The sequence below is a fragment of the Hemicordylus capensis genome, chromosome 2 (assembly GCF_027244095.1).
Source record: "Hemicordylus capensis ecotype Gifberg chromosome 2, rHemCap1.1.pri, whole genome shotgun sequence".
Taxonomy (NCBI): domain Eukaryota; kingdom Metazoa; phylum Chordata; class Lepidosauria; order Squamata; family Cordylidae; genus Hemicordylus; species Hemicordylus capensis.
The window spans coordinates 211,860,015-212,003,627 of NC_069658.1; the positions used below are offsets into that span (position 1 = coordinate 211,860,015).

At 49.4% G+C, this 143,613-nt stretch overlaps 1 protein-coding gene across 8 annotated transcripts; it reads right to left on the bottom strand.

Moving 5' to 3' along the window:
* Window positions 1-12,252: 12,252 nt before the first annotated feature.
* On the bottom strand, window positions 12,253-110,629 carry TCF3 (transcription factor 3). Of its 8 annotated transcripts, none has more exons than XM_053295958.1 (20): window positions 109,843-110,629; window positions 99,079-99,177; window positions 87,560-87,632; window positions 58,805-58,878; window positions 58,227-58,320; window positions 50,780-50,844; window positions 47,993-48,122; window positions 43,293-43,342; window positions 38,337-38,439; window positions 38,058-38,197; window positions 36,185-36,311; window positions 33,976-34,034; window positions 33,189-33,267; window positions 28,383-28,456; window positions 27,793-27,984; window positions 27,509-27,638; window positions 26,469-26,616; window positions 19,982-20,208; window positions 19,249-19,393; window positions 12,253-16,255 (listed from the first exon to the last, which is right to left on the bottom strand). In XM_053295958.1, the coding sequence occupies exons 2-19, from the start codon at window positions 99,148-99,150 to the stop codon at window positions 19,251-19,253; spliced, it is 1,980 nt and encodes a 659-aa protein (XP_053151933.1). In that variant the 5' UTR covers window positions 99,151-99,177; window positions 109,843-110,629; the 3' UTR covers window positions 12,253-16,255; window positions 19,249-19,250. The 8 variants fall into 8 exon arrangements, with proteins under 8 accessions (XP_053151933.1, XP_053151929.1, XP_053151931.1 ...); XM_053295954.1 differs by having other exon boundaries at window positions 26,454-26,616; window positions 58,227-58,323; XM_053295956.1 differs by having other exon boundaries at window positions 58,227-58,323; window positions 109,843-110,628.
* Between the last annotated feature and the right edge of the window lie 32,984 nt (window positions 110,630-143,613).

The following is a 143,613-nucleotide window of genomic DNA, read 5'->3' on the forward strand; positions in this document are numbered from 1 at the left end:
CTCTCTGCCCTCTCCCAGCCTTTATCAAAAGCCTTTTAATTTAAAGCTGTCTGCATGAAAGCAAGTTCTCCACTCCTTCGATACATCCATTGCCAACTCCAGAATCCATTTTGCTAGATCCTTATACGGATACGACAATATATTTATATACCATGTTTCAACAAAAGTTCTCAAAGCAATTTTCATAAAAATGATTGATTTGATTGAGTTAATTAAGGATGGCTCCCGGTCCCCAAAGGGCCCACAATCTAAAAATAAACATAAGACAGACACCAGCCACAGCCACTGGAGGGATGCTGTGCTGGGGATGGAGGGGGTCAGTTGCTCTCCCCCTGCTCAATAAAGAGAGTCACCACTTTGAAAAGGGGCCTCTTTGATCAGTTAGGGGTCATTAGTTCCGACTGACTTGGGTGCATTGAAAGGGTTGCAGCATTCCCTCCCATTTTTCTCATCTGTGCTCAGAATGAGTTTACTCATTTATTTATTGTTCAATTTATAGAATGCTTTTCATTAAGATAATCTCAAAGCAGTTCACAACATAATTAAAACAATGCATAATTAAAACACAAAGGTGCAGACGATCTCAAAAATTAAAATACACAATACAAAAGTACAGATAATATAAAAACGATCTCTCTATAAAAATAGTTGTGGTGTTCTGGGCGGCAGTATCAAGGCAGCGTGCGCGCATGTGCATTCAGAGTGGGGCCTTCCTGATTCAACTTGAGCGGGATCTAACATTAACTGAGCGGACATCAAAAAAACCGCTTGCACACGAGCACATCTTAGAAGGAACTCTGGTCAGCAGGGGAGCCACCTACAACTTGCTGCCCATCTTTGCTGCTGGCAAAGCTCTGTCATGCAGGGGCGTAACTACTATTAGGCAAAGGGAGGCAGCTGCCTGGGAGCCCCCACGCCTCGAGGGCCCCCCCAGAGGCAAGTCACACGACGATATATTGTGAAGTGTGTGTGTGTGTGTGTGTGTGTGTGTGTGTGTGTGTGTGAGCAAGGGGCCCATTTAAAGATTTTGTCTCTGGGCCCACTCCAGCCTTGTTACGCCCCTGCTGTCGTGGACTGTCCCATTTAGCTCCCATTTCAGAAGGACGCAAGAAGTGTCTTGCCAGCTCAAACCCAAGTCCTGATCAAAATAGCATGGTGGCCAGGGAACCCAGGTAAGGGGTTTATGTGGAGCCCCCGGGGGAGTGGCCATAAGAGGGGCTTTTCCAGGAAGGAGATCTATGGGGCCCAGACCATACCTTAATCCCAGCGTGGGCAGCCGTTCAGTCATCCTTCTTAAACTTGCCACTGATGTAGGGAACATACTGGAGGATTAGCCGCCAGTCTGTAGCCCAGATCAACCCGACAGTACCCACGGAGCCCCAGGTGGCCAAGGTGGGCACCCTGTAAAGAGGGAAAGCATGGCAAATGTCACATGATGAACAGCCTGCCACTGACAGAACAAAAAAGTGTCGACTCAGTGTGGAGCAGCTGTGAAAAAGGCCCATTCCATGCTAGGGATCATTAGGAAGGGGACTGAAAATAAAACGGCTAATGTTATCATGCCCTTATGCAAAACTGTGGTGCGGCCACATCTGGAGTACTGCATACAATTCTGGTCACCACATCTAAAAAAGGACATTGTAGAACTGGAAAAGGTGCAGAAGAGGGCAACCCAGATGATCAGGGGCCTGGAGCACCTTCCTTATGAGGCAAGACTACAACACCTGGGGCTATTTAGTTTAGGAAAAAAGATGACTGCAGGGAGACATGACAGAGGTCTATAAAATCATGCATGGTGTGGAGAAAGTGGATAGAGAGAAATTCTCCCTCTCCCATCACACCAGAACCAGGGGTCATCCCATGAAACTAGGGAAATCTAGGACCAACAAACGGAAGTACTTTTTCACACAACGCATAATCCACTTGTGGAATTCTCTGCCACAAGATGTGGTGACAGCCAACAACCTGGATGGCTCGAAGAGGGGTTTGGATCACTTCATGGAGGAGAGGTCTAGCAACGGCTACTAGTCGGAGGACTATAGGCCACCTCCAGCCTCAAAGGCAGGATGCTTCTGAGTACCAGTTGCAGGGGAGTCATAGCACGAGAGAGGTCACGCCCTCGACAACTGCCTGTGGCTTCCAGCGGCATCTGGTGGTCCACTGTGCGAGACGAGATGCTGGACTAGATGGGCCTCCTTGGGCCGGATCCAGCACGGCTGTTCTTATGTTCTAAGAAAAAGCACTTCAAAGCAAGTGATAGAATCCATTGCATGTCATCCGACTAAGGAAACCGTAGTCTACTACAGGCTGTACCACGTGCCCTCAGACCTCCAGCCTCAGGCAAGGTGCCTCTGAATGCCAGTTGCAGGGGAGCAGCCACAGGTGAGAGGGCCTGCCCTTGCCTGTGGGCTCCCCAGAGGCATCTGGTGGGCCACTGTGGGAAACAGGGCGATGGACAAGAAGGGCCTTCTTGGGCCTGATCCGGCAGGGCTCTTCTTAGGTACCATGGGGGATGGGGCCATAGCTCAGGGGCTGAGTCCCTGCCCAACCCCTAGCAACATTCCCAGGTAGGCTGAAACCTTGTAGAGCTGATACCGGTCAGTGCAGACCATACTGAGGAAGAGCAGCCAATGTGCCGATTCAGTATAAGGCAGTTTCCTAGCTTCCCATCCCCAGGGGGAAAAGCTGGCTAAGCAACCCATGTGGAGGAAGGAGGTAGAACTGGAGGAAGAGAGAGAGAAAAGAGATCTGGGGATGTATTTAACATAAGAACCTAAGAACAGCCCTGCTGGATCAGGCCCAAGGAAGCCCATCTAGTCCAGCATCCTGTTTCGCACAGTGGCCCACCAGATGCCCACAGGCAGGAGTTGTGGGCCTGCCCTCTCTCCTGCTGTTGCTTCCCTGCAACTGGTACTCAGAGGCATCCTGCCTTGGAGGCTGGAGGTGGCCTTTAACCCTGCGACTAACTAACTAACTATCTATCAATTAATTACATTTTATCTCCTGCTCTTCTTCCAAGGAGCCCAGAGAGGTATACTACATACTGGAGTTTTTCTTTCACAACAACCCTGTGAAGTAGGTTAGGCTGAGAGAGAAGTGACTGGTCCAGAGTCACCAGCAAGTCTCATGGCTGAATGGGGATTTGAACTCGGGTCTCCTTGGTCCTAGTCCGGCACTCTAACCACTAGACCGCTCCTCCATGGAGTGATCCGAGCTCCCCGACAAAGGCACAAGGACGGCACTGCCCACCTGGACCGAAGGGGCTCCATCCCCCCCACCCCCCACTTTTCATATCAAAATCTCCAGGATTGCTTTCTTGAGTCACCTAGAGTTGAATGCCAGTTACAGTTTACAATAATCCATCACCAGCACCATTAAATAACAATTAATAAGCCACACAACAGCTGTCAAAGTGGATTGCACAGCAAGAAGGAAAGAGAAGAAGGTTCTCTGCCCCAAAGTGCTTACATTACACTCTCAAGAGACACCCAAGGGAGCTGCCATGACCCCCACCAGCAGCCCCCACCCCTTGGAGGGCTAGCGAGGGACAGCTGCCACATTCCCCAAGTGGCCCCTCCTCTCCTGGGGGGAGGTTTGATCCTGCCCCCCTTCCCCCCCTTAGGGGGAGGAAGAGCTGTGGGTGGCAAGAAGGAGGAGGAAAGCAGGTGGCTGGGGCCCCTCCACGTGGGGGGTGCACACCCCACTTCTTAATGATAGGGGGGAGGTTCTCCTAGCCCACCCCCGCCCCCCACTCACCAGAGCCGCAGCCGCTGCAAGTGGCGCGGCCCAATGTATTTGCTCAGCATCTCCTCCGGCCCAATGTCACCCTACTCCTCCTTCTGCGCAGGCGCACGCCTTCCCAAGAAGAGCCCAGCTTCCTCTGCCCAACGCACATGCGCAGCGGCCCCTTATGAGGCCTGCCCGTTTCCTAGCCGAAGGACCCCCGCTCGGGGGCGGATGTGCGGCGTGCAGGTCTTTAAGGGAGCGCGGGCTGCACGTGGCGGTGCCTGATTAAACACTCCCCACTCGCGTTAGTTGAGAGGCGCCGCGAGAAGAGAGATTCGTTGTGGACTGTCCCTGGAGCCCTCTTTGCGCTTACGTGCCCTTAAAATGCAGTGCGTGCGACTGACCATAGTTAAATGCACAATGCACGTACGTGTTTTTTCTTTTCTTGAAGAACGCTGATTGTGCAGAACCCTTTTGTATGTGGGTGTGGGTGTGTGTGTGAATTCTTGTTCATATTGCATTTTTAGAATGAAAAGTGGGGACAAACTTTTTCTTTTTCTTTTTAAAGCAAAATTAACTGGCAAAAAGCAGCTGTGCGGGGAGGGTGATGGATGCCCATCCTCAGACATTGCATCTACCCGCCCCCCTCTCACTCACTCACACACACACACCCATCCATTCGCCTATGGAGCTATTTTGGTTAGGGTTGCCAACTGTCCCTCATTACGCAGGATGTCCTTTATTTCAGGGAAGAAATATTGGTCCCTTTAGGGACAGCATTTGTCCCTCATTTGTGCAAGAGCATATAATTCAATTGATAAAATTGGTAAAGTGTTGCTTTTTAAAGGTAGTTTAACTGGTTTTAAATGGTTTTAATTGTTTTTGACTTTTTAAAAATGGTTTTTAGCACTGTGTTTTCAATTGTGTGTTTTTATGTCTTTTAAAAGTTGTTGTACACCGCCCAGAGCCTCTGGATGAGGCGGTTTATAAATTTATTTATTTATTCTTTTATTTGAAACATTTGATATACTGCCCACTCCGAAGACTCTAGGCGGTATACAAAAACATGCAAAACAAGACACCATTAAAATTACATTCTAAATAAAACTAAAGTAACTAAGGGGGGGTGGGGAATAGATAAACTACAGAGTAAAAATGTAATAAGTAATAACAACAAACAACACATACGTCAATGATACTCAGGCTCTTGATTACCACTGCATAGACCACCCCAGCCAGCCCCCCCCCAAACTTGTGTCCCTCATTCTGGCAATGAAATGTTGGCAACCCTAGACTTGGAGCTAACTGCCCCTTTTCACATGGGGGCTCTCTTCATTGAGCAGGGAGGGAGCAACTGCCCCTGCTCAGCTCAGCTCAGCTCAGCACAGCACTGCTCTGCTCAGCTCAGCACATCATCCCTCCCAGTGGCTATTGCTGGGGTCTCCTCCGTGTTTCTTTTCGGATTGAGAGGGCCTTTGGGGCAGGGAACCATCTTGTTCTTTTTTCCCTTTTCTTTCTTTTTTTTGGTATTAACATTTTATCAAAGTTTAAATGAGATTACACAATCAAAATAACCACCACAAAACCCCCTAAGCACACTGCTTTGAGAACCAACTGAAAAGCAATATGAATAATAATAATGATGTGGCAAACTGCTTCCGAGAATGTTATATGGAAAGTTGTGTTTTATATGGGAGGGGGAAAGCTGAGGGGAGACTGTTTGGTTGAGGGGTTGTGCCTGAGTTTAACTTGGTGGCCATGAAGAGCCCCGAGAGGGCAGGCCAAAGTGGACCTTTGCGAGGATGCAAACAAGGAATTGGAAAGGTATATGAATGATGGGTCAGAACGGGACGAGAAGCCCACACTGGGCAGTTTCGAAGGCTTCGGGACCAGTCAAAAATCCCAGATGATCAGCCAATGGGAAGGTGGGTTTAACAAGCCAGGAAGCAGATTGGTCAGAGAAGCATTAGAGGCCAGCTTCTGCCCACAATAAGGGTTTGCTGGGGATAAGAAACCACCAGCTAGCAGAGAAGAAGCCTAGAGGAACTGGAGTTAGGGGTGAAGGAGGAGCCTTCAACCCTTTCTAGAAAGAAATAGAGCTCTGTCAGCAGAAATCAGGAAGGTGTGCTGTGAAGAAGCAGTTGCCCAGGGTGTCTCAGCCGAGCTGATCGATTGAGTGCATGGTGCACTCCGGATCTTGCCTTGTAGTGTCTCCTCTGGTCTGGTTCCTTATGTTGGGCAGAGACCTGTACAAAGAACCAGCCTCTGTCATCGCAAGGAGCTGGGCCAGAGCAGAGACTGCAAAGCAAGGTCCTAAAACTGTGCTGTGTGAATCTGACCTGGGGAGGTACTTGGGTTTTAGAATAGGATTGCTCTGTTTAGGATACAAGGAGGGTAAACTTCAGCTGCAAGGCTGATGAGAGCAGAACAGCAGCTAAGCCACTATCTTTGCCTCTATAGTTTTGCAAATAAGTAGCAACAACTTGAAGGAGCTGCTAAACTATTCTCATTAGCTACCAGTTTGGGGGGGGGGGGGGCGGAAATTCAAGGTGCTGGCTAGGACCAGGGGATCTAAGGACCAGCTGTTCTCTTATGAATCTGCCTGGCAGTCGCCATCAGAAGTTTTCCAGATAACAAGGTTTGTTTAAGCAGAGTAACTCAAGAATCCATTGCTGAAAAACAATCAAAGCAGACCCCCAAAAGCCAAATGGGTTTGGCTCATTATTTATTTAAAATATTTCTATACTGCCCAAAACTTGCGTCTCTGAGCTGTTTACAATTAAAATCATTTAAAACATCAAATCAATTAACAATTAAAATCATTGAAAACATTTTAAACCCAATATTAAACATATGAAAACTATAAATCTAATTAAAAGCCTGGGTGAATAAATGTGCCTTTTAAAAAGTTGCCAGAGATGGGGAGGCTCTTACTTCAACAGGGAGCACATTCCAAAGTTCAGGGGCAGCAATGGAGAAGGCCCGTTCCTGAGAAGCCGCCAAACGAGTTGGTGGCAAATGCAGATAAACCTCTCCAGATGATCTTAACAGGTGGTGGGGCTCATGGCAAAGAAGACGTTCTCTTAAATACCCAGGGCCCAAGCTGTTTAAGGGCTTTATAGGTAATAACCAGCACCTTGTATTTTGCCTGGAAACTTATCGCCAACCAGTGTAAATCTTTTAAGATAGGAGTGATATGGTCTCTCCTAGATGACCCAGAGACCAACCTAGCTGCCACATTCTGAACCAACTGCAGTTTCCGGACTACGTAAAAAGGCAGCCCCACATAGAGCGCATTGCAGTAATCCAGCCTAGAGGTTACCAGCAGATGTACCACTGTTTTGAGGTTGTTCATCTCAAGAAATGGACGCTGCTGGCTTATCAGCCAAAGCTGATAAAAAGCACCTCTGGCCACTGCCTCAACCTGTGACACCAGGGAGGGGTTTGGATCCAGAAGCACCCCCAGACAGGGCCGGATTAAGCTGGTGCATATGTTATAAAGGGGCCCTAATTTTTTTTTAAAAATGCACATAAATATTAAAACATAGATTATTTACTTGCATAGGAAAGTAATTCATTTTTTTCATTTGCTATATTTTGGAGTATGGGAGACCAAGCCACAAACTCACACTCACTACAACAATGAACATTTATATACCGTTTTTCAATCAAAATTCTCAAAGTGGTTTACATAGAAAAATAAAGAGTGGAGAGATGATTCTCTGTCTCCAGAGGGCTCACACTCTAAAAAGAAAAATGTGGTAGGCACCAGCAACAGCCACTGGACAAATGCTGTGCTGGGCCTTCTTTTAAAAGGCACATTTAGCAGAAAAGGGATATTTTATCTAACATGGACCAAATAAAACAGGCAAAGTTTTAACTTTGATTTCCAGTTGGAAGCTGGGTGTGCGGGGCTCTTGAAAATGCAGGGCCCGTAGCAAATGCTACATTTGCTACTACATTAATCTGCCACAGCCCCCAGACTACAGACTTTATCCTTCTGGGGGAGCGTGACCCAATCCAGAACCAGCAGATCAAAATTGTCTCCCGAGTTCCAACCCCACACAATAAGTTCCTCTGTCTTATCTGGATTCAGCCTCAGTTTGCTATCCTTCATTCAGCCAATTACTGCCTCCAGGCAGGCAATTAGGGAGGTTGTTCCTTCTCCCGATGATGTTGACATGGAGAAATAGATTTGGGTGTCATCAGCATATTGATAACACCCTGCACCAAATCCCCTGATGATCTCTCCCAGCGGTTTCATGTAGATGTTAAACAACATTGGAGACAATATGAAGCCCTGAGCGATACCATAGGAAAGTTCAGATTTTGAAGAACAACAGTCTCCAAGGGACACCATCTGGAATGTGCCCATGAGGTAGGAGCGGAACCACCGCAAAGCAGTGCCTCACAACCCCAATCACTTCAGATGTTCCAGAAGTATACTATGGCCAATAGAACTGAAAGCTGCCAAGAGATCCAAAAGGACCAACAGAGTCACACTCCCTCTGTCAATTCCCAGTTGGAGATCATCCATCAGGCCGACCAAGGCAGTCTCCACCCCATAGCCAGCCCAAAAGCCAGTTTGAAATGTGTCTAGATGATCAGTTTCCTCCAAGACCATCTGGAGCTGGGAGGCCACCACCTTCTCAATCACCTTGCCCAGCCATGGAAGGTTGGAGACAGGCCTGTAGTTACTCAACTCTGAGGGATCCAAGGCAGGCTTCTTCAGAAGCGGTCTAATGATTGCTCCCTTAAAGCAAGGAGGCATCCTGCCCTGCCTCAGGGAAGCATTTATAATCTCTATCAGGCCCTCTGCAACAGCTTCCCTGCTAGATAGCATAAGCCATTTTGGGCAAGGATCAAGAGGACAGGTGGTAGGCCGCACCATTCCAAGCAACTTGTCCACATCCTCAGGAGTCACGAACTGAAACTGATCTAGGATCATCACATAAGAGGAGCTGTTGGACACCTTGGCATCAGACTCTGTAACAATTTTAGAGTTTGAAATTAAGTCAGCCTGAATACAAGAAATTTTGTCCACAAAAAACTCAATGTAAACATCACAGTGAGTAATTGTTGGTTCCAAATACTGATTCAAAGGGGAAGGGGGTGCACATTAGTCCCTTCATGGTCCTGAACAACTCCACTGGACATGAACTTGTGGCTGCGATACGGGAGGAAAAGAATCGTTTCTTTGCCACATGTATCGCCTGAGAATGGATCTTCAAATATGCTCTATGTAATGATCTGTCGTATTCGAGTCGAGTCTTTCTCCACTTGTGCTCCTCGTTTACCTCGCCGCTTCAGCCCCCATAGTTCTTCTGTATACCAAGGGGCCAGTTTTGAAGCAGGTAGGAGAGGATGTCATTAGGCTGGACTTGGTCCTACTTTCTCTCAGAACCCTGGTCTGAATGCCCCTCGCCACCCCAATAACTCAGTGGTAGTGTTCCCTCTAAGGCATATGCACATGCTCACAAGTTTTTTCATATCTGGTCAGTTAATTTTAGACCCTGCTCAGGTTTAATCAGGAATGTCCCACTCTGAATGCATGTGCGCACACACTGCCTCGATACTGCTGCCCAGACCAAAACTCATTCTACACACAGATTAAAAAAAAAAAAAAAGTAAATAGAACACTGGACACAAGCCTCAAAATAAAAAAGATTTTCTTCTTTTTAATTGGGCTATGGTAGCCTTAGGCCTCCCGAGTTCTGCTTGCAGACAGGAGGTGTTTGGACCGGTCCTACTACTACTACTATGATGAATATTTATATACCGCTTTTCAACCCAAGTTCTCAAGGTGGTTTACACAGAAAAATAAATAATACACAAGATGGTCCTCCATTCCTGTCCAGGATCTTTGCCATGCTGCTGCCTTAGCCATAGTCTTTAATATGATCCTCCCCTCGGTTATCAGCCAGTTAAGCACTCAGCGGCCAGGCTCCCTGGAAATGTGGCCTCTCCAGCTAACTAGGCTGAGAGGATTGCTGGTCTGGTGGTAGCAAGCATGACTTGTGTCCCCTTAGCTAAGCAGGGTCTGCCCTGGTTGCATCTGAATGGGAGACTAGAAGTGTGGGCACTGGAAGAGATTCCGCTTAAGGGATGGAGCCGCTCAGGGCTGGACTGGGGCGGTGGAATATATGTGGGGATGGTGCCGGGTTTTGAGCAGAAAAGGTAATTAAGGGTGGTAGTTGGGGCACAGGGGCGCCGTGTGGCTGGTGCGCGCCGGGAATGTGCCCTGTTGCCCTGTGGGCCAGTCCAAGCCTGGAGCCACTCTGGGAAGAGCAGAAGGTTCCAAGTTCCCTCCCTGGCAGCATGTCCAAGAGAGGGCTGAGAAAGTCTCCTGCCTGCAACCCCAGAGAAGCCACTGCCAGTCTGTGTAGACAATACTGAGCTAGCTGGACCAGAGCTGGTCTGGTGGTCGCAAGCATGACTTGTCCCTTTAGCTAAGCAGGATCCACCCTGGTTGCATATGAATGGGAGACTAGAAGTGTGAGCACTGGAAGAGATTCCCCTTCTTAGGGGATGGAGCCACTCTGGGAAGAGCAGAAGGTTCCAAGTTCCCTCCCTGGCAGCATCTCCAAGATAGAGCAGAGAGCAATTCCTGCCTGCAACCTTGGAGAAGCTGCTGCCAGTCTGTGAAGACAATACTGAGCTAGATGGACCTACGGTCTGACTCAGTATATGGCAGCTTCCTATGTAGGCTGGGCTTAGTCCTAGTCCCTACCAAAAACCTGGTCCAGATTCCTTTTCTCTATCTTCCTCACGGAGACACCTGGTGATAGAAGTCTTAAGATTCATGGGCCTCTGAGGCCCCTTTGCTAGTGGGGGTTCTGTATTTAGTAGCGGGGAGACCAACTGTCCCTGTTCAGACCTGCCCAGCATCTCTCCAGTGACTGTTGCTGGGGCTTCATGACCTAAGCCATCCAGGGCTTTAAAGGTAATAACCAGCACTTTGTACTTTGCCCAGAACCATATCGGCAATCAGTGCAACGGTTTAAGAACAGACATAATGTGGTCTCTTCGGGATACCCCAGAGACCAATCTGGCTGCTGCATTTTAAACTAACTGGCTTACAAACTACATTCAAAGGCAGCCCTACGTAGAGTGTGCATTGCAGTAGTCCAGCCTGGAAGTTACAAGCTGCTGCATCACTGTTTTCAGATCATTCTCCTCAAGGAAAAGGCAGAGTTGTTGAATCAATCACAGCTCCTGGCTGGAGTCTCAACCTGAGGCACCAGGGTTAGACCTGGGTCCAAGAGCACTCCCAAGCTAGAAACCTGTTCTTTCTGGGGGAGTGTAACATCGTCCAAAACAGGAAGTTCTATCTCATCTTGCAGATTGTGACCTCCAAAATGAGCACCTCCCTCTTGCTTCGATTCAGCTTCAGTTTGCTATCCCGCATCCAGCCCATTATTGCCTATAGACATTTAAGGGGCTAATGCCATTTCCTGATATTGACAAGGAGAAATAGATTTGGGCGTCATCAGCATATTGAGATCACCCAGCACCAAATCCCCCAATTACCTCACCCAGCGGTTTCATGTAGGTATTAAAAAGCAATGGTGACAGAATGGAGCCCTAAAGGTAGCTCCCGTTTTGAAGAGCAATTGTCATCAAGCTCCACCATCTGAAATCTACCCAAGACTTAGGAGTGGAACCACTGTAAAACACTGCCTCCTATCCCCAGCTCCCTCCAGTGAGCCAGAAGGATACCATGGTGGATGGTATTCCTTTTGGGACAAGCAACCTTTTTCTCATACCTTTTGCTATGCAACTGCTTTAAGAACTTTTTTTTAAAAAAATGGCTCCCTGTCCCCAAAGGGCTCACAATCTAAAAAGAAACATAAGATAGACACCGGCAACAGCCACTGGAGGGTTGCTGTGCTGGGGATGGAGAGGGTCAGTTGCTCTCCCCCTGCTCAGTAAAGAGAATCGCCACTTTTAAAAGGTGCCTCTTTGTTCAGTTAGCAAAGGACTGGTTTGATTGGCCAAAATAAACTGATAAATTGATTGGCCAAAGCCTTCACCTGCAGAGTTCCTTCTGCTTTGATGCGATTGGACAGGACCTTTACCTGTGGGAGCCTTCTAATTGGGCAGCTTTTGGAATGTTAAAAATGGAATTTGAAATGTTAAATTTATTTAACAATGAAGAAGTACATCCACTAAAGCCCAAACTACTGTCTACAAACAGAGAAAGAGAACCAGCCAGCCAAGGAAACAGCCTTTTCCCTGCCTCTGTGCACAGAGGGGTCATCCCTTATTGCAACCACACACCATCAAATCTATATAAACCAAATTAATGCAGATGAATTCTTTACAGGGGCAACAATCATGTCCACCAGGCCCAGACACTAAAATCCTCCCCAGAATCCTCGGCCATGCATCAAGGCTCCACGCAATGAGTGTTTCTGCCCAATAGATGAGCTGAAAAAGTTGAAAACCACAGTACTCAGTTTTTTAAACACAGACAAATAAGTTCCCAGTTTAGATCTGCTGGGCAGGAAGCAAGCAAAACACAGGTTTAGTACAAGGTAAAACCTTTATTACAACTTTTTCATTGGTAGGTATACAACATCTGAAAGACAGATACGGGGAGGGGGAGAAAAAAAAGTAATATTGTTATAAAATGTCACATTTATTGCTACATTACTGTTATATACAGGACAGTTCTCAAAATTCTACTTTTAAAAAAGTTAAGGATTATTTAAAAATTCCAAATAATCCAGCCAGCTGTTTTTTTCTTGACACTTGTATAAAATTATTATTATTATTTTTAAAAAATGAACACAATCCGTATCTTGAGGCACTCGGAAACACAATTTTAACCCCCCTGCTCCCTCCCTCCCCCCAGGAATTGCTATTCAGTCCAAAAAATGTTTCTTTGTAAGCTGTCCCCTCCCTCCCCAAATACTTTTTTTTCCTTTTCCATTTTTTAAATTGGGGTTAGGCATTTTATATATATATATATATTTATACTATATATATATCTTTCAAAACTATAATGTGTATCTGATATAATGTGTATCTGAGCCAGTTACACACAGCTGGACTTAACATGTAGGCAGCAAAAACAACACACCAAGGCTCCGATCCACATACATCTGGCCGTGACTGAAGCTGCAACCCTACACACGCTTACAAAGGGAATAAACTCCACTGAACGCAGTGGCTCTGACTTCTGAGTAAATGTGTATAGGATTGCCCCCCCCGCCCAAGGAATGGCTAGCTATAGGTGGATCAGAGCCACCCCTCCCAAAAAAGCAAGGACCCATTTTTATTTTTTTTAATATAAAAGCCCCAAATAACAAAAGAACCCTCAAGAACAATCTAAAAGGCTTGAAAAATACACAGCCTCCCCACCCCATCCTAAAAAAATATAGTTTAATGGGAATCAAGTTCCATTTTGTTCTCTGCATTGCTTGAACCCCTATTTTTTTTAAAACAAAGAAGTTAATTTTCCCACAATGCTGTTTCCCCTAAGACATTTGTTGTTGCTAGATGTCCCTTTTGTCTCCTAAAACCCAGCCCTCTACCCCGCCCCCCCTCGACAAAAATAAATATCCCTAGATTTTTTGGGACGTAATCAGCATTACACACTTAAACCAGTTTCAGCGATTCCGGCTGCCAATGTACGGACTCTGGGAATTGTAGTTCTAGGATCAAGGGGTGTGCGTCTCCAGCCAAGAATTTCCAGCACCCTCATGAATTCGCAGGGCTCCTTTAACAAGGGCGTCATGATAGTTTAAGTGGTTTGAAACTGGTTTAAAAGTTTGTAGTGTAGACACGCCCTTTAGAAAAGGCAAGCTTCCCTCCCAACAGAACAGAAATACTTTCAAACAGTTAAAATAGCAAAACCAAAATTAACTTTATTTTTTTTTTAAAAAAAAAGAGCTTGTTTTGAGCCGTTGGATTAGAAAGAGATTTTGGGAGATCTGGCATAAAAAAGGAAGTTGCCACGCATTCTGCTGTGCAGAGATGTTTCGCCAGAGCAATGGCGGGGAAGAACAGGTACATTTCCTGCATCTACACATGGGCCCCTTTCCCCCGGGATGGGTGTGCCAACGAGGCCCTTGGAAAGTTGTTGGCATCTGGGCCAGCCGGACTCTGGATTCCAAATTCCCTTGTGCAGCCAAGAGGAGGGAAGAGACTGAGATGAAGCAGGCCCAGGATAGCCTGGCACCTGAAGCCAAGCACTCCCCCCGCCCGGCAAAACCAACCTCTCCAAGCTCTGAAGGTGGCCTGGGGAGACGGGAAGAGGGCCAGCAGCCTCCTCTCCTCTCCCCAACCCCTTCTGGCAAGCTTTGCAAGGAACGTGCAAAGAGACACTTCTGGCAAAGCTTGCAAAGGCCAGAGGAGTCCCAAGGAGCTGTTCTGATGGCGCAGTGGGGCATCTCGCGGAGGCCGCTGTCTCACCTTGCCTCATGAAAGGGCTGTCTGTACTCTCTGGACAAGCCTCCGTGGTGTGCAGGGCCCGGCCTCTTGCCTGTCCTTTGAGCACTTCCCCCAAACTTCCTGTACGGAAGTTTGCAAATGGGTGCCTTTTTTTAAAACCAGAAGGCAGATACCCAACAGGTTTGGCCAGCCAGTCCCGACGTGCAAGCTCTGCCACTGGGGGACGAGAAGCTGCAATGGGTGTGCTCTGACATTCTCCTCCGCTCCCAAAGCAAGGATGCCAAAACCTGGCACTCCAGCCTCTGGCTTGCCAGCTTGGAACATTAAATAGCCCGCACTGGCCACCCAAGTGGGGAGTGAGACGCCAGTGTGTGCAGCTGGACCCAGGGGGCCAAGCGCCCTCCCCAAATGATGTTTGAGGAGAAGGGCGTCCGACCAGCCAGAGGTGATCTTTCGGAGCACCTAACAAGCGGAAGGTTGCCAGTTCGAATCCCCGCTGGTCCTATAGTGGGCAGCAACGCTATAGGAAGATGGCGAAAGGCATCATCTCAGACTGCGTGGGAGGAGGCGCTGTGGGCGCCAGGAGTCGGAAGCGACTTGACGGCACACTGTACCTTGAACATGCAAGGGCCATGGGAAGGTGTCTTCTAAACAGACCCGGACTTGGAACGGAGGGAAACTGGGCACAGGAGCAGACCCATTCCTCTTCTTGGGTGTCCGTGTGTCTTGGGAGACACTTCTGTCTCCTGCCCTACCCTGTTGGGGGGCCGGGCTCTGTTCTACACGCCAGAAGCATGCCCCCTCCCCACAGCTGCCCTTCTCACAGAGTCTCTGGCTTGGGCCCAGCTTTCTCCTTCCGGCTGGGTGTGGCTCTTTTGTTCTTTCCCTCAACCCCGCCTGCCTGCCTCCGTGGTCTTTGTTCTGCTTCCAACCCGGTAGTGCTTTTGCTTCCAGCCTCCCCTCCTCTTTTGATCCATGTCAGGTGCTTAAAAAACAACACCATGAAGGCGTTCTCTCTGCCAGCCTGGCTTCTCGGCCCCTTGTCAGTTTGGGGGCTCTCTCGCTTGGCAGTTACACCATCTTCTTCCCCCAAACTGACACTTTTGCTGGCCATCCCTTTGCCTCCCAGAAGGGGACTACCAATATTTGGGAGGGGTGTGTGTGTGTGTGTGTGTGTAGATTTAAAAGAACACATAAGACTAGCAAAAATATCCTTTGGGATGAAAACCAAGAGGAACCCTTACTGCCAGATTGCTCTGTCACCTCTCCCGCCTCCCTCCAATATTCAAAATGGCCCAAAGCAAAAAGAGATAATGACAATTTGATTCTTTTCTTCTTCTTTATCATGGAAGTTATGAGCTGGGCAAAGGCATCTGTCAGTCTGCCTAGCTCAATTTGCCTCTGCAGTTTCCCCGCCACCAGCCGAAATTTAAACGCTCTCACCTCCCCAGCCTCCTCTTCTCTCTGTGTGTTTTCACTTTAAACATCCAGTCTCTGAATACAACTTTTAATATTCTGGTTGATCTTATTTAAAAAATAATATGCAACATTAACTATAGAAACAGCAGCAGAAAAAGCAACGGGGGGGAACAAGACTCTCTCTCTCTTTTTGTTTTTACACATTTTTTCCATCATCGCTTACAAAACATATATGCAAAAAGCTAAAAAAAAAAAAAAAAGCAACCCAAAGGCATTTCTATGTTTGTTCTACATTTTTTTTTAAAAAAAAAATTTATCGTAACTAATGTTCTTAAAAAAAAATTACGCGTAGGCACAATGTCTTCTGCTGGCCTTTGTGAACAAGCCACTTGTGACACACCACTTCCCCTCCCCAATGCCCCCCCCCGCCCCAGTAATTGAAGGATATGCATTGACAGTTCCAGACTATACACTTAAGGCAATCTTTTGCTGTTGGGTTCTTGAGAAAGTTGTTTCTTTTCTTTCCCCCCACTTTCATTTTTCCTTGTGGGGGGGAAAAAGTTCCTTTGAGCCCGCTGAAGTTCCATTGCCATGTGTCAGTATATAACAGGACTAGAGTTTCTGGTGCGGACACACGGCATAAGGGGGGGGCGTGACATGGCCGTCCCGTCTTCCTACAGACATCTGCTCCCAGGAGAAGAAAAGAAATCATCTATGGAGAGATGGGGGGAAAGGATTACGATAACACACACACACACACAAATTCATACAATGCATCATGGAGAGACGGGGGGGGGGAATGTGTATTTTATATGCAGTACACACGTACACCCACTCACTCACTCTATGTGGGGCTGCCATTGAAGAATATTCGGAAACTGCAGCTGGTACACAATGTGGCAGTGAGGGTTTTGTTGGGAGCTGCCTACTGGGGCCGTATCACGCCCATTTTGAAAGAACTGCAATGGCTACCAACTTGTTTCTGGGTCCAGTTCAAGTGCTGTTTTTGACCTTTAAAGTCTTTAATGGTTTGGGCCCTGGGTTTCTGAAGAAGCACCTACTCCCCAAGATCATCAGAGGGGTCTCTGCTCTGTGTGCCAGTGAGAGGGAGGTCCGGTTGCCGTGTACGTGGGACAGGGCCTTCTCGGTCATTGCCCCAGGCTTTGGAAGGCTCTTCCAATACTGCTTTTAGAAGGCAGGTGAAAAGGGGGTGACTATGCAAGAACACTTGACTCTACTTTTGTTGCGGCTGCTTGTGTGTGATGCTTTCTACTGTTTCTATTGGGTAGATGTTCAGCATTTTAAATAGATCTGTTTTTATAAATATCCTAATTTAGTATCTGTATTGTTATTAACTGTTATATAAATTTGTGCTGTTTTTAATATGCTGTGAAACACCTTGGGATTACTTTAATAAAGGCAGAAGTGTTAATAAATAAATTATGTATCTACATCTACACACACACACACACCCCTCTACTTTCAGGAGAGCCTTAACGACCCATTTTTTAAGCCCGGCTTTTAACGATATTTAGTTTTAATGTTAATTTTAATCTGCTTTTAAATGGTTTTTTGATTTTAATGTCTAAGTTTTTTATTTTAGTGTAAACTGCCCCTGAGCCACTTTAGGAAGGGCAGTATATAAATAGGATAAAATAAAAGAAAGAGGTTTGTGTGTATGAAATTCATACAATGCATCATAATAAGGTGACCAAAGGGTCATCTAGTCCACCCTCCTGCTTTCCACAGTTGCCGCTAGAGAGAGAGAGAGAGAGAGAGAAAGAAAGAAAGAGAGAAACAGCTTTCAGTATTTGGTCGTCAGAGCTAGACTTGCCCTGTAAGCGAAGATTCTTTTTAGTTATCCTGATTCCTAACTGATGACGGACTTATCTTCCATAAGGACCTAGGAGAATGCAAGAGCTGCCATAGCAGACCCAACCAAAGCTCCATCTAGTCCAGTAGCTATAAGTAGGACATAAGGGCATCCATCAGCCCTCCCTGCACTGCATCCTGGAATTCAGAGGTATACTGTCTCTGAACATGAAGGTTTCATTTAGCTGTAATTAAGAATAGCCCTGCTGGATTAGATCAAATGCCCATGAGTTGCTCACCAGGTGCTTTTCGGAAGCCCCACAAAACCGCATCTGGTATTAAGTGGCATTTGATCCCTGAACAGGAGGTGCCATATAGCCACTGAGAGTTCTCTCCTCCTCCTATGAAGGTGTCCCATCCCCTTTCAAAGCCAGCAGCCAATACTGCATCTTGTGGCAGCAGGTTCCATGGATTAATTATGTGTGGCGTGATCAACCACTTCCCTTTCTTCAGTCTTGAAGTCCACTGCCAAATGGTTTCATTGGAGCTTCCTAGCATAATAACTAGTGATGTGCACGGAACCACAGAAGCATGGTCCGGCACTGGGGGGAGTGTCACTTTAAGGGGGGGTGGTAGTACTTACCTGCCCGCCCGCCGCTCTTCCCCCTCCGGCGCTGGTTCTGTTTAAAACGTTCTTGGGGCGGCAGAGTTCCTCCCTGCCGCCCATGCCCCCGTCGTCGTCCTCGTAAGCCTTAAACAAGGTAGAGCTGTCGGCATGCATGCGCCCTTCGCGGCGCGTGCGCTTGTCTTTGCTGCTGGCGCATGCGCGCCGCAGATGAGTGCGCGTGCTGCGAAGGGCACATGGGCGCCAACAGCTCTTCCTTGTTTAAGGCTTACGAGGACAACGACGGGGGCAGGGGCGGCAGGGAGGAACTCTGCCGCCCCAAGAACGTTTTAAACAGAACCAGCGCCGGAGGGGGGAGAGCGGCGGGGTGGGGGGGTAAGTACTACCTCCACCCCTTAAAGTGACACTCCCCCACTCCTCTGAACCGCCGGAATTCCGGACCGGTTCGGAGGCTTTTTCAATCCCCCCCGGACCGAACCATGCACACTCCTAATAATAACCCCTGCTAATTTGGCAAAGAGGCACCTTTTAACATGGTGATTCTCTTTATTTAGCAGAGGGAGAGTAACTGGCCCTATCCGCCCCCAGCACAGTACTTCCAAAGACTGCTGCTGGTGTCTATCTGATGTTTCTTTTCAGATTGTGAGCCCTTTGGGGACAGGGAGCCACCTTATTTATTTCTTATTTTTCTGTGTAAACCGCCCTGAGCCATTTTTGGAAGGGCGGTATAGAAATCACTCACTCACTCACTCACTCACTCACTCACTCACTCAAACAGTGCCCCCGTTTAAATTAGTGGGAGGAAGAGAAGGCCTCTCTTGGACTTCTCGTCTCTAGAACAGTGTCTCAGCAAGTTGTCTTGTCAGCACCAAAGGAGGTCCTGAAATCTGACACGGAGAGGCTGAACCTGCCAGCCCATTAGGTGCTGAGGGAGTCTTGAACCCGGGCCTGGCCAGCACTATGCTTCCACCGCAGCCGTGGGAAGCGGAGATCTGTGCTTGCAAGCTGCTAGCTGGCTGCAGTCCTGGGCTGTGTGAGCATTCAAGTCAGCAAGCCCTGGCTGTCCGGAGCCCCTCGAAGGCCCCCATTCCTAGAAAGCTCAGAGCTTGGAACAGGGTGGCCCAGATCGATGGACCACCAGCTTCCCCGGCTCCAGGATGACGCCTGGAACCTTGCTGAAGCTTGCTGGCTGCCTGGAACCTTGCTGAGGTAACTGACGCAGCCCGTCCCCGAGAAGAGACCCCAAACAGGGTGCCAGGAGAAGGTACCTTTACATATGTCCCACGGGGTTGTGCCCATCTCCTAGACCTGGATGAGATGCGGAGAGCGCCATCTGGGGGTCGCCCACCACACCAGAGACTTTCTCCTCTTCACGGCGTTTCAGGCAGGCTGCCTTGGGGTTCAGGTTCCGTTCTGAGACAGAGGGGAGGGGGAGAGAGAGAGAGAGAGAGAGAGCACACACCATGGGAAGGAGGAGAAACTCACATTTGGGGAAAACTTTGCAGGAACCGACGGCCCCCAACCCCAACCCGCCACCCCACAGAAGCAGAAGAGAGGAAAGGAGAGCATATATATATATACACACACACACACAGACACACACACAGACACAGCCAAGCTATGGAAGCAAGAGAGCATCGTGCAGTTCTGTCTGCTGGCTGCAGTCAACCCCAGGAAACAAAGCTGATGCTGGTCGAGGAAAATGCCGCCAGGGTCAACGCGTTCAGACCCAACGCCCTCCCGCTTTCAGGTTGACCTACTGCTTAGCAGATCAGGCTTACGAAGAAGGGTGGGCCCGTCACTCCCTCTGGGATCGCCTCCGCTCCGGTCACACCGCAAGGAAGAGAGCAGCAAACACACAGAAAGGGGCTGAAGGGACAGGCAGAGAGACCCATGCGAGCAAGCGAGCGAGCGCAGAGAAAGACACACACACACTCACACACACATAGCCTCCTGCCCGCGCAAGAGTGACCTCGGGGTGGGGGACACCTGGCGCCGTACCTCGTACTTGCTGCTCCAAGCCCAGAATGACTTGCACTGCTTGCTGAAGGATGATGAGTTTGGTCTGTGCTTTGTCTGTTTTTAAGTGCATCTGACACATGCGTCCCAGCTCTTTAAAGGCCTCGTTAATGTCCCGTACGCGCACCCTCTCCCTGGCATTATTGGCCATCCGCCTCTCCCGGTCCCTCAGATCTTTGTCCTCCAGTGATAGCGCCTCATCCGTACTGCTGGGTTCACACAGCACCACAGGGGTTAGTCAGGGAGCAAAAGTAGTGACTTTGTGGGGAGGGGGGTGGTGCCAAGGTGTGGTGGAAAAATGTCCACAGCCAGGAGCCAAAATGGCAGAAGCCAATTGGGGTGTGTGTGGGTGGGTCCTTCGGTTAAGGAGCTGCCAACACCTCAGTGGGGTCACACTAAGAATCTGGAATGCCTCAGTGGTTACAATTTATATCCATATTTAAGTGAGCACAACACACTTCATTACAAGGAAATTAATTTCCTCTGTCGTTCATGCTGTCCCTCCATTTGGTAGAACCATCACTGTGTCGGCATCTAGAGTCATAGCTGTACCTGTCTTCCACCAGGTGAGGGCACCAAAGTTATGCAAACAGCAAACCAAGAAAGGATCATAGAGATTTCAATCATGGGTTAGACAAGACAGACCTGCTCAACTTAGCCCCCCCCGCCAGCTGTTTTTGAACTACAACTCCCATAATCCCCAGACACAGTGGGCAATAGCCAGGAATTATGGGAACTGTAGGCCAACATCTGCAGGAGGGCCAAAGTTGAGCAGTCCTGGGTTCAAACTTATTTCTTGGGCTTGAATGGGAAACTTATGGGCTCGGGCAGAGATTTGGCCTGGTCAGCTCCTGTGGACAGTCTATGTTTGAGCCTCAGGCAAAGAATGGAATGGGGGTGTCCACATCAGCTCCTGCAAGTGGCAGGCAGTATGGATTTCACAGGCTTACACACCTTCTGCCCTTGCCTGATCAGCTGAACCTGACCGCTGCCCTTCAGGCTCAGGGCACACACAGATTATGACAAACATCCTCTTGAAGGGAACAGGTGAGGGTTCCCTGGCTGGAGCAATAGAAGGTTTTGCAGCTGTCCTGCAGAAGTGCCAGCCCATATGTGGCGGCACAGAGACCAGGAAGACCAAGTGCTGTGCTGAATAGGAAACACCCTCCCCTCCCTGCAATGTACAAAGTGCAATTTTAAAAAAATAATCATTAAAAAAAAAGAGTTTCCCAGAAAGGGAACACACACGTGCGTACAGCAAAACGTCCAATGCAGGTCTAGAGAACGTGCATCTTCCCTGGGAAGCTGGCACCGGCGTGAAAACTTCCCACGTGACCGGAGTCAGAGATGCATGTGCCAGTGCCTAACATGCCCCTTAAGGCAGGCCCAGCCACTTGCCACAGATGGCAACAAGGATCCTCCACAAAGTCCTTGGGATGCAAATCCTCTGGCACCCTGCGTGCAGGCGGGATTGCATCCCTGGGTTCCCAAGCAAGGCCAAGATTGGTGCAGGGAAGGCGGACCGCGGACTGTATTGGCAGCACCTTAAGCTCTTGACACCACTTGACCGTGCAAGCTCCCCCCCCCACGGCTAGTCCTGCCCCCTGTCAAATCTAGGACACATGTTAAGCAGGGACGGCCTTCTCCCCCCAGAGCAAAAAATTATCAAGGAAAGGGTGAACGGAAGGGAATCTGCAGAGATCAACTGGAGGCCCAAATTAACCCCCTTGTACATGAAGGGAGTCACCTTAAGTGGCGCAGCGGGGAAATGCTTGACTAACAAGCAGAAGGTTGCCGGTTCGAATCCCCGCTGGTACCTATATCGGGCAGCAGCGCTATAGGAAGATGCTGAAAGGCATCGTGTGATACTGCGTGGGAGGAGGCAATGGTCAACCCCTCCTGTATTCTACCAAAGACTACCGCAGATCTGTAACTCTCTGTGGGCGCCAGGAGTCGAAATCGACTCGACAGCACACTTTACATGAAGGGAAGGTAGGAGAAGTGTGATGCCCTCACTCTCAAAACACATCTAATATCCAAACTGTGTTTGATGACACCATGTCAGTTACCCAAACTGTCTGGGATACAGGACAGGTTTTTGACAAGGCTGGTGAAGCACATTTGGGTCTGTGTGTGTGAGAGAGCATCACCCTCTGGATTTCCAACTGTCTAGCCTGCAAAAGATGTATTTGGCTGGTGGGAAACTACCCCCCTCTTGGAGGATCAGCTCTATCAAGGTACTCAGAAAGGCCTCCCAAAGTGTGAAGACGTTCAGCTTAACTCCTAAAAAGGTCCCCTGCTCCTTTTACTCCATTCCTGAATTCTTTAATATCCTGAACAAGTGGTCCCTGATCTAGCATCAGTGTGGTCAATGCTGGCAAATCTTGAGCATAAAACCGTTTTCCTCAGGGGCCCTTATAGTACTTTTTCTTTTTCTTTTTTAAAGGATGCTTTAAAAAAGGGAATGACGTTCTGAATGTGTTAAGTGAAGTTAATACATTAACAAATCTTTGGGGGAGTGTGCAGCTCAGCAGCCGAACCCCTGCTTTGCGAGCAGAAGGACCCAGGTTCAATCTTTGGCTTCAGCTCCAGTTAAAAGGACCATGGGCACCATTAGTTGGGAAAGTTTCTCTGCCTGAGACCCAATCAAAGTGGGCAGAACTGGGTTAGATGGGCCGTATATAAGGCAGCTTCAGATGTTAATAAGTTCATTAATGCCTTGAAGTATAGTTCCTTTCAACTTGAAAAACACCTCCCCAATATCTGACTGTGTCAATTAAGTGACAAAACACACGATGTAGCGAAATAGGGCAGATTGAAACGATGAACGGGGTTCGAAAACAGCATGATGTGGCCTGGAGTTCTGCAGGTCCAAAGGAAAAAAAGCAACGGAAAACACCCCACGGGGTACAGACAAACCCTTGGGTGTGTGTGTAAAATTGGGTCATTGGTCTCCAATCTCGGAAAGCGGGGGGGACGGGACTTCAAATTAAAACCAAATGGGGGGAAATTCACCCTATGCATCCTAATACACCCCAATAATATCACCGATTAATGCTCTCATGCCAAAGGAACCCTAACAGTAGCTACTGCTACTACTATGGATATTTATATACCGCTCTTCAACCAAAGTTCTCAAAGCGGTTTACATAGAAAAATGCATACATAAATAAGAGGGCCCCCTCCTGTCCCCAAAGGGCTCACAACCTAAAAAGAAACACAAAGCACAAACCAGCAACCGCCACTGGAGGGATGCTGTGCTGGGGTTGGGTAGGGCCAGTTGCTCTCCCCCTGCTCAATACAAGAGAACCACCACTTCAAAAGGTGTCTCTTTGCTCCGTGAGAAGTGGGAGGGCTGACCGCAAGGACGTCTTCCACACACTCCTTCCCTGGCACCTGCTCCCCCTTCCCAAGTTTCCTGTCTCTTTGAGCAAGCAGCAAGTACAAGGTAGAGAGTGGGAACCCCCGAGAGGTCACGGCCGGGGACTGTCTGTAGGAAAGTGGAGAGGGGGGTGGGAAAAAGAGGGGGGGGGGGAAACACACACAACCCAGATACGACGGGTGGGGAAGTTATATATGTTATGAGAGGCGAAAAGGGGAAAGAAGTTACGAAACTGAATATAGAGAAAGAGGGGGGGGGAATCATAAAGGAATTCCAGCACTGCAACACAGGAGCTGAGCAGAAACAGGCCGTGAGGAATTCTTCCTTGTAAAAACAGCAGCTTCCGTTGAAGGGATGGCGGGGGGTAGGGGGAGAAACAGAGTTAAACCTGCCAAGATGCACCCGTTGGGTGGATTCCGTGGGAGGAAAAACAAGTTAGAATGCAAACATGCATAGCCAAGCATTAGAAGCACGAACAGTGGGGAAATGCGCCCTGCTCCTTTCCACCGGAGCCCCCTTCTTCTCAGCCTTCCTCTGCCTTCAGTGGGTTCACTTCTGAACTCTTAATGGCCTCAGGCCCTTCTGGTTTGGGGCCAGGCCTCTGTGGACGTTTCTACCACTGATGCTAAATTGGCAACTGGAGCGGAGAACTCGGGTTACGGAGCAAAAGGCCAGCCTTCCAAGTCACAGCTTTTTCCACATTTCGACCCAGGTAAAATCCCACCCCCCCCCGACGTCTGAGCATCTTTCAAGGTGCTAGTCCCCATGATTGGAAACCCCCAATAGCCTAGACCCACCTTTCTTAGAGACTACCTTAGGCCCCACTGAGGCCTCGCAAGATCAACGGAGAGCACCCTCCGAAGTACCCACCCATGGGCCAAGTTTGGACGTGATGGGCAACAGAGAGCGCTATCCCCGATACGAGCAACTGTGGAATGTGCTACATGAAAAGTGGATTTTAACAGAAGGACACTGCTCTCTGGGAACTCTCCCCACGAGGTGAGTGCTTTCCATCATGTCCCTTATGAACAGGGCGCTGGAATGAAACGGAGATGAAACTTCGTTTCTTTTCAACGTTAAGAATTTCCCCAAAGCTGTACCCGGCAGAAGGTGGTTTGCAGGAGACGGGCAAGGGCTTCCGACTTCCATATGTTCGCAACAGCAGCGGCAAGACATCCCCACCCTAGATTAGGTGTTTAGAATCCCTGATCTGTAGTAACGCAGGCGCAGACTTGTGCTTGCATATGGCGGCCACTCCAGTGCATGGCTCATGGGGTGCCATGGCTAACCGTTCCCACCTCCAAGCCATGATTTTGCATCTGGCTTCAGCTGGGGGATCTCGGAGATCAAGTTTAAAAAGTCATTCCTGCAAAGCCCAAAGCCCAGCCTAGGGGTGTGTTTATAGAAGCAAGCAATGCTGTGTGCGGAGAAGGGAAGGGTTCGAGGGCGTCCTCGCCCCAAGGCGGGATTCCCACCGTGAAAAAGCAAACCAAAGAAACGAGGCCAAGTTGCAAACCCGTCCTAAGAGCTCGGCGCGAGAAAAGCCTGGGACCCTTGCGCAAGCGAAAGGAATGGCATGCAGGAAGCGTGAGGTTCTTTCCCAAATGCAAAACAGGGAGTGAGGGATGCAAAAACCAAAACAAAAAAAATGGAACAGAGAAGTAAAACGAAAAAGCACCACTGTCGAAAGACGTGAGAAGTTGAGGGAGTGTCAGCAGGGCGTGGGGCGCCAGGCACGCCCACGGCGCCAGGGGGTGGGGGAGACAAGACAGACAGCCCCGTGCCGTTCCAAATCGTCACCACGTCGGAAGCCCTCACTGACCTCTAACTTGTTGTTCCAAGTTCAGAATAACCGACACAGCCTGGTGTAGAATTAGCAGTTTGGTCTGCGGTTTTTCGCTGTTAAGGTGCAGTTGGCACATGCGCCCCAGTTCCTTAAAGGCCTCGTTGATGTCGCGGACACGCAGCCGCTCACGGGCATTATTGGCGACCCGCCTTTCTTTCTCCCGCTCGGCTTTTTGCTCTGGGGGAAGGAGGTCGTCTTCCTCATCCTCATCTTGACTAATAATTCAAATAAGAATGAAACAAGGGAGGGACATTTTTCTCACGTGCAACACCTCGGCACCGGACACGTTCACAAAAAAGGTAATTTAAAATGCGCGCGCACAAACATACACACACACGCACACACGTCAAACCCAACACAACACATAGATTTGTGTCACTGAGCTGGAATGGGTGGAACCCCCATCCCTTTCACTCTGGACCCCCCTGGGATCAGTGGTTTTCAAGTTGTGTTCTGGGAATTCCTCAGAAGCTCATCGGGTTCCTTGAGGAGATCAGGAGCGGAGGCCAATGCTTCCCAAAAGGAGAAATTCCCCCTTTTCTCCATTGCAATGTGCAGCTGCAAGGGAGGACCATTGGGTGCATTTTAGGACACATGTCTGATTCAAGGGAGATCGGGGAGGCCCAAAGAGGCCTAGACGCTGCCATGAACCAACCATGTGCGCTTTAGAGCATCCGCTACCCAGAAGCCTCTGCAGCATGCAGGAGGATGGCAGGTATAGAAGGGACTTATCAGGGAACCGGTGAGGTGCCAAGGGCTCCCAGAAGGCAGGCAGCTTCAAAAGCTGTGGCTGAGCTGTGGGAACAAAATGGAGCCCCCTCTTCTGTTGCTCTCCACCCCCAGGACAAGGAGTAATGCTGCTTAACAACCAGAACAACAACAACAAAAGCAACAAAGCCCCAACGCCACTGAAAGACCATTAAATCAATGGAACCGATCACTAGGGTTGGAAGATCCCCAGATGTCGGGAAATGGGCTTATTGGCTCCTTAGGATGTCCAACTCCCCGCTGCAACTTTTTGCCAAGAGGTGGAACCTAAGTTCTCATTGTTTGCAGGTGGAAATGGTGTTCTTGGCAGCCTTGGTCACTACCACCCCCAAGCCTGGAAGGAGAAGGGACCCTGACGGCGGGGGGGGGGGCTGCTTGGCCTTACCCACCCCCACCCTCCAAAGGCTGACCTCCCCCTCCCCGACAGGCCTTTGAAGGGAGCAGAGAAAGGTCGAGACCTGTTCAGTGAGCACCTTGTTCTATTTCGCGACGGCTTCAGCTCCTTCTTCTCCTCCTCCGAGTTGTCGGCCACCGACGTGTTTTCATCATCCTCTTTATCCTCCCGCTTGATCTCGCTGGTTCCCGACGAGACGCTGGCCCGCCCCAGGCTCCCCGTCAAGCCTGAAACAGACGCAGAGCAGCACGTCAGAGCCTGGACCAAGCTCATGACCTGAAGTTTGTCCACACGGAGGAGAAACTTCGGTTTCAGTTCCTATGTGATTTCGATCTGTCGATCACATTTCTATGCCGCTCAAAATGCAAGTTCTCGGGGCGGTTTACAAAACAATAAAAACAGCCAAAAAAAGATGAAAACATTCCAACAATTACCATTAAAAAGTTAAAACTATTAACACACAATTAAAACAGTATCTAATTAAAAGCTTGGGTGAAAAAATGTGTCTTGACTGCCCTTTTAAAAGTTGTAAGAGAAGGGGAGGCTCTTATTTCAGCAGGAAGTGTGTTTCAAAGCCTCAGGGCAGCAGTGGAGAAGGCCTGTCCCTGAGTAGTCACCAGACGAGCTGGTGGCAATTGCAGATGGACCTCTCCCGATGATCTCAGTGGGTGGTGGGGTTCATGACGAAGAAGACGTTCTCTTAAATACCCAGGGCCCAAGCAGTTTAGGGCTTTATAGGTTATAACCAAAACCTTGTACTCTGCCCAGAAACTTACCGGCAGCCAGTGTAGATGTTTTAAGATAGGAGTGATGTGATCTCTCCGAGATGACCCAGAGACCAACCTGGCTGCTGCATTCTGGACCAACCTGGCTGCCGCAGTCTGGTCGTTTCTGGACTACGTACAAAGGCAGCCCCACATAGAGCGCATTGCAGTAGTCCAGTCTGGAGGTGACCAGCAGATGTACTACTGTTCTAAGCACATGCCTTAGCGGTGTACAACCCTGGAAATCTCAGTCTCCCTTTTAAAAAAATTAAAAATTAAAAAAGAGCAGGTTTCTAGCCCTTCGGGCTGGCACCCTCCATGTGCTTCACACTCAGGGCACGAAATGCAGCCTTACCACTGAAGGCATCCGACTGCCCTCTGTTGAGGTCCGGGAGCGAGCTGGCTTGGGCAGGGAGAGCAACGTGGTTGTGGAGTAGGCTGGGGTTGCTGGAGAGGCCGTCTTCGGCGTGAGCGCCCGCCCCCACCTGCAGCAGGAGGACACACAAAACCATCAGCCACAAAGGGCAGAAAGATTCCGAAAGATTCTGGAAGGGATGTCGAACAGGAGTGCTAAATGGGGAAGGCACCCCCTGTCACCTGGTGCAACCCCCCCACACACACACACTTTCTCCTCCTTACCAGGTTTGAGTGCCGATTGGCTATCGGCAAGACTGAGGCAGGGGGGAAAGACTGGCTGAGACCGCCCACCGAGGTGCCATGCCCGGACGCCGAGGCCAACAAGTCATGGATGTCCCTGTGGTTGCTCTGGCCCACCGCATGGTTCCTCAGCACAAGGATGGCTTCGTCCAAGTGGTCTTCCATTTTGTTTTGCTTGGAGGAGAAGGACACGAGGTGGGGGAGAACGTGAGAGGCGGAGCAACCTGCCACTCCCACTTTAGTAATCTCTTTGTTATTAGCAAGCATCCAAAAATCCATTAGCAAGCATCCAAATAACCAAGGGCGGGGAAACGGAGAAAGCGGAGGACGGGTCAGAAAGCTGCCTTCTCTAGTCCCTGCTGGCAGCAGATCTGTGGGGCAGGCGACCACTCTCCCCATTTCACAGAAGAAGGAAGCTGGAGGCTGGGGTAGGAAGCAGCTTCGGCCCAGGCACACACCCTGACTAAGAGGGGATCAGAGCCGGGCCAGTGGAGACCGCCAGCTATGCACCCATGCAATTAGTTGCTCTGCTGCTGGAAGCCAAGGCAGGCAGGTGATGGGGGGAAGCTTACCAAAGTATGGAGGGTCCCTTCGTAGTTCGGGGATAAGGCACCCTGTCCGCTTGCTCGGGGCCACTGCGAAGAACCTGGAGGCGGAGGAGAAACGGCACAGGAGAATCAAAGTGTTCTAAAGGCATGCCCCCTGCCTTTTGATGCATACAGTCCCCATGGCAGCTTGCAACAGAGCAGGAGCGGTCAACCCAAGGGTCGGACTACAGCTCCCATCACTCCCAGCTGCAACTGTGGCTAGGGGATGATGGGAGTTGGAGTCCGGCAGCAACTGGAGAGCCTCAGGTTCACCATCCCTGCAAGGGATCGTACAACTCAGCACACAGCTATCATGAATGCATAGCTGAGAGACCATGAGGTTGAAACTCTGCTGCTGCCGCCGCCTTAGGAACCTGAAACCAGAAGATGGGTTTAATATGAAGGCTTGACACAACTGGCTGTTCCTCATAATTCCAAGAACGGAACTGGTTTCTGCCCTCTGCTAGTTCCTATGCTGGATGCCATATGGATACAATATGGGGAATTGTGTAGATATGGGGGATCCAGCGGGTATATCGCTTGCACCTGGATTTTTAAGAAATGCGGCAGCATAAGGTCCCCAGAAAACATCCCAATTAGTCATGAGGGGGGAACAAAAAAGGAAACACAGCTTCCAAAGCAGTGGTCTTCAGCTTTGTCCAAGCAAAAGCCACTCTGGCCAACAAATCTTCAGTGCAAGAGCTGTTTCCAGTGCACTGACCTCTCCTCAGCACTGCGAATCCCCCAACACCCATGGTAGCAGCAGTGGGGGGATTTAAAAGAAATGGAGCCCTGTCAAGCCCTAACCATTGAGCTCCAGGGAAAGCGTTGGGAAGGACCACTCTTCCCAGTGCTCTGTGTGCACCTTTCCCGGACGTCCCTGGGGCTTAAGAAAGCTCTTCTTCACTTAAAGCCGCCCCCCCCCCCCGCTGACACTAGGAAAAGCACAGCACTGAGGAACAGTGGAATCTGCTCAGTGCCGGGGAAGGTGGCGGCTTGGCTAATACATTATTCCTCAGAGAGCCGCACTGAGGGATGATGGATGAGGCCACTGGCTCCTGGCAGGGGCGTGCATGAATGGTTCGGTGCCGAACCGGTTTGCCTCGAACCACACCAGTTCAGAGGATCGACCAAACCGAGCCGAGCATGGTTCAGGCGCCCCGGTTCGGAGCCCAAGAGGTAGTTCAAAAGGCTATCTTACTGCTCAGTGCAGCTCTTGCCGCTGTTGCTGCGCCCTGCCCCCCAGCACAGCCCATATCTGAAGCGTGCACGATCCTCCATCGTTTAGCAAGCCGCCCACATGGCAGCGGCTTGGTTCTGGCCTCCACCCATGCGCGGAGGCCATTCATCAGCGTGGCGTCCACACATGCGCAAATGCCATTTGTGCGGCCATGCAAATGGCCTCCGCACATGCATGGAGCCGCTGCCACCTGGGTGGCATGGTAGAAAGGGGGTGGATCGTGCACGCTTCGAATATGGGCTGCATGGGGTGGGGTGAGGGGTGAGTGGTGGCACCGGCAGCTACGATGGGCGGTAAGATGACCTTTTTAACTACCTGTCCCGCCGCCGCCCCCTGGCCACCCCTTCACAGGAGCCAGGACCTCCACTGCTTTACTTGTAAAGAGGAATCCTAACTGGATTCCTCTTTACAATTATTAGCCACCAAACTGGTTCAATCCAACCAGGGCTGCTCAAACAGCCTTCCTGCAGATGTTGGCCTCCCAACTTCCATAATCCCCAGCTACTGGCCACTGTGGCTGGGGATTATGGGAGTTGTAGTCGAAAAATAGCTGGGGGGCGGGGGCAAAGTTGAGCAGTCCTGAATCAAACAGACAGGGCTGGCTGGACAATTTGGCCGAACCAGTTCGACAGCATGCGGTTCGGCTCGAATTTGATCTAAATTCGATTTGGATCGTGAATTTGGTTCGTGGGCACCCCTAGCTCCCAGGTCTTACCATGAAGAACCCTACTCTAAAGCAGGGGTTCCCAACCTGTGGTCCCCAGATATTGCTGAACTACAACTCCCATCATGCCCAGCCACAATAAATTGTAGCTGGTGAATATTTATTTAACATATTTGTATACTGTTCAAACCGCAAGTCTCTGGGCGGTTTACAACAAAACTATAAAAAACAACAAGTAAAAAGGTTAAAACATTACAACAATTTAAAATTTAAAATGTTCAAACTATGAAAAACCATCAAACTATTAATAGAGTATCTAATTAAAAGCCTCAGTGAACAAATATGTCTTGACCGCCTTTTTAAAAGTTGTAAGAGAGGGGGAAGCTCTTATTTCAGCAGGAAGCGTGTTCCAAATCCTTGGAGAAGACCATCCCCAACAGAGAAGGCCCATCCCTGAGTAGCCACCAGAGGAGCTGGTGGCCACTGTAGACAAATATCTCCTAATAGCAATAGCAATAGCAATAGCACTTACATTTATATACCGCTCTATAGCCGGAGCTCTCTAAGCGGTTTACAATGATTTAGCATATTGCCCCCAACATTCTGGGTACTCATTTTACCGACCTCGGGAGGATGGAAGGCTGAGTCAACCTTGAGCCCCTGGTCAGGATCGAACTTGTAACCTTCTGGTTACAGGGCAGCAGTTTTACCACTGCGCCACCAGGGGCTCTAATGATCTCAGTGGGTGTGTGGCTCATAGTGAAGAAGGTGTTCTCTTAAATACCGCAGGGCCCAAGCTGTTTAGGTCTTTATAGGTTATAACCAAGACCTTGTATTTTCCCTGGAAACTTATTGGCAGCCAGTGTAGATCTTTCAAGATAGGAGTGATATGGTCTCTCCGAGCTGACCCAGAGACCAACCTGGCTGCCGCATTCTGGACCAACTGCAGTTTCCGGACTACGTACAAGGGCAGCCCCACATAGAGTGCATTGCAGTAGTCCAGTTATGGGAGTTGTAGTTCAGCAACATCTGGGGGAGCACAAGACGGGAACCCTTGATCTAAAGGATGTGGTTCCCAAGACATAACGGAGCCAACAGGAGGGCCCTACTGAGCTAGAACTAGCACCGGTTTAAACCCCTTGCGTGGACATTTTCCGGTTCAGATGCAAGCCCCACACAAGGCACTAGATGGAGCCAGTGTGTCACAAACCTCAGATCTGTGGGCTCAAACCTTTATTGCAGGCCACAATTGATACTTTGGAAGCGGGTACCAGCATGATTTCTGTTTGAATCCCAAGCAATCTGGGGCTTTCTTTCTTTTTAAAAAGCTGTAAATATGTTTCATGCTAAAAGCAAGATAAATCTAGCCCGAAACCAGTGTCGGAACATGTCATTTCCTCATCTGGGGGGCTGACTCCCCACCGCACATCCCCACACAGGGCTTCATCCAGCCTTCCTTGCCAGGTGAGGAGGCTATATTTCCAGACGGGGCTTCAAAGAAGCCTGCAGAGAGTCGGGGATTTCCTCATAGCCAAAAAGCTTCTAGAACTCCGCCGTCAAATCCCGTCCCAGTGTATTTTAGTCTCCAAGAACGGTCCACATCAGAAACGTATTTCTTGAATGAGACGACTCATTTCTCAAGTCCAGAAACTTCCCCCACACCTGAGAATTAGGTTTTCCTTACTGAGCTCAGCGGTAGAGCCCTTCTTTTGCACGCAGAAGGTCCCAGGTTCAATCCCTGGCAGCACCTCCCAAGTAGAACTGGCAAAGATCTGCCTGAAACCCTGGAGAGATGTTGCCAGTCAGTGAAGACCGTGCTGAGTGAGATGGAACCAAGGTCTGACTCGCTGATCAACTGAATCAAGGTCTGACTCGCTGATCAACTGAATCAAGGTCTGACTCGCTGATCAACTGAATGTGTTTGGTAAAGAACAGGAACTTTTTCTCAACGTGATGCTGTCACTTGATACTTGGGACTGTTTTTAATGAAAGGCGGTATATACATTTAACAATTAAAAAATAAAATAAATAATAATTATTATTATTATGCAAAAAGGCAGTCTAAGGATAAACTATGGTAATTTTTAAAAAGTTGTCCAAGATCTTGCCCTCCTTTTATGCCTTCAGGTGCCTTGGGTGTTCTGTTGTGCTATTTATGTTCACAGGTTCTAGGCAGGATAGCTTTGCATGCAGATTCGGTCCCCAACAGCATCTCCAGGTGGGGCTGGGAAAGATCCCTCTTAAAACGCGGAGAGTTGCTGCCAGTCAGTACTGACAACATTGGGCTAGCTGGACTAAGGGTCTGATTCGGTAGGAGGCAGCGTACTTTTCAATCAACGCCCCTCTTGCATAAAAAATAAGCTTCCTTAAGTTAGCTCGTGCCTCCTTTAAGCACCCTGCCAGGTTCACAAACACAATAGCTAAGGGTGGATTATTCCCAGCATCACTTAAAGAACCCACCACCAGAGGGATCTAGGGGAGGCAGAGCTGGGTGGGTCAGAAGGGTGGAGTCTGGAGATCTATTGCATTTTGGGGTGGGTGGGGTGTGTGCCAGCCACCACTGATTTTCGTTCAAAATGAGATATCCTAAAAAGAAACTCTTGCTCTTCATACAGAAGCCATTATGTTGCAAATTGAGGAAAGCTATTTATTTATTTTAATCTTAGTTGGGGTGAATCAGCACTCCCGATGGGGCTGTCCCCTCTCTGGATATGGCTCTGCCTGCGCAGACTAACGCCGGGGAGGGCTGAGTGGTTGTGGACTTGAACAGCTGTTGAAATCCCCTCTTCTCAGATAGACTGCTCCTGGCTGTTGCCATTTGGTGTGACATATCTCCAAGTCCTTGCACAGCTCTTGCCCGCCCACTAGCAACACTCAGCACTTTTACCTGTTATTCCCTGAGGGGAGCCCACCGGTGTGGATGGGTTCGAAGAGAAATTATTGCTAGAGTGATCTGGGGAGTAGATCTGAAAAGGAAGGGGAGAATGAGGAGTGTCATATTAATAAATAGTATAACTTATGCTTAAGCCATATTAATATATTAATAAATAGTATAACTTATGCTTAAGCCATATTTTTTAAGGGAGTCATCTTAAATTCAGGGTCACGGTATATAGGTATGCATCACTGGTCAGCATGGGATGGCTCACTCAGCAAACAGAGTTTGGGCACTGGGGTGCCAATTTTTCTATCTTGGACAACAAAGGGTTTGCCCGGATCTCCAAAGCTAAGGCAGTACTGCCAATAAATTCACACTTTTAAAACACACACACACACACACACACACACACACACATCTCACCACAACGTGAGAAAAATCCCGGGAATTCTTTTGTAGCTCCTTGTTCTTATCGGCACCAACCCTCACCCGCCCCAAAGAAATAACTTTTCTGTTTCTATGGGACAACGTTGCCTCATCTGCTTCTCTGCCACCCCGTTTGGAGTGGGAGGTGGGGAGGAGGAAGGTGCCATTTTGCTGCCAGAAACGGAGCACCCGCCGGCACGCCCTCCACTCCCTCTTGCCAGCCTGCTTCACAGTAAGGCAGACCTGCACTTGAGCGAAGTAGTAACTGTAGGGATTTCTCACCCTGTGGTGGGATTTCCCTGCAAGAGAGGCAGGAGGGCCACCAATTTGCACTTTCCCCTTTACTCGAGAGTTTAGGGCGAGCACTTACTGAAGCCAACGCCTTCCCGAGCGCATCTCCTGAACTGCCGGCGCTGGTTCCTCGGTTGCCTGAAGCAGAAGAGTGCCGGGGCGGGGGGGGGGGGGGGGCGACAAAGAGAGAAGACATGCCCAGGGGTGTTATTCACAGACGCGTGGAGCCAGAATGCCCGCTGGGACCACTTCCGCGCCCCGCCCAGCAGCACACCCCAACCAGGCAGCAGAGGTGCCCCCGTGGACCCACCCAGGGTCCAGCCACAGAGTTCAGCTTCTGAAGACTCTCAGGCAGTCGTTTCAAGACGAAGGAGCATGTTTCTGGACCTCATGGTGAGGACAGTATGCCTGGAAGCATACGGGCAACACCCACTCCTGCCGTCCAAACCAGAGGGGCGGCAGGGAAAGGTGTCTCACAGTTGGGGGCAGGGTGTCGGGTGTCCCGAAACTCTCCACTGCTCTTCGCCATGACTAGCCAGATGTGAATTCAGTATATGCAGATTTGTTTGTAAAATACAGAATGAAAATAATGCAAAAGAAGAGAGAGAGAGAAAGCAGATCTGCTCCGTTTCGCATCTTTTATACAGGTCTTTCTGAAGAAATTTGGGACATGTTAAAGAGAGAGAGGGAGGGAGAGAGAAAGAGACCACCCAGCACCCCAGATCATCCGTGCAGGATTAATACACCCCGTTTTCACCAGGTGCCCCTCAAATGCCCCAGATCTGATCTGGCACCTCCTCTGCCAGAACCTCCTGGAAATCAGGGTCACAAGATTACCCCTGCTAACATGGCAAAGAGGCACCTTTTAATGTGGTGATTCTCTCTATTTAGCAGGGGGAGAGTAACTGGCCCGATCCACCCCCAGCACAGGACCTCCAGTGGCTGTTGCTGGTGTGTGTCTTATGTTTATTTTAGATTGTGAGCCCTTCGGGGACAGGGATCCATCTTATTTATTTGTTATTTCTCTCTGTAAACCGCCCTGAGCCATTTTTGGAAGGGCGGTATAGAAATCGAACAAACAACAACAACAAGAAGAGTGGGGCTTTTTAATGGGTTCTTGGTGGCGGATGTTCCTTGCCCAACTTCCTGATCACCGAAAAGAGTGGGCACGGGGGCTGGGGGCGGGCGGGAGAGAGGGTTTCATAACAGGTTCACAGTGGGGCGAGGGGATTAGACCGCTTTGGGCTTTAGCCTGGCGTTTTGAAACGTCGGCGCTGGCGGTTTCCTAGCCTGGCTCCGGCGGCGCCTTCCCCCACCCCACCCCCTCGGCTGATCCGCTTTATCTCTTCTTTCTGGATCTTGCTGAGTGATGGCACTCCTTGGAGGCGGCTGCTGAGGCCCTTGCTCCCGAATTCTCCGTTGGGGAGGGGCAGGGGCCATGTAGGAGGACGGGGGCTCCGCGGCTCTCACAGGACCTCCGGCGTGCTCCATACAGCTCGGCACGCGGGGACATGCGTGGCGCGCCCCCGCCTTATTCCGTGCCGAAAACATGCACAAAAATCCCCCCGGGGCGGGTGGAGCCGCGCCTCCCACTCCGTGCATAACAGACGTGGAAGGGATGAAGGCTGCGTGCCCGGCCATCATGAAGAGGGCAGGCATGACTGCTTACGGTCCCCAGACGGCAGCTTAAAACCCAACAGATCTATTTCCGCTCATTCGGCTCCAACGGCCTCCAGCCACTCCCCTGGGGATTAACCTACATGCGTTGGGAAGGGGAGGGAAAGGATGCTGACGGCAAAGGCGGCGGCGGCGGGGGGGGGGTCACCTGAAACAGGTGGGGGGAGGGGACATGGCTGCTGCCAGCATTCGGTGCGGCCCCGCCCCATGACACCCCCCGCCTCCACCCTGCAGGGGTGCCACCAGCTCCCCTCCCTGGGCACGGGTACGATCCTGCCAGTTAAGCACTCCTTCAACCTCCATGGATTTTCAGCGGGGAAGCTGGGCACATCCTGAAGTTTCCCCACCCCATCGCTTGAAAACAATAAGAGCTTAAAATGTGGCTGGATTGTGCCCCAGGGCAGCGAATCCAAATCACAAGGACACAGGGCTCGAAAGCAGGGGCGGGCGCAACTTTTGTCCCTCTTGGCGGAATGTTTTCACTGTGCTTGAAATCCCACAGATCTGCCCCGTGCAGAACCCCCCCCGTTTTGCCCCGAATTCCAGGAAATTCCACGGGAACGCTAGATCTCAGGAGTGGGAAGGGATTGCCCCCAACAACAGATACCTACCCATCACGCTCTCTGTCCCCCCAATTGGTGGCGTGTGACTGGACACTCCGTACTGGGTGGAGGCGGAGGAAAACCCCGAGACAGATGGAAGCGCGCCATTGACTTCTCCCGAATGCATCGGATAGTTCTGTGGGGAGGCGGGAGAAAACGGGTGAGCGGGCTGCAGCTGGGGAAGTTTTAGATCCACATACGGGCCAGCAGTAGAACCATACTCAGAATAGCCGTGGGCAGGACACTGCAGGAATGACCCTCCCCGGGCCCGAGACTAGCTCCTGCGGTCATTAATTGGGTAGGACAAGCATCCTGCCCATGTCCAGGGGCTGCACAGGCCCCAGTTTGGCCACCGTGTGTGAGTAAAAAGCCAGAGAGGAGGCGGGGGAAGTGATCGCCTGAGAGGCTCCCGCTGGGAAGGAGGGGCAGCAGAACCATATTCAGAGCAGCAGCGGTCAGGACACTGCAGATATATCCCCCCGCTAGACTCAATCATGCCAGGATTTATAGGAAGGAGAGAGATGGGGGGGAGGGGAGGGGGGGAAGAGAGAGAGAGGGAGGGGAGAGGGGGGAGAGAGGGGGGAGGTGGGGGGAGAGAGGGGGGAAGTGGGGAGAGAGAGGGGGGGGAAGTGGGGGGAGAGAGAGGGGGGAGGTGGGGGGAGAGAGAGAGGGGAGGTGGGGAAAGAGAGAGAGAGGGGAGGTGGGGAAAGAGAGAGAGAGGGGAGGTGGGGAAAGAGAGAGGGGGGAGGGGGGAAGAGAGAGAGGGGGGAGGTGGGGAAAGAGAGAGAGGGGGGAGGGGGGAAGAGAGAGAGAGGGGAGGTGGGGAAAGAGAGAGAGGGGGGAGGGGGGAAGAGAGAGAGAGGGGAGGTGGGGAAAGAGAGAGAGGGGAGGTGGGGAAAGAGAGAGAGGGGAGGTGGGGAAAGAGAGAGGGGGAAGAGAGAGAGAGGGGAGGTGGGGAAAGAGAGAGAGAGGGGAGGGGAGGAAAGAGAGAGAGAAAGAGGGGAGGTGGGGAAAGAGAGAGAGAAAGAGGGGAGGTGGGGAAAGAGAGAGAGAAAGAGAGAGGAGGTGGGGAAAGAGAAAGAAATGTGCAGCAAATCAAGGGATGCTGAGAACTGGAAGAGAGCTTTGAGGAATTCTAGTCTAGGCTGTGCTCAGGGCCGGAATTTGCTTCAACAGAAGGAAGAAAGAACTGGAGAGACAGAGAGAGACAGAGAGAGAGAAGGAAGCAGAGGACATTGTCCCCTTTGCTAAGCAGGGTCCACCCTGGGTTGCATTTGAATGGGAGATTACGTTTGTGAGTACTGTAAGATGTTCCGCTTAGGGGATGGGGCCATAGGTCAGTGGAAGAGCATCTGCATGCTTAGTCTGGTGGCTATAGGCCACCTCCAGCCTCAGAGGCAAGATGCCTCCAAATCCCAGTTGCAGGGGAGCAACAGCAGGAGAGAGAGGGCCTGCCCCTTGAACTCCTGCCTGTGGGCTTCCCAGCGTCACCTGGTGGGCCACTGTGTGAAACAGGATGCCGGACTAGATGGGCCGCCTTGGGCCTGATCCAGCAGGGCTCTTCTTATTAAGGTTCTGCGTTCCCTCCCTAGCATCTCCAAGACGGGGCTGAGATGCCTGTACCTCCTGGAGAAGCTGCTGCCAGCCTGTATAGACACCACTGAGCTAGACAGACCAGTGGTCTGACTCGGTATAAAGCAGCTTCCTGTGTTCTTAACCCCCAGCCTTCAAGCTTGTAACCTTCTAAAGGGCCTCGCTTCATCCAGTGACTGTAATAATCCTAACAAAAGAGTCCAGACGCTATTAGAAGGGCTGCGTGGCTAATGTCATCCTGCATGCAGGCAGGAAGCCCCCCAACGTTGTACGAGAAATCCTCCATTACCATCCGTTCATGCTGGTGAAGACCGCTGAAGTTGCCAGACGGCGGGAGCGGGGAGGAAGAGGCACCCAAAATGGCCCCGTAATTGGACTGGTTCATGGTGCCCGATGAACTCCATAGATCTGCCGAGTTGTGAAGTCCATCTGCAAGTCAAAAGGAAGCAGAGGGAAGAGGTCAGGTGAAGGCTGTGTTCAGACAAGGCGGCTCTTGAGTTATCCAAGGACCTCAAAGGCTGCGGGACGTTTCCTTTAGGAAGGGTTTTGGGCGGACAGGGAGGCCAACCTGGCATGTAGAAGGCTCCAGGGTAAACAGTGCCGGAGGGTTTGGAAGGCGCGTAGCCAGCCGGTTCCCTGCTGTAATCATCACCTGAGTTGGGTGGATACACCTGTGAAGAAAAGGCGGAGTTAATCATCATAGGAAGACCTCCACCGCTAAACCCGGTGCCTCCGAGGACCGCGCAGCTTTAGAACTTCTCGACGCTGACTTTCAACTACAGTAAGGCCCTTGCAGTGGTTTCCAGGAAACCCGTAAGCATGGTCTTCAACACACTTGCCTCCAGGTAGGTATCAACACATTATAGATACCCAGGTTTGCTAGCCAGTTAAAGAAGGCTGATCGACAAGGAGGCCACAGGCCAGAGTCAGCATCCTTAATGGCTCCACTGGAACCCTACTGGTTCCCTGCATCACCAGACCCTAGCTTGCATTCATATGCAATGTCACACTCTGGCCACCTGCAGTGGTGGTGCTGTGGAGCACCAGAGAGGGAACCAGAAGGTCGCTCGACTAGCAGGTTTCCACAGTTGCAGGCGGCAAGGGATCGCACTTCAGGTTCAAGATGGAGTCTCAGTTGTCGTAACTAGGGTGGAGTAGGGGGCAGAATTAGGGACATCAGGTTTTCTTGAGGCTGGGAGCTAAAGAGGCGGGTATCTAGTGGTGCCTGGGACTTTGCAAACTCCATTTAATTTTTCACATTTATAAGGCTTCTGTTGCATGCTGCCTTGATCATTCAGACAGATAAGAAGGCAGATTATGAACCATTAAAATTAATATATACAGAAACCCCCAAAGAGGTCCAAATGGGCAAAGACTGCATAGCTGATCCCTAGGAGAAGAACATCACAGTATGTAGCAAGCAATCTGTTTATGGCAGGCCTACACAAACTTTCGCCACCCTCCCAGCTGTTTTTGGACTACAACTCCCAGAATCCCCAGCCAGCCACAGTGGACCATAGCCAGGGATTATGGGAGTTGTAGGCCAACATCTGCAGGAGGGCTGGAGTCGAGCAGTCCTGGCTTAGGGCACGGATTTATTAAGGGCCAGCCATCCACCCGCCGTGTGCTGGCAGCCTAACTCAGTAGAGCACATTCTGCCCCTGAATATTGGGGGCAGAACAACTCCGTTGGGCTAAGCTGACGCAAATGGCTCCTCATACAACAGGTTCCAGTGGGGCACACTTCAAGGTCCCCGCTGCTGGTCTGAGAACGTAACCGTGCGCCAGTCCCCAGGGAGGCCCATGGGCATGAGAGCCCAGCCCTGGGAACAGAAATGACTAACTGGAGGCACTGAAAAATATCTCTATTGATACCGGCTTCAGAAGTTTCAGAATGAGCAGGGGCGAAAACATTTTGAGCCTCTTGGAAGATTCTCAGGCGGGTAAAAACTGCATGGATTTCCGCTCCGCTGGCCCATCGTGGGGGAGGGGTGGGGGCTAGCATTCTGGCCAGGCGTTTTCGAGGATTTTGCGTGCGTGCATGGGCGCATACACACACACACACACACACTCCAGCTCCCTCCTCGATTGCCCTCTTCCATTTCATCCAAGGCCCTTCACCGTGTTATCGGGGTGCTGGAAGGGAGGAATGAGGAAAGGAGCCAACCGGCCCAGCTCCCCCCCCCCTCCGCCCCCAATCTCTCCCCTCTGCAGTGTGCATTTGCAGAAAGGTGTGTGCTGGAGCGGGGGGGGGGGGAGCAAGGGGGAGAGCGCCAGAGAGGCTCAGGGAGGGAGAGCGGGGGAATGAAACAGGCTACAAGGAATAAGAAATCCAGTAAATTGCCTTTTCCTATAATTTGATTAAATAGCAGGAGCCGGGACTGGGACTCGAGCGAAGCACGAATAATAGCCATCCGCCATCTGCCAGTGCTTGGCATAAAGCCAGTCCTCCAGGCAGCTGTGTGGTGCTGGGGCGGGAGGGGGAGAGAGGGAGGGAGGGAGGGCGGGAGGGGGAGGAGGAGGAGGATGGGAGACAAAAAGAGGGGAAGGGGGGGGGAACGCAGCTTCAGAGACCAGAAGGGTGGGGGAGCCCCACCAGCTCCATCTTAAACCTCAGGCAAGGAGATTCCGATAATTGCAGGAAGAGGGTGGCCTCTGTGCTCCTGAGAAGTCTTGAGTTTCTGTAGCCCCCCTCAAAAGACGGTGGCGAGGGTGAAGACACACACACACACACACAGAGATTGCGTGCTGAAGATGCAATGCATTTCATACCCGTTAGCGCTCCCACCCTCGACAGCAGCTCAAATGGCCACCACCTCATGCCTAGGGAGCTTTTGTGGGGGAAATGGGGAGGAGGGGGGGACACCTTAGAATCAGAACAGAACTAAGGAAGGGAAGGGAAGAGAGAACACACGTAAAAAGCAGCCGTTCTAAACCGGCACACCCCATTCGAGAGAGAGAGAGAGAGAGATTGATTTATGGGTTGGGGGAAAGAGTTTAGAAACTTTGGCACGCGCAAGGTTTGAGAACACAGAACCTCCCACACCTGCTTGCTTCAAGGTGCAAGCAAAAGAGAAGGCGGCAAAAGAAGAACATAAATAAACCGGGCTCAGAAATTACACTCGGTTGTATGGACAGCGGCACGGAGTGAGAAATCGTTCATCCGGTCCCTCCCCGCACCCAAAAGCAAGAGGTCTTGGCCGTTTTATCCTGAGTTTTGTGACGAGAACGGAGAGGGGGAACAGTTTGCAAGCCAAGAGAAAACCATTTTTTGCACAGCTAAAAGCTTCTTCTTCTTCTTCTTCTTTTGGGGGGGGGCGCGCCACTGGGTACTAATAATGTTCGCTTGTACCACGTGCTTTGGAGTGGCTCCTGAGAACTGCAAAGTGTCCGGCGTGAGGGACAAGCACGTCCATATTCTCCGTCCGGCCCTCAACAGGAAGCACTAAATCAAAACGCAGCCCCCTTGGCCTCAAGTGGGCCTCGTCCCTGGCTGCATACAGCCCCCCCCCTCCAGCTCTGCCTTTGTGCCTTCCTCAGCAGACAAAAAAGCCCAGCCCTCCCCTTCCCTGCTTGGAGGGGGGATCCCTACAGGTGAGATCACTCCTTGCATTTTAAAACTCACCATCACCCAGAAGAGGGAGAAAGCGTTCATCTCTCCCCACCCCGTCCCCACAAAAAGGAAAAACAATGTCGATTTGAGAGATTTTCTGCAGCTCTTCCACACTGGCTCCCCACTCTTCAGGTTTAAATGCATAAGCCTCATCATACTAAAGTTAAATTACCTCTAGGAGGGCGGGGGGAAGGAACCCTGGGAAGTGACTGGGGACAGAGGAAAAACATTGTCTGGAGGTGGGAAACTGAAGTTGCTCTGGGGGTGTGAAAGAGACGAGGATAAATGGAGAAACTGGACAGAGGGTGGGGTATTCACAGAAATAAAAATGTATGCCGTTAGCACAGTTTGATGTTCCCAATTTTTAATTTAATTTAATAAAGAATGGATATATGCATATGGCAGCATTTGGACAATGCCTTTCCTAGGAGGATTATAGCTTTCTGGATTCAGCGGGAGCATCAGAAGGACCCACAGACAAGGAATTCCGCTTCACAGGGCCCTCAGCGTTCATTTCATTTTAAAAGTTGGTAGTCTTAGGATTGCGTAGCAAAACCGGGCTGAATCACATGAAATAAGAAAGGAGCACACTTGCATCATTTATACAATAATGCTGAATCCAGAATGTTCAGAATTTGGACTCCTTGGGGGATTCAGTGGGAAAGACAAGAGAGGGAGGAAAGTAGGAAGTGAGTGACTTTTATATGCCTGGAGGGTGAAAGTCCAGATCCTTGCAGGAGTACAGCTGCTCCTATGCCAAACCCTCCATGCGCCTCCTCATGATCACAAACCAAGCCCCACAAGGTCCTGGAAAATGCTTTCAAGCCTGGCTGAGAGGCTGAGATGCTCAGTCCAAGTCCACAGATTGAATGACCCAACATAGGACCCACTGTATGGATGCAGCAGAATTAGCCCCTCCCAGAAAAAGCTAGTTGAACCTGCTGCCTAACGACTGCTGACTGCCAGAGTCAGACCCTTGGCCCATCCAGGCCAGCACTGCTAACACTGATTGGCAGCAGCTTTCCTTTCAAAGATCTTTCCAAGCCCTACTTGGGGATACTTAATGCTCCCATCAGCAAGATTCAGGCTGGAGAGGAAGCAACCTCAGCTCCTTGGATTACTCCTACACCAGCCACAGACGTGCTGCTTCTAATGTAAGCAAGAGAGATAAGCCCCCTTTTCACAGAGGCTACACACCATAACTGGCACAGCAGGGAAATGCTTGACTAACAAGCAGAAGGTTGCCAGTTTGAATCTCCCCTGGTATTGGGCAGCAGCAATATAGGAAGATGCAGAAAGGCATCATACTGCACGGGAGGAGGCAATGGTCAACCCCTCCTGTATTCTACCAAAGAAAACCACAGGTCTCTGTGGGCGCCAGGAGTCGAAATCGACTTGACGGCACACTTTGCCTTTACACACCATGAACACAAAGGGAAAAATGCATGCACAATGACACAAATCCAGATATCCAAAAACCCAACTAGCGTTTTCAAAACAGTTTGATACACTATTCAACGTCCTGTTTCTCCATTGCCCGATAGGCTGCAGTCTCTTTCTCTACACCTTGCAAACTGGCTCCCCCTTTTGTCCTTCTGCTCCTTAGATTCAAGTTCCTTCAACCCATATTTCTGCTAGCTTTCTGCTCCCTCTTTTTTCTTCTCGAGACCACTATGCCCCCACCAATTAATCGTACACAGCCCCCCACTTCAGCCTGGGCCCTGTGCAAGGGTTTTCCTTTGTTCAAACTGCCCCTCAAGCTCCAGTCCCGCATCTGTACACACCTTCAGTATCCCACCACTGCCCCTTCCTCCCCTCATGGCCGCTTCCGGCCAGCCTGTGAACATTCCGTGACATCACAGCAGCACAGCCAATAGGCAAGTACATGTTTGCAAAGAAGGATGCAGCTTACCGAAGAGGGGAGTCCTGGAGGGACCTTGCGAACCTTTTTAGGTTGTCCGTCTAAATTTGGAGGGGGAGGAGGAAAAAAAAGAGAAAGATTTTAAGAAGCCATTTTTTTCCAACGTTTTACCCACAGTGAGGGAAGCGAGTGGAATTGGGCAAAGGTCAACGGGGCGATTTGTAACCTAGTGAGGCTGCAACCCTTCGAGCATTTATTTGGCCCCCCGCCCATGGACAGGCAGGAAAGAAGACTCCAGATCTTGAACTTCGGCACCTCTTCTCCTGCTTCTCTTTTTCTTCCAGAATGTAAAGACCTCCCACTTTTTCTTGGAAGCCAGCCGGGTTTCAGCAGCAAAAGGGGGCAGGGAGGAGAGGCCAAGATCCTCTTTCCTTCCCCCGCTCTCTTGGGAGCAAGCCACTCGCATTGCAGATACTTCCATCCAACCCCAAAGCCCACCTCAGTGTTTCCTAAGCCTTCAGTTGCCCGCACCCCCCAAACCAAACCTGGGAGGTATGCCTCACTTTCACAGCTCAAGGGGGTTATACTTGGGTGTCTGTAAAGAGAGAAAGCGTTCTCCGTCCCCTGGACATTTCGGCTCAAGTTGCTCTCCTGGACATACAGGGGTTCACGCAGAGAGACACCAGGCAGCCTCCTGCCAAGGACAGACCACTTGCTGCCCGTCCCCATGAGAAGCGGGTGGGTGACCCAGTAGCACCCAGCACAGAAGAATTGCCCGCCCATGTCACAAACACCAAACAAAGCTTATGAGGAGAAGGCAAGGGCAGAGGTGTGAAATCAGGCAGATATGCAGCAGGGCAGGAGGCCCCGAGTTCGTGTCCCACAGCACTTCCCTCGTGGCATCTAGTGTGAGGACTTCTGCTCTGGGGAGAGAGCCCAAACGGCTGGGCGCTAGGACCCAGCATCCATTCGGCAGAGGCGTTTTTATGGACTCAACCTGCTCACAGCAGCAGGTGGATCTCGTTAGTTCGAATGCAGGAGGATGAAAGGGGGGAAAGGGGGCGGGGCAGGAAATTGTGTGTGTGTGTGTGTGTGTGTGTGTTTAAGTAACTTGGTTGGTGGGGGAAGGAGAGCAAGTACACACTCCTCGAAAACGGATCCTACTTCAAGGCAGAGAACCAGATGCTTTTGTTAAGACACAAGAACTCCTCATCCGTTTGGTAACTGCGTCTTTGTTGGGCGGACCTGGAAAGTTGCCTTATACAGAGTCAGAACTTTGGTCCAGCTAGCTCAGTACTGTCTGCACTGACTGGCAGCAGCTCTGTAGGATTTCAGAGATAGAGGCCTTTCCCAGCACTAACTGAAGATGCTGCCAGCAGGGATGGAACCTGCAGCTTTCTGCATGCTGATGAGCTAGGGAGGCTCTCGATGAACAGAGCAAGCTGCCTTCTCCCGAGTAAGGAAACTGATCCATCTAGCTCAGTACTGTCAGCTCTGACTGGCAGCATCTCTACAAGCCCTACAAGGAGATGCTGCAGAGGATTGAACTGGGACCTTTGCCATTAAAAGAGGGAATTTGTCCTGATCCATTTTGTCGGCAGGAATAGTCCCAGGCATACCTAAGACACAGAGCTGGCCGGATGTTCAGTCATGTCCACCTCTGGCCAGCAGTGGAACATAGGTAGCTGCCATATACCGAGTCAGACCATTGGTAAATCTAACTCAGTATTGTCTTCACAGACTGGCAGCAGCTTCTCCAAGGTCACAGGCAGGAATTTCTCGGAGATGCTGCCAGGGAGGAAACTTGGAACCTTCTGCTTTTCCCAGAGTGGTGGCTCCATCCCCTGAGGGGAATATTTTTCAGTGCTCACACTTCTAGTCTCCCGTTCATATGCAACCAGGGCGGACCCTGCTTAGCTAAGGGGACAAGTCATGCTTGCTGCCACAAGACCAGCTCTCCTCTCCAAATAGGGGGAGAGAGAGAGCTAGGAACATAGGAAGCTGCCATATACTGAGTCAGACCACTGGTCCATCTAGCTCAGTATTGTCTACACAGGCTGGCAGTGGCTCCTCCAAGATTGCAGGCAGGAATTTCTCTCAGCCCTATCTTGGAGATGCTGCCAGGGAGGGAACTTGGAACCTTCTGCTCTTCCCAGAGTGGCTCCATCCCCTAAGAGGGGAATATCTTCCAGTGCTCACACGTCTAGTCTCCCATTCCTATGCAACCAGGGCAGACCCTGCTTAGCTAAGGGGACAAGTCATGCTTGCTCCCACCAGACCAGCTTTCCTCCACTGAGTGCTTCTCAAAGCATCCCAAGAGGAAGGTGTGCAGGTCGTCAGTGAGAGCAGGTTCTCCTTGCAATGTTTATTTTTGTTCACAAATAGCACTCCTGCCTTTCAGAAACTGTACGTGGGCCACGATTCCACAGGGCACAATGTGGCACCAGGCTCAGGATTGAGCTTCCAGAGAATCTCAGGCTTTGTTGAGAATAAATAAATAAAAGAACCCCGAAGATTCTAGTCTTTGTGCAGGTGAAAAACGCGAGAATCCTGGGCCAGCGTCTGACAGGGGTGGTCCAGCGTGCTCTCCAGTTGCTAGGGGAAGAGCTTTGGTGTCCCCAACAGCTTCCTTCCCCCTCCCCATCACCAGAACGATGCATGCAAAATGAGAAATGATGCCCCCCCCCAAAAGTACAGGTTGCACTTTCCCTTGCAGGGCAGAATCTGCAGTACTGGGGTGCAGAATTTCTCTTTAAGCGTGGCACATGTGCCCAAAGGGAGGGGTGGGGTTGTTCTTTAAAAAGCCCCCCCTCCCGATCCCAAGGCCTTCTGTTCTGCCCATGCTGTTGCTGGAGGGGAGCGGGGAGGGGCGGGGAGGAGGAGAGGAGAAAGCCAAAAGCTCGGCTTCTCTAACAGGTCTCCATTCCTGGAATTCCTTTCCATCAATGAATGCCAGATGTCTGGATTTGGAGCACGGAGCTTCAGGCAGGCAGGGAAGACACCTCCGCTCCACCCCATAATAAGCGGGGGGGGGGGGGCTGGTCTGGTCTTAAGCAGCAGCTGCCTCTCCAAGCAGCCCGGCAAAGCCCCCTCTGGCAGGTGGAGGGAAAGGGGCCCACCCGCCACCGCTTTGACCTCGTGGGGCAAAGTGGCCGGCCGCCAAATCCAGGAGAGACGTGGCCACATGGGGGGGGGGGGAGGGCTGGAAAAGGGGGGAGGGTTATCAACCTGTCCGTGAGGCCCCGTTCCTGTTTCCAGGGGAGGGGGGTGGGGGAGTATCCTCCTAAGCGCACTCCTCTCCTCTCAAAAATGATTTCCCCACAAGCCTCTTCCAGGCTGCAAGGACTGCACAGCATGCCCACGGTCTACTCTGTGGAGAGGGCAGGAGTGAGACCCCGCTGGGGAAGAGGAAGGCGGAGAGCTGGTCTGGAGACAGCGGACAGGAACGGGGGGGGGGTTCACCTTGGTTTGCATTTGGATGGGCAACCACTGCCGCCTGCAGCAAACTATTCCTCTTAGGGGCTGGGGCTGGGGTGTAACTCAGTGGCAGAGCGTCTGCTTGCCTGCAGAAGGCCCCAGGTTCACCCCCGCCAGTGTTTCCAGACAGGGCCGGGAGACAGTCCCAGACAGGGACTCCCCTGCCTGAAACCTTGAAGAGAATCTGCCCGTCAGTGTAGACCGGGGGTAGGCGACCCCGGTTCTCCAGCTGTTGGTGAACTACAACTCCCATCATCCCCACACCTGGTGTGAGCAGTCCTGGGTTCGATGGACCAAGGTTCTGACTCGGTAGAAGGGCTCTCGCTCCCTACAGAAACTCACGTATGTAGTACACCACTCTGGGCTCCTTGGAGGAAGAGCGGGATATAAATGTAAAATAATAAAATAATAAATAATAATAATACAGTCTCCCGTTGGAATGCCTCGGAAAGGCCCACCCCGAGGGCATGACGGCAGTACGCCAACAGTGCTGTTACTCCTGAGTAGCAGGCTGCCTTTGGGCGTGAAGGAGCAATGCCCGCCATCACAGTCAAACAGCCGCATTGAGGCTTCTCCTCCGTCAACCCCTACTAACTGGGCAAAGAGGCACCTTTTAATGTGGTGATTATTATTATTGTTTACATTTTATCTCCCGCTCTTCCTCCCAGGAGCCCAGAGCGGTGTACTACATACTTAGGTTTCTCCTCACAACAACCCTGTGAAGTAGGTTAGGCTGAGAGGGAAGGGACTGGCCCAGAGTCACCCAGCAAGTCTCATGGCTGAATGGGGATTTGAACTCGGGTCTCCTCGGTCCTAGTCCAGCACTCTAACCACTACACCACGCTGGCTCCCGATTCTCTTTATTTAGCAGGGGGAGAGCAGCTGGCCCTATCCACCCCCAGCACCGCATCCCTCCAGTGGCTGTTGCTGGCGTCTCTCTTATGTTGTGAGCCCTTTGGGGACAGGGAGCCATCTTTGTTTGTTTGCTTTTTCTCTATGCAAACCGCCCTGAGCCATTTTTCGAAGGGTGGTATAGAAATCGAACAAACAAAAATAAAAATAATTCATTTGTTGTCCCCCTTCTTGTGGCGGGTCCTGCCAAACGGTTCTCCGCGGCAGGGAGGAGGGCGGTCTTCTGTGAGTCCTGATTCCAGACGCCACCCATTGCACGGGGCACCCCCATAGCCCACCCCCTCCGGCACCAGGAGCACAGGGACCAGGAGGGCCTGGGTTCGAGCGACAGCTCACCCCAGCCTTCCAGGGGATCCACGTACCTATACTGCTGTCTGCTCCTCTCCTGCGAGGGTTGTTGGGATACGGGTAGAACTGAGATCCTCCCTTCACCCCCGTCGGGGAGAGCGTGCTGGGACTTGAAATCCCCATTTCGCTGGGCAGGAAGCCAGCCTGGAGAGCAAAAACAATAACACCACGCATGAGGAGGCGGCCAGCCAGCCAGCCAGCCAGCCCGGGATGTGGAAACCCAGCCCGGCCCTCGCGTCGCTGCAGCCTCCGGGGAACGCCAGGGGTTGCACGCCCTCCGAAGCGGAGGTGCCGGGCGTCAAGTTGGGATGCAAGAGGCCCACCCGGCGGGGCCAGGGCCTCTTGCACCTTGGCACATAGAATTAAAAGTGATGACAAGGAGGTTTCTTAGAATTAGCCAAGAGGGGCGGCGATACGAAACAAGCTGCGATACGAAAGAGAAGGCTTTCCCCTCCTGTTTCTCCAGCACGCAATAAAACGGAGATATACTGCCATGGGACATGGAGGCTCTAATTAGCTCTAATGACTAGAGGGCGGCTGAGTGGAACTGCCACATTCAGCACCCCATACGGTAGGCCAGGGTTGCGGAGAGCAACATGACTCAGCAGAAGCCAGTTTCATATCTCCAAGCTTGTTCTTACTATTTTCACAGCTGAATTTTTTCAAGGTGGCCATCTTTCAGACTGTTATCCACAGTCACAGGGCCTAGAAATGCTGGGATAGATGAACCTTTGGGTCTAATCCTGTTCTTATAATATAAAAAGGCATAAATGTGGGGGGTGGGGAAGGCGACCCACCAAAGCAAACCCCAACAGTAAATGGAGCCTCCATGTTCAAAGGCAGTCCACCTCCAAATACCAGGGAGGGCTGCTGTCTTTCGTCCCAGCTGGTGGGCATGCTGGCAGCACCAGGCTGTCCCCTGTTGGAAACCGGGATGGTGGGCTTTTTAAAAAAAGGTTTTTTTTAATTCTGTTATCCAACGTTCCTCACCACCACTTTGCACCCCACCTCTCACCTCTTCTGCCACTCAAGCAAATAATAATAATAAAAAACCTCAAACACCAAATCGTAAAATTAAAACGTTGCAGGGCTGGTTGGCAGGTTTCCTGTTTTTATTTTAAAATTAAACCCACTCTGGCTCCAAGCGCTGGGCCCGCACAGCTGTTTCGGGAGGCATACGCAGCCTCTGCTCAGCAAAGAGCGTGTGATGGAAATTACGGCAAAACTGGTTGAGGGTTTTTGAACAGCTTCCTTGCCCCCTCTCCCTCCCCCCCCCTGTTTCTTCTTCTTCTCTTGATAGCTTTTTGAAAAGCTACAAAATCCACATGCATGGGCATATCTGTTGCACGGCACAGCCTGGACAAGGGGTGGGGTGAACCAGGCACGGAATCGGTTCCCTGTGAACAAAATGGAGGGCTCCTTTCACACGAAGCCGGTTCGGCTTCGCAGCTCGGAGAACGAGCTGTGTGCCGTCCGGGTCCCCGTTTCCAGTTCCGCCCCTGTTCAGAACCCACCAGGTGCAAGCCTCCCTCCCTCCGCCTCTGTTTCCCAACCCAGTCTCCCGTTTCCAACACGGAACAGCCAGAGGCCACTTGGAAGTCCTTCCCGGACTGTTCCCAGCATTGTGTATCCAGAAATAAGAGTGCCTTTGAACAGGGAGGTTTTATTGAACTACAGCTCCTCCTCCTAGGAATTTGTCTAATCTTGATTTAAGGCCAGGTATACTGCCGCTGGGAAGCCACCTAATGGTGCAGTGCGGAAGTCACTTGCCTAGGGAGCAAGAGGTTGCTGGTTCGAATCCCTGCTGGTATGTTTCCCAGACTATGGGAAATGCCTATATCGGGCAGCGGCAATATAGGAAGATGCTGAAAGGCTTCATCTCATACTGTGGGGGAGGAGGCAATGGTAAACCCCTCCTGTATTCTACCAAAGATAATCACATGGCTTTGTGGTCGAGTCGACATCAACTTGACAGCACAACTTTATACTGCCGCTGAGCAAGGAGGCTCTATCTAGCATCATGGCTCAATAGCCACCTTTAGACCTCTCCACCCGCTCCATGAGTTTGTCTAATTTTATCGTATTTATTTACCATATTTCTGTACCGCCTGATATATATATATCCTCTTTCAAAGTCATCTAAAGCCAGTGGCTGGTTATTACTGCATCCTGCGGCAAATTTCAGAAGCGAATTTGTTTCACGCTGTGTGTGAAATACTAGCCTATCTCACAAGGTTGTAAGGAAAATAAATAAGCAACCCTCCAAATGCTCAAGAAAAGGACAAAACAACTACTTAAAAAAAATAAATTTCTTGGCACAACCAGTGCAAAAAGGACACCACAGAAATGTGCCCCCGATGGTGGAAAATGTTTAGCTGCAAGTTCTCTCATGCCCCCTGAATTCATCGGGTGCCTCCAAAGAGAAGCAGTATTCGGGGGGCACCCAATGAAATGGATGGGCATGAGATTAAGGACCTCAAGCACAATTTGGAATTACCTTACAGAACTCACTGCCACAAGATGCGGCAGTGCCTAGTCTGCTATTCCAATGCCCCTGCTCAGTACGGGGATAACTAGCTAGAATGTTTTTGGTTTGTTTTTTTAAAGATTCAGACTGACAGGAGATGGTGAGGATCCACAGCCCTTAGCCATGCACCTCCATATGCAGTACCTAAGGACCAAACAAGGGAAGTCTAGCAACCTTCGTGCCCTGCTTACCAGGATCGAGAAACTCCCAAATCTGAAAAAGCCCACAAGAGTAATAATAATAATAATGCTGAATTAACATTATTTTGTTTTACCTGATTGAGTGCCGGCATGCCCGGGTCTCTTCCGAATGTGTAGTTACCTCTTTCAGTGCCTTTCCCTAAGAAGAAAGAGAGTTGCTCATGAGCATCCCAGAAGTTTCAAGGTGGCGGGGAGTCCCATAGGAACCTTTTTCCAAGGAAGAGTGGCATATCAATATAATGAATCTTTTTAAAACGACAACACATTATTCACATGGTGGGTGAACTTCTATACCAGGGTAGGGAAAGAGAGAAACCAATTCTAAAACATTCTGTCACACTCAGGTGTGACCAAGCAACAGAACCATGGGTGGGGCTATGCAAATAAGGAGGTGGGGCTATATTGAGAACAACAGGCTGGGGTCCACAGGAGAGGGAAGGTAGTACGCCAACTTATCCTGATGGCATCCATCCATTCTTATATTCCACAGGCGGAGCACTGCATTCTGGGATATTGCTGTAACCCTCTCTAAGAGCCAGCGTGGTGTAGTGGCTAGAGTGCTGGACTAGGACCGGGAGACCCGAGTTCAAATCCCCATTCAGCCATGAGACTTGCTGGGTGACTCTGGGCCGGTCACTTCTCTCTCAGCCCAACCTACTTCACAGGGTTGTTGTGAAAGAGAAACTCAAGTACGCAGTACACCGCTCTGGGCTCCTTGGAGGAAGAGCGGGATATAAAATGTAAAAATAAAATAAGTAAAAAGACATTGGATTCCTCCCCCCCCCCCCGAGTCCTTTGCACGTATAAGCCACACACACCCCAACAGTCATAACGGTGGCCTGTCATATGCCTGCCCTTACGGTGGCCATTTTGCTAGTCAAACATTTACAACATAAAAATCCTAAATGTTGGCATCGCTTATTCCATGCAACACACTCAGCTCGGAGACATCAGCATGCACACACGCATGCACACACATGCAGACACATGCTGGGGGGGGCGGCGAGGAAAGTCTCTATAAACATTTTTGGCAATTCTGAATAGATCCCTATAGAGGGTGTGCGGTGGAAGCGGGGAGATAAGCACATAGTTGGCGTCTATGTGGCTGTGCATTCCCACGCATGTGCACTAGAAACAGACTGTGTCAATTGCGGCCCCCTTGCGCTCCGGAGATTTAACTTCCAGCGACCCCAGGGAGAGAGAGAGAGAGAACAGACACCTGAGGAACTCTAGCCCCTGGGTGTACAAGCTCTGAAAAAAAGGTATCCACCACGTCCGCCTTAACAGGCAGAAATCGGGATAAAACAGGGACTCGCAGGCACTGGGAGGACGGGAACCGAGACTGCCCTGCAAACTGGAGGCTCTGCTTTCCCCTTATAATCCTTCCCCATATTTATTATTTCTCTGTGTAAACCGCCCTGAGCCATTTTTGGAAGGGCGCTATAGAAATAGAATGAATGAATGAATGGATAATATTCCGCCTCCTCTGATAAACCTTTTCCCGAAATAAACAACTCTTGCTTTATAAACCACCAAGGCTAGATTCCGCCTGTCCTCAAGGCACTTGGTCTGACTTCACACAGCTTTCCTCTGCGCTCACATTTCATCCTTCAACCAGCCCGAGAGATGGTTTCGGGGCTAAGCGGGAAGTAACTGAGCAGGGGTCCTGTCACAGCCCAGCCCAGGGGTAGGCAGCCTTGGTTCTCCAGCTGTTCTTGAACTACAACTCCCATCGTTCTCAGCCAATGGCTGGGGATGATGGGAGTTGTAGTTCACCAACTACCGGAGCGCCAAGGTTGCCCAACCCCTGATCTAGCCACTGCACTGCACTTTCCCAAGCACTCACTGGATCAGTCCAAAGGACTCCAGGGCTGCAGCCAGCCGGTGGCTGCAGCGAAGCACACCAAACAGGTACGAAACCGGTGGCCTACATGGCTAATTCTGGTAGACTGCCTCTGCAGACAGAGGCTCCACTGAACGATCGTAGCGACTAGTTCACAACAAGCTCACACCGGAGCAGACTCCTCCGATCTATTTTTAGGGGTCTCCTTTGCAGAAAAGACGCTCTGTTCGGACGCTCTGATTAGCCATGAAAGCGGTGGCCTACATGGCTAAATCTGGTAGACTGCCTTTGTAGACAGAGGCTCCACTGAACGATCGTAGCTACTAGCTCACACTGGAGCAGACTCCTCCGATCTATTTTTAGGGGTCTCCTTTGCAGAAAGGACGCTCTGATCACCTCGCGTCATTTTGACCTGCCTTTTCCGGTACCTTTTCTTCGCTCTATGATGCCCTTTCCGAAGCAGGCGTTAGCGCATGCCCGAGAGCCGGGCCCGTGGAATGAGAAAGCACAACGTCGGGTCCTGGGAGGTGCAGCTTGGATCAAACCAGGGCCCTGTCGCAAGCTGAAATATTCCGCTTCGGCGTGATGCTCCTAGCAGTGTGGCCTGTAACGTCGCATCTCCCGTGGCCAGAAACACGCACCGCTTGGGAAGGCGCACCGAAAGCCATGCGCTCTTCATTCCGTGACAGGAAGGAGACATTCCACTGCCCACACCCCCCAGTTTACGCGAGAAGCTTAGCGTTAAGTAAACAGGAGGTCAAAAGGGTTGCAGGGCAAAATCTTTTAACTGACCTAATTTTTTTTAAAGCGGTTTAGGAGCTAAATTTGCCACACGCGCCACCCCCCCACCCCCCGGGCGCCTTCTCACAAAAATAGCCCCGACTGGTTTCGTCACTAGGCTGATCAGACCCCAATTGGAGGAGGGAAACGACGGCATTCCAGAAGGCTGTGGCAGGTACCAGACAGCTACAGTCTTGGAAGAATAGGCCAGCCTGCCTGGCTGTAGGAGTTTGCATCGTGAGTAACCTCTGCACAGTTAGAATTGCCCATTTGCAAGCTCAGCCAGAGAGGGACGGGAGCTTTCCCGCTCTCTTTACCTTCCTACGCTCGGCGAAAAGCGCCCGATCAATTGGGCATCGAGGTGAGAGACACAACATGAGGGTCACCATTTAAAAACAACAACAACAAATTAAATGTGCTCAAAGATGCCTCCAATGCTACAAAACATTGAACATACAGAGCTGCCGCCTGAGTCAGGCCATGGGCCCATCTAGCCCGGTATTGTCCTCTCTGACTGGCAGCAGTTTTCCAGGGACTCAAGTGGAAAGAAGCTCAAGCCATCTTGTGGCACACAGTTTGGGAATCGCTCCTGCCAACGGGGCCAAGAGGCATGCTTTCAAGTGGGGTGGGGTGGGGCTCTCTCATACTTAAAGCAGGGGGAGGGCACTGTCCCCACTAAACCCTGCATAGCTTCCGTCCCAGTAGCTGTTTCTGATATCTCCACTGCGTCTCTTTTTAGACTGCAAGCCCTCTGGGGCAGGGAACCATCTTCAGGCCCTCTTGTATTTGGAAATAAACTGCCCAGAGACTTGCGTTTTGGGCGGTATACAAATGTGTTTAATAATAATAATAATAATAATAATAATAATAATAACCCCTCCTAACTGGAGAAAGAGGCCCATTTTCATGGGGTGGGGAGACACAGAAACTGTAAGCTCTCAGGGGGCGAAGACTGCATAACTAATTAGGCATATGTATCCTTTGACCTTGCTCCAAAAAGCACAGAGCGGCAGGTTAACCCAACAACAACCTTGTCAGGTGGGCAAGGCAGGTGTGAGCATGTGAGAGAGAAACCAGTGGAGGATGTGAACCTGGTTTCCAGCTTACATAGGAAGCAGCCATATACTGAGTCAGACCATTGGTCTATCTAGCTCAGCATTGTCTTCACAGACTGGCAGTGGCTTCTTCAAGGTCACAGGCAGGAATCTCTCTCAGCCCTGTCTTGGAGATGCTGCCAGGAAGGGAACTTGGAACCTTCTTCTGTTCTTCCCAGAGCGGCTCCATCCCCTGAGGGGAATCTCTTACAGTGCTCACACTTCTAGTCTCCCGTTCATATGCAACCAGGGCAGACCCTGCTTAGCTAAGGGGACAAGTCATGCTGGCTACCACAAGTCCAGCTCTCCTCTTGTTCGTTCAGTTTCTATATTGTCTTTCATAAGGTATCCCAAGGCGGTTTACAAAAGTTAAAATACAACAGAACTCCATAAAAATCACATTTAAAACCTTAAAAATCAGTTAAACGGTAGAAAACCATAACCCACCAAACAAAGAAACAAAAACCAACTGTAAAAAAAGGACCAACAGAAACAGGAGAGCTAAGAGATCTGGCAGCCCTTAAGGGGTAGAAGCCTGAACAAATAAGAAGGTCTTTGGTTTGTAAAAGCAGCCACATATATCAAAGAGTGGACATTCCCTGGGAGAGCATTCTAGAGCCTAGGGGCAACAGCAGAGAAGGCCCTGTCCCACGTACACAACAGTTTAGCCTCTCTCAATGTCGGCACATGGAGCAAAGGCCCCTCTGACGATCTTGTTGGGTGGGCAGAAACCCTTGGGAGCAGGCGGTCCTTCAGGTATTCGGGGCCCAAGCTGTTCAGGGCTTTAAAGGTAATAAACCAGCGCTTAGGGTTGGATCCAGAAATTAACTGGCAGCTGGTGCAGCTTTTTCAAAATAGGTGTAGTATGGTCCGAGCGAAGAGTTGCAGAGAGAACCCTGGCAGCTGCATTCTGCACCAACTGAAGTTTGTGAATATTCTTCAAGGGCAGCCCCACATAAAGCACATTGCAGTAATCCAGCCATGATGTGACTAAGGCATGGATAACTGTGGCCAGACCTGCCTTTTCAAGAAAGGGATGCAGCTGGAGCACTAGCCGAAGCTGTGCAAAGGCACCCCAGGCCACCGCCTCCACCCCAGCATCCCAAAACAGAGCTGGGTCCAGCAACACCCCTTGCTCTTTCAAGAGGAGTACAACCCCATGCATAGCCAGTTTAATCACCCGATCACAGTTGGCTTTTCTACTGACCAGCAGCACCTCTGTCTTGTCTGGATTTAACCTCCGTTTGTTAGCCCACATCCAGCCCATTACCGCCTCCAGCCCCTGGTTGAGTACATCCACTGCTTCTTTAGTATCCGATGTCCGAGAAAGGTAGAGCTGAGTGTCATCAGCATAGTGATGACACTTCGGTCCAGACCTCCTGATGACCAGTATTCCCTCTAACAGGAATTCCCAGATGTTGTTGACTACAACTCCCAGCATCCCCAGTCAAAGGCCATTGCAGCTGGGGATGCTGGGAGTTGTAGTCAACAACATCTGGGAATCCCTGTTAGAGGGAACACTGCTGATGACCTCTCCCAGCAGCTCAAACCCCCCAAGATGCTAGCCATTGCACTGAACTGCGTTCAGGGTTTCACACAGTGCTTGGAAGAGGGCTAGAAACAAATCTTTGTCATCCGACACGTAGGGGAGCAGAAATTCAATGGATAGGCATGTTGGAGGCAGTGTTTCCTGTAACAGGGATTCCCAGATATTGTTGACTACAATTCCCATAATCCCTAGCCAAGGCCATTGCATCTGGGGATGCTGGGAGCTGTAATCAACAACATCTGGAAATCCCTGTTGCAGGGAACACTGGTTGGAGGAATGAACAACAAGCTTGGGGTAAGTTAACCACAGTTACTGCTAACCATGGTTCCGCCACCTTAACCTTTGCTGAAGCACCCACATGTTCAGCAAGACCATGGTTTAGCTTGCAGAGCCAAGTCCTTCCAGGAAAGGGGTTGGGGTAGGGAAGATGCTTACAGGAGGACACCAGCTTGTTGCCTGCCTTAACCATGGTTTGCTGGGCCAAGATACAACAGCTAACCGTGGGCAACAAGAATATGGTTAAAATCATTCCCAACCCATTCTAGTTTGCAGCTGGTGCTTAAATATCCAGAGGTGAATGCTTAACCACAGTGAAGAAGAACGAGCCATGGCCACCTCATCCCTGCACAGGGCCAGAGAGATAAGAACATACATCCCAGATCAAGTCATTCTAGTAGGTATTCCATTCCTGGCCAGGGAGACCGGGGTTGGGGAAGGAGGGGCGGGGGGGGGAGAGGGAGAGTTAAGTCACAGAGATTAAAGCAGGGTGCGGGGAGGAGGGAGGGAGGAGCATTTTAGAGAGAGGAAAAGGTGCGGGGGTGGTGGTAGTGGTGGGGGCTGATGCACAGTGAACCGATTAAGGCATTATTGTCCGAGACGTTCATCACTCACAATGCTGGCTAGATTAGCAAGCCCGGCCCTGAAAAGGAGTTAATTGCTAGAAATAATTACTTGAAAGAGATCGGTTCAGGCTTATCGGTTTCCTTGCTAGTTAAAACAATTCCCACCCACCCCGTTGGGTTTCGCTACCCCCTCCCTTCCCCTCCCCACCTCGGATCTCATCAACTCACACACATTCAGGACTGAAGGGGGAACAACAGAGATCGTAGCCAGACACCCCTCTCTGCCCCATCGTCTCCCCCCCACCCTACCTCCTCAGGGATGGCTCTCCCAACTCCTCCCCGCAGGCTTTGTGAGGATTACCACGGCGCATGAAGCAATGCAAGAGACGTCAGTAGGATTGAGTCGCGGGGTTGGGAGGCAGAGTTTTGCTCCAGCTCCTCTTGATATGTTTTTTGGTCCAGGATCACACGGACCCTGCCCAGCAGGTTACGTGGCACTGGTTGTAAGTTTCTGCTTCCTCGGCATTTCCTTATTATCATTATTATTAATGAGCCAACAAGCTTCCAGCCCTCATGGAGGCAATGGTCCTCTAGTTGGAGCATGCACAACGCTAACAATTTGTTATGGGGCGGCTGGCAAATAAAGTTTTTTGTTATTCTATCTATCTATCTATCTATCTATCTATCTATCTATCTATCGTGTACCTGTCGCTAATCCCATGTGTGGCAGCTCTCACGAGAGTTCAAGTAGCTGCCGGATAGCAACGGGGACAGGTGGGAGGGAATAAAATGGCAGCGAAGGCAGTCAGCTGGCTAGCCAGTGTGAAAAGAAAATGGTGGCGGCAGCCGGCCGGGGAAGAGGGTGGCTGGCTGGCTGAAGCGGAGGTGGAAGAAGGCGGCGGTGAACTAGCGGTGCAGATGGTCTGCGCCCGGTTCAGCTAGTAGTTATTATTAATGCCCAAGGTTGTGTGCATGCTGTGCTTCTGCGTTAGCACACAGATAAAGAGCCCAGAGCATGCACAGAGTTCCATCTCCACTCCATTCCTCGTCCCTCCTGAATCTTGGAAGCTCTTTTGCCTCTAAGACACCCCTGGGAGTTTTTCACACCCAGCTTTTAGTTCGCATCTCCTTGGGAATGGAGGTGTGCATTCACATACCGGCCAAATTTACTCCCAAATTCCTGAGAACTATCAGGGAGAACTTCACCCACAATTCAGGTTTTTCATTGCCCGTTAAAGAGTGTGGCTCGATTTATGTCTGGTTTTTTTTTTTTTAATAATCCACTTTTTGCATTGGGTTTTTTGGGCAACTTTGAACTCGCAGTAAAGCCTTGCAGATAACCTGCTATCTGAGAAAACCCACCGAGGAGGAGATTTTGCCCCAGCAAATGATCGACTGAAACGGGGAACTCACCTACTATTCCAGATCCCAGGAATGGTGATGAAGATATGTTGTTATGAGATGGCAGGTCCCTGTGTTCACTGTAATGCGAGGTTTCGCCATAGCCCTGCTGAAGAAGTTAAATGGGAAACATTTACCCCCAAGATGTCAGAAGGCATGGGTCTGCTCTCCCGCAGGTCAGGCGCTAAGACAGACTCTCAGCCAACACACCCAACATTTCCTAATCAAGGCATGTCTTTGAGATTCAGCCCACCAAGGCGATTCTTAGGTCTATCAAGGGCTATGAGGCTAAAAACAGAACCTCCACATTCAAAAGCAGTCTACACCTCAGAGGCTGGAGACCAGCAAGGCGAAAGGGCTACTTCGTTCTTTTCTCATAGGCTTCCCAGAGAGCTCTGGTTGGCCATGGCTGATAGCACTCGCTCACAAGAGAGGAAGGGTCTCAGCTTAGGGAGAGGATCCTCTCCATCTCCTCTTTCAGGAAGTTTCTAGAGTTCCCCTCCTCCCCAAAATCACCACTCTAGATCCAGACAGAAGCATTAAGGCCCTGTTTTGCTCTGTGGCCGGTTTAGATTCTCTCTGGTCCTTACCCTGACTTGGTCAAACGTGGAGTTATTCTGTTCTCCTGTTCCCCAGGAACCCGAAGCCGGCCGCTCGTCCAAACCTACCAAGAAAACAACCCCAGGAAAAACAAACAAGAAAAAAGGATTATTATTATTATTATTATTTTAATCAGGGAGACCTTCAAAGGCAGAGCCAGGAGAAACCAACTCTTCCCCGAGCAAATTAAAGAAAAATATTTGGACAAACATCCAAAGCAAAGCAAGCTTTTCCTGCTTTCCCAAAGTCCAGGAAAGACATTCCCATATGAATCTGGCCACGGAGTGGCGGTGGGGGGAGACCCCAAAAGGCCTGGATATGTGTGGCAGAAATGAGTCTATACTGCTTTGGACGAGGGGCTACAGGCCCCTCTGATCTCCCTTGGGAACCAAAAGCCTTGTGTGCAGAGAATGAGAATGTCGGGGAGAAGGATGTGTATTCATGATACATCAGATGCACCTGCCCATTGCTCACAATGCAGCCCCCTGCAAGTTTACGTCTAGGTCAGTCCCACTGCATGTCTCCAATGTTCCCTCTAACAGGGATTCCCAGATGTGGTTGACTACATAGGAACATATGAAGCTGCCATAGACAGAGTCAGACCTTTGGTCCATCTAGCTCAGTATTGTCTACCCAGACTAGCAGCGGCTTCTCCAAGGTTGCAGGCAGGAATCTCTCTCAGCCCGATTTTGGAGATGCTGCCCAGGAGGGAACTTGGAGCCTAGATGCTCTCCCCAGAGCGGCTCCCTCCCCAAGGGAAATATCTTACAGTGCTCACACATCAAGTCTCCCATTCATATGCATCCAGGGCGGACCCTGCTTATCTAAGGGGACAACTCGTGCTTGCTACCACAAGACTAGCTCTCCTCTCTTAACTACAACTCCCATAATCCCCGAGCAGAGGCTACTGCAGCTGGAGACGCCAGGAATTGTAGTCAGCAACATCTGGGAATCCCTGTTAGAGGGAACACTGTATGTCTTGTTGAGCTCCATGGGATCATTGCGTAGGATCTTAGAGGCAGCAAACCAACATACGGTTACTCACAGGAACATAGGATGCTGCCATATACTGAGTCAGACCATTGGTCTATCTAGCTCAGGACTGTCTTCACAGACTGGCAGCGGCTTTTCCAAGTTTGCAGGCAGGAATCTCTCTAAGCCCTATCTTGGAGATGCTGTCAGGGAAGGAACTTCGAACCTAGATACTCTTCCCAGAGCAGCTCCATCCCCAAAGGGGAATCTCTTCCAGTGCTCACACTTCTAGTCTCCCTTTCATATGCAACCAGGGCAGACCCTGCTTAGCTAAGGGGACAAGTCATGCTTGCTACCACAAGACCAGCTCTCCCCTCCCTCACTCGAGAGTAAGAGCACAGAGGATCAGAGCCCCAAGGTTTAACTTCTAGGTGCCTGGGGCAGGGGGGAAATGAGCCCTGATGGACTGCCATGCCAACAATGTGTTTTTAACGAAGCATACGCCAAAAGGGGAGAAACGGAGACCAGAAAATTGGTGCAGTTAGAGATGCTTCCCCAAGGATATGCAGAGCACCTTTCTATCCAAAAAAAGCAAAGGTTTCTGTGGCTGGCCAGGCATGCCGTAGAAACTGGAGGCCAAGGACAAGAGGACCCCAGACCTAGAGCAAAGGCCCCAAGTTGTATTGGTGGCAAACCCCACACTGCAAGCTAAAAGACCAGCTAGGGGCAAGAGGGGTTGCAAGAGTGTAACACGGCTCCCACACACGCATCTCACACACAAACACAGATAGATTAATCTATCAGAGTGTCTTATTATTATGGGAAACACACCGCGGCTGCCTCTGCTCCCCTTACTGTTCATTTAACCAGAAACTTCTTTCAAAATTGCATGCCTCCATTCCAAAGCCTTTTGTGTTAATCATTTCCCCGGAGAATTGGTGTTTAATTGCTGTCTAATTTGCATAATTATGCATATTAATCTCCACACCTAATGAATATTCATAACTCTCATTTAGATTTTGTTTTCTAATCAAAAATTTTCCCCCCAATGTGATTACTTTGCGGAATTGAGGGTGGTGGAGGAACAAGACGCTAATGCGACTCTGGATACTATGGGGAGAGGGAGGGAGGTGAGCAGATACCCGTTCCTTCTTCCACAGACAATAACTTTTGCTTTGCTAATGTACATTTCCCCTCTGCCTCGCCCTCAACAGAATTCATCTGCATTTCCTGAAAACAAAACAAAACAAATCCTAACCGCACCAAAAGGAAGGTTGCCGATTCAGAAACCGCTTGCAAATTACTGATCATGTCTACGGCAGCATCCCTGTCCACAGGTTTCCACCCAGAGATCTCCATCCGGCAAAGAAAGGAAACAGGTCCCTGCCCCCTAAGAGCTTACAATCTGAATTGCAACAGTGTGGGAAGCCCTTACAGAGAGGGAAAAGCCTGAGAAGGATTGCGAAGGACCAGCAGGAGCGAACACAGTTCTGTGTTCTTGAGCCTCGGGAGGGCTGTTACGATCCAGACAAATCTATGCCATCAAAATGATATTCTTTCAGATGTGTTCATCGCCTGACTGGCAAGCACTCAAGGCGACGTTTTAAAAATCAACAATAGCTCTTTAAAGAAATGATATATAAATACCTATTGTTTGCAACCTTAAAGTGTGCATTTGAAAAATAATAATAATCAACCTTTATATTAAAAAAAACCCCACTCAAGACTCTGAATTTCAGCTGCAAGAATTCTTAACAGTTTCATCAACTGATAGCAGCAGCAGCAACAAATATTTATATACCACTTTTCAAAAGTTTCCAAAGCGGTTTACATAGAGAAGTAAATAAACAAGATGGATCCCTGTCCCCAAAGAGCTCACAATCTAAAAAAAAATACAAGACAGACACCAGCAACAGTCACTGGAGGTCCTGTGCTGGGGGTGGAGAGGGCCAGTTACTCTCCCCCTGCTAAATAAAAGAGAATCACCACGATAAAAGGTGCCTCTTTGCCAAGTTAGCAGGGATCCTCACTGGCTCCTCAGCTCTGGGACTGGTTCTATCTACAGGGCCAGCCCAGTCAATGCTCTGAGCACACAACGAGGGCAGGCATGCTTATTTTCTAGGCCGTAAATAAAAGCTGGGTTCCGTCCCCACCCCACCCCTAGACCAGGGCTGCAGCATGGGGAAAGGGAACTTTAACCTTCTGCCCTCCTATAGCCTTGATCAGCTCCACCCTACAACTGTTTGTCCTGGGGTTGGGTGGGGTGGAGCTTCTGTTGGTGCTGATGGGAACCATTTAAACAAAACAGAAAGGCACACCATAGCCGTGGGTGTTTATGTGGGGCGGGGGAAGAGGGATTGCTATTTTCTGAATAATAATAATAATAATATTAATAATTAAAAAAAAATCCAAGTGTGCTGGACCCCATTGTGTGCTTCCAGTAGTGACTTAGCTGGACCCTAACAGAATGCAGATTTACAAGGCAGAGAAATACAATTGCTGCAGCAGCAGAGCACTGGGCGGTTAGGGTCCCATTGGGCGGGACTTGTATGGGTCCGAGTCCTGACAGTTGGGCGGACTAGAAGGCAGGGTCCCGTTATGGGTCTGAGTCCTGGCAGCTACCCAACTCCCCTGAGCTGGACACAAGGGGCCTTCCTCAGACACATTAAGACGAAAGAAGCAGGCAGCTGTCCAAGACGTTGGTGGAAGGCCCAGATCCCTCACGACCAGCCACCACCCTTCCCCAGCACGGAAAGAACGTCCACTCCTCCCACGTCTCTGGTGAACGTAAATCATCCTGGGTACGACCCTTCATAAGAACAGCCCTGCTGGATCAGGCCCAAGGAGGCCCATCTAATCCAGCATCCCGTCTCGCACAGTGGCCCACCAGATGCCGCTGGAAGCCTCAGACAGGAGTTGAGGGAATGCCCTCTCTCCTGCCATTACTCCCCTGCAACTGGTACTCAGAGGCACCCTGCCCTTGAGGCTGGAGGTGGCCCACAGCCCTCCGACTAGTAGCCATTGAGAGACCTCTCCTCCATGAAGTTATCCAAACCCCTCTTAAAGCCATCCAGGTTGTCGGCTGTCACCACATCCTGTGGCAGAGAGTTCCACAAGTGGATCACAAGTGGATCTTTGAATTCCTGGTCTGTGCCTCGGTGGCCCTGGCTATTGGGTGAGTGGGTCTCCCAAGACCCTGGGGCAGACCTGGAAACAGGTGACCTTGGAAGAGCTGGAGGTGCAGCCAGGTGCCACTTTATTTTTTCTTTATTAAAAAAAGAAGAAGAAGCAAGAGAGAGAGGAGGGGGGATTTTTAAAAAACAAAACAAAACAAAAAAACACCCACACACTCCAGCACAGAACTACTGCCCTCTTTCTTAGGTGCATTCAGAAATCCATCAATTTGCCTACCTCAGAGTCGTCCTCTTATTCTTAATCACTTGTCTCCCAAGCAAAGAGGTTGGAGCGGTGGTGGAGGGGTGTGTGTGTGTGGGGGGGGAGATACCCAGTCTGGGAGCAGAATATATGAGAGAAGCTTAAAATAAGAGAGGAGGACTGGTCTGGTGGTAGCAAGCACGACTTGTCCCCTTAGCTAAGCAGGGTCCACCTTGGTTGCATATGAATGGGAGACTAGAAGTGTGAGCACTGTCAGATATTCCCCTCAGGGGATGGAGCCGCTCTGGGAAGAGCAGAAGGTTTCAAGTTTCCTCCTTGGCAGCATCTCCAAGAGAGGGATGAGAGAGATCTGCAACCTTGGAGAAGCTGCTGCCAGTCTGTGTAGACAATACTGAGCTAGATGGACCAAGGGTCTGACTCAGTATTATGGCCGCTTCCTATGACCCTAAAATGGGGGTGGGGGAGAAGAAAATTCTTGGGTTCTCCCCGCTTCTGGAGATTTAACTCCTTCCCCAGAAAGCCCCGTGAAGAGAAAGTTAAAATCCTCAAACTTCAGGTTGAACCCAGAAATCTGGTGGTCAGATGTTGGGTTGAGTGGAGGGAGAAGACGACGGTCGGGCCCAGGGTGGCTCCACCCCCTTGGTAGCCTCTTCATTCTGATCTGAAGGTTTTAGTCTGGGTAAAAGTCAGACTCTGGCATTATTTGCATAATTCCCCGAAGTTACTCTCCCAGGGTCTGCCCCAGCTGCCCGTCCTGAACACATCAGATTTCTGCCTGCCTGCACTCATGGGCCCTGCAGAGAATGGGGAGGGCAAACTGCCCCGACCAAACACTGAGATGATTCATATATATTTGCACGTTAATGTGTATGCCTTCTCTCTGGCAAGCTGCAGCCATCAAGACAAAGATGATATTCCCCCATCTAGAAGGGGCAGAAAGAGGGTCCTTGCAGCTCCCAAACTGTCTCCTCGCCCGGCCCTGTTCCATTAATAGAGTTATTAAAATGGGGATGGGGGGGGAGGAAGAGAGAGAGAGAGAGAGAGAGAAATAGAAACCCCACAGATTAATTATGCATTTTAATAACCCCAATCATGAATATTCATAAAGCATCTCCAGCTCATGTTCTAATTAAAATGTACTAATAGTGTAAGATATAGCTGTCAGGAAGAGGGAACGGTCTCCCCCCCCCCCCGCGCGCTTCATTTAAGGGTTTTTGTGCCAGAGCGTGTGCACGCAAGCACGCACAGAACGGCCAAGCCATTTCAGTCGGATGCTCCCAGCACATCAGGTAAAAATAATCTGCCCAAATCCATTGCTGAACTTCCCAATGCTTCCAAGAGGGTGGTAGGCCAGGAAAAGAAGCACATGGCCAGCTGGCAAGGGAACATTCTACTTGGCTTTCACGATTGACTGGCTTTAGACACAGGAAGGAGGGTTTTGGGCAGTGTTCCCTGCGACAGGGATTCCCAGATGTGGCTGACTACAACTCCCATAATCCCCAGCTGCAATGGCCAAAGGTCGTCATTACTATTATCTACACTTCTATACTGCCCCATCCAAACGGCTCTGGGTGCTGCACAACAGCAAAAATAAAACCCGCACATTGGTCATTTTAAACACAATCAATACAAATACAGTTTTAAAAACAGTTTAAAACCATTAACAATTACAACATTTAAAAGGGTATAAAGACTCTGGAAGGCCGGGCCAAACAGAGGTTTTAAGGGCTCTCCTGAAGGCCAACAATGAACTCAAGCGACGGATTTCTGCCGGGAGCGCATTCCGTAGCTACAGAGAAGGCCATTGCAGCTGGGGATTACTACTACTACGACGACGACAACAACAACAAAGAAGAATATTTAAATACCACTCTTCAACCAAAGTTCACAAAGCGGATTACACAGAAAAATAAACAATACATATGGGATAATGGGAGTTGTAGTCAACGTCTTCAAATCCCTGTTACAGGGAAGACTGGTTTTGCGTGACCCTTGAAATATTTGCTCCCACAGAAAGAAGAGATGGAGATCAGGGCTGTGTACGAGCTGTAGTCTGTGGGAGGACAGAAAGCTGCTACCTGTGCGGTATTAGGAGTGAGAGGCTACTTCCTGTGAATCTCTGTTTTCATTTAAAAAAAAACACCAAAGTTTCTAGCCACCCACCACAATTTGCATCACTTATGAAGATTTCTGAGCACGTTTGGACTAAGTAGCGACCCCAGCAGCCAAACTCCAGGGCCCCTGCATCGCCGAGGTAGCTTCGCAGAAGGAGACAGGACTTGAACCAAGCCAAAGGACTGCCTGCTCATGAGCGCCACCCCAGGCTGATGGCCAAAGACAGTAGTGCAGATCCAGTAAGCCTCGTCTTTGCTCCGCCCTCACCAAGCTCTGATGACTCAGCAGCCGGTCAGCTGACCCAGAGAACCAATGACACTTTGCCTTGCACTACAAAACACAAACACATGCCCCAGAATCTACTCCCGCTCTTCAGGCTGAATGTATGCACCTCGGGGCAGGAACCAAGCTGCTGATACCTCCTAGCACACCTTCATCCTTGGGGGCTGTGCACCCAGGGTTGGCGCACAGAGTGCAGCAGCCGTGGATTTTATTAACCTTGGAGGCTCACAGTAAATGTTCTGAAGTGAAACCCCACCTCAGCATCCCTTTGGGGGCAAGGGACGTCCCTGGCCGTCCAGATACCCGTTTTAAAAAGGAGGCAGGGACCGAGCTGGCGGTGTGGTAATTTGATTTGAAACGGAGGTGACAGAAGGCTGTCATGATAAACACTTCCATATTAAGCCTCTTTGGGGCCTAATCGGGCTGGGAATCAGCCTCCGAGAAGGAAACTGCTGAGCGAGATTGGGAAAATCAATAAAATTAGTCGACTGGTAATTAGCTTTAGTCCAGAGTGGCAAAGTTGTTTTTCCACCCACCAGAAAAGAGGTTACAGTCCTCCTGCGGCCAGACAGGCACGCCAAGACCATCGTTGCTACTCTCAACTGTATTTTGCAAGAGGAAAATCAAACTGACTGATCCAGACCTGTTTCTTCTACTATTACTACTTCAAATATTTATATATCACTCTTCAACCAAAGTTCTCAAAGTGGTTTACATAGAAAAATAAAGTAACACATAAATAAGGTGGTCCCCTGTCCCCAAAGGGCTCACAACGGAAAGAAGAAACTTAGAACACAAGAACCTAAGAACAGCCCTGCTGGATCAGGCCCAAGGAGGCCCGTCTAGTCCAGCATACTCTTTCGGCAGTGGCCCACCAGATGCTGCTGGGAGCCTACAGGCAGGAGTTGAAAGGGGCATGCCCTCTCTCTTGCTGTGACTCCCCCCTGCAACTGGTATTTAGAGGCATCCTGCCTCTTAGACTGGCCTATAGCCACCAGACTAGTAGCCATAAGAAGGGGGGTGGGGCCACTCTGGGAAGAGCATCTGCCTGCTTGCATGCAGAAGGTTCCAGGTGCCCTCCCTGGCATCATCTCCCTGCCGCATCAAGCTCTGCCTGAACGCATGCACTTTATGAGGAAAATATGGGTAGGGGAGCCCCACGCAATGGCCACCTAGATACCCCCAGAGGAGCAGACAAGCAGGGCATGAAGGCAATACCCCTCTCCCACTGCTGCCTCCCAGCAAGCAGTGTTCGGAGGTAGACTGCCTCTGCACCTGGAGGCTCCATTCAGCCATCATATGAAGATGACAAATATTTATTTATCACTTTCCAACAAAAGTTCCCAAAGCGTTTTACATAGACCAAAATAAAATAAAATAAAATAAAATAAAATAAAATATAAAATGGCTCTCTGTCCCCAAAGACACCTAATGGCGCAGCGGGGAAGTAACCTGCCTAGAGAGCAGGGGCTGTTGGTCCAAATCTCCACTAGTGTGTTTCCCAGACTATGGGAAACTCCTATATCGGGCAGCAGCAATATAGGAATATACTGAAAGGCATCATCTCATACTGTGAGGGAGGAGGCAATGGTAAATCTCTCGTGTATTCTACCAAAGGCAACCACAGGGTTCTGTGGGCGCCAGGAGTAGACACTGACTCACTAGCACACTTTCCTTTCCTGTCCCCAAAGGGCTCACAATCTAAAAAAGAAACATAAGATAGACACCAGCAACAGGCCCTGGAGGGATGTTTTGCAGGGAATGGATAGGGCAAATGCCTAATTGCCACTGACAGGCCTCCATGAATTTATCTAAAGGTCTTTAAATGCCAATTAAGCAAGTTGGCTGCAGCCACATCTTGTGGCAGGGGGTTCCATAGATAAACTGTGTGTGGCAAGATGAAGGACATCATTTTGTCTGCCTGCTAAACTGACTGCCAGTCAGTTTCATTGGGGGGCCCTAAACTCTACTTTTGCAGGAGAAGGAAAAAGGTCTTCTCTCTATTCACTCTTCTCTGCATCAAAACAGCATATGCCTGTTAACTTGGCAGTTAACAAGTTAGCAGTTACCCCTGCTAACTTGGCAAAGAGGCACCTTTGAACGTGGTGATTCTCTTTATTTAGCAGGGGGAGAGTAACTGGCCCTATCCACCCCCAGCACAGCATCCCTCCAGTGGTTGCTGCTGGTGTCTATCTTGTGTTTCTTTCTAGATTGTGAGCCCTTTGGGGAATGGGATCCATCTTATTTATTTATTATTTCTCTGTGTAAACTGCCCTGAGCCATTTTTTGGAAGGGCGGTATAGAAATCGAATAAAATAAATAAATAAATAAATAAATAAATAAATAAATAAATAAATAAAATGCTCCACCACAGAAAATGCCTCTGCCCAAGATATGTTTGGGGCGGAGTAGGAAGAGGCAGCACAAAGCTCCAGCAAGAATAAATTCCCTTCCTACAGTTGTTTTCACAATTTTACAGACTCCTATCCCATTCATCACTTATGAAACACTGGTTTTCTAAAGTGAAATGCCCCAAACATCATGGTGGTTCCTCAAAGGGAAGGTGCTCCAGCCTCCTCATCATTTGGGTTGCAGTATCCCCAGCTCTTTTGCAACCTAAGCTTATGCACCATATATTCTAAATGCAGCTACACTGATTGTGCAGCCACTAATGGCACAGCGGGGAAATGTGCAAGCCAGAGGTTGCAGGTTCGAATCCCCGCTGGTATGGGAAACACCTATATGGGGCAGCAGCAATATAGGACGGTGCTGAAAGGCATCATCTCTTATTGCATGGGAGATGGCAATGGTAAACTCCTCTTGTATGCTACCAAAGACAACCACAGGGCTCTGTGGGAGCCAGGAGTGTGCCATCGAGTCAATGTCGACTCCTGGCTCCCATTGTGCACACAAAAAGATGGGAGCTCTCCAGGAGAAAGGGTAAAATCTGGGCAAGTCTTTAAACCCATGTCAAGGAAATTTACAAACAACAACCGAAAGGATCAAATGCTGCAATCGTATGGATGTTTACTTGAGAATAAGCTCTACTGAACTCTGTGAAACTACTTTCAAGTCAATACACCTAGGACAGAGCTGTACATCACCAGGTTTAAAACATAGGTATGAGACAGCCACTCGCCTGGGGTGAACCGAGAGTCTTCTATAGGTAAACAGGAAGAAATATTTTTATACACAAATGAGACACAATTCTTCTCCCACCTTATATTTTTGTTACGTTTAAGAAGAGCCACACAATCCAAACAAATATGTAAACAACCATTCAAGATAGCTTCAGGCAGTTAGTTATATAAACACAGCCTTGACTACAAATCACATCCTAAATTCTGAAAAAATAGAAAGCCACCGGAATTCTCATCATAAGCATAAGGCTAATGAAATGGGTCAGAGAGAGCCCATCCAGAGAGTCTTCCAGGAAAACCTCTCTCTGTGCCTCGGTTTAGGACATCTAGGATTGCTGAGTGTGCAGAAATTTCAGGGGGAACCCTCAGGGAGAAATATTGCCTGGAGAGAAACTGTTGATGTGGGAGTTTTGGGGGGTGGGCTTCTCTCACTTGCCCTCCTCCATTCCATTAAGGGAAACAAATCTCATTTTGCCACACACTCCCACATGCACACTCCAGGATATAAATAAATATATTTGACTTTAAAAGACCCCCCCCCAAGAAAGACATTTAAAAAGCCAACAACAGCAATTCAGCAGCTGTTAATTCTTCCGTTTTGCAAGGCGTTACAGTTCAGGAATTTCTGGATATTCCTTGATCAAGATCAAAAGCATTTTTTTAAAAAGAAAGAAAGAAAGAGGTTTGGAGGAGGGATAAATGCAGAATGGGATCAGCGTTTGTGTGCATACAGGGGAGGAACAACAATGTCACCCACCAAAATCTGAAAATCCAGTTTGAAATCATCAGGAATTTTATTTGCTTATTCAGTATTGCTTTCCTGGTTCTGCTTCAGATATTTTGTTGAAGCAGATGCTTGGAGCCAGAAATGGAGAGTTGGTTTTTTCTCTCTGAATAGACTCCTCCCACTGACCAAGCAGGTTCCTCCCTCTGACCTATCAAAACCCAACTATTGCTGCTTTTGAGCCAGACTTCATGGGCTAACCACTCCAAACCACTCCTTAGCCTGATCGTGCGCCCGCTTACTGACCAGGTGATGGGGATTTTTGTTTGTTTGTTTGTTTGTTTGAAACAACCACCTGGTAACCTTAGTCAAAAGGTGAGTAACACAATCCCTTCTAATTCACACATCCACAGCTCCTTTTTCAGAACAAGAGCCATTAAATTTCTGGCTGTACTTTTTTGCTGAATGACGATTAACCCTTGCCCTCTCTGGTTTGCCCTCACACTGAGCAGAAAATCCCATAGTCCTTTCGCCTTGAGCAAGAGGATGTTGCAGAGGACACTCTGGCCAAAACTTTCTGCTCTGGAGGACTGAAGTTTTTATTCTCCATTGCAGAACTACACAGGCTGTGTATTCTTCCCTCCCAGGAAAGAACTGCTGAATCTTTCAGCTGTGGATGGGCAACTGCGGCAGAAAGGCAGTCCCATAAGGGACTGCAGGAAACTCGCGCATTGATGGAAGAGCCTCCCACGAGAGAAGTTTGGTCATTGTTGACGTTTTTAAAGAGCGAGGGGGGTGGGAAAGGCCCGAGAAGGTTCATCTCTGGGTAACAAAGAACCGAGGAACATAAACGCAATCTGTTCATCAGGGGAGGGGTGAGGAGATGATGAGAGGGGGTGCCCAGAGAAAGGCAAAGGGGGAAGAAAATAAAATAAAAAACTCATATGCCCCAAACACTTCCCGGCAGCTGTAAAAACAAAGGGCCTAACGGTGAGCAAACAAAGAATCCAAAAGGAACTGCACTGAAAAGGGAGGGGGAGGGGGGGTTTAAACAACACAATAAAATCAGGGTTTTGTTTTTTTTAAAAGGACAGAACCAACCCTGATGCGTGCATGTGTGTGTGTGCGTGCACGCGCAAGAAAGCATGCATGTGGGATGGGGTGGAGTGTTACCACCCTGGCCCATGGCTAGATCCCAGAAAATGGGAATGCAAAGAGAGCTCCACCTCAACTTAAGAGGGTATGCATTTCCATGCACGTGCATCGTTGCAAGGCACCAGGGCCCGGCTTCCTTTCCATGGCACCCTCTGTGCCTCCGCTAGCTGACATGGCCAAGCACTTCCGGAGTCTGAAGGTGCTAAACGAAGGAGCAGCCACTCCGGATTCACTGCCCTGGTCAGTTTCCCAACACTCCCAACTTCAGAAGCGCACATGGGAGGAGGTTCTGTAAAAGCAGAACCTACAGCAGGCGGAGAAAGAAACCCCTGGGCAAAGCGTAGGCATTCAGAGTGTTAGGGACATAGGAAGCTGCCATATACCGAGTCAGACCTTTGGTCCATCTAGCTCAGTATTGTCTTCACAGACTGGCAGCGGCTTCTCCCAGGTTGCAGGCAGGAATGTCTCTCAGCCCTATCTTGGAGATGCTGCCAGGGAGGGAACTTGGAACCTAGATGCTCTTCCCAGAGTGGCTCCATCCCCTACGGGGAATCCCTTACAGTGCTCACACATCTAGTCTCCCATTCATATGCAGCCAGGGTGGATCCAGCTTAGCAAAGGGGACAAGTCATGCTTGCTACCACAAGACCAACTCTCCACTCCTAGACCAGCTCTCCTCTCCTTAAACCTGAGAGAGGCCAGCTCCAGACCCTTCTCACCCCCTCAAGGCCACATAGCAACCGGCCCATGGGCCACCTTCTCTCAGCCTGAGCTCCCTCAAAAGGTGGTCGTGAGGATACAAGAGGAGAAAATGCCACCAAAGGAAACCTGACCTCCTTGAAGGGTGGGATAAAAAGAAATGCAAACAGAACAGCCAGCTTTGACTATTTGTTTATTGATACCGCATCTTCTCTTTGCACAGCACTCTGCCTAGAAGTGTGAGAAGGCAGGTCTCTGCCCCAAGGGGCTTGCTAGCAATCTAAAAAACTGGCCCAAGGGAGGAAAACAGGGGAAGAACCGGCAATTATTTCATCTGGAATGCACTAAGTCTCAGTGGCAACAGAGGAAAGGGATTAGGTGGTTGGGTCAAAGACTTTCCAGGGAAGGAGGAGGACTGCCACACCCCTCTGCAGTCGTGGGCTCAAGCCGCGACCCCCTCACCAGCTCTACCAACCCACAGGCGTCCCCACTGCTAGCTCCAACATATCAGAGGGCTCAGCCACAAGGAGTCGGGATCCAAGGGCCGTTTCCGGTGAGCAAAGCTTCGCCAGCCAGACGGTGACTCACAGCACAGGAAAGAGATAAGGAGAATTGTTCCGTGCGAGGAAGAGGGGGCGGGCTGCGCAAACACAAGAGAGCCCCCCCTTTCTTCCTTAAACAAAGTGTTCCTTCGCCGCCACCTGCCCCCTTCAAAACGGATGGAAACTCCTCCTGCCTAAGCCCTTTGTTTTGAGGGCTATTTTTTAAAACTGCAGTTGCCACAACAAAGAGGGGCTCTGATCTCTTCCTGAGGACAAAGCTATAGCGCTCATGCAAAGCTTTCTCCTTCACCTTCAGGAGCGTGTGTGAGCTGTGGGCCCCACGTGCACCCTTGCACTCACGAAAGCCGTCTTGGTCCAGCCAGCCCTTGGTAGGGCAAGATGTGGGAAATACTAACCACAGAGGGCTTTCCTTGCAAACGAAAAGTTTTGCCTCCAAACCTTACCAACAGCTTATGGAAAGTGGAGACACCACTTCTTAATCCTACTGATTCCACCAAGGCATCCACGGCCCCATAGACTCAGCCCAACATTTATTTTGCAAAACCACAGTTCGCCGTTTTCAGATCTTCGTATGGGTCTTCGGGGGAGGGACTCTCTCCGCAAGAACCTCAAAGAGTCCTACAGCACCTTCAAGACTGAGGTGTGCACTGAAGCTTTCGTGGATTACAGCCTACTAGCTGGGGGTCACACTCCCCCGGAAGGAGCAGGTACGCAGTCTGGGGGTGCTTCTGGATCCGAAGCTCTCCCTGGTGTCCCAGGTTGAGGCAGTGGCCAGAGGTGCTTTTTATCAGCTTCGACTGATACACCAGATGCGTCCGTTTCTTGAGATGAACGACCACAAAACAGTGGTACATACACTGGTAACCTCTAGGCTGGATTACTGAAGTGTGCTCTATGTGGGGCTGCCTTTGTACGTAGTCCAGAAACTACAGTTGGTCCAGAATACGGCAGCAAAGTTGGTCTCTGGGTCATCTTGGAGAGACCATATTACTCTTGTGTTGAAAGAACTTCACTGGCTGCTGATACGTTTCCAGGCAAAATACAAGTTGCTGGTTATCCTCTCTAATAAAAGCCTTGGCGTGGACGGACACCAAGGCGTGTGTTTGTGCCTCCCTGGGCTGTTCTGGGCATGCACGAAGCGCATGCCCAGAACAGAGCAAGGGAGACACGACCACCAGCACCCGGCGGCCATCTTGGGCGGCCAGAAGCGGCCGTCCCGAAGAAGCCGGGTATGCGGCGGCGGGGGAAACTTGCTGAGGCGGCGGTGATGCTGCCACCTCGGCCAGAGGACGCGGCGCGGCCGAGGCCTGGCCGTGCCGCCAAAGCCGGGCGGGCGGGAGAATTTGGGGCCCTTGCCCGGCCGGGGAGACCGGCCGTGGCATGGAGGCTGTCGGCGGCGGCGACAGTTGGTGCTTGCGGGGCCGGACACAGAGGCAAGTCGGGGGGGGGGAAGGTGCTAGCGCCCGTTATTTCAACGGGTCTGAAAATACTAGTTACCTATAAAGCCCTAAACAGCTTGGGCCCTGGGTATTTAAGAGAACGTCGCCTTCGCCATGAGCCCCACTGCCTGTTAAGATCATCTGCAGAGTTGCTGTCAACTCGTCTGGCAGGAACGGGCCTTCTCCATTGCAGCCCCTGAACTTTGGAATGTGCTCCCTGATGAAATAAGAGCCTTCCCATCTCTGGCAACTTTTAAAAAGGCATTGAAGACCCATTTATTCACCCAGGCTTTTCATTCGATTTATCATGGTTTTAAATTTTTAATGTTGGTTTAAAAATGATTTTAATATGAATGATTTTGGTGCTAGAATGTTTTTAATTGTTTTAATTGATTTTAACCGCCCTGAGCCATTTTTGGAAGGGCAGCATAGAAATCAAATAAATAAATAAATAAATAAATAAATACTGCAGGGGTTCCCAACGGGATACCGGCAGTGTTCCCTTTAAGGCATGCGCGCACACAAGTTTTTTTAGTGTCCGCTCCGTTAATTTTAGATCCCGCTCAGGCTGAATCAGGAAGGCCCCACTCTGAATGCACATGTGTACACACTGTCTTGATACTGCTGCCCAGAACAAAGCTTATTCTGTGCACAAGTGAAAAAAAAAGATTAGAGGGAACAGTGGGTACCAATACCTGTACGGGGGTGCCCAGAGCCACCCTTCCTCCCCATACAGAAGATGCACTATTTGTTCCCCATCGGAGGACCACCAAACTTGAAGTCAAAGCATCCTCAGCGATGTGTCCACTGCAGAAGGGGAGGAAGAGGGCCCTCCCACTCCGCTCCTGACTGGCTAGCTACGCAAAGCCCCTCCCCTCAGCTTCAGAAAATTAGCCGTGAGTAGCCACCTACTGGCGCAGCGGGGAAGTTGCTCCCCGCTTGCTCCCTCTTGCCTAGGGAGCAAGAGGTTGCTGGTTCGAATCCCCGCTGGTGTGTTTCCCAGACTATGCGAGACACCTATATCAGGCAGCAGCGATATAGGAAGGTGCTGAAAGGCATCATCTCATACTAAGCAGGAGGAGGCAATGGTAAACACCAACACCCCCCATATTCTACCAAAGAAAACCACATGGCTCTGTGGTCGCCAGGAGTCGACCCCGACTCGACGGCATAACTTTACTTTACTCCCACTGAAAACAGGGCAAGCAAACTTGGATTCATTTCAATGGGACTTCTCTATGTGGATGTGAGCCAGTAACTGGAGTAGCCTCTCTCCCTAGCTGTAACACATTTGTGGTTTATAATGTATATATGTAGATACACACACAAGTGTAAATGTTGCAGTTACGAGACAGGCTACTCCAGTCACTGGCTTACATCCAGATTAAGTTTCTCATAAGCCGTCTTACTGGAATTAATGGGACAAGTTTACTTCAGCGGCAGCACTCGGGAGCAATTTAGTCTGGATGTAAGCCAGGGAATGGTGTAGCCCACCTCATAACTGGAATGTTTACGTTTTGTGTGTGCATAGGCAGACACACACACACACACACACACATACACACGCACATCCTGAATCTCTATGAGGTACCAGAGCTGAAGGTTTGCGACAGAAGAGGGAAAACTTGTGAAAATAACCACCCCTAACCTACTGCATCAGATGCAGCTGCAGTCCACGGAATCTGGATACTGCATTCCGGGAGTTGAACTGAACCCGGAAACTGATTCCAAGAGGGTTTAGTGGATTGGAACTGGACCCAAACCTAAAATCCTCAGTTGCTTTGAACCTGAACTGAATCCCAAAACACAAGCAGTGGACATGGGTTCCAAATAAGCAGTCAGGGTCAGGCTCAATCAGCAATCGGGATCCCTTAATGCAGGGTTTCCATCATTAACAATCACGGATAGCAGCTTTTGACAGGCAGAGCACAAGAATCTAAATAAATGCCATCCTGGATCAAATCCACGGGTCCAAGAAGAAGCTCAGTTCTAATCGCCTAAAACAAAACCGTAACCAGAGGTAGATTGCACGCACATGTAGGAGGCTGTACTATAGGAACTGCCTTGCCGGTTCAGAAAGTTTCCAACAGTGGCTGGCCAGGAGCGGAGAGCTGGTCTTGTGGTAGCAAGCATGACTTATCCCCATAGCTAAGCAGGGTCTGCCCTGGTTGCATATGAATGGGAGACTTGATATGTGAGCATTGCAAGATATTCCCCTCAGGGGATGGAGCCGCTCTGGGAAGAGCAGAAGGCTCCAAGTTCCCTCCCTGGCAGCATCTCCAAGAGAGGGCTGAGAGAGATTCCTGCCTGCAACCTTGGAGAAGCTGCTGCCAGTCTGTGAAGACAATACTGAGCTAGATAGACCAAGGGTCTGACTCAGTATATGGCAGTTTCCTATGCTGTTCCAGATGCTCCCAGAAAGCATCCAAGAAGCAAGAGTTGGAGAGAGAGATTTCTTAGTCCTTTTGCCTGGCAACTGGTAAATCAGAGCTACTACCTTCCCGTGAGGAATGGAGCCCTCCTTTATCTGGAGGCAAGGAGATAAGCCAAGACGGGGAGTTCAGGTAGAGCCGAGTCTGTTCCTCCGCCTGAAGAACCAGGCTAGAGGCAGCAGCTTTGCAGGCTGAGCGGGAGTCTTGCATCACCGGATCCCTGCTTGGCTCGTAGCCGCAATACCGCTCTGGGCCACCAACAGTGGTGGCATGGCTGTGTCTGGCCACAAGTTTTGTCTAGTGCAAGGCTCCGGATGGTTTTCAGATGAACAGAAAACAAGGATTTATTCTGAAGGCCTGACCAGCAAACTTGTTGGTACCCGGAATGTGGTAGTGCAAAAATAGAGCCTCTCTGATCACACGGCCACTGTCAGGAGTCTCGAATTAGGGACTCTGGCGTCTCGAAAGAGGCATACAGAAAAATGAAAATTTAAAAATAAACCAGGGCTGTATTTTCGTTTCCAGGCAAAGAGAAACCGAGAAAGATGGCCTGAAGAAGAAGAGTTCATACTAGATACAGGAGGCGGAGGGGGAGGGGAGTGAGGAAATGTAACAGGCTTCTGGGCCAAATGCAGGGCAAGGCTTGGCATATTCTGTGTTTTGAATTATCCAGATTCTGCAACCTAAGTACACATGTAAATTGTGTAATTGCGTTCCATACAGCTCCTGGCATGCTATTAAAGTTATGGCAATGTCATGATTTCCTGGGAGCAAGAAAAGGTGTTTCTTTACATGACAGATAATTAACTTCTGGAACTTCCTGCCACAAGATGCGGCAATGGTAGCTAGTTTAAAGGGTTTTAAAATATATAAATTATCATCCCATGTACACGTGCTGTACAAAGAATGAGAGGAGAGGTCCCTGCCCTGACGTGCATATGAATGATGTGTGTGGCGGGGTATGGTAGATAGGTCTCTACCAGGGTTTCTTAACCTTGGACCCCCAGATGTTGTTGAACTACAACTCCCATCATCCTCAGCCACAAAGGCCATGTCTGGAGATGATGGGAGTTGTAGTCCAACTACATCTGGGAGCACGAGGTTATGAAACCCTGGTCTATGCGAGCCACAAGAGTGAAATAGAACCTCCATGTACAATGGTAGCATACCTCCAGACATAATATGGTGGGGACAAACAAGGAAGAGAGGGTGGTATTGCCTTCATGCCTTGTTTGTGGGCTTCCCGGAGGTATCTGGCTGGCCACTCCTGGAAACAGGAGGTTGGACTAGACACAACAAGGCAAATCTTAGCTCGGGTCTGTCAGTGGAAGTGAAAAATCGAACCTCCATATTCAGAGGCAGTTTGCCTCAGAGTACCAAGTGCTGTGGATGGCCATCACTTTCACATCCAACTTGCAAGTATCCTCAACACTCTGGGCTGTCCTCTGCCGGAAACAGATTAGCTGGATTTGGGGGTGATCAAACAAGCCAAATCTTGGTTTAAAACTATCACCGATCCCAAAAATATCTGGCCGCGTCCTCCGCATCTGCTTTCCACATTGGCCTGCTGGAGGACCTCAGTACTAAGCTATCTTTCCAAGCTGAGCCAGCCCTTGTTGGCTTCTGCCCTACACATCTGGGGAGAGGGGGGCAGAGCAGAATCCTTCAAAATGCTGAATCCCTCCCCGCCCAGTCCAATTCCCTTTGCGTATAAGAACATTGCTTCCTGCCGAGAGCAGCCTCCACCATCCAAAAGTCAGGACGGAGAGCAAGAAAACGAATTTCAAGCAGATTTAAATAGCTGAACCAAGTTAAAATTAGTTTCCAGACAGCTTCCTGACTTGAAAACGCCATTCAGCAGGTCTGGTATCGCCATCATAGAAGGGATTTGGCATGCTAATATACAAACCGTCCTCCAGAGTTGGGTTGTGGAGGTTAAGGCGAGAAAGCACCCCCCCCCGGAAGGCATCGTTTCCCAAATCTTGGGAGTCTCCAGGACCACAGGGATGGAAGGAGGTCTAGAGTTCTCCAATCTCAGGTCTGAGGGTGCAGTCAGTACCCAGAGCTGGGTGCAAAAGGGAAGCTAAGTCCCCAACATGGGAGTTTGTTCTGCTGTTCAGATTTTTATCTATCTATCTATCTATGGCATACCTGTGGCTAATCACATGTGTGGCAGCTCTCGCGAGAGTTCGGAGAGCTGCCGGAAAGCCACTGGTGGGAAGGGGGAAAAATGCTGGCGCCAGCCGGCCCGGGGGGGGGGGGGAGGCGGCGAATGGCGGCCAGGCTGGCCGGCCACAGAGGTGAAGCAGCAGCCAGGTCGGCCACCCACTGGCCACAATTGATAGCTGGCCGGCCGCCAGGTGGGCAGCCAGAAAGTGGGGGCGGATGGGCGGCACAAAAGGAGATGGCGGGTGGCAAAGAAGGTGGCGACGGTGGCTGCGGGCGGAGAAGGAGATGGGTGGGGGCGGGCAGGCAAAAAAGTGGGGGGGGGTGGCTGGGAGGAGGCAGCGGAAGTGGACTCACGGTTATGCGTCTCTGCCACCTGCTGCCATGCCGAGCGATGGGCAAAGGGGCTCTTTAAGGAGCCGAGCTAAGCTCCACCCACAGGCAAAGGGCTCCTGGCCATCCCTCTCAGCCAATGAGCAGCCAGCAAGGCTCCAACAGAGCCCTCCTGTTATTACCCCACTCTGGCTTCTCCTCCAGTGCACAAAGGCAAAACCGAGGGAGGTAGGAGCCGGCAGAGGAAAGGCCAAACGCCGAAGCGTCTCTTGGTGCTCACTGGTCAAGAGGGATGTCAATGAGCCCTTTGCCTCTAGGCAGAGCCAATGCAGGCCCTTGGTTGAGTTAACAACACAGCCATGCATAAGATGCAAGAGCCACCTAATGGGCGCCATGGGGAAAAATGGCCGGACTACCGAGCCAGAGGTTGTGGGTTCAAATCCCCGCTGGTAGACTAGGGGAAACACCTCTATCGGGCAGCAGCGATATAAGAAGATGCTGAAAGGCATCATCTCATACTGCACGGGAAGAGGCAATGGTCAACCCCTCCTGTATTCTACCAAAGACAACCACAGGGCTGTGTTGTCGCCCTGAGTCGACACCGACTCGACGGCACACTTTAGCGGTACTTTAGACACACAAGAGTTTTGAAAATGCAGCTGCCACTTTTAAGGAGGAACAGACCTGTTCCCTGTTGTTCCGGAGGGCAGGGCTAGAATGAATGGGGTGAAACTTAAAAGGAAAGAGATTAAGGCTGGACAGCAGGAAGAATTTCCCAACTGTAAGGGCTGTTTGACGCTGGCTCATGTCATCGGTGGGCTCTCCTTGGCTAGAGGTTTTCAGACAGAGGCTGGCAGCCATCCAACAGGGATGCTGCCTCAGTTTCCTGCGCCAAGTTAGGGGTTGGTCTAGAGGACCTCCAAGGACCCTTCCAACTCTCTATGATTCTACGATCCATCTTAAGCCACATGTAACTCCACCACCACTTTCATCCTGCCCTTCATCCAAAAGAGTCCAAGGCTGTAAAAAACCCCACATCCTTTACTAAAACAAATATTACTACTACGGATATTTATATACTGCTTTTTAACAAAGGTACCCAAAGCAGTTTACACAGGAGAAATACTAAATAAATAAAATAAATTAAAATTAAAAAAGTATCCCTGTCTCAAAAGGGCTCACAATCTAAAAAGAAATACATAGTACAGGTGAAACTCGGAAAATTAGAATATCGTGCAAAAGTCCATTAATTTCAGTAATGCAAATTAAAAGGTGAAACTGATATATGAGACAGACGCATGACATGCAAAGCGAGATAAGTCAAGCCTTAATTTGTTATAATTGTGATGATCATGGCATACAGCTCATGAAAACCCCAAATCCACAATCCCAGAAAATTAGAATATTACATGGAACCAAGAAGACAAGGATTGTAGAATAGAACAATATCGGACCTCTGAAAAGTATACAGTGTACTGTGCTTGATTGGCCAGCAAACCCGCCTGACCTGACCCCATAGAGAATCTATGGGGCATTGCCAAGAGAAGGATGAGAGACATGAGACCAAACAATGCAGAATTGCTGAAGGCCGCTAATGAAGCATCCTGGTCTTCCATAATACCTCATCAGTGCCACAGGCTGATAGCATCCATGCCACGCCGCACTGAGGCAGTAATTGCTGCAAAAGGGGCCCAAACCAAGTACTGAATACATATGCATGCTTATACTTTTCAGAGGTCCGATATTGTTCTATTCTTCAATCCTTGTCTTCTTGGTTCCATGTAATATTCTAATTTTCTGAGATTGAGGATTTGGGGTTTTCATGAGCTGTACGCCATGATCATCACAATTATAACAAATTAAGGCTTGACTTATCTCGCTTTGCATGTAATGCGTCTGTCTCATATATCAGTTTCACCTTTTAATTTGCATTACTGAAATTAATAGACTTTTGCACGATATTCTAATTTTTCGAGTTTCACCTGTATGTAGACCAAGAACAGCCACCATCACCTAGCAAGGTAGGTTAGGCTGAAAGATACCGAGTGCCAGTGGATTCTGGAAAGGGTGTTAAACTGCAGAGACCAGAGTTCAAATCTCCCACCCATGAAGCTGCGTGGATGAACTCTGTCTGGTTGTGCTTACTGTCAGCCTAACATACCTCACAGGTATTGTAAGGATAAAATGGGACTACCCTGATCTCGTAGGAAACATAATATGCTGCCTTCTACTGAGTCAGACCTCTGGTCCATCTAGCTCAGTATTGTCTTCACAGACTGGCAGCGGCTTCTCCAAGGTTGCAGGCAGGAGTCTCTCTCGCCCTATCTTGGAGATGCTGCCAGGGAGGGAACCTGGATCTTTCTGCATGCAAGCAGGCAGGGGCTCTTCCCAGAGTGGCCCCATCCCCTAAGGGGAAATATCTTACAGTGCTCAGACATGTAGTCTCCCATTCAAATGCAAACCAGGGTTGGCAATTCATGCTTGCTAGATAACCAAGACGGCCCAGTGAGTTTTGCAGCTGAGCCAGGATTCACACCCAGGATTCCCTTGCTGTCGTTTGAAACTCTAACCAGTGCACCACACCAGGATGCAACTTTGCAGAATCAGGAACTGCCTGTCTACAGACAAATTTTCAGCAGATCTGCCAAAATAGTAGACGACAACAACAATGTGCAAAGGAGACAATAATAAGAAAAGAAATCCAACACACACACACACACACACCCCGCCAGAAAATTAAATGGAGATTCCACATGTGATACGAAAGTACATAGCTTTCCCCATGGCAGCCCAAACTTGGAGGACATTCATATGGCGAAAATCCCAGCGCTGCACTTGAAATTCACTCGGACTTTCAAATGCAAATACCGGCAGAAGCGCAGCATATGGTGGAGGTTAGCTCTTATTTTTCCTAATTAAAAGGCGTGCTGCTGTTTCGTACAACAGTGTTAATAGGGCATTAGCAAGCTTTTGGAAGGGAGACCACCATGGATTGGGGGTGGGGAAGGGAAAAATGATTGCAGTTGGCAGAGTCTGAGGGAAACGGGAGACCCCCACGTACCCCGGTTCACCACCATCTTCTCAGATAGCAAACGGGGGCTGTGGCACTTTTCCAATGGCGAGAGGAGGGGAGACGAAGGGGTCTCTCAAACCTGGCAGCTGCTGGCCCTACAGGCCAGCTAAACGGCCTCTCCAGCCACCCACATGAACTTGCTTATTGAAAAAAAGCCCCACAAATTGGGTGGGTTTCCCAAGTGCCGTTTGGGGCAAACAGAAACTCTGGCAGGCAGGTTTAGGACTACTCCCTGGTCATAGGAAGCTGCCATACACGGAGTCAGACCCTTGGTCCATCTAGCTCAGTCTTGTCTACACTGATAGAAATAAACGCAACTGTGTGTTTGGTTTGTTTTGTTTTGTTTTAAGTTGTTGAGGTTTGGTGGGAAGGTAAAGTTGTGCCGTCGAGTCGGTGTCGACTCCTGGAGACCACAGAGCCCCCGGTTTTCTTTGGCAGAATACAGGAGGGGTTGACCATTGCCATCTCCCGCGCAGGATGAGTGATGCCTTTCAGCACCTTCTTATCTCACTGCTGCCCGATACAGTCTGGGAAACATACCAGCAGGGATTCGAACTGGCAACCTCTGGCTTGATAATCAAGTCATTTCCCTGCTGTGCCATTAGGTGGCTGAGGTTTGGTGGTAGTTTTTCCTATTTCTTTTATGCCTCCGCCTGTCTCGAGTTGGAGGCGTATCCCTAACCCCTGCTACCTGGGCAAAGAGGCACCTTTTTAATGTGGCGATTCTCTTTATTTAGCAGGGGGAGAGTAACTGGCCCTATCCACCCCTTTGGGGAAAGGGATCCATCTTATTTATATTTATTATTTCTCTGTGTAATCCGCCCTGAGCCATTTTTGGAAGGGCGGTATAGAAATCGAATACATACATACATACATACATATAAACCAGTGAGCTTCACGGCTAAGAAGACGTTTGAACTGGAGTCTCCTCCACAATCCTAGGCCAAGTTCCTAGCTACCACACTGCCTCTCAGCATCCCTATAGTATGAAAATTCTACTCCCTGGTCGTACTGCCAGAACACCATTAATATGATCTTGTGTGGCAGAAGGGTTTCTCTCTCGCCTCAGGCTACTAGAACCTAAGGGTGTGTGTGTGTGTGTGTGTGTGTGTGTGTGTGTGTGTGTGTGTGTGTGTCCCAATTAAATTGACTGGCAGTAGACAACCAGGAAGACTTCTTCACACAACGTGCTGTTAACTGATGGAACTCACTGCCACAAGACCTGGCAATGACCACTAGTTTAGATTTATTTATTTTTTTTAAAGGAAAGAAATTTTTGGAGGACGAATCTATTGACAGCTAAACGAACCCCCATGTTCAGAAGCAGTCTACCTTGAAATACAAGATGCGAAGGGCATACAATAAGGCGGCAGCGGCAGCCGTCGGACCCTGCATGAGCCAACCATGGCTGGAAAGAGGATGCCGGTCTAGGCAGACCTTCGGTCTAATTCGTCAAGGTAATTCTTGTGTTCAGTCTATTCCCCAGCTACAGTAGGTCAACAGAACACCCATGTTCTGAGGAAGCCTACCTCATTTCACCTGGTCTAGCATCCTTTGTGAGTACTCCACTAGTCAAGCAGGGGTTCTCAACTAGATAGATGCTCCAGAAAGCCCTCTCCTTTTGCTCGTCTCTAGAATCAGATGGACTGGCTCTGAACACGGAGGCTCCACTTCGCTGCCCTACCAAGCGGCAAGTTCGTCTTCTGACCATGCCTAGACTACAAGATGGGTGTGCAGGCCTGACTCTGCAATTAGAACTGGGTCCATATGGCCTTCTGCACCTGCTCAGAGGTGCCCCCAACTCTTAATGCTCCTTTGCCACCAGCCAGACACATATCAGATCTGTGAGGCAGTCATTTCTAGAAAACCACCATTAAAAACAACCACCAAGCTTTGATCAGTTATACATATTACAATTCTCTTTTTTAAAAACAACTACTGGGTCACAGGTTTTATGATGTTTGGATTATTTTCAGTTGTTTTCACAAGCTGTCTTAAACATACAGATAAGGCAGGGTTTAAAAAATGTTTATATATATATATATATATATATATATATATATATATACACATACACACACACACACACACACACACACACATATATATATATATAAATGGTCCTGCATTTCATCTAAAGAAAACCAACAGCCAATCCACCCCCCTGCCTTAAAAAGAAAAAAAGATTACATTTGTTTCTGCTTGTAGAAGAGCTTTGTTATAACCCTAAAGCACTCACAGCTTTAAATCACTAGTAAGATGCATCCTGGAATGAAACCAGAAACCCCAACTTCATATAAATGCTGATGGGATCTGAGTTGTCGGTGACTGACCAGGAGAGGGATCTTGGGGTCATGGTGGACAGCTTGTTGGAAGTGTCGACTCAATGTGCGGCAGCTGTGAAAAAGGCCAATTCCATGCTAGGGATCATTAGGAAGGGGATTGAAAATAAAACGGCTAATATTATAATGCCCTTATACAAAACTATGGTGCAGCCGCACCTGGAGTACTGCGTACAGTTCTGGTCACCACATCTCAAAAAGGACATTGTTGAACTGGAGAAGGTACAGAAGAGGGCAACCCAGATGATCAGGGGCCTGGAGCACCTTCCTTATGGGGCTAGGCTACAAAACCTGGGGCTATATAGTTTAGAAAAAAGAAGACTGTGGGGAGACATGATAGAGGTCTATAAAATCACGCATGGTGTGGAGAAAGTGGAGAGAGAGAAGTTCTTCTCCCTCTCACAAAACACTAGAACTGGGGTCATCCCATGAAATTGATTGCCAGGAAATTTAGGACCAACAAACGGAGGTACTTTTTCATACAACACATAATACACTTGTGGAATTCTCTGCCACGAGATGTGGTGACAGCCAACAACCTGGATGGCTTGAAGAAGGGCTTGGATCACTTCATGGAGGAGAGGTCAATCAGTGGCTACTAATCGGAGGGCTATAGGCCTCCTCCAGCCTCAGAGGCAGGATGCCTCTCAATCCCAGTTGCAGGGGAGTAGCAGCAGGAGGGAGGGAATGCCCCTTTCAACTCCTGCCTGTGGCTCCCAGCAGCATCTGGTGGGCCACTGTGTGAAACTGGATGCTGGACTAGATGGGCCTCCTTGGGCCTGATCCAGCAGGGCTGTTGTTAGGTACTTATGACAGCATTTCTGCTCACAGTAAACCAGGCTTGAACTCGGTACCTGATTCCCCTGCAACAAGCTAAAATTGTCTCTAGGCAATAGGTTGGGGGCAACACTGTAAAATGGAAGAAAATGGTGGTTTCCTTGCCCCCTTTAGGGCTGTGGACTGGCCACAAACAATGGCCTAGGACAAGGGCAGGCAGCCCTTGGCTCTCCAGATGTTCTTGAACTACAACTCCAATTGTCCCCAGCCACAATTGATCATGGCTGACAAAGATGGGAGTTGTAGTTCAACGGAAGCTGGAGGCGAGCTTGCCTACTTCTGTGAAGCTTTCGCTCCGTGCACTGCTCCTTGGCTTCAGACACAAAGAACGCGGCCAACAGGTCCACACTGGAATTACTCACAGCTGAGGTTGCTGCTTCAAGATTCCAGCTTTTAGAAGATGTGTTTAGAAATACAGCATCAAAGCGGAATACTCAGCAGACGCAACAACCCCCAGGCCTGTGGGGGTAGGGGTGGTTTGCCCGATTTTGCTTTGTTCCATTGCCTGTAGCTTCAAAATCTGGAGCATGCACAAACTTGTGCAAGTTGGGTTGGCGGGGGGCATGCAGGGGGAAAGGGAGGCGTTCCCTGGGTTTGAAAATAGCCATAAAACACATCCCAAATCAAAGCCATCTCCCTCATGACAAAAACTTCAATTTGCTTTCCTGCACACAAACAGGCCCTGGGAAAGGAGGTGGGGGAAAACCCTGTATCATTAGGGCTGCCGGGAACTAAAAAGGGGATTTTTGGTCTCACCTTGAACTTCTAAAATTGTCCCTTTTAAAAAATAAACCCTCTGGCAAAAAGAATAGTTTTGCACAAAGGATTAAGAACATGTTCTTGGTACTCAAAACCACGGCTCAATTTAAAGAGAGAAAAAGGATGTGCACAAACCTTGGTCTGTGGACAGGTTCGGATACGAACCAGTGTGTGGACAGGTTCGGATACGAACCAGTGTGTGGACAGGTTCGGATACGAACCAGTGTGTGGACAGGTTCGGATACGAACCAGTGTGTGGACAGGTTCGGATACGAACCAGTGTGTGGACAGGTTCGGATACGAACCAGTGTGTGGACAGGTTCGGATACGAACCAGTGTGTGGACCTGTGAACCGGTTTGTACCAGTTCAGCCCAACCACAAACAGGTTCGAGGTTAAGGTTGGGGGCAGTGGCGAGTGGCACATTTAAAAATGAGTAGAGCAAGTCCTTAAATTGTGGAGCTCCCCACCAACGGCCCGCACGCTGTGGCGCTGGCATGCACATGGTCTCCACACATGCATGGAATCCAGGCAAATGGCTTCCGTGCATGTAAATGGCACACAGGTAAGGACTTGCTCTACTCTCTTTCAAAGGTCTCGCTTGCCACTGCTGCCACCCTTGAACCACTGAACTGGTTCGTGGTTGGGCCAAATTGGCAAGAACCTCTTCCTATTCGAATCTGTGCATGGACCAAGGTCTGTTCACATCCCTAAAAGGGAAAGCCTGGGAAGGAGTTCATTTTATGTGTTGGAACATTTACCTGTTGCTTTGCTATTTTCAAAATGAAGATTTTTTTTTTAAAAGGGTCCATATGCTTTAAAATTAGAACACATTTGTAGAACACATTCACTCTGCCAGTACTCATTTATATTTCCCCTTCTCTTGTCAGCGTTAAAGTGAAGAACTACCTCATAGGAACATAGGAAGCTGCCATATACCGAGTCAGACCATAGGTCAATCTCACTCAGTATTGTCTACACAGACTGGCAGCAGCTTCTCCAAGGTTGCAGGCAGGAATCTCTCTCAGCCCTATCTTGGAGATGCCAGGGAAGGAACTTGGAGCTTAGATCCTCTTCCCAGAGCAGCTCCATCCCCTAAGAAGGGGAATATCTTACAGTGCTCACACTTCTAGTCTCTCTTTCGTATTCAACCAGGGCGGATCCTGCTTAGCTTAAGGGGACAAGTCATGCTTGCTACTACAAGACCAGTTCTCTTCCCGATTGATTACCTCTGCACCAAGTTTAATACCAGCTAATCATGGTTATGTTTAAACCAGGTTTAGCAGACCAGCTCCAAACCATGGTTTCGAACATAAGCCAGAGTTTGAAACCAGGGTATAGAGCTCGTTTGTCAACCTCAATTTAAAAGGGAACCAAGGTTAGCACAACTCTGAGGGACAACATGTTACACCGTGAGCCTGGTCATCAATGAGGTGGCCAACCGGCATCTGGCTGCACCACTTGAGATGGCAGGTCATGGATTCCCAAAATTCCCAATCCACTTCCAGGTGGGGAAAAAAAAATCACTATTATGAATTTGTAGAATGTCAGGGGAAACAATTTTAGCTGATTCTTCTAAATGAAAGGCTAGTTTCTCCATGCAGATATTTGTTTATTTTATTTTTATTTTGGTATGGAAGAGCATTCCATTATGTGAGTTCCCACCTGCAGTATGAAAACGGTATGACCGAGTCCCAGGTTTATTAATTGATTAAATTCCCCTCCAACCCTTCTTCCAAGAAGCTGAGGGGAACAAACGTGTTTTGAACAAACGTGGGGGAACAAACGTGGTGGGGGAAAGAGAAAGCGAGTGAGCTAGCTAGCTAGCTCAAGACAGACAACTAGTCCAAAGCCAATCAGTCTTCACAGCTGAGGGAGATTTTTTCCTTGGGCCTCCTCGGATAAACCAGTCTTGAGAATGCTGAAAAGGGGGAGGTGTGGGTGGGACAGAAATGCAAGCGACACCGTACATGAGCCCATGGCCCGATCCTGGCCTCTGAACCACAGTGCAAAGAATACACACACCAGGTGCTGGATTGCAACCAGTGTTCAGGGATTTCCAGATGGTGTTGATTACGACCCCCATAACCCCCAAGCAAAAGCCATTGCAGCTGGGGATTCTGGGAGTTGTAGTCAGCCACATCTGGGAATCCCTGTTAGAGGGCACACTGATGGCAACCATCCATGGGGAAAACTTGGAAAAACGACAAGGTCTTTTGCCCTGGGGACAGGGAGAAGGGAGAAAGTTATAAGTTTATTCGGTCATTGACCAGCAAAGGGAAAAGGGAGAAACGGTTCTGAGAAAAGTTACAACGGTACCTGATCCTCCGAACTGTGTACTAGCAAGCGTCGTTGGTCTGTTCTTCCCATTAGCCACTGGCAAGGGGAACATCTGGGAAGGAAAAACAACAGGAGAGAGGGTTACATGGAAGAGGAGATGCACAACCTATATATTGCACTGCTGAAATGCTTCAATACCCGGAGCACAATTCCCCGCCCCCTTGAATTAAAACTGGAGGTACACTACACTTAAAACCAAATATTTTATAAATTCATGCAGGTGTGTTTGTGGGCTTATATATTTGTATTTCCTCGACTGACATCTTATTTGCAACTGTTGGAGAGGTCAGTTAACATGGCCTCCATTGAGAACCCCAATTGTCCCACTGCTTTCTGGGTAACTGGCAACGGCTCTTTGCAAGACTGGAATGTTAATATAGTTCAGCAAACACAGAATTCATCCAACGTGATTTTTTGCGACTCATGGAGACAAAGCCTTACAGCAGCCCTGTAAGGTGGGCCAGGTAGTATCATGCCCCGATTGCAGGGGGCGGGGGGACACAAGTTTGCCCAAAGGCCCTCATGGGGAGATCCTGTGGCCAAGGTAGGATTTGAACCAGGGACTACTCTTACTACGTTCCTACAAATATTTACGAACTGCTTTTCAACCAAAGTTCTCAAAGCAGCTTACACAGAATAAATACATAAATAAATAAAGATGGCTTCCAGTCCCAAAAGGGCTCACAATCTAAAAAGAAACAAGGCAGACACCAGCGACAGCTGCTGGAGGAATCCTGTGCTGGGGCTGGATAGGAATAGTTGCTCTCCCCCTGCTAAAAGAAGGAGAAGAAGAGAGAATGAATCACATTTTTAAAAGGTGACTTTTTAATCCTCCAGATTGAGGATCAGCAACTGGCAGCCAGAAGAGCCTAAATCTGGCCTAAACATGCCCAGGACAGTGTCACACTTTAGGAACATAGGAAGCTGCTTTCGAAAGAGTCAGACCCTTGGTCCAATTAGCTCAGTATTGTCTACACAGACTGGCAGCGGCTTCTCCAAAGTTGCAGACAGGAGTCTCTCTCTCAGCCCTATCTTGGAGATGCTGCCAGGGAGGGAACTTGGAACCTTCTGCATGCAAGTGCTCTTCCCAGAGCACTTAGGCCCCATCCCCTAAGGGCAATATTTCACAGTGCTCACACATGTAGTCTCCCATTCAAATGCAAACCAGGGTGGACCCTGCTTAGCAAAGGGGACAATTCATGCTTGCTAGCCACCTAATAGTGCAGTGGGGAAATGACTTGGCTAGCAAGCCAGAGGTTGCCGGTTCGAATCCCCGCTGGTATGTTGCCCAGACTATGGGAAACACCTCTATCAGGCAGCAGCAATACAGGAAGATGCTGAAAGGCATCATCTGTGCGGGAGATGGCAGTGGTAGAGTGGCCCCTCCTGTATTCTACCAACGACAACCACAGGCAGTGTTCCTTCTAAGGCGTGCGCATGTGCAATCGCTCAGACACTTTTTTCAGTTAATTTTAGATCCGCTCAGGTTGAAGCAGGAAGGCCCCACTCTGAATGCACATGTGCACACACTGCGTTGATACTGCCGCCCAGAACAAAATTCATCCTGCACACAGATGAAAAGAAATTAGAGAGAACACTGACCACAGGGCTCTGTGGTCGCCAGGATTTGACACCGACTCGATGGCACACTTTGCCTAACCACAAGACCAGCTCTCCTCCCTCCTTATCTCACAGGTTTATCATCCTTATCTCACGGATTCTCAAACTTCGGTCCCCAGATGCGCATGGGCTAAATTTACTTGATCAAAACTGTTCTGCGCCATGACGTAGCATCTTTCTTAGGGGACAATTTTGGAAACAGAAGATGTCTGCCATCCGTATTTCCCTGTAATGCGGATTCCCAGATACTGTTGACGCCATTGCAGCTGGGGATTCTGGGAGATGGAGTCATAGTGTAGTGGTTAGAGTGCTGGACTAGGACCGGGGAGACCTGAGTTCAAATCCCCATTCAGCCATGTTACTAGCTGGGTGACTCTGGGCCAGTCACTTCTCTCTCAGCCTAACCTACTTCACAGGGTTGTTGTGAAAGAGAAACTTAAGTATGTAGTACACTGCTCTGGGCTCCTTGGAGGAAGAGCGGGATATAAATGTAAAAATAATAATAATAACAATAACAACGACATCTGGGAATCCTGTTACAGAGAAGACTGGCTGCTACCACTTTTTTGGGGGGGGGCACCATTCCCCCTGCCACAGTGCCCTTCTGTACAGCACGATGCCATGAGTGGCACTGCTAAAAGGCATTCTGGGAAAAAGCAAATGGCGGCCACTGGCCAATAGGAACTCTGTTGAGTACCCCGCACACTCTGAAAAATGCCTGTGCTGCAAAAAAACTGTTGGGAGAGAGGCCATTTCAACCCAGCCATAGATAGGCCCTATTCACATAACAACATGCAACCAACCTGATGGATGTTCTACTTTGGAGGAGGGTGTAGTGTAAGAGGAAGAGGGGATAATCTTCCAGCCAGGTCAGAAAGATCGCAACAACCTCTAAACTTGAACGATCAACCCGTTTCACAAATGCTTAACATGTTAGTCCAGGGGTCCTCAAACTCAGGTCCCCAGATGTTGTTGGACTAAAACTCCCATCACCCCCAGGCACAATGGCAGGGGATGATGGGGGTTGTAGTCCAATAAAATTTGGGGACCCGAGTTGGAGAACCTTTGCGTTAGCCAGCTTGCTACAACCATGAAGTCTCTCTGAATACCCACTCCCAACTTCTGGCTTTCTTTAACAGAAGGACCTATGAAAATACCTATTTGTCTGTCTTCCCAGTCTCTATCCAATGTTGGGAAGATTGCAAACGCTTTGTATATAAAACACACACAACACACACCTGTGTTGCAAGCTGCCAACAAATATTAAAACTGGATTTAAAACAAAAAACAAAAATAAAAGAAGCAGTAGATGAATACAGATATCCTCTCAGCTACGCTCAACAGATTAGTAATAGGCAAAGTCATTTTGTGTAGATTACACTTCTAGGCAAGTTCAAGAAATTAAATATATGAAACAGAAAATTTTACTTCTGTGCTTGCAAAAGGAAAGTAAAATAACAGTTTAAAATTTATAGGATTTAAACTCCAAACATTATTCATTCTATTGTATAACGACCATATATGTTAAGTCTGAATCATAGTAGATTTGAATCTGAGAAAGATCTGCTTTTCTCAGGCATTATCCATCTTTTTGGAATTATTGAGTGTTAAAAATACATTGAGAACAATAACAGTTAAAATACTATTAATTCAGAATTTACACACACACATACACACACTCCATTTAAATGTGTCCCCAAGCATCTTCGGGTATAAAAAGTAGTACATTAGCTAATTTAAGTGGTAGGATTGTTCATGCAGAATTTGGTATCTGTAGGTATTTGGAAAGTATGAAGAAATTCTGAATTTCAAAAACCCCTACAAAAACGAGTATTTACATTTTCACCTAACATACTCCCACGTAAAAAAGTAGTGCAGTCAGCTAATTTCAATGTCAGGATTGTGTTTGCGAAATTGGGTATCTGTAGGTCATTGGGAAGTCACGAAATGGCACAGCGGGGGAAGTAACTTGCCTAGAGAGCAGGGGCTGTTGGTCCGAATCTCCACTAGTGTGTTTCCCAGACTGTGGGAAACACCTACATCAGGCAGCAGCAATATAGGAAGATGCTGAAAGGCATAGTCTCATACTGGGTGGGAGGAGGCAATGGTCAACCGCTCCTGTATTCTACCAAAGGAAATCACAGGGCTCTGTGGGCGCCAGGAATCGACACCGACTCAACAGCCCAACGTTACATTTAGGTCATTGGGAACTATGACTTTATTTTGTACAAATACACAAACACATTCCTCAAAATATATTAGATCCCCACTATAACTAAGCCTAGATCTGTGTCACTGAAATAACCACATGCTCTTGCACTATTTACCCTGACTCAGTCTCCATTCTCTTCCTCAGCTGGCTCCCTTATGCCTATTTTCTGGATTGTATGCTCCTAGGGGCAGAGTTCTGCTTGCTCAGGTCAAGCAGCATGCATAAAGATAGAACTATGTTAAACTAGGTGATCTCGAACAGAGCATCTGTGTGCTAGTACACTCAGCCCCCACTCACCCGTTTGCCCCCCCCGGCAGCTGCGGGTGTGGGGTTGCACTGGGGCCCATTCAACCTGCCATTTGGCCGCCAGGCGGGCCCGGAGAAGGAAGCTGCGCAGGCGCAGAGAGGCCTCATTTGGCCCCAGTGCGGCCTGACCTGTCTCCTCACGAGGATGACGGCTGTGGTAATTCATTCATTCGGTTTCTATACCGCCCTTCCAAAAATGGCTCAGGGCAGTTTACAAAGAGAAACAATAAATTAATAAGATGGATCCCTGTCCCCAAAGGGCTCACAATCTAAAAAGAAACACAAGACAGATACCGGCAGCAACCACTGGAGGGATGTTGTGCTGGGGGTGGATGGGGCCAGTTACTCTCCCCCTGCTAAATAAACGAGAATCACCACAGTAAAAGGTGCCTCTCTGCCCAGTTAGCAGGGGTCTCTTAACTGCCACGAATGTATCTAAACCCTTCTTAAAGCCACCCAGGATGTTGGCTGTCACCACAGCTTGTGGCAGAGAATTCTACAGGTGCTGTAGCACCTGTAGCACCTGTAGCACTAAGACTGCAGCAATCATGGATTGTCAGCCAGTGTAGACAGTATTAAGCTAGGTGGATCAAGGGTCTGACACAGAATACAGCAGCTTCCTATGCTCCAAGGATGGCATGTCATTTCAAAAAGAAATATATTGGCTCCTTGTACCCGCCATTCTGGCTATGTGCGATTATACACACACTTCCCAAAATTGCTGCCAAGAGGCCAACCCAATTTATTTTCACCCAATTTCATTATCCTACGCCAACAGCCATTCTGATAGACCTAGGGCCTCAATGAGTTTATAGAACCTTTTTAAAAAGCCTTCCGTAAAGTTAGCACCACACTTTGCATGGCAAAAGGTCCCAGGGTCACTCGCCGGAAGGGCTGGGAAAACCTGCCCCCTGAAACCCTGGAGAGCCACTACAAGCCAGTACAGTCAATACTGGACTGTAGTGGTTAGAGTGCTGGACTAGGACCGGGGAGACCCGAGTTCAAATCCCCATTCCGCCATGAGACTTGATGGGTGACTCTGGGCCAGTCCCTTCTCTCTCTGCCTAACCTACTTCACAGGGTTCTTGTGAGGAGAAACTTAAGTATGTAGTACACCGCTCTGGGCTCCTTGGAGGAAGAGCAGGATATAAAATAATAATAATAATAACAACTAGACAAGTGTGCTGCATTAATAATGAACAGAGGAAAAATAAGAAAAACAGAAGGAATAGAACTGCCCAATGGAAGCAAGATCAAGAACCTGGAAGAGAAAGAACATTACAAATACTTGGGCATTCTCCAAGCTGATAACATTGCATACGCTGAAGTTGAAAGAAAAAATGGAAGTGAATACATCAGGAGAGTTAGAAAAATCCTCAAGTCCAAACTCAATGGCGGGAACACCATACAAGCCATAAACACCTGGGCTATACCTGTTATCAGATAACGTGCAGGAATAATAGACTGGACCCAGGCAGAGCTAGAGACGCTAGATCGTAAGACCAGGAAAACCATGACCATCAATCATGCTCTGCACCCCCGCAGTGATGTCGATAGGCTCTACCTCCCTCGCAGCTCAGGTGGAAGAGGAATGCTGCAAGTCCATCAAACAGCAGAGGAGGAGAAAAGAGGCCTTGAAGAATATATCAAGGACAGTGAAGAAGATGCACTTAAAATGGTCAATAACGACAAACTATTTAACACCAATGAAATAAAGCAGGCCTACAACAAAGAACAAGTCAAGAACCGAGCAGAAAAATGGAAAAATAAGCCACTGCATGGTCAATATTTGCACAATATAAGTGGAAAATCAGACATCACCAAGACCTGGCAGTGGCTTAAGAATGGCAAGTTGAAGAAAGAAACAGAGGGTTTAATACTGGCTGCACAAGAACAGGCTCTAAGAACAAATGCAATAAGAGCAAAAGTAGAAAAGTCAACAACAAACAGCTAGTGCCGCCTTTGTAAAGAAGCAGATGAAACCGTGGACCATCTCATCAGCTGTTGTAAAAAGATCGCACAGACTGACTACAAAGAAAGTCATGACAAGGTAACAGGGATGATACACTGGAACATCTGCAAAAAATACAAGCTACCTGTAGCCAAAAATTGGTGGGACCATAAAATTGAAAAAGTTGTAGAAAATGAAGATGCAAAAATATTATGGGACTTCCGACTACAAACAGACAAACATCTGCCACACAATACACCAGATATAACTGTAGTCGAGAAGAAAGAAAAACAAGTTAAAATAATCGACATAGCAAAACCAGGGGATAGCAGAATAGAAGAAAAAGAAATAGAGGGGGGGGGGGCAAAACCAAAATACAAAGATCTACAAATTGAAATTGAAAGGCTGTGGCAGAAAAAGACCAAAATAATCCCAGTGGTAACTGGCGCCCTGGGTGCAGTTCCCAAAGACCTTGAAGAGCACCTCAACACCATCGGGGCCACAGAAATCACCATCAGCCAATTACAAAAAGCAGCTTTACTGGGAACAGCCTATATTTTGCGACGATATCTATAATAACCAACAGTATTGATGATAAAATTCAGCCATCCCAGGTCCATGGGAAGGACTCGATGTCTGGATAAAACAAACCAGCCAATAACACCTGTCTGACTGTGTAAACAAGAAATAATAATAATATACTGGGACAGATGGGCCAATGCAGTAGAAGACAACTACATAAGTTATGAGGGGCATCCACTCCAGGCAGAACACGTGCCTTGCTTGCAAACATCCTGGGGTTCACAGCCCTAGGTAGGGCTGAAGATGGAAAGCCTCAGACTGAAAGACTTGCCTTTATACCCCACCTTTCATTAAGAAAATCCCAAGGCGGCTCACAATAAAATTTAAAAACAAGATTATAAAAAAAGACACATTAAAATATTGAACTAAAAAATATAAACACAAATCTGATTTTAAAAAAAATTAAAACACAAGCATAAAAACAGTACAAAAACTTGTTGAGTTGCTGCCAGTCAGTGTTGACAATACTGAGCTAGGCAGACCAACAGTCTGGCCCCATATGGCAGCATCATATGTTCATATAGCCACTGAAAGGCAGTTAGAGGGACCATTTCTGAACATATGAAGCAGCCTCTTACTTCATCAAGCGTATGGTCCATCTAGCTCAGTTATGTATTGTTCACTTGGACTGTCAGCTGCTCGTCAGGGCTTCGGGCAGGGGTCTTCCCCAGCCCTACCCGGAAATGGCCAGAGTTGCACCTGGAACCTTCTGCAGGCAAAAGCAGATGCTTTGCCACCGAGCTTCAGCACCTTAATTTCTGAGCGATAGATTTTGCCAGCCTGAACATTAAAAAATGCTGACAGTGCAGTGTGCACACAGTGCCTCTGGATTACAACGACCACGATGCAGCCCGAATCAGAGAAGCATGCACAAAGACATCCACGGCCTGCAAGAAACGCTAAAGAGAGGGGTTGCAAAAGGGACCAGCCAGAATCCAACAGAATGGTGCAATCCGACGCAACAGCCCCTCAAAGTTTGGAAAACGATTGCACTCCTGGGACAATTTTGTGTCCGGGGATGTTTCTCTTCACCCTGCGGTTATCTCGCGTCACGAGGTGGTGTTTCTCTCTCAGCCTCCTTCCCGCAAGTGTGGAAGGTTCCTTATCTTTGGCAGTCAAGGCCACACACCCTTGAAGTTCAGTCTGGATGACACAACTTTTCCTGGGCCAATTTCACTCGCTAAGTACATAAGAAGAGCCTTGCTGGATCGGGCCCAAGGCCTCTCGAGTCCAGCATCCTGTTTCATGCAGTGCCACACCAGATGCCTCCGAGAAGCCCACAGGCAAGAGCTGAGCAGTGTTCTCTCTAATTTTTTCCCATCAGTGTGCGGAATGAGTTTACTTCTGGGTGGCAGTATCAATGCAGTGCGTCCACACATGCATTCAGAATGGGGCCTTCCCGATTCAACCTGAGCGGGATCTAAAATTAACTGAGTGGATATAAAAAAAATGTGTGAGCGCGCGCACGAGCACATGCCTTAGAGGGAACGCTGGAGGTGAGGGCAGGCCCCTGCCCTACCGCGCCTCCCCTGCAACTGGCATTCATTGGCATCTTGCTTCTCAAGCTGGTAAGTAAGTGCCCCTCTTAAATAAAACCAGCGGACAAAACCAGCTGTGCCCCAACTTTTGATTCCATTCCATGGGTTGATAATACATCCAGTTAAGACATTCGATCAGGTGCCTGGAGAATCTGGGCAAAGTGGGTGGGAGGGGGGGAAGAGGGAGACGGCTTGTAAACATTGGCAAAGCACGTGGGTGGAAAGGACAGCCTGTGATTTTTTTGCGGGGTGTATGTGTATTTTTTCATCCAAAGTCATCAGAAACACCATGGGCTGTTTGGAGAGGACAAAAAGGAAATTGCCAACACAACTACGACTACGAATAGTTATACATCACCTTTCAACAAAAGTGTCCGGAGTGGTTCACACAGAAAAAACATTCCTAGCAAAAATATGGAACTTGTCCCTACAATCAGGCTCTGTACCAGAGGACTGGAAAGCAGCTAGTGTAACTCCCATTTTCAAAAAGGGAACCAGGGGGGATTCGGGAAATAGCAGCCCTCTTAGCTTAACTTCTGTGCCAGGCAAATTGGTGGAAAGCATACTTAAGGACAAAATTGTTAAACATATAGAAGGAGAACCAACATGGCTTCTGCAAGGGCATGTCTTGCCTAGGTAACCTTTTGGAGTTCTTTGAGAGTGTCAACAGGCATGTGGATAAAGGTGATCCGGTTGACACAGTATCCTTGGACTTTGAAAAAGCTTTTGACAAAGCCCCCCCGCCCCCGCCGGGCTCTTGAGTAAACTTAGCAATCATGGGATAAGGGGACAAGTTCACGTGTGAATTGGTACAGTACCTGGTTGAAGGGTAGGAATAGACAGTTTTCAAAATAGAGGGAAGTAAGGTGCTCCAGGGATCTGTACTGGGACCAGTGCTTTTTAATTGATTAATAAAACATCTATTTATTTAATATTTTATATCCTGCTCTTCCTCCAAGGAGCCCAGAGTGGTGTACTACATACTTAGGTTTCTCTTTCACAACAACCCTGTGAAGTAGGTCAGGCTGAGAGAGAAGGGACTGGCCCAGAGTCACCCAGCTAGCATCATGGCTGAATGGGGGATTTGAACTTGGGTCTCTCTGGTCCTAGTCCAGCACTCTAACCACTACACCACACTAGCTCTGTTATATCTAGAAGTATATCTATATTTCTGTATATCTATAAGTTGGGGTAACCAGCAAAGTGGCCAAATTTTCAGGGGACATTAAACTATTTAGGGTAGTGAAATCCAAAACAGATTGTGAGGAGCTCCAAAAGGATCTCTCCAAAGCTGGGAGAGTGGGTGCAAAAAGGCAGATGCAAAGTGATACATATGGGGATGAAAAACCCCAACTTCACATATACACTGATGTGGTCTGAGCTGCCAGTGGCTGACCAGGAGAGAGATCTTGGGGTCTTAGTGGACAGCTCATTGAAAATGTCGACTCAGTGTGCGGCAACTGTGAAAAAGGCAAATTCTGTGCTAGAGATCATTAGGAAGGGGACTGAAAATAAAAATGCTAATATTAAAAGGCCCTTATATAAATCTATGGTGAGGCCACATCTGGAGTACTGCATACAGTTCTGGTCACCATATCTGAAGAAGGACATTGTAGAACTGGGAAAAGTGCAGAAGAGGGCAACCAAGATGATCAGGGGCCAGGAGCACCTCCCTTATGAGGCAAGGCTACGGCATCTGGGGCTTTTTAGCTTGGAAAATAGACGACTACAGGGAGACATGATTGAGGTGTATAAAATTATGCATGTAGAGAGAGTGGGCAGAGAGAAAGGGATGGCCAAGAGCTTAAAAGCGGCTTAGACAATTTCATGGAGGACAGGTCTGGTAGCTATAGGCCACCTCCAGCCTCAGAGACAGGATGCCTCTCAATACCAGTTGCAGGGGAGTAACAGCAGGAGAGAGGGCATGCCCTCCGCTCTGGCCTGTGGGCTTCTCAAGAGGCATCTAGTGGGCCTCTGTATGAAACAGGATGCTGGACTGGATGGGCCTTGGGCCTGATCCAGCAGGGCTGTTCTTAAGTTAAGAACATAGAACATAAGAACAGTCCTGCTGGATGAGGCCCAAGGCCCATCTAGTCCAGCATCCTGTTTCGCACAGTGGCCCACCAGCTCTAACATTGACAATTTCTTCTAACAAAAACAAAAACCTTTCCCCCTGCATATTCTGGTGTAAAAAGTAGTCGATTCAGCTAATTTCAGTGGGCAAGATTCAGTGTCAGGGCTCTTCTTATAGTCTTAAATAACTGGACGTTTGTGCCCGGTGGAAGCGCCGGGGGAAGAAGCACCAAAGAGATGTGCCCGGTTCAGAATTTCGCACACATACAGAACTCTCAGGTGTGTGAAAGCAAAGCCAATATATTTCAACCAAGGCCACAGTTCCAACCATATGAAGTAACGTGTGTGTGTGTGTGTTTGCTAACAACATTGGAAGGCACATGGACACAGATGTGTGCACACACTGTGTGCTTATACATCACTGCCACTATGCCCATCACAGAATTGCCTGGAGCAGGGCAATACAGTTTAAGAGGATGAAAGGTCATTCTCTGTGCTCTTGAGTGGCCACCCCAGGAGATGCAGCGCCATGTGGCACATCAGTGGGCATGCGGTTCTGAACCGGGCGCATCTTTCTGGTACTTCCCCCCACCCCCCCACCCCATACTCTTTAGCACTGAGACGCAAAGATCCAGTCATTCGGGCTGTGTCGGCCCTTTCCATCTTTCCTCTCCAAAGGACCAGTGGTATCGCTCATCAACTCTCGAGTAAACCCAAAGCACACACGGCTGGCATGGGCCAGAAGACAGTGAATGGACGCCACACCGCGGGAAAGCCAGCGTTAACCGAGCAATTAACAATCCAGGAAGCATCGCCTGCCGTCAGGAGAACCTGTTATCCGTCACTTATCCAAGATTTTAACCAAAAAAAAAACCCCACAAAAAACCTCGCAGCCGAAAGCGTTGGAGCAGTAACCCGTTTCTTTCCCTTCCCCCTCTGCCACCCACTCGCCCCCACCTCTTAAGCCTGCACAACAAGGAGACTGTAGCAATTACGGGTCCCCCTTGATACTCCGGCAGCGAATAAACAAGTTTGCCCGTGCAAGCCGTCGCCTCCCTTTTTAACCTTGCTTGCGGGTTTCCCCCACCCCCTTTCGACATCAGGGAATGCTGGGAACAAAATGGAACCGGCATTCATTTCAAGCACGCCCCCCCCCTCCGCAACCCCGATCCCTGCACAAGCGCCGAATCCCCCCTCCCCAAAGTATCTCACTTACCATACTAAAGTCCAGGAGGTCGCTGAGTTCTTTGTCTGTTCCAGCTGCAGCCATTCTCTGTTGCTGGTTCATATTCCCAAAGATTCAAGGGCGTCTGTCCTTTTTTTTTTTTAAAGAAAAAGATAGAGGGGAAGAGGGGAAGGGTGGGGGGAGAGAGAGAGAGAGAGAGATTTAAATGGAGGAACAAAGCCACTGAGAAAAACAAATAAAATTTTATATCTATCTCTATTTGACAACGCTTTCCTTGAATTATAAATCCAGTTCAGAGTGGAAATTTGCCAACCCTGAAGCAAGCAACAAGTGTCTCATTGAACACACACACACACACACACACACACACACACACTTGTCTGTCTGTTTTTTCGTTGCCAATTTCTTGACTTCGGGGCCAACGGGAAATCTGCTGGTGATGGCGGTGGCACATGAGGAGGGGAGGGGGGGGAAGGAGGAATCTGGAATAAATAAACGGGCACGCTTACTTCCCCAAAGGATCCTGAACAATTTCTCCAACACAAGCTCTATCTTTCCTTCTCTGCATGGCCCAGTTTGGCTCACACTTTAATATTTACTAGCCATCACATAGAGATAGAGGCCATTTTTCTCCCGAGACCACTGTTGTTTTGAAATGGGTTTCCAAATTTAAGTATCAATGTGGTGGGAGAGGCAAATTTGCAGACTAGCCACGCCAACCCAACTTAGCACATTTAAAGAAAATATGATCTGCAATCACCTTCTCCCCATCACCACCTACTTTAAAGTCACGGTACAGCATTTTGCGCACCATATTTTCTACATCAGCATTAACCTACTAGTCCATAAGGGGCTGTAACAACATTCTTCGCAGTGGGAGTGAAGAAAAAGAATGGTCTTTGTCACTATAAATTTGCAGCAATTCTTCTGCAAAGTTACCAAATATTAGTCTTTCTTCCCCAGTGCCCCCCCAAGAACCTCAAAGGAAGATCACCACCCTGTATTTCTCCCTCCAGAAAGATAAGGGTCCCAATCCGAAGAAGGTTAGCAGCACCCAAGTCCCACTAAAACAAACAGGGCACCTTTGTCTCAGTGGGAAAAACAGATTTCCCATAGGTTTCAAGGAAACTTATGGGACAATTAACTTCCTCTGGAGCCGAACCAGAGGGGAAACTATTAAAGTCAGTCATTTTAAAAAATCTTTTCAGAAGTTCTACCCAAGTGAGAGGGTGGGTGGATCACAGTGCAAGATGAATGAGAAATGCTTTGCCTGAGTGTGCATTTCTGCAAATCCAACTGGCTCGCATCAATAATGGCAAAGGAATTTCCAAAAGTAACCACACATTCCCCACCGTTTCTCCCTCCCACCATCAGAAACAGTTGAGGGGTAAGGTAAAGTGTGCCGTCAAGTCGATTTCGATTCGTGGCACACACAGAGCCTTGTGGTTTTCTTTGGGAGAATACAGGAGGGGTTGACCATTGCCTCCTCCCGCGCAGTATGAAATGATGCCTTTCAGCATCTTCCTCTATCGCTGCTGCCCAACATAGTAGCAGCGGGGATTTGAACCATCAACCTCCTGCTTGTTAGTCAAGCATTTCCCCGCTGTGCCATTAGGCGGCTAGCTGAGGGCCATAGGGTTGCCATATTCTGGCTTTCCAAATTATTATTATTATTATTATTATTATTACATTTATATATATCTCTTCCTCTAAGGAGCCCAGTACTACGTACTTAAGTTTCTCCTCACAACAACCCTGTGAAATAGGTTAGGCTGAGAGAGAAGGGACTGGCCCAGAGTCACCCAGCAAGTCTCATGGCTGAATGGGGATTTGAACTCGGGTCTCCCCGGTCCTAGTCCAGCACTCTAACCACTACACCACGCTGGATCTGGGTGCCTAATTTGCATATTATGTAAATTGGCTGGAAAATAATTTTTGAGCAGAACTGTGGCTGCACGTTTTGCTCCATAACTCCACTTCTACAAGGGCAAGAAAGAAAGCTGAAATCTGGGTGAATCTGGGTGGGCAAAGCAATCTGGGCAGGATGCTTAAAATCTGGGTGAAACCCAAAATTCCAGGGGGCATGACAACTCTACTGAGAGAAGGAATTTGGAGTTACATTTTGCAAAGAACAGAGTGAAGGGAAATAAAAAGCAGGTTAATCCCCATGTTCTGACGCTAGGCCTCTCGCCCAGAGCTTGACAAATCCCATGTTCAGGGAACCGTGGCACCTAGAAATTTAACTGCAGTGCCTAGAGCAGGATAGCATTATTTATTATTTAATAAAATCTTTGTCTCGGGCACCCCTGTTTCTGTTCCAAGTATCTTGTTGTAAACCGCCCAGAGACATAAGTTTTGGGCGGTATAAAAATATGTTAAATAAATAAATAAGTTTTAAAAAGGTATGTTAAATAAATAAATAATGTTATCCGTAAAGGGGATGAAGAGAAGCCCGTTTGCTCTTCTCCACCCCCATGTCCATCGCTAAACCTGGTAATTTTGCGGAGTGTTTTCTCATCTGGATCCCAAATGTTTGGGCCGGCTCCTGGATCCAGAGAAAATTGGTCAAGGCCTGTTCTAGTCCATTTGTGTGCCCCATTCTTTCAAAAAGGATTTTTGGGGGTGGGGGGGGGCGCATGGCAGCGGAGAAGTGCACTAGCGGGTGGCCGAAACAGAGCAACAAGATGGAGGACGTGTTGACAACGAGAACCCCGACAAAGGGAACCGTACAACTGAACATGCAGTATTAAAGGCAAATGAGCCATTTTGGGAGGGCAGTATACAAATAAAACAAACAAACAAAACAAACAAACAAAACAAAACAAACAAATACATAAATATAGACGCCACACAAAAATGGGAGCGGAAGAGGCCCCCACAATGCTCCACAGGCCAATGGCGGAGAGGGTCTTCTTCAACCCCAGTGGCCATTAACCACTCCCAGGCTGGGGGTCTTGCTGCCTCCTGGGGCTGCTAGTCAGGCAGAGGGCCAAGGCCAAATGCAGCTGCTCAGGAGGAACTCCATCTCTGGGTCGCCTGGCCCCCTTGTTCTCTTTTTCTGGGGTCTCCAGCCTCCACAGAATTTCCCCTCAGGATCTTCCCCCACAGACTCTCCCCCCTCAGTCCTCTCCAAATCTCTGCTCAGAAGCTCCCTCCTCCTAATCCCCACCCCCTCAGAATCTCTCCCCTCAGCCCTGCTAGGAATCTCGCCTCAGAACCTTCCCCCCTCAGTAGACCTGCCCGGCCATGATCTTGTACGGGCAGAGAGATGTCGGTGCACATGTTTTTGTGTGAATGCCCGTCTATGTGATCGGTTCAGAAGTGAATCTGAGCACAGGCCCCCTCAAGTGCAGGGTACCAGGGCTCAGGAAATCCACTAGTCTACTTGCCAAGTGAAAAATAATGCAGGACAACCAAATAAATAGAGAGAGAGAGAAATAGAGAGAGAGAGAGAGAGAGAGAGAGAGAGAGAGAGAAATAGATCCTGAGTAGTAATGCACCAGCATAGCTTGACGAGTACCATTTTTGTCTTTCTGGTGAACAGAGGCAACATTTCTTGACCCCTACAGAGAACTAGGAAGTTGACTACTGCATGTGTGTGGAACATGATATGTGACTAGGACTTGTCTCTCCTCAAAGCCTTCAGCCTAGGTATTTCATCTCGGCATCTCTCCCCCACAGTAACAATCTGTCCCTTCAGAATCTCCCCCCCACCAGAGTCTCTCCCCTTCAGTGGGCTGGTTCAGGACCATATCTCCATCCACCCCCTCAGCTGACCCACACGATTAGATACGTCCATCCTGTGATTCTTTATCGTATGGGTTGAGGAGAGATTTGTTCAAACCGCTGCTCTAAACTCAACCCAAGTACTAGTTAAATTGGTCTTTGGGTTGTGTGAACAACAGAATGGACAAGCCACCCCCTCCCAACTGTATGGGCACCGAACATAATTATATTGTTTTAATTCTATTGTAAACCGCATTGGGACTATTTTATTGAAAGGCGGTATATAAATTCAACCAACCAACCAAATGACGCGTGAATAACTGTATGTGCATACAGTTGCGAACCACCCCAAAATCTGAACACGCACAACACCCATCTTTTCCCTTTCCCTGTATTGTCACTGCCTCTGTCAGAATTTCAGAGACTGTATGCGCCTTGGGGACAGAGTCTCATTTAATTTGCTCACATTCCCCCAAGAAGGGGAACAAGTCAATGGCCAATCTGACATACTGGATAGAACCCTGGACCAGCTTTCAGGGCTGTAGCAACGTTGCAGAGGAACCAATTATTGTATTGTTCTGCATCTCAGTGTTTATCCTATCTGTCTTCTATACATGGTTTCCCCTCTCATCCCAACATTTTACCTTCGCAACCCTGTGAGATAAGCTAGACTGAGAGAGCTTTTGGCCACGGTCCCAGAGTGAGCTTTATGCCCCGGTGGGGATTTGAACCTATCGCTCCCTGCTGGACAGGAGTGCAGCAAAAATAATTTTAGAAGTCTAAAAGTGCTTTGTGCCTTCTGGGGGAGAGCTAAGCAAATACTTAAAATCTCCTCCCACTGAAAATCAAAGCAGGACTTCAAAAGTACTTAACTTTGGGGTGGATCATGCCCAGGATGTTTTTGGGATTGCAAAAAACAATCTAAGTCACTTCACACAATAAATAGGTAAACTGAACCTGAACCCAGAACCCCATTCAGAGAGGCCTTCCCCCAGTGAACCAGAACTGAACCTGAACTTAAAATTCCTCACTTGCCTTGAACCTGAACTTGAGTTGAACCCCAAAGTACACTAACTGGGAACCAGTTTGCGATAAATGGCTCAATAAACAGGCCCTGAGAGGTTCACTTCTGCACTTAAGGCTTTGTTTTCCTGTTTGTTTGTTTTTTTACCCTATTGTGAATATTTTGATTGTTAAAGTCTTTTTTAAAAACAAGTTTTAAAAGATAAATATTTTCTCCCAACATGAAATCATCATTGTTGCATTTCCTGTAGAGAATTAAGCTGCAAACAAAATAGTTTGCTATTAGGCTGTATGAAAAGGGTCTAAACCGGTTCCGAGTCGGTTAGCATTGGAACTGGCTGCTGAACCACTTTTTAAAGTTAATGTCTGAACTGAAGCTACACAAAATATGAATTAGCTGCAAACAAAACCATCACCTGCTAGTAGTCAACTAAATATTGTATTGGGTGTAGTCAACTAGATGTTAGTTCAGACCAACAGCCAGGCACTTCAATGGACTTTCTCCACAAGCTGCATGAAAGTAGAAGGAAGTCACTTTAGCAGCTGGATCGGACCCTTACAATTGCAACTCCAAATAGACTTACTCCACACTAGATAGTTAACACCTTGGTTCATCATGTCACTTGCTGGCCACATCACATAGAGATGTGCTAAAGAACCAGGGCCCATAATGCAAAATTATTGTTGTAGGTAAAAAAATTAAACACACAAGACAAGCACACACAGAACCAAGTTCCAAAGAACTATGCAGCTATGATCCCCACCCAATATAAATATTAGATCTCACCCCGCACCTCCAGTGATGAAGTCAGCTAAGAAAAGGAAGCGCTTCTTCACACAACACACAATTTAACTTGTGGAACTCCCTGCCACAAGCTGTGGTGGCAGCCATTCACTTCAATGGCCTTTAAAAAAAAAGGGTTAGGCAGATACAGGGATGAGAAATTTGTCAATAGCTACTGTTAGTCATTTGTCAATGACTATCAGCCAATGAAAAAATGAAGCTTCCATAGCCAGAAGTACTACGGTACCCCTGAACACTAGATACTGGAAACAAAGACGGACATAGCAAACTGCTTTTGAAATAGTGGAAGTTCCAGAAGCCCTGTGTGATACAGCAGGGGTATTTTAACTGGTCTATGACTGTAATAAACTTTATCTGTCTAGCAGGGGTATTGGTAGTGTGAGGTGGTGTGGTCTTAAAAAGTTTCAAATTAAAACCCCCATTGCTGCATCTGAGTCTTTGACCATGTCTGAAGTACTTTTGCTGAACCAAAATGGGAACCAGAGTGGTGGGGTGAGAACCGATGCATTCTTCTGCCTCACTTCTGGGAGCCACTTCCTAGCTAAAATGCCTGCTTCGGATTGTGAACACATGGCACTCTGCACATGCTTCGTGGTTCACTCCTGGCACCAGTCCTGGGGATCCGGCTCAAAACCTGGACTTCAGGATTCTGGAGGATTCCCAGCAACAGGGCCGACTCCAGAACTTGCAAAGGAAGTGCTCGCTCCACACACCGGCAGCGTCCCTCCCAAAATACAGCAACTGTCCCCACAAATGGCAGCTGCTGAGTGAGTGTTATTGTACTCTTCCTGAAACAAGCAGCGTCATCGCTGTACCTGCATTTGCTCCTCCCCTGTTCCTGCATTCCTGCTTCCTCAAGCTTAGGCTGTAACCTTCACGGGGCAGAGACCTGCCTCATGCAAAACACCAGGTACACCGTTACTACTATTGAGCATTAATACTTCTGGGTTGCAAACCCTTTGGCGACAGGGATCTGTGCTAACACCGTTATTAATTTCTAATTTGTTAAGGACTGTTAATGAACTAGTCAAGACTTTCCCATGAAGCCTTTGCCCCAGATCCCTTGTCCCCAGACTCTGCCTAAGTCCAGATACATGAAACCACCACCTTTGAGGGCTTTTCTGTTGAAATATTTATATATTTGTAATAAAATAAAATAAAATAAAAACATTCTTCCCAAGCTTACCCCTTCTCCAACTCCCAAGCCTTCATCTGCTGTCTCCCCTTGTGTCTATTTTCTAGATTGTAAGCCCTTGGGGCAGGGACTGTTTCCTCTTGTTCCAAAATCGTCATGTATTCTCCCTTTATGTGCCCCTGCCTCAGTCTCCTTCCCCTTCCTCTGTTCTCTGCTCTGTGTCTCATTTTCTAGATTGTAAGCTCCTTGGGGCAGGGTCTGTTCCTTTCTCTCAGTGTAAAGTGCCACACATGGTGTGGCTGCAGGAATGCACACACCTGCTTAGGCGTAAGTCCACTGAACACAGCTGGCTTTGCTTCTCAATCCAGCCCAATCAAAAAGTGTGCGGGTGGGGGGGGGAGGAAAAGAAAAAGAAAAGGAAGGGAAAAAAGAACACATGTGTACTTCTTTTCCACATGAAGCATAGTAATTTAGAAAAGGGGGAGATTGTGGTTCAATGGGATAGTTGAGGGGTGCCCCCATGTGCAGTTTGTTTTTCAACATCACTGAGACATCTGGCCCAAATATTTTGTTTCAAAGCCAAGATGATACAAAAAGTTGCCCTGTTTCGTCCCCAAGTCCCTTCGATATGTATCAAAATGAGAAATCGAGGGAGGGGGTCGGATCCAAATTGAAGTTTTCGACCTGTCCGCCAAATGATATATGATTGCAAATTCAAGCAGGGATCTTACGAAGAATGCACCTCACATCTATATGTGGAACTCCCTGCCCCTTGATCTTAGGCTTGCCACCTCCCTGTTGAATTTTAAATGAATGTTGAAGTCTTTAAAAATAAATAAATCAGGCCTTCCCCTAACTCTATTTCTTTGTGATCGCCTGCAGTTCTGTGATTTTGGAGGCCTGTTTAACTGTTTTTCATTAATTTTGTTGTAAACCTTCATGAACTCCTTTATGAAGAATGCTGTCATATAAATCCTTTAAATAAATAAATAAATGATTGGCAAGCCGGGGAGGGTGTAAAAATGGGGGGGGGGCTGGGCTGTCATTTTTTGGAATTTAGACCTTGTTCCCATCCTGCAGGGCATTCCAAAAGCAGCATATTTTTCTGCCACACAAACAAAACCTTAAAATATCAGGATTTTTTTAAAAAAAACACAGAAGAAGAAAAAATTAACCCTCAACTCAACCCTGGTTGAGAAGCATCCCAAAGGAGAAACTGATAAATCAGAAATCTTGGGATACCCAGTCACTCCGGTATTTCTTTTTTAAACATTAAAATAAGACCTTCCAAGATGCTCTGTGTGTGTGTGTGTGTGTGTGTGTGTGTGTGTGTGTGTGTGTGTGTAATTTTCCTTTAAAAGCTACATGTAGAACACCTCATGATCAAGTGGCACAAAGCAGCGCAGGTATCTGTCTACTGCCAAAAGAAGCATTTCCAAGAGCACCTGGGTTGTGCGATGGGCTGAAAACACAAGGGTTCCCCTCCCTCCCTCAAGACTAGGTTGAATTAAAGCTTGTGAGGTGGCTGGGTCTGCTGCTTTCCCCCCAACTTTCCCCCCTCTAAGGGGAACCTCCCCACACACACATACACACTAGGGCAAATTAAAAGTGGGGGACCGGGAACCAGGCAAGGCCTAATTCTGCCTCCAGCATACCCCACAAACTGTTTCCCCCACCACAATACAAACATCTTTTAACTGATCCCCTATGATCTGCCTTCCCTTACCTCCCCCCCCCCGCCCAGCGCACACACAATGCACCTGACTCATTGGGGGCCCCTCTTGCCAAAGCTGGGAGAGTTTCTGCCTTCAGGACAAAGACAAGCCCTGCTCTCCCAAAGCTGCCCCCCCAGAGGAGTAGCAGCAGCACTACCACCACCTCCGTCCGGGCCTCTTCTCCCCTCCCCTCTGCCTTTCCCCGCCCCCTCTTTCCCCCCAAACCCCCCACTCCATCCCCAGCCCAGACGGGGCTATCAACACTCTTTGGAGGCCTTTTCGTTGGAGAGAAACCTAAAAACAGTGGGAAATGGGTGTGTGTGTTTATATTTACCCACACAGTGAAATCAAGACTTTGGAGCGGGAGTTGAAATCAACACAAAAGCATAGTGTGTGTGCGGGGTGGGTGGGGGTGGGCTGCCTCGTGTATCGGGCAAGGAAAGTTTGCAACACAAAGGGTCCCAGCAGTGCTACAGCTGGCTGTCTTAGGCCTCAGCCCCCCGCCCCTCGCCCCACTGCCACAATGCATTGCAAGAAAATACACACATCATGGTGCTACTCGCTACATCATGGTGTGCGCGCATGTGTGTATTCATACCTGCGGTGATACAGGCCTGACACACAGGCCCAGAGGGTCAGACGTTCTACACCACTACACGTTACAACCGCACAGGAGAATCTGAATACCACAGCCGTAAGTGGGGAAGATGTGTACACAACTCAGGGGGGGGGGCGATCCTCACTCCCATTCCAAGGCCCAGAAAATTGTTACCCAGACACCAGGAGTTTGCCGAATCTTTCTGAGTTACCTGCCACCTCAGCCGAGCAGAACAATTTCAAAGGCAATGCCATAGTTTTTAAAACACCCAAGCAATTCACATCCACACACACACACAGAGTTTCAGGTTGTCGTACACGCCAAAACAGTTCTTCACACCAGCATAGCGCACACAATCCTGTTCAGGGAATCCACACAACGGTGGCTGAAAGGGCAGAGAATCCACACACACAGAAGAGTCCCCAAAGTGCAACATGATTGCAACTGATCCCGAAAGTATCTCCGGCGGGCCCAGAGAAACTGTTACCTGCACCAACGTCCAGATCCATCGGTCCAGAAGCCCACTTGAGGTCTCCTTTCTGGATGGAACAGGGACGCAGGGACAAAACCCCCAACACAGAAATGGAGACAGTCTTTTTCTCTGTTTCTCCCATTATCCCATCTAAGCTCCTTGATGCCTCCTCCCCAGGACAAGGGTAAGAACGAAGCCCCTTACAGACAGTAGGAACCTCCAAAAGCAAATCTGAGGGGGAAGTGTGCTATGGACAGTGTGCATGAGGAGGAGATCTATTTACCCCAGCCTTTCGGAATTCTAGGTGGGGGTCTACAAGGGAGGAGGGGCCTAATCCACCCATGCGGTAGAGGCCTAGCAAAAAATGGTGTACACCCAATGCTGCCTCTTAACTTTGCTGGACTTTGGGGTGAGTGGGGAATCGTCAGAAATTATGGAAGGAGAGATCATGATGGGCTTCCATGCAAACCGGTAGGATTCCACCTCCTCCCCCTGTAAAAATAAGCTGAAGTGGGAGGAGAAAGAATGTTACTATTAAACTCCCTGGAAGTCTGCAAAAGTGGGATAAATCCTCCTCCTCCAGAAAGGCTCACAATCCCCTATCTCCACTGCTGCACACTGAATCTCAAAAAAAGTTTGTATCTGTCCTACAATAAGCTTCCCAAAGTAGCAGGGGAGGGATTCTGACACCCCCCAACAAAATCGTTCTGGAATTTCAGATATAATTTGCTTTGCCGTGCAAGAGAATTAACACAGCATTTCTCTCCCCCTCCCCCTCCCCAATGTAGCCTCTCTCTCTCTTCTGGGCTACAATACAGTCCACGAGGCAGGAAAATGGGGGTGGGTGGGAGATGGGGGGGTTGAGATTCCACTCTCTTTCTAGACCCTCCCCGTAAACTGAACTTTACAACAGTTCTAGAGAAAGTAGCAATAAACTCCTTGTGCGTGTCCGTCCCCCGCCCCCCACCCATGGAAGGCAGGGACACCCCCATACACACGATTCACCCCCTTTTTGCTTCCACTAAGTTCCTGCCCCATGAAGTTTAATACTACTTCCGGAGAGGGGGGAGAAAGGAAAGAAAGGGCAACAATGGAAGGGAATTTTTTTTTTAAACCCACATTTTAAATAAACAAGTTTTCAGATATTGGGGGTGGGAATAGCAAAGACACACCCAAGTTAGTTCTATGGAGGGATGGGGGGGGCAATCAGATCTCCCCTCTTCTGAAAAAAATAAATATAGTTGGGGGGATGAACCCTCAGATTAGAGAGAACCCCCAGATTACTGATTCTCCCCCCGCCTCGAAAAAAGAAGGGCTTACCTGCTCAGCTTTGTCGTGCGCGAGGCGGGGGGACGGAAGGAGACGCATCCAAGAACAGAGCTGGAAATACCCGGGGCGCAGCCGGGTGGGGGGGCCCGCAGCGCCCCGGTTTCCCCCTCCTGCCTTCCTATTGTTCTCCCGGCGGCTCTGAGGCGGCGGCGGCAGCTTGACAATGTAGCAGCGAACGGAAATGGCTACAATTGTAGCTGAGGAGCGGTGGGGGGAGAGAGAGAGAGAGAGAGGGAGGGAGGCGGGCGAGAGAAAGCGAGAGTGAAGACGTGGGGGGGGGAGATCAAAGCGCCCCAACGTTCGATCCGCGCCTCGCAACGTTCGATCGGATGGTGGGTCCTTTCCCCCCCTTTCCCTCTCCCCTCCGCAACGTTCCAAGAGGGGGGACCGCCCGCGGCGTTCGAACGCGGGCGCCTTCAACGTTCCATCCACTCCAGAGGGGGGGAAAAGTAAAAGTGCTGCTTCTCGTCTTCGTCCTCCTTCTTCTCCTGCTGCTGCTGCGGCTTCTCCTTCTCCTCCTCGGCTGGGCCCCGCTCAGCGGCTCATGGTGTGCGACTCTCTCCTCACTCGCGCCCCCCCTCCACCACCCCCGACGGCGGCGCCTGCTCGCTGGGGCAGGCGGAGAGAGAGGCGAACGGGCGCCCCCTTCTTCTTCTTCTTCCTCTTCGTCTCCTCCTCCTCCTCCTCCTCTTCCTTTGCTTCCACACATACACAGGCACACACGCATCAGGGCCTCCCCCCACCCGTGGTATCCCTCCGCCGCAGTCGCCGCCGCCGCCACTACGGCTCCGCCACCAGCAGGCCAGCTGCAGCAGCAGGTCGAGGCTCTTGTCCAGGAGGGGCCCTCCCGTCCCCCCCCCCCGGAACATTTGGCGCGGGGTGGGGGGTGAAAGAGAGGAAAGGGGATCTTGAGACCTGCGCTGAAGAGGGATTCCCAAAAACTGGGGGGCCCCAAGAGAGAAAACTCTTCTTCTCTCCCCAAATATTTGGGGTGGAAACCTGGAAGAGTAAGTGCTGAGGTGTCCAAATGAGCGCCCCCCCCTCGTTTTAAAAGGGGCCCAGCCATAAGGGCACTGCAAATTTATGGAATAAGGATACCCCTGATCTAGCTGCCTGCCTGCCCGGCCTTCCTTTCAGCTCCACAGCCTCTCTGAGAAAAGACCCCAGTGATCTCAGCACAGCCCCACAGAACAGGCACCCCATATTTCCAATACAGGCACCGAGGGAGAGAGGAGCGCCCTCTAATTCGACACAATTACCGCACAAAGCAAGCACCCCACTCATCCACAGTGGGCACTTGGCAAAAAAAAAGACCCCACAAAAACCCATGGAAACTGCAACCCACCAAAAAAGGGCCCCACAGCTTCATAGGGCCCCACAGTACAGCAAAACCCTATGGCCTCCAGGAGCAGAAAGACCCAGTGAATGTGAAAATGTGAAGAGGCAGTGTGGTGTAATGGTTAGAGTGTCAGACTAGAAGGGGGGGCATTCAAATCTCCACTCAGCCATGAAACGGGGGGGGGGGGCGGGCCATAGGCCAGTTTCTGCCTGGGCTGGCCTGCCTCAAAACGAGGCGGAGGAGAAGTGTGTACAGCCTTCCTTGCATTACTTGGAGGAAGGATAAAGTAATAAATAGCCACTTAAATGTTCTCAGAAGAAACCCACAACCACGGAGCAGGGATTTCCTAGGGCAGCCGCTCCAGAATCCTGCCCTCTTGCCCAGTATGGTGCCATCCTGGATTGATCGTCGCTCTAAGAAGTTTCAAAGCAAAGGATACACCCGCCCAGAATGGTCATGGAGAAGCTGCTCGGTGGACCCAGCATCCTGTTTCCAACTGTATGCAATCGGAAGCCTCCAGGAAGCCCACAGGATGGCAAAGCTCCCCTCTTGTCTCCAGTTTCTGGCCTTCAAAGGTAGACTGCCTCTGCCCAAGGGGTCCCCAGAAGCCGACAAACAGGGCCTCAAAGCATCTACCGGCATCTAATGTTCAGGGGTAGGCTGCAACTGAACATGGAAGCTTCACCAAGCTGTCATAGCTAGTAGCCAACCACTCACCTCCACGGATTGGCCTGAGCCCTCAAAGCCAGTGGCCATCACTGCATCTTGTAGCAGTGCGTTCCGCACCTTGCACAAAGAAATATTTCCATCTCCTTTTCATTTCCGTTTCCACTGCCCATCTCCTTGAGTGATCCCTCCCTATATGAAGAAAAAGGAGCACTCCCAATACTTAGCAAAATAAAATGTAATATTAAGCAAAGGGGACAGAATCATTTTTATCCATTATTTTATTAAACTCTTCCATAACCTCCGAACTTGAATCTCCCCCTCTAACCTTTAAAAAAAAACCCAAACAAGCCTCGAAGTGGGCGTGGCCTCGCAGAGGTGGGCGGAGTCACGCAAAAGGGTTGAATAAGGGAGGAACTATTTTTTTCCGGCGGAGGAACACGGAGAAAGGGAGAGAATTCAGAGTGCAAGCAAAACGACAGCAGCAGCAGCGTGACGAAATGGGAGCACCGGAGAGATGGAATGATAAGGCCGTAGGGCAGCATCCAATGGGAGGCCGTAGCAGCTTGGAGTGGCAGGCGCCCCGAACAATCAGAGACAGCCTTCTTCCCATTTCCCCCTCCGCCCCTCCCTTCTGACTGCCTGCCTAACCCTGCGAGCCCTTCTTCGCCCACTGAGCAAGGGGGAGGCCCTGCAGGCAGCTGCTGCGCTTGTTCGTTTTACGTCTCCTACCCGCTCTCTTTTCCCCCTGTGTGGCCAAGGACCTCTTGTTTAGTACTTTCTTTTTGTTAAGAAAAAAACAGTGGGGAGGGAGGCTATTAAACGCCATGCAATAAATATCACTTTTCTGCTGCAAGTCGTGCTGTTCTCTGCGTGGATGGCTTTTTAATTTCTACAGAAATAAGGCCAGAAGAAGAAAGTGGTGCCTGGAACATAATTTGCAAAGCATTCAATAAATTGCAGATGCTTAGAAAGTTTTTACAAACCGGTCCAAAAGGAAAGAGATAGGGGTGGGGGTCAGGAAACAGTGGAAAACAAATAAAACACCCCCGCACCTCCGCGTGACAGTGTGGAGCCCAGCAAGTGAGAGTGCTTTAATCTGCCGGAGGTTTCTGCAGATCAAGCTGCTAAAGGCCCAGCGGCAGGCCAGGATCCTGCTTCTGGTAAGTTGGCAACCCAGTAAGTTCCCCACCCCGTTGCTTCCCTCGACATAGGGCCGGAGCGATACTGTGGGAGGTGCCAGCCTTGTACTGAGTCAGAACCTTGGTCTGTCTCGCTCAATCTTGTCTGGACGAGGGATTCTCAACGTTGGGTCCCCAGATATTATTGGACTTCAACTCCCATCATCCCCAGCCCCAGTGGCTTTTGGTTAGGGATTATGGGAGTTGAAGTCCAATAACATCTGGGGACCCATCGTTGAGAACCCTTGGTCTGGACTGTCTGACGGACTCTCCAAGGAGTCCTGCCTGGTCCTCCTTGGAGATGCTGCTTTGGATTGAACCTGGGGTCTTCCGTATGCAAGCAGGTGCTATATACCAGTGAGGGTGTATATGCTCTTGCTGAATACACGAAGCTGCCTCCTACGGAGTCAGACCCTTTGGCCCTTCAACTTCAGTATTGCCTTCACTGACTGGCACTGTTTCTCTGAGGTTTCAGGCAGGGGTCTTTCCTGGTCCTACCTGGAGATGCTGCCAGGGACTGAAATTGGGACCTCCTACAGGCAAAGCAGATGCTCTACCCCTGATGTAAGGCCCCAGCCCCACAGGTGGGATACATGGGAGGACCGCTGGCCTTGTGGTCGCAAGCATAACGTGTCCCCTTAGCTAAGCAGGGGCCACCCTGGTTGCATTTGAATGGGAGACTAAAAGTGTGAGCACTGTAAAAGATTCCCTTCAGGGGATAGAGCTGCTCTGGGAAGAGCATCTAGGTTCCAAGTTCCCTCCCTGGCAGCATCTCCAAGATGGAGCTTCGAGAGACTCCTACCTGCACCCTTGGAGAAGCCGCTGCCAGTCTGTGTAGACAATCCTGAGCTAGATAGACCAAGGGTCTGACTCAGTATACGGCAGCTTCCTATGTTCCTACCATGCTCTGGGCCCTGACTGTGCTTACAGTTGTGTTGTGTAGCTGTTGGCATGCAGAGACAGAGGTTCAATGGACACCCTCCTCTGAAAGCGAGACATTCCATTCTGCCTCTGCCCAAGGAATGATGGAACAGTGATCTCATGACACTTGACAGCCCTGAACTACCCATCCCCAGAAGAGGCTGATGGGAATCCTCAGGGCAGTGGACTCGGGCAGCAGCGATGCAACAGGTAATTGTGCAGAGAGGCAGTGGCCAGCCTCCTCTGCAGAGACATGGCCTTGTGGTCGCATGCACACCCTTACCTGGGAGCAAGCCTCACTCAGCTCAGCGGCCGTTACTTCTGAGTATTGGGAAGTCCGTTCTTCCTCTTGCATCAATATCTCAACTGTAGGCCCCTCAGGGCAGGGTCCTGCCTTCTCATCCTTCACCAAGCACCATACCCTTGGGTGGCAGTGCAGAAATAATAAATTAAATAATGAATCATCAGTAAACCCTTACCAGGCACAAAAGCAGCCACAAGGACGGGCTTGCCTGCAGTCTCTCATGTTTTTTCTCTTGCCCCACCCACTTCGTTCCTGAGGAGGCCCCTGGTGGCAAACAAAAAATCAATCTGTCTGGCTTTTCTGGGCTGATTCATAGACCAGTGGTGGAGAGGAAAGAATGAAAGAGAGAGAGAGAGAGCGAGCAAAAAAAAGTGTAGGATCACTTCTGGAGGAAAATAGAGAGGGGGAAGGGAGGGGAGATTTGTTAAAGAGACAGTAACTTTAAAAAAAATATTACCAAACTGAATGATTATAGATGCACCAGTAACTGGTCCGGATTATTTTATTTTGGAGCAAGGGAGGCATGCCACAGTTACCAAAAATATGTGCACCTGAATTTCCAGAGTTTTGCAAAGTTTGCCAACTTCTGTCTCTCATGTAGTGTTTCTTGAATCCCCTCTTTGCTCAGCTGGAGGGGTTTTTTTGCTTATGCACTTCCAAAACCATACTGCCCTTGCGTATATTTACTTGCTCATGAGTCCCATTGAACACAGCAGGAATTTAAGGAAGCATGTATACCAAGTGAGCATGCATACAGTTGGATTGCTGGAGTGTGTAGGAGTAAATATTGTTCTCACCTGGAGGAGTCCCAGGCTTGAGTCACTGAGGTGTGTTGCCTGCTCAGAAGGAAACACACAGCCAGAACAGTGACTCATGCTGGGGGCAGCTTCCCCTGAGTGCAGGTAAACTCATTTGCTTCTCTGTGTGGGGAGTGAGTGGGTGACCCTGATACAAAGACAGGCCAGGATTAACTGCCCCAGCACAGACAAATGGGGGAAAGCACACCGTCAGAACAGCAACTCATACAGAGTTGCAGGGGATGAACATCCTTTGAGGGCAGGTAAATTCAGTTGTGTTTCTGAATCAGTTGTGGTTGAACAATCCAGTCGCATCTGGTGCAGAGGCACTGTGGAAAAACTTCCCGTCTCCAGGTGGCAACTAATTGGAAGGAAGCATGCCCAGGACATGGAATTATGCAGAGGCATGAAGCAGTCTCCTCTGAGGGCAGGTATGTCTGCTGAATTTCCCATTGTCTGCTGAACTCCAATTTTCAAGAAGGGATCTGGGAAATTACAGGCCTCTTAGCTTAATATCTGTGCTTGGTAAATTGATGGAAAGCATTCTTAAGGACAAAAACATACAGAAGAACAGGCCTTGCTGAAGGAGAACCAGCATAGCTTCTGCAAGGGCAAGTCTTGCCTCACTAACCTTTTGGAGTTCTCTGAGAGTGTCAACGGGCATGTGGATAAAGGTGATCTGGTTGACATAGTATACTTGGACTTCCATAAAGCTTTTCTATGCTAGTCTGAGACCGTAATAAAGATTGATGATGATGATGATGATGATGATAAAAAGGCTTTTGACAAAGCTCCCCACCCAAGGCTCTTGAGTAAACTTAGCAGTCATGGGATAAGGAGACAGATTCAGTTGTGGATTGGTACCTGGTTGAAGGACAGGAAACAGAGGGTAAGTATAAAAGGAGAGTTTTCACAATGGAGGGAAGTAAGAAGTGAGGTCCCCCAGGGATCTGTACTGGGACCAGTGCTTCTTAGTTTATTCATAAAAGATCTAGAAGTTGGGGTAAACAGTGAAGTGGCCAAATTCGTAGATGACACTAAACTATTTAAGGTAGTGAAATCCACAACAAATTGTGAGAAGCTCCAGAAGGATCTCTCCAAACTGGGTGAGTGGGAGAGGAGAGCTGGTCTTGTGGTAGCAAGCATGACTTGTCCCCATAGCTAAGCAGGGTCCACCCTGGTTGCATCTGAATGGGAGATTTGATGTGTGAGCACTGCAAGAGATTCCTCTCAGGGGATGAAGCCGCTCTGGGAAGAGCAGAAGGTTTCAAGTTCCCTCCCTGGCTTCTCCAAGATAGGGCTGAGAGAGATTCCTGCCTGCAACCTTGGAGAAGCCGCTGCCAGTCTGTGAAGACAATACTGAGCTAGATAGACCAATGGTCTGACTCAGTATATGGCAGCTTCCTATGTTCCTACTGTATGTTCCTAAAATGGCAAATGCGGTTCAGTGTTGGCAAGTGTAAAGTGATGCACATCGGGACGAAAACCCCCAGCTTCAAGTATACGTTGATGAGATCTGAGCTGTCAGTGACTGAGCAGGAGAGGGATCTTGGGGTCGAGGACAGCTAACTGAAAGTGTCAACTCAGTGTGCGGCAGCTGTAAAAAAGTAAAATTCCATGCTAGGGATAATACTAATAAAAATAAATAAATAAACTTTATTTGTTAGGCGCCCCATAACAAAATGTCCTCTGGGTGGCTTACAACACAACATTAAAACATGAGATAAAAACACACAAAAATAGACCAAAAAAAAAGGGGGGGGGAGAAATAAAATAGAAAATACAATACAAAACAATTTAAAAGACATTTTTAAAAACCAGTTTAAAAAACACACGTCAAAATTTAAAGACCTGAGTGAACAGAAAGGTCTTTACTTGGCATCTAAAAGAACAAAGTAATGAAGCCAGGCGAACCTCACTGGGGAGGCTATTCCATAAATGGGGTGCCACCACAAAAAAGGTCCTCTCCCTGGTAGCCACCTAGGCGAGTGACAACATAAGAACAGCCCTACTGGATGAGGCCCAAGGAAGCCCATCTAGTTCAGCATCCTGTTTCACACAGTAGCCCCCCAGATGCCGGTGGGAGCCTACAGGCAGGAGTTGAGGGCATGCCTTCTCTCCTGCTGCTACTCCCCTGCAACTGGTACTCAGAGGCATCCTGCCTTGGAGGCTGGAGGTGGTCTATAGCCCTCCGACTAGTAGCCATTGATAGACCTCCATAAAGTTATCCAAACCCCTTTTAAAGCCATCCAGGTTGTTGGCTGTCATCACATCTTGTGGCAGAGAATTCTACAAGTTGATTATGCGTTGTGTGAAAAAGTACCTCCTTTCATTCCATTCATTCATTCATTCGATTTCTATACCGCCCTTCCAAAAATGGCTCAGGACGGTTTACACAGAGGAATAATAAATAAATAAGATGGCTCCCTGTCCCCAAAGGGCTCACAATCTAAAAAGAAACACAAGATAGACCCCAGCAACAGTCACTGGAAGCCCTGTGCTGGGGGTGGATAGGGCCAGTTACTCTCCCCCTGCTAAATAAAGAGAATCACCATGTTAAAAGGGTGCCTCTTTGCCCAGGAAGCAGGGGTTAGGGATATGCCTCCAACTCAGGACAGGTGGAGGCATAAAAGAAATAGAAGAAACTCACCATCTAAAAAGAAACACAAGATAGACACCAGCAACCGTCACTGGAAGTACTGTGCTGGGGGTCGATAGGGCCAGTTACTCTCCCCCTGCTAAATAAAGAGAATCACCATGTTCAAAGGTGCCTCTTTGCCAAGTTAGCAGGGATGTTGTTGGTCCTAAATTTGTGGGTCTTAAATGTCCTGGCAATCAATTTCATGGGATGACCCCTGGTTCTAGTGTTATGTGAGAGGGAGGAGAATTTCTCTCTCTCTCCTCTTTCTCTACACCATGCAAGAGAGAGGGCATGCCCTCAGCTCTTGCCTGTGGGTTTCTCAGAGGCATCTGCTGGGCCACTCTGGGGGAACAGGATGCTGGACTGGATGGGCCTTGGGCCTGATCCAGTAGGGCTGTTCTTGTGTCCTTAATATTTACCAGAGGAGTAAGAGAACAATCTAGTCACCCTCAATGCAGAAACAGGGGGAAACAGCAAAAGAAATGCCAGAGGAGTAGCTCCCACAGAGTCCTGAGAAGTAACTCATACAGAGCAGTAACTTCCGGGGGGTGTCTTAACTGACAACCTCCTCTGAAGGCAGGTCAGCTCTGCTGGTTCTCAAAGCACTGGGAGTGACAAAACAATCCAACCAGTCAGTGCAGAGACAACAAGCACTCTAGAACAGAGATTCATGCAGAGACAGAACGGGGAAGTCTGTTTTACCAGCATCAGGCAGGGTTTTAAGAAGAAGAACCACAAATCTAACAATACAATGATTGTATCTACAGGGACAATCAGGGACTTTGGTCGGCTTTCTCTTTGTCAAAATTAGACATTATGATAAGCACAAGTTTGGGTATCCTGTGTTTGTTTTTTACTTGGTAAATCTAGGAGCCGGACCAGATGAGGACCATGGCATGGTGAGGGAACTCTCTGCCCTGTCTCCGTACTGATCTTTGGTGAACGGAACAGTTCAGTGCTGGGACAAGGGTACTTGAAGTTGTATGCGTGACCTCAGTTCCTTCTCTTGGGAGCAAGAGGAATTGAGGGCCGTGGTTTTGAAGAGTGTCCGTGGTGATTAGTGCCCGAGAAATAGCGAACATGTTTTCTCTCATGCCCATGACCAAGCTTCCGAAACCTCAGGACGCGATTAGAAACTTTGTCATTTAGCAAGTATCTTCTGGAGAGAGAGACACCCGAATCTGGCATTCCCCCTTTCCATCCTGGCCCAAGCCTCCCAGCACACAAGCGTCAGAGTTGAATGTGTCACCATTTCGATATCCTTCTGATCAGATAAGTTGCCAGCTGTTTCACCCTGGCTCCGCTTCTGTGCTCTTAGCAGCCTAACACACAGAAATGTAGCAGGTACTATTAAAGCTAAAGTGTGCTGTCGAGTCGGTGTCGACTCGTGGCGACCACAGAGCCCTGTGGTTGTCTTTGGTAGAATACAGGAGGGGTTGACCATTGCCATCTCCTGCACAATATGAAATGATGCCTTTCATTATCTTCCTATATCGCTGCTGCCCGATATAGGTGTTTCACATCGTATGGGAAACATACCAGCGGGGATTTGAACCGGCAACCTCTGGCTTGATAATCAAGTCATTTTTCCGCTGTGCCATTAGGTGGCTCGCAGGTACTATTACTACTACAAATTTTTATATACCACTCTTCAACCAAATTTCTCAAAGGGGTTTACGTACGTACGTATGTACATACATACATACATAATAGGCTCCCTGTCCCCAAAGGGTTCACAATCTAAAAAAGAAACATAAAACAGCCACTAGCAACAGCCACTGGAGGGGTGCTGTGCTGGGGTTGGATAAGGCCAGTTGCTCTCCCCCTGCTCAATGTAAGAGAATCGCCACCTTAAAAGGTCTCTCTGCCCAGTTTGCAGTTTACCTTGGTAAACTGCCCAGTTTACCGAGGTAAAGGGGTAACTGAGATAAACTGCTCAGTTAGCAGGGATAAGTGGTAAATTTCTATTCTATCATGTGTCAGGAAACTGTCTTACAACTTTACCCCCGGGTCAAGAAATGTTTGTTCCCTTCACTAGCCAGACAACAATATTTTACTCGTCAGATGGTTCCTTGAGCTATGTCGGTACATTACTTGCCAAGGCTTTTTTTCACTTGTCAGGCATCATTTTTCACTCGTCACAGACTAGTAGATTTCCTAGGCCCTGCCAACCCCCCCCCAGGGGGGGGAGTTAAGAATGAGTGCAGATGCTACAGGTACAGCTGTTTTATTTAGGGATGTTTCTGAAATTCACCTCATCTGAATTCCCTCTCAGTGTTGAAGTTCTGAATCGCCTGGTCTTGTTTCCGAAGTCGAAGCAATGTTCTAGAAATCCTCCAGTATTTGGTGGCTTAATTTCCTAATTGGAAAGATCAAATCATGATCTCTGAATTGAAAAGAGGGCACACTGTCTGCCATACCTTAAGAACATAACAGCACCCCTTCTGGATCAATCGGCCTGTCTAGTCCAACATCCTATTTCCCACAGTGGCCCACCAGATGTCTTTGAGAAGCCCACAGGCAAGAGGTGAGGGAATGCCCTCTCTCCTGCTGTTGCTCCTCTGCAACCGGTATTGAGAGGCATCGTGCCTCTGAGGCTGGAGGTGGCCCACAGCCACCAGACTAGTAGCCATTGATAGACCTGTCCATGAATTTATCTAAGCCCCTCTTAAAGCCATTCAAGCTAGTGGACATCACCACATCTTGCGGCAGAGAGTTCCATAGATTATTTACATGCTGTCCTCCCTTTTGTTGGTCCTACATTTCTCAGCCTTCAGTTTCGTGAGATGACCCCTGGTTCTAGTGTTGTGAGATAGGGAGAAAATTTCCTCTCTGTCCACTCTCTCTACTCCATGTATAATTTTATACACCTCTATCATTTCTTCCCGTAGTAGTCTATTTTCCAAACTAAAAAGCCCCAGATGCTGTAGCCTTGCCTCATAAGGAAGGTTCTCCAGGTCCCTAATCATCTTGGTTGCCTTCTTCTGCACCTTTTCCAGTTCTACAATGTCCTTCTTAAGGTACGGTGACCAGAACTACACACACTACACACTATTGGTAACTGTGATGGACTGGGGTTTTTACTGTATGTAAACCTGGGATCTACTCTCAGTAGAGAGATTGCTCTGATTCCAATTTAGGACCACGCCACTCCTTCGAGGTAGGCTGCCATGAGTTGGAAGACTGATCTAAAGTTTCTGAACAGGCTCAGACATGGCTTCAGTACACTCTGGAACTTTCCAGCCTGGGACTGACTTACTCTGGACAGACAGAGTCCACCGAACCCAGCTCTAGACAACAACACAAGAACCAGGGGTCATCCCATGAAACTGATTGCCAGGAAATTTAGGACTGACGAAAGGAAGGACTTTTCCAAACTGCGCATAATTGCTATATGGAATTCTCTGCTACGGGATGTAGTAATGGTCGCCAGCTTGGATGGCTTTAAAAGGGGCTTGGTCAGATTCCTAGGAACATAGGAAGTTGCCTTCTACTGAGTCAAGACCATTGGACCATCTAGCTTGATATTGCTTACACAGACTGGCAGCAGCTTCTCCAAGGTTGCAGGCAGGAACCTCTCTCGGCCCTACGTGGAACCTTCTGCATGCAAGCATGCAGGTGCTCTTCCCAGGGCGGCCCCATCCGCTTAGGGGGATATCTTACAGTGCTCACATGTAGTCTCCCATTCAAATGCAAACCAGGGCAGATCCCGCTTAGCAAAGAGGGCAATTTGTTCTTGCTCCCACAAGGCCAGCTCTCCTCATCGATGGAGGACAGGTCTATCAGTGGCTGTGATGGTGACAGTTTATCTGGGTGATGCCATAATGAATGATCTATCTGTCCGTCTGTCTATCAGTGGCTACTAATCTTGATGCCTATAGGCCAGCTCTAGGCTCAGAGGCAGGATGCCTCTGAATCCCAGTTGCAGGGGAGCCACAGCAAGAGAGGGGGCATGCTCTCACCTCTTGCCTGTGGGCTTCCAAAAAGCAATTGGTCGGCCACTGTGGGAAACAGGATGCTGGACTAGCTGAGCCTTGGGCCTGATCCAGCCAGCCTCATCTTATGCTCTTAATATATTAGTCTAAAAACAAGCACTCAGTCGTGCTAAGCCCGTGTGAGGCACATAGCGAAGAGTTTTGCAGAAACCCTCCCGAACCTGTTGAGACCATACTGAGGTCACTTCTAACTATATGAAATTTGTGAGGAAAGTAAGAGTGGCACACAGCATTTGGGATTGGGGAAAGTAGGGGGAGATGGGACTAAAGAAAGGCACAAATGAATTCAGAAGGAAAATACAAAATATAGTAACCTAATATTGACGTTTCCTTGAGTCTAGCAGTTAGGCAAGTCCTTGGCCGAGAGAGCATTACTCTCTACAGTGTCTCTCCCTTGACACTGACACCAGTTAGTTGATGGGAAATGGTTGACTGGGGACTGGGCTCTTGGCCCCGACTTATTGGGATTAAAGAGGGAGAAGGCTTTCCTACTCTCCCAGGGAAAGACAGCTCTTAGAACCAATGAGATGAGCTGGCGCATCTCTGATGTAACTCTGGTTTCAGGCTAATCTGGGGCTGAGGTTTCCCCTCCAAACTTAATGTCCCTCCTTCTTAAAGGGTCTTGACTTGCGCTTCTAAAGGTGCTGGCTACCTTTATAGCCCTTAATGGTTTGGGCCCTGGATAGAGAGGAGAGGAGAGCTGTTCTTGTGGTCGCAAGCATGACGTGTCCCCTTAGCTAAGCAGGGTCTGCCCTGGTTGCATATGAAAGGGAGACTAGAAGTGTGAGCACTGCAGGATATTCCCCTCAGGGGATGGAGCCGCTCTGAGAAGAGCATCTAGGCTCCAAGTTCCCTCCCTGGCAGCATCTCCAAGATAGGGCTGAGCGAGATTCCTGCCGGCAACCTTGGAGAAGCTGCTGCCGGTCTGTGAAGACAATACTGAGCTAGATAGACCAATGGTCTGACTCAGGGTATGGCAGCTTCCTGTGTATGATATCTGAAGGACCGCCTGTTCCCAAGGGTGTCTGCCCATCCAACAAGATAATCAGAAGGGGCTTTGCTCCGTGTGCCGACACTGATGGAGGCTCGATTGTCGTGCACGCGGGACGGGGCCTTCTCTGTTGTTGCCCCCAGGCTCCGGAATGCTCTACCAGTGGATCTCTGGTGTTCTCTGGTGTCTGTGGCTGCTTTTAACAAATAAGGGATTTGTTTATTTCTTTGTTCAGGCTTCTACCCCTTAGGCTTTGCCCGTCCCTCCTCTCTGGCTGCTCTGTCTTTGGTGGGTTTTTTTAATGGCAGTTGCTCTTTTTTAAAATCAGTTTTCTTAATTGATTTTAACATTTTCATGTGATTTGATGGAATTTTATTGTCTTGATTTTTGTAAACCACCTTGGGATAAGTGCTATGAAAGGCGGTATATACATTGAATGAATGAATGAGTGAGTGAATGAATGAATGAATGAATAGGTGCAGTCTGAGCTGGTTACCTATTATGAAAAGGGGATTAAGACTCTAAATTGATGGCTCTCTCCCTTCCATAAGAAGAGGAGGCACTCAGTCAATGGCAAAAGGAAGGGAGGTCCCCCATTCAAAGCACTCACGGTGGAGTGGAAGGGGCCAGGCACCCTTGAGCTAAAATGGAGACCTGCATTTCATCACTGTAACATAAGGGGGCAGGGAAAGATGACTGTGCAATTAATTTTAGACATTCTCCTTATTACGCCTGGAATTCAAGAGGAATGGAAAACAGGGCAGAGCAAAGCAGAGAAGCAAGGGGGGGGGAATAAAAAAAATCATTACTTGCTACTTGAAATTTGTCCGTTCTCACTGCTAAGATAGACTGCTCTTGCTAAGAAGCTCTTGGGTGGGAAAAACCTGCCAACAGGAATCATATGCCTCCTCTGAGAGGTGGTGTGGTGGTAGCAAGCATGACTTGTCCCCTTAGCTAAGCAGGGTCTGCCTTGGTTGCATATGGATGGGAGACTTGATGTGTGTGAGCACGTTAAGATATTCCCCTCAGGGGATGGAGCTGCCGCTCTGGGAAGAGCAGAAGGTTCCAAGTTCCCTCCCTGGCAGCATCTCCAAGAGAGGGCTGAGAGAGACTCCTGCCTGCAATCTTGGAGAAGCTGCTGCCAGTCTGTGTAGACAATACTGAGCTATATAGACCCATGGTCTAACTCAGTATATAGCAGCTTCCTATGTTCCTATTTCTCTCTCTCTCTCTCTCTCTCTCACACACACACACACACACCACTAACTGTATTCAGTGGCAGGATATAGCCTATTTTATCCAGCTGCTGTATCCAGGGCCAAGATGATGTTGCAACAGTATTGCTATCTAGCTGGCTGACCACGCTAAGACTCTAAGCAAATGGTTGTCTGGCTGTTCATCAACCATCTTGAAAATATGCTTGCTTATTCCAGGCATGATAGGAGCTGTAGCTGATGTAATTGCTCTTATTTTAATATCTGTCACAGTGAAGTCACAATGGGTCTGCACAGGCAGAGGGTTCACAGCCCCTCTGCTTGCTATTGGGCAGGCTACTGTGACATCACAGCAAGGCTGGGCTTCTAAGGAAGCCAGTGAGGGCTAAGGGAGTATGGGGGAAACCTTTGGATTTGAACTTCATAAGATACAAAGCCACATCCAATGACATTTTGTTGATGGAAGGGAGCTGGTCTTGTGGTAGCAAGCATGACTTGTCCCCTTAGCTAAGCAGGGTCTGCCCTGGTTGCATATGAATAGGAGACTAGAAGTGTCAGCACTGGAAGATCTTCGCCTCAAGGGATGGAGCCGCTTTGGGAAGAGCATCTAGGTTCCAAGTTCCCTCCCTGGCAGCATCTCCAAGACAGGGCTGAGAGAGATTCCTGCCTGCAACCTTGGAGAAACCACTGCCAGTCTGTGAAGACAATACAGAGCTAGATAGACCAATGGTCTGACTCAGTGTATGGCAGCTTCCTAGGTGCAAATGGGTTCTGGAGGCTTTTGACAGCCAAGTTTGCCCTACACACTATGTGGGGTTATGCAGTATTTCAATCCCACAACCGAGAACTCTGTGCAAACGAATCAGACAGCAATAAACAATTGATACAGCCATCCTAGCCAAAAGCTCTATAGGGAGAGGCATACAGACATTATTATCCAAATTGGGGGGGATCTGACTCCCCAAACAAAAGGAAATGAACAAGTGTCCTCCGAACAGACCTCCTATCTGTACGTGAATGTGAAATGGTTCTCCCTAAAGCTGGAGCTGCAAACTGGTAGCCAAGATATTTTCTGACAACATTTCCAAGTGCAGAGCGAAATGCATTCAGCAGAAATTCCACTGGGAGGGATGGAACTTCCCCCGCATTTTCGTCTGTCTAGTTTACTGGGCAAGGGGAAAAATACAGATATATCTTCCTTCTCTGCATTATCTATCGATCTGCTTTCCTTTTCTGTCCTTCCTTCCTTCCTTCCTTCCTTCCTTCCTTCCTTCCTTCCTTCCTTCCTTCCTTCCTTCCTTCCTTCCCTGCACACCTATCCACCTATCATGGGCAATACCAAATCTATAACACTGGTTTGGAAAATACTGGAGCAATAACAAACGCAAAAAATAATGGTGGCAATTAAACCCTTTATGCAAAAACAGCCAATCTGGTTATTAAAAACAATATGGACGGCAGCCCACAGTTAAGTTTCGGCATACAGGAGGGCCTCAATATTCACGGGGATTCTGTTCCACGGCACAGCTGTGGATATGGAAACCGAGACTATTGAGTCATTGTGGCAATGGGGAATGGGATTAGGTTCCCGGTTGGGGGGAAACATCAACAAAACATTGAGTTTTGTCGGGCGGGGGGGGGGAGGGGGAGATTCAGCAGGAAGCTGCCCACTATACTTAGCTGCTCCCCCTGAGGCGCCCCCAAATCGGCCGAAAATCACCTGTTTTCTTCTTTCTCCCCCCCTTGAAATAATGGAGCCATTTTGAGGCTCCAAAATACAAAATGGTGGCTGGAAATGACCTCTGTGGTCATTTCTGGCCATCCCGGATATGTGACACGCGGCTATGTGAGGTCCACCCCACACACACACCCCGTTCCCCCCTGCGTATGCCGAGGTTGGTTGTGTATTTCCCGATCATGGATACCCGAATCCATGGATAATGAATCTGTGCATATCGAGGTTCAACTGTATCTCGTCCTCCCCTTTGGCTGACCGGCTGTGATGTCACAGCAGTCCTCCGCATATTTATAGGATTTGCGCCCGGCCTTTCGATGCCAGCACCCTCAAGGCGCCTTGCAAGAATCAGTTTGTTTAGAGAACATTCTGTGGCCGGCTGCAGCACCCCAGGTGGAATGCCTGTGAACATTCTGTGACATCACAGTGACTCGACCAAGGGCGTGGCTTAATGGGCTCGCAGCCGGAAGATGGAGTTGAAGACAGAAACTGATGCGGGAGTTAGGCACATCAAATGAGAGGAGGGACGTGCTATCAGCTCTCCCAGCTGTAGCCTATTGTAAAACAAGAGGAGAATCTGCAGGCCTGAGGGTACAGGTAGCTGATTGGGTGAAGCAAGTACTGACTCCGCCTTTCCTAGAAACAACGGACAATTATGTTATGAATGGAAGAAGACCTCCAGACCCAAGGGCTAGCAAATGTTGAAGCCGTGGGTAGCAGATCTCGGTTGCTCCTCACCCAGATTTTGCATGCCAGCTTCTCACCCCATCTTGGCAGCTTGACAGAATAAGCTTTTAGTCATGCTGTGAATCAGGCCTCCGAGAACTTCTGTGGCTTAAATACCTCAGCCCTGACTTCTCTCTTCCTTGGACAGATGGGCTCCCTTTCTGTTCACTCGTCCTTCTTTCTGTTCCCCTCCGCGATGGCTGTCACTTTCTCCTCCATCGCTTCCGCAGGGTTCCCGGCCGACTTCAGAGAGGCGGAGGGTTTGGTGGACATCCCAGGATCGGGCCCAGACCCAGACCCAGGTGCTTTGCCACAGAGCCAACGGAGGAAGCTGTCTACTGAGTCAGACTCTTGGTCCTTCTAGATGGCTCTTGTCTACACTGACTGGCAGTGGCTTTCTGGGGCTTCAGACAGAGAAAGGGGACATCACAGTGCCCAGCATTCTTCCCGCCTGCCCCCACCTGCCCTGTTCCGCTTAAGTGGCTGTCACTTCCAAGGAACATGGAGTGGGGTGATGTGCCAGCAGGCTTCTCCTAAACTAAACTGGAGGGATGTGGGAAGAGCATGTGGGGAGGATGTGGGGAGGCAGCCAGGCATTCATTGCAGAGTAGAATTGGGGCCTAAGATTTTGAGACGTGGTCCACTGATAAAGGGCACTGCTTGTCTCAAGACTTGGAGGGCCTGAGTTCTGATCGCATGATGTGAAAAGCATTCTGGGAGGAGTTTGGTTGAGGGCTCTTCCTTCCTTCCATCCATCCATCTATCCATCCTTCTGTCTATCTATCCATCTGTCCATCTTCTATTGTCCTTCCTTCCTTCCTTCCTTCCTTCCTTCCTTCCTTCCTTCCTTCCTTCCTTCCTTCCTTCCTCTGTTGCATTTCCTTCCTTCCTTCCTTCCTTCCATCCCTTTCAGCACAGCCTGACTCAAGTCATGCTGAGGTCATCTGCCTCCTCCCAAGTTTCCTTGTTTCCATTCTTTCTTCCATTCACCAGTCTAGCGTCCATCTTCTTCCCTCTGCACCTTTATTTCCCATCCCTCCCTCCAACCCAACTTCCCCACCTGCCCTCACTTCATTTTGCAATCTGCCACTGCCATCCCCTCGACACAACCCAAAGCGGGCCTGTCTGCTCTGGGCAGTGAGCAAATCGATACCCCCGCATTCTCTCTCCGTTCCCCTCCCCCCCATGGGGAAATATTTAATATCATAATTCGGTTGATGGAATGATAATAGCGCTGAGGCCGCGCCGAAGCTCTCCCGGAGCCTGTCAGGGGCTGTCGCCGATAATGAACGACCCCCAAAGGAAGACTTCGGAACATCCACCGAGCAAAATTAATGATCCTTGGCGAAGAGCGCTTGGCGGCTTGCGGAGGGCTGCCATTCCCCTGCGGGACACTCCCCTCGCAACCCTCAAGCATCACGGCGCAAGGGAGAATTTCCCACACAAAGCGGCTGGCAACGCGGCTGTTTCCAAACCAAATCCCAGGATTCCAAGGGGCTTCCTTGGTGGGATCAGCAATGTCTTTCTCTCTAAGAAAGTGTTATGGGTTTGAAGGCCGCTCTGAGAAAGCATCGTTTGCTTGCTAGGAAGGGTTAGTGGCTCACACAGGGCAATGGTGTGGCCCGATACGGGCATCCGAAGCGGCCTGGCTTAGAACCAAAATTTCTCTGAAGCAAAATCTGATAGAGAATAGGAACATAAGATGCTACCATATACTGAGTCAGACCATTGGTCCATGCAGCTCAGTATTGTCTTCACAGACTGGCAGCGGCTTCTCCCAGGTTGCAGGCAGGAGTCTCTCGCAGCCCTAACTTGGAGATGCTGCCAGGGAGGGAACTTGGAACCTTCTGCTCTTCCTAGAGTGGCTCCATCTCCTGAGGGGAAGATCTTACAGGGCTCACACGTCTAGTCTCCCATTCATATGCAACCAGGGCAGACCCTGCTTAGCTAAGGGGACAAGTCATGCTTGCTACCACCAGACCGGCTCTCTTCTCCTAGACCAAGGAGAATACCAAGGAGAAGTGTTGAAGGATTTTCTCGGAATATTTATCCGTATGCTGAGCTGGGTCCTTGGTCCATCGTGCCCAACACTGTCTACACTGACTGGCAGCAGTTCTCTGGAGCTTTTGGCAGAACAAGGCCTTCTCCATCCCTACCTGGAGATGTTGCCATGGATTGGATCCAGGCTTTCTGCATGCTTTAGCCATGAGCTATGGCAGCTTCCAAGACAGGAAGCTGCCTACTGGGTTGGACTCTCAGCTGAGTATCATCTACACTAGCAGGCAGCCGTTTTTCAGTGGCCCTGCCAGGGACTGAGCATGCGGCTGTTTGCATGCAAAGCAGATGCTCTACTGGTCATCTGTGGATGCACCTGATGAACATTTGAAGCCGACTGTTCCAGAGCCAACATTCCATCTTGGAAGGACAGCCTTTCGCCACCTGAATCTGCTTGCCCACTTTGTCTGCTCTTCACCTTGCTTGGCTTTGGGCACATCTTGAAAAGCTTTTTTTGCTGGTTTGTTCCACCAGGCATTTAACTTAGGTCACCTCGGGTGCCTTCTGAGCTGGTTTCTCCCATGCATTCATGCGCTTCGGTAAAACACCGCACACCAAAAGCATCTCGAGTCAGGCCTGCTTACAATCATACCAGGATTGCACACATAGACTCTGAGAAAAGAAATGCAGAAGAGCAATTGTGGTCTGGCTGTACCAAGAGTCTTTTTTTCAGCGGTGTTTTCCTGATGCGCAAGAACGCATGGGCGCCTCGGGAAGACACGGTGTGAAAAGAAGCATGATGCAGCCAGGCAAATGGTTATATCGGGTTGCTTCTCATGCTGTGATTGATCAAGTACGTACGCGCACCGGTAATGCAGAGGAAGGGAAACATATGCAAAAGAGTGGTGGGACTAGAGAGCTATGGCAAATGGCGCACGCATGGCTCACTGTACCACTCTAAGAAATATTTTTTTTAAAAAAATCCAAACAATAGAGGATTCCCGATGCATCATTTTCGTTTTGGAACCAAGCTCAGGTCATTCAAGAGTCCGAAATGGGGGGATAGGTTTGGACAAGGAAGGTTTCTGAAACATCCCTGCGGCTTCTGATTGCAGGTTGTTGTTGCAGATAGCAGAATTATCATGTCGGGAAAGCCTCTATGGGCACCTTGGAAATCCCTCGCTTTTTAAAAACAACCATGTGGAAGGGAACCCTCTTCACCGTTCGGTTTCAGGTGGCAGTCCCCACTTGCACCGACGCCGAGTATAGAATCCGCCCACAGGCAGGAAATCCTTTGTACTGTCTGCATGATCGCAAAGTGGGGGCGGAATTGCCTCTTAACGGAAAATTGATACAGACACACTGAGAGATGCCTAGTGAAGGGAATTTTGAGCTGCCACTTTCTTATGTGGGGCCTCCTCGGAGGGCTGCCCCCCTTAATTAATTAATTAATTAAACGTATTTGTATGCTACCCAACACTAATGCTTCTGGGTGGTTTACAATAAAAAACAGTACATATTAAAACAATTATAAATTTAACACAGAGTTAAAAACTACTTTAAAAAATTGTAAAGGTAAAGTGTGCCATCGAGTTGGTGTCGACTCCTGGCGACCACAGAGCCCTGTGGTTTTCCTTTGGTAGAATACAGGAGGGGTTTCCCATGGCCTCCTCCCGCACAGTATGAGATGATGATGCCTTCCAGCACCTTCCTATATCGCTGCTGCCCAGTATAGGTGTTTCCCCTAGTCTGGGCAACATACCAGCAGGGATTCGAACCGGCAACCTCTGGCTCCCTAGGCAAGTCATTTCCCCGCTGTGCCGTTAGGTGGGTGAACAAATGTGTCTTAAAGTTGTCAGAGATGGAGAGGCTCATGGGTTTCGAGTCCTCTCGGTTCTGCTTTTCCTAATTCGTGGGGAGAATTATACAATTCGTATCGGATGAGGACTGACAACCAGCGCTGTAGCGACACTGGTGGTGGCCCGTGTTCAGAAGTCTTGGTGTGTTGCCCTAGCCATAGCCATGGCAGCCCCCCCCCCCCATTCATGTGCTGCCTTTCCCCACGGGCCCTGCCCCCCACTCACCTGCCACCTTTGTGTGGCTTCACTAAGGCCGCAGTAGCTGTGAACTGCTGCATTGCCCGCTAAGGTTTGCTGGCCGTGGTGCGGTATAATGACATCATGGCCAGTTGGCCTGTGGCATCGTTATGATGTGCTGTGGCCGGCAAACCGTTAAAAAAAACTACCATGGCTCACGGCTACTGTAAGCTTAGCGGAGCCGCTATGGGTCAGGAGGGGCCCGGCTCAAGTCCCTGGGGTGGGGGCAGAGGTTGCAGTTGGGCAGGACTTGATGAGATGGCCCTTCTTCTCGGACGGCTCGTGTTCTTGGAGCACGTCCACCCAATTATAGATACGCCCTTGCTGATGACCAATTACGTCCTTTGGAGTCGATTCATCGTTGGTCCTTTCTCGCTTCTGCCCACTGTGCCTGGAGCTCCGTACTGGTATGTGACTGATGCCACTTGAGGCTTGGCTCTTTCTCCCTTGCTGCCCCTTTTGCCTCCCTATCTGTACGATGCATTTGAACCCTTTCCTGGAATACTGTATCTATGCGATGTTGCTTAAGACCGACGTCTTTCTCCCTTGCTGCCCCTTAGGCCTGGAACCCTTTCCTGAAATACTGTACTTATGCCATGTCACTTAAGGCTTACCTCTTTCTCCCTTGCTGCCTCTTATGCCGGGAATCCTTTCCATGAACCCCTATGGGATGTCAAGGATCACCTCTTTTTGTCCTTGCTGCCCTCTCTACCTGGAAGGAACTCTTTTCAGCTACCCTCGAATCGTGCCATCTCTCTTCCTTTAAACCCTTCCTCAAAACTGACCTCTCCCGCGCACTCATTTGACCCCTTAGTTCTTGCCACCTGTTGTACCAAAGTATTGAACTAGACAAGAAGATAAACATGCCAGTAACTCACCTGTGGCTGTCCAGGCTAATCGGGGACTGCTTTTGCAGAAGTCCGTGAAGGCGTTCAGCAGGAAAGTACCCATCCCGTGACCTCCCACTCTGTGGTGAAGTGAGCTGTTGTGACCATCCCACAGGGAGAAAATCGGCTTGCCCAGAGGGACAGTGATCAATTTCACAGGCATTTGTTTTTTCCATATTTGAGAGCGGGGAGGGGGCAGGGGCATCGATGGATTTCACCAAGCAGACTTTGCAGACGGGGCAGGAAACGAACAAAATATTAAGCCATGCAGTGGCTCCCTCCACTGCACCCCCCCACCCAACCACCAAAGACAGCAACTCCTAGCTGGTTGAGCCTGTGATGCTGCTCTATAGAGTCAGACCCTTAGCCCACTTAGACCAGGACTGTCTACTCTGACTGGCAGCAGCTCTCCAGAGCCTCGGGCAAAGAGGTCATTCCTATCACCTGCTACCAGCTCCTTTAAAAATGCGGAGATGGGAGGCCCATGCACACGTTATGTTCAACGCTCCTACGACGAGTGTATAGGGAACACAGGTGCAGATCTGTACACAGGTCCATTCATACACATGTTGTGCTGGACGCAGGTATAGGAGGACGCTTCCTCTCTGTAACATGCACTTGAAGGGCCTGTGTCCAGGCTCACTTTTTAAAATGAACACGGGTGCAGCCATTCACACAAACACGTGTATGAGTGTCGAGCATAATGTCTGAATTGGACTTGAACCTGGGACCTTCTGCATGCAAAAACTGCACTCTGCTGCTCAGCTATGGAAGCTGCCAAGGAACACGGCTATGCTCCCCCACACGAGCAGTGCACTCTTAATGAAGAGCCTAAGAAAACAGGTGCATCTTAAGGGTCTTGCTAAAAACAGCCAGAGATGGAGAAACTCTGATTTCGACAGGGAGCGCATTCCAGAGCCCCGGGGCAGCCACAGAGAAGGCCTGGTCTCCATGACTTGTCCCCTTAGCTAAGCAGGGCCCACCCTGGTTGCGTATGAATGGGAGACTAGAAGTGTGAGCACTGTAAGATATCCCCCGCTTAGGAGATGGAGCCTGGGAAGAGCAGAAGGTTCCAACTTCCCTCCCTGGCAGCATCTCCAAGATCGGGCTGAGAGAGATTCCTGCCAGGAACCTTGGAGAAGCCGCTGCCAGTCCGTGAAGACAATACTGAGCGAGACAGACCAATGGTCTGACTCAGTCTATGGCAGCTTCCTTCTTCTATGTACCCCAGGCCTCTGCCAGCTCACTTCTGCAGCATGGCGGGCGCCACAGGGTGCCTGGGTTTATGAGCGTGTCCTCGAAACCTCCCTGTGAAGAAAGCTCTGCGGAAGGCAAAGCGGAGAGAGGTAAAGCTGCGGTTAACCCAGCATGGAAACAAAGATCTCCTCGCGGGCAGAGAAGCGCCAGCCGAAATTAGAAATCTCACGACCTTCTGCAGGTGCAGCAAGCTGCACCCCTCACCAGGAACCTCCTCCTCCCCTGCCCCCCTCTCTTTCGCTTCTCTGTCGCTGGAGAGCACGGTGAGTGGGTGGGGGGAGTCAGCAGCGGGGGGGGGGGTCACCCCTAAATTTAGGTGTGGGCAACCCTCCTCACACAAGGTGCCACCTTGCTGGCGAGGAAAGGAGAAGCGAGACAGGAGGGCTGGGTGGAAGGAGGCTTTTCTCTGTTCCTGGCTCATTTCTTCATCTCTCGAAAATGCGGCCGTACTTCAGGTCCGGCTGAAAAGAGGCAAATCCAAAGTCTGCATCTGGAAATCAATTAAAACCAAAATAAAAAAAATTTTTGGGGGGGAGCTCTCAATTCAAAGACTTCACACACCACTGGCATTTCTTGGTGTTTGGAGCTCAAACAGGAGATCTTTCAGACGCTTGTCCGATGCTACATACCACTGCACGTTATCTGATAGATAACTCAGGGGCTTTACGGCTTTTATCTATCAGATAACCCAGCTGCCGTGATGCCTTCACAAGAAAAGAGGGACCTACATTCCTAACAATAAATAAAGGGTAAATAATAATAAAAAAGATGCCATAAGAATATAAATACAGCCCTGCTGGATCAGGCCCAAAGAGGCCCATCTAGTCCAGCATCCCGTTTCACACAGTGGCCGAGCAGATGCCGCTGGAAGCCACAGGCAGGAGTTGAAAGGGGCAGGCCCTCCCTCCTGCTGTGACTCCCCTGCAACTGGGACTCAGAGGCATCCTGCCTTGGAGGCTGGAGGTGGCCTATAGCCCTCCGACTAGTAGCCGTTGATAGACCTCTCATCTCAAATACAGCCCTGCTGGATAAGGCCCAAGGAGGCCCATTTAGTCCAGCATCCTGTTTCACACAGTGGCCCACCAGATGCCTCCGAGAAGCCCACAGGTGAGAGGTGAAGGCATGCCTTCTCTCCTGCAGTTGCTCCCCTGCAACTGAGGCTGGAGGTGGCCCACAGCCACCAGACTAGTAGCCATTGATAGACCTGCCCTCCATGAATTTATCTAAAAAAAATTCTTAAAGCCCTCTTAAAGCCCCCCAAGCTCTGGGCGCTGTCACCAGCCACCATGCCACCAGACGGTTGAACACCATTGCATGCTTTCTGCTAAGCACTCTGAGATACTTGACACCGCTGCATGTCAACAATCAAAGACTTTCAAACCATTATTGAAGCCAGATGCTGTGCCCAACACACATAACACCTATCCATGGACTGGGGGAAATTTCTGGAGACAATTCTTCCTCAGGATGAGACCAAATTTGTTTCAGCTTTGTGACGGAATCTTTGTCACCCCTCTGCTTCGACACAGGGCTTATGTTGCCCAGACGGCCCCTGCTCATTCGCAGCACTGCTCAGCTCCCTGAAATCCATCCTGCTAGTACTGCTGTTGCGGTGCCACTTCTACCTGGATGCAGCCCAGACGGATGGCTCAGACAGCCAGGTCTGCTGTGGTCACGCCGGACGGATCACAAAGCAAGCGGGCAAACAAGTGACTATTGGGATCGGCGTTGTGTTCATTTATTCGTTCCACCTTACTCCGCCCTTCCTTTGAGGAGCTCAGGGCGGCGTCCACTACCCCTTCCGTTCGTCCTCACAACGGCCCTGTGGGGTAGGCTCAGGTGAAAGCGGGAGTGACTCGCCCAAAGTCACCAAGGAAACATTCTCCGTGGCTTCCCCCATGCAGCCGAGAAGAGGTGGCAGAGTCCTGAGCTGGGAGGAAGGACTATACCATACCAGGCTGGCACCGTGCATCTTTGTTGGTCTACGGGCCACATTCGCCCCACTAGCTAGGGCCAACCCAAGGGTTTTTGGTGCCACAGGCGAGACCTGGCGTTGTCCCCCCACCCCCACTCCCGCCACCACACCAGCCCTCCAGGGGAGGCGGAAGACGTGGAGATGCCCGCACCTGCGAAACGCCCACTTGCCCACTTGCCGCTGGTGGCAATACCCCTGCCTGCCTGCCCGCCCAATTGCATGCCAGCCCTTATGGCTCCTTTGCTGACCACACTCACCACTGGTGTTGCCAGGATGGGCCATTGCTGGGCCTTAAAGTGCCACAACCTGTTATCATGTTGCCGCTGTGATGCGCCATCATAATCGGAACCTAGGAAGCTGCCATATACAGAGCCCAGCCCATAGGTCCATCTCGCTCAGTATTGTCTACACAGACTGGCAGCGGCTTCGCCAAGGCTGTAGGCAGGAGTCTCTCTCAGCCCTAACTGGAGATGCTGCCAGGGAGGGAACTTGGGACCTTCTGCATGCAAGCAGGCAGGGCTCTTCCCAGAGCGGCCCCATCCCCTCAGGGGGTATCTGACAGTGTCACATGTAGCCTCCCATTCAAATGCAAACCAGGGTGGACCCTGCTTAGCAAAGGGGACAGTCCATGCTTGTTACCATGAGGCCAGCACTTGGAGGCTTAGCAAATATACCAGGGCGGTACCAGATGTCACGGGCAGGGGTGTCGCTAGGGGAAGAGGGGCTTGTGTTCGCCCCCTCCCCAACGGGTAAGTGAACAAATAGGCAGTGGGGCAGGAGGTGAAGGTGGCAGCACCCCCAACAGCTTGGCACTCTAGACAGCTGCCTAGGTGTGCCTGACGGACAGGCCGGCCCTGTCAGTCCCCCACAGCGTCCTCCGCACTGGTTCTGGCCGATGATGAACATGGCTGGTATCTTGTGCCCTTTCTCCTCTTGAGGCTTAGCCTTTTGTGACCTGGGGCTGGGCACGCGCCAGCAGGAGTGCGCATGGTATGAGCATTGCCTCCAGTGTGCTTGCGCGCACTGGCTTTCAATTTGCACGGAGAGTTCTCACACTGGGGCGGGGGGTGGGGGGAGACTTTCCCCTCGTGAGGATCGGCTCCAGTGAGTGCGCATGCACATGTTCAGGCCGCAGCTCCACCGAAGGCCAAACGGGGGTCAGTGATTTACCCGAGACGGATCCCAGAAAAGAGGGGCAGTCCCTGACCAGGCAAGGCAGCGGAGCGTACCGTGAGCCATATTATATATGCGGCCACAAAATGACTGCGTGTGCGCTACGGTCTCGCCTTCCCGAGGCAGGGAAACCTGCTTCGGCTGGGCCTCCTCTGTCTCCACCTCTCCTCCTGCTTTGACCACAGAAGAGCTGGGAAGACGCAGAGGGTCTCGCTCCCTCTTTTCCTCCCCCAGTGCCTAATCAACCAGCGCCCCCCCACCCCACCCTTGCCACCTCCACAGTAAACAGCTGCAGGGCTGGTGGCGGCGTTTCCTCCCCGGCCTGCACCACACCGTTTCCCTTTTCACCCCCTTTCTTCCTCCCTCCAGTGAGATTCTTCAGCTCCGCTCCCCACATCCCCCCCCACCCCCAGAGCTGACTGAAGGCACCCTCACGGCCCTTGCCTGGCTTCTCTCGGCCTGACATTTGAACAGACACGAAACAGCAGCTGCACCGTGGCAGCGTGCCAGCCCGTTCATTTGGAGCCAGATTGTGTCCGCTTTTGGCAGCGTGCAAGAGAAAGAGAGCGTGAGCGAGCACCCGGCTGGGGAGGGAAACCAGAAAGTCGGCTCTCTGCCTCTGTCTTTTCAATAGCAAATCTCAAGTTTCTAGTCCAGTGGCCTTCTAGTCCAGTCCTGGTCCAAAAGGCAGAGTGACCCCAGGGTTTATGTAGCACCATTTGCCCAAGTGGTAGGACATTTTAGAGAGGGGTGGGTGAGAACACCATAGGAACAATTATTTTTTAATCATGTGAAAACTTGTTTTAATATCTATTTTATTCTCTTGTCTTTTAACATATTTTAATTTGTAACTTTTAAATATTTTAGGTTTTGTACACTGCCTAGAGATGTACATATCAGGAGGTACAGAAATGTGATAGAAAAATAAATAAATAAATAAAATATTAAATAAATATTAAATAAATATTAAACAAAACAAATCACATAGGAAGCTGCTTTCTACTGAGTCAGCCCCTTGGTCCATCTAGCTCAGTATTGTCTACACAGACTGGCAGCGGCTTCTCCAAGGTTGCAGGCAGGAGCCTCTCCCAGCCCTATCTTGGAGATGCTGCCAGGGAGGGAACGTGGAACCTTCTGCATGCAAGCAGACAGGCGCTCTTCTCAAAGTGGCCTCATCCCCTATGGGGAAGATCTTACGGTGCTCACACATATAGTCTCCCATTTTTAAATGCAACCAGGGCAGACCCTGCTTAGCAAAGTGGACAATTGATGCTTGCTACCACAAGACCCTACAGCCACCTAATGGCGCAGTGTGGAAATGACTTGATTAGCAAGCCAGAAGTTGCCAGTTCAAAACCCAGCTGGTATGTTCCCCAGACTATGGGAAACATCTCTATTGGGCAGCAGCGATATAGGAAGATGCTGAAAGGCATCGTCTCATACTGAGTGGGAGGAGGCAATGGCCAACCCCTCCTGTATTCTACCAAAGACAACCACAGGGCTCTGTGGGCGCCAGGACTCGACACAGCCTATCTCTTGAGAAGAGGGTGCATTGGAATTTTACAGGACCTTCATGTAATATCACAAGCATAGATTCCAAGAGCATGTGCATATCCTGTGGCACTTTCATGCACTCGCCTGCATATCAGTCACTTTTACCCTTTGGGCTCAGGGGACCATTTTATTACACCTTTTCCTACACAGACTGCTTTGAGAACTTGCCTGGAAAATGGCACATATTGTACATATTTTTAATAAGCCAGGAGAAACACATGCTTCCTCTGGTGACTGCCGATGATCTTCCCTGTGGTTATTCTAGATAGTAAGCCCTTCGGGGCAGGGACCTGGCCTCTTGTACTTTTGCAAAGCCATGGTGATGGTGCTAAAGCACCACAAAAGGAAATGAGCATAATCATTCCCCCGTTTATGGACTAGCCTCCTCAGTGAGGCTTGCTAGTTCCTGGCATCTAAAAGAACAAGGTGATGACCCCCGGCGAATTGCCTCACTGGGGAGGCAATTCCATGTCCAGGTGAAGACCTTTTCTGTTCACGTTTAAAATACATTTTAAAAATTGGTTCTTAAAAAGTGTTTAAAATGTGTGCGCATTGTATTTTATATTTTATTGGGTTGTGGTTTTGGGGGGGCGGCAGCATTGTTTTGTGAAATAATTCTATATTTTAATCTATTCTACTAGATTAAATCTATTAAATCTATTTAATCTATTCTATTTAATCTATTCTATGAGCCGCCCAGAGAACGATTTGTTACATGTTGGCTAATAAATAAAATTATTATTATTTATTAATACCTAATATCTAATATTTATTAATATCTAATAGGGCTTTGTCAAGTCCCTAAAAGCAGCACCACTTCCAGATACAACCTCTTCCTTCCCGCAAAAAAGGTTACTTCTTTGGGGCCTAACAAAGAAGGAACTTTTTTGCAAGAAGGAAGAGGTTGTATCTGGAAGTTGTACTCAGGGCCCCTGCTCAACTTTAGCTTTGGTCTCCTTCAGTAGTGGCATTCAGACTGCCAAACTGTCTTTCTCCAAAATGCCCGAGTAGAGAGCCCAGCAGCTAGTAGACACCAGCCAGCAAAAGCCACTTGAGATATTTCTTTCTCTTGCCCAACATAAATGTGCAAATAATCGTGAAAAGGGCTTCCTGCGTCTCTTTCTCTCTCTCTCTCTTTCTCTCTCTCCCCCTTATTTTCCTTCTTTCCCCACCTTCCTCCTCTTCATTGGCCCCTTGATAGTTGTGGCCTTACCAGTAGGGAGGTGAACAAATCGATTTTTGCGATTCAATTTGGGTCCAAATTGAATTGGACTGATTCAATTCGGGCTCGAATCTGGGTTCAATTTGATTCAATTTGAATTTGATTCGATTTGGTTCAAACTTGAATAGATCTGGCTGAATATTTAAGGGCTAGGTAGCACCAAAGCAGGTTGGGTGGCAGGGCCCCATGGGTGCCAATTGCCACCCAACCCCCAAAGGAATTGGCAAAGGGGTGAATGTTTAGGAATGCTTATGTCTGGATTCTCAGTTGTGAAATGAGGGATTCCCTATGAAGAAGTCATTTCACAACCGAGAATCATCGACATATAAAAATTCCTAAAAATTTACCCCTGGCAGTTATGGCAGAAGCTCGGAGGGAACAAAATGGAAATCGTTGGGGACAAAATGGAGGCTCGAATTGCCAAATTGATTCAAGCTCAAGTCGAGGGTGATTTGATTCGACCTCAAATCTGGTAAGCATCCTCAACGGTGATTTGATTTGAGGTCAAATCACTTGAATTGCGCAGATTCGAACTGAACCGATTCGGCCACGAATCAATTCTCATATCCCTACTTACCAGCATGAATGAGATTGTGTTTGTTTCTAGTGGCATTAGAGTCCAAGAATGAAAGCCAGCCAGTCAACTCTCTGTCCATATCCTTTCAACAACAATCCTTGAGTTTCTAGTCCACTGGTTTTCCGTCAGCCCCAACCCAGGACTAGAGAGAACCCTGTCCTGCAATAGGGGTTTAACTCCACTTCCGCAAATGGCAGAGAGTTTTGGTGGGGAAAGAAGCCAGGGAAACTGCAAAGAGCCAGCAATCTGCCATTTCAGGGGCTTAAACCAAGAAACAACCCCACTTTTTGTCTACAAATAAGGAATATCTCCCACTTATCCCTCTTCCGCAGTTCTCCTGTCTGAATTTGTAAACACATTTTGGTGTCCTGAATGGCTTTGGGAGAGTTGACTGCTTGGGTCGAATTTTCAGAAGAGCAAATGCTGCCCCTGTGATAGTGCTATGCTCACACGCTTGGGGCAAAGGGGAACAAGGAAACACAGGAAGCTGCAACCCACTGAGTCAGACCCTTGGTCCAGCTAACTCAGTATTGTCTACACAGACTGGCAGCGGCTTCTCCAAGGTTGCAGGCAGCCCTATCTGGAGATGATGCCAGGGAGGGCACCTGGAACCTTCTGTATGCAAGCAGGCAGATGCTCTTCCCAGAGTGGCCCCACCCCCCTTCTTATTGGCTACTAGTCTGGTGGCTATAGGCCAGTCTAAGAGGCACGATGCCTCTAAATACCAGTTGCAGGGGGGAGCAGCAGTAGGAGAGAGGGCATGCCCTCAACTCCCGCCTGTGGGCTTCCTAGCAGCATCTCGTGGGCCATTGTGTGAAACAGGATGCCGGACTAGATGGGCTTCCTTGGGCCTGACCCAGCAGGGCTCTTCTGATGTTCTGATGTTCTTATCCCCTTAGGGAGAAGATCTTGCAGTGCTCACACATGTAGCCTCCCATTCAAATGCAAACCAGGGTGGACCCTGCTTAGTAAAGGGGGTGATTCAAGCTTGCTCCCCCAGGACTAGCTCTCCTCCCTGGGACCTCCTGAATGCAAAACAGGGGCTCTCCATCTGAACTACAGCGCCGCCCAAAGGTGGCATACATGGGTCTCCCATCCAGGCATTGAGCAGACCAAGACCTGCAAGGTGGCTTTATCATGAGCCTTTAGACCATGCGCCCATCTCTGGCTGGCATGAGCTCTCTTCTCCTGCTCTGGCTCAATGCAGCAGTTTGAATCGAAGATGGCCCGGACGACGTGCAAAAAGCATGAGACTCATTCCCAGAGCAGAGGTCGCTGTGGGCCATGATCACGGAATAGAAACTCCATGCTCAGAGGCAGTCTACATCTGAATGCCAGTTGCTAGTGGCAAACAGCAAAAGAGGCCTATCGCCGTCATGTTCTGCTTGTGGGCTTCCTAGAGGCACCTGGCTGTTCCCTGTTACAAAGAGGAAGCTGGCCTACATAGGCTTGGCATCAAGCAGGGCCATCTTTGGGCAAGGACTAGAGAGTTTCCCCTGTTTCCTTCCATAATTGTGCCATTTTAGAAATCCTCGCAGTCAAACCACAATCCGAGAGGTGTGAACTGCAGCTCGGAGTGACTCTCAAATTGCGGTTCAACTAAGAGAATTTCTGAATTCTCGAATCGGACCAGGCTTCTGTCTCCTTTGTGATGGCTTCTGGTTCCTGCAGCTCCTTTGCATCTCTCCCACATCCCCTCGGTGTCACCAATGCACACACCTGCATCGGTTAATCCTGGGAAAAAAGCCGTCTCAGTGCGGTGGCCTGATTGCATCCCGTCCCTTTTGGTGCTGTGTTTCACTGATGCACATGCGTGCTGCTGAGGGCTGGTGAAACACCCCAGAAAAAGAACCCTGGAGCCATCAAACAGACCATCACATCAAGAGAGGGTGGTGTGGGTTTTTTGGGGGTGAGGTTTTACCATAAAGCGATAGCAAACAGTGCATGTACAAAATTCAGAGACCATAAATAATAATTAAAAAGTGGAACATCAGAGGACTCCGATGCATTCGGACCCGTTTCGGGGACACGTCCGAGCAGTTCGACACTCCAACATTTGGGGCGAAATTTTGCTCTTTGGACCCCAGAAAAAGAACCCGGCTGAATATAGAAGCAGATGTGTGATCCGTACTGACAAAGTTTGCCCCCTTTTGTGAGCAGGACTTCTATTCCCACCTCCACACCTGCAATGCTTGCTGAAGCCAAAACCATCAGGGGGAGCATCCACGATGACCCACACTTCCTCTGATGCTTCCATGCTCCATTGTGCTCCACGTATTTTCTCGCGCATACAAAAGCCTCCCCCCCCCCCGGTGCTGACACTTTGGCACATGCCAAGGCTGAAATATTCCCCGCATGTGAGAGGTTGCTTGTGTGTGTGCGCATCTCTGTGTGTGTGTGTGCATGCACGTACAAACTGTCAGGGATACAGCGCATAGAGATGGGGTGGGGGAAGGGAAGGCTGTTTTCCTTACTTGGTTGGGGGGGGCACTCCTTTCCCATGTACCTGGCCAAGGAGGCAAACTGCCATCACTCTGAGGACCTGGGAGTTCCACAGGGGGCCGTGCCCCCCACCACACCCCTGCCCCAAACCTCTCCTTTCCCCAAGCAGGTGTGTTGGTCTCCCTATTTTGATATTCATAGTTTATATTGCTTTAAGCTACCGTCAATGCGCCTGGCTGCCTCTTTCCCTGACAATAGAATTCATTATGATGGAAATATCCCCCAGAGGACTGCGGCTTAATTACCTCCTCATTTGCATTTTTGCATATTAATGACTGCAGTGCTGCTAATTTTTTGCTGCAGTGTTTTTCCAGGGCGGAGGGGGAGATGGTTTTTTTAAAAGGAGGAGGCGAAGGAGAAGGAGAAGAAGGAGAGCCCTTGGTGCTTGTCTTGCTGCCCTCCATTTTTTCCTGCTTTCCTCCGCTCTCCTCAGACGGTGTTGTGGCCCGACCCCAATGACAAAAGGGTTGGCGAATGGCCATACTGAATTCGCAAGGATTTCTCTTAAACTGAGTGGGTTCCATTGTGCCAGACAGTTTGGGGATGATTTGACCGTTTTGCCCTTAGTTCCCATGATGCCCTGTGCCAGTGACCAACCCCCTTCCAACTCTACCACCCACAGTTGCCCAAAAGTCTTCTGCTTCCTTTAAAAAATGAAACAAAACTCCACCCACTCTCCCTTGCTACCTCTTTATGAGTGAACTCCAGAGTCCCCTAGACCCCCAGTGAAATGACTTCAAGCATTTCTCCCTCGTTGCCCCATATGCCTGGAACCCTCTCCCAGAGGAGTGATAGACGTAGCAGGGAGGACAAACCTATCAATGGCTACTCATCCCGATGTCTATAGGCTGTCTCCATGTTTGGAGGCTACTAGTCTGGCGGCTATAGGCCACCTCCAGCCTCAGAGGCAAGATGCTTCCAGTTGCAGGGGAGCCACGGCTGGAGAGAAGGCATGCCCTCAGCTCTTGCCTGTGGGCTTCTCAGAGGCATCTGGTGGAAACAGGATGCTGGACTAGAGAGGCCTTGAGGCTGATCCAGCAGGACTCTTCTTATGTCCTTATGGAAGTTAGCAACTCATTCAAACTTGCACGACTCTTTTTGCAACATCCTTTAATACCATTTGGCCCTTTGGAGGCCCTTTGGAGGGAGGCCCTTTGGCCCTTTGGAGGGAGGATCTTGGGCAACACCCTTTTTCTTGACCTCCCAGCCTGGCCTTCCTTCTCTGCATTTACTGAGGGCTTTCTTCCCCTTTCACTATGAATACTGCGGCGCTGACACCCACCTGTTCACTGGTCTCCGTTGTCAAGCAGCCTCAAACCTATGACTCTTCAAGGCCTGGTTCCTTCAGAAGAGGTGGCCGGTTCAGTGCCCGGCATCTCCTGTTCAAAGATCTCATGCCGCTGGACTGGGAGAGGCCTCTCTTTGAAGGAGAGGCCAGGGGATGGCTGACTCCGCGACCCAGTATGCCGTTGGACTACAACTCCCATCATTCCCTGCCACAGTGAGCAGGGATGGTGATGCTGAGCAGAGAGGAGTGCTGGTCTTCGGGCAGCAAGCATGAACGATCCCCTTTGCTAAGCAGGGCTTGCATTTGAATGGGAGACTCCATGTGTGAGCACTGTGAGATATTCCCCTTAGGGGATGGGGCCGCTCTGGGAAAAGCACCTGCCTGCCTGCGTGCAGAAGGATCCAAGTTCCTTCGCTGGGATCTCCAAGATAGGGCTGAGAGAGATTCCTGCCTGCAACCTTGGAGAAGCCGCTGCCAGTCTGGGTAGACAATACTAAGCTGGATGGACCAAGGGGCGACATGATAGAGGTCTATAAAGTCATGCATGGTGTGGAGAAAGTGGAGAGAGAGAAATTCTTTTCCCTCTCACACAACACTAGAACCAGGGGTCACTCCATGAAATTGATTGCCAGGTTTAGGACCAACAAACGGAAGTACTTTTTCACACAATGCGTGATCCACTTGTGGAACTCTCTGCCACAGGATGTGGTGACAGCCAACAACCTG

What these genes read in the sequence shown, in the direction of transcription:
- TCF3 (XM_053295951.1), bottom strand. Translation starts at nt 99,150, where the DNA reads ATGAACCAGCAACAGAGAATGGCTGCAGCTGGAACAGACAAAGAACTC. An exon ending in AGGAGCAGACAGCAGTATAG is followed by an intron (nt 43,343 to 47,992) that starts GTACGTGGATCC and finishes CTCCAAATTTAG; the next exon opens with ACGGACAACCTAAAAAGGTT. An exon ending in CCAATCGGCACTCAAACCTG is followed by an intron (nt 27,639 to 27,792) that starts GTAAGGAGGAGA and finishes CTCCTGCTGCAG; the next exon opens with GTGGGGGCGGGCGCTCACGC.